This window comes from Engystomops pustulosus, chromosome 8 (assembly GCF_040894005.1).
Source record: "Engystomops pustulosus chromosome 8, aEngPut4.maternal, whole genome shotgun sequence".
NCBI lineage: Eukaryota > Metazoa > Chordata > Amphibia > Anura > Leptodactylidae > Engystomops > Engystomops pustulosus.
In genome coordinates, this window is record NC_092418.1 from 8,235,241 (window position 1) to 8,357,136 (window position 121,896).

At 49.9% G+C, this 121,896-nt stretch overlaps 6 protein-coding genes across 17 annotated transcripts; 3 read left to right on the forward strand and 3 right to left on the reverse strand.

Annotated features, from left to right (window-relative positions):
• Positions 1–11,260: 11,260 nt before the first annotated feature.
• On the reverse strand, positions 11,261–19,656 carry MAZ (MYC associated zinc finger protein). Of its 2 annotated transcripts, XM_072119490.1 has the most exons (6): positions 19,020–19,656; positions 16,730–17,475; positions 16,584–16,647; positions 16,327–16,498; positions 15,355–15,550; positions 11,261–14,994 (listed from the first exon to the last, which is right to left on the reverse strand). In XM_072119490.1, exons 1-5 carry the CDS (start codon positions 19,050–19,052, stop codon positions 15,360–15,362), a joined length of 1,206 nt encoding a protein of 401 aa, XP_071975591.1. In that variant the 5' UTR covers positions 19,053–19,656; the 3' UTR covers positions 11,261–14,994; positions 15,355–15,359. The 2 variants fall into 2 exon arrangements, with proteins under 2 accessions (XP_071975591.1, XP_071975592.1); XM_072119491.1 differs by lacking the exon at positions 15,355–15,550 and having other exon boundaries at positions 19,020–19,650.
• A 22,782-nt stretch (positions 19,657–42,438) lies between these two features.
• Positions 42,439–51,347, reverse strand: KIF22 (kinesin family member 22). The gene is made up of 14 exons (XM_072119492.1): positions 51,189–51,347; positions 49,488–49,686; positions 49,281–49,408; positions 47,430–47,590; positions 47,145–47,354; positions 46,418–46,648; positions 46,179–46,332; positions 45,996–46,095; positions 45,750–45,918; positions 44,042–44,252; positions 43,869–43,924; positions 43,233–43,430; positions 42,992–43,051; positions 42,439–42,907 (listed from the first exon to the last, which is right to left on the reverse strand). Exons 2-14 carry the CDS (start codon positions 49,676–49,678, stop codon positions 42,878–42,880), a joined length of 1,899 nt encoding a protein of 632 aa, XP_071975593.1. The 5' UTR covers positions 49,679–49,686; positions 51,189–51,347; the 3' UTR covers positions 42,439–42,877.
• Positions 51,348–51,592: 245 nt separating this feature from the next.
• PAGR1 (PAXIP1 associated glutamate rich protein 1) lies at positions 51,593–55,093 on the forward strand. The gene is made up of 4 exons (XM_072119493.1): positions 51,593–51,751; positions 52,146–52,567; positions 53,121–53,206; positions 54,706–55,093. The coding sequence occupies exons 2-4, from the start codon at positions 52,146–52,148 to the stop codon at positions 54,888–54,890; spliced, it is 693 nt and encodes a 230-aa protein (XP_071975594.1). The 5' UTR covers positions 51,593–51,751; the 3' UTR covers positions 54,891–55,093.
• Positions 55,094–58,433: 3,340 nt separating this feature from the next.
• MVP (major vault protein) lies at positions 58,434–74,816 on the forward strand. 5 transcript variants are annotated; one of them, XM_072119498.1, is made up of 17 exons: positions 58,434–58,546; positions 62,692–62,830; positions 63,107–63,302; positions 63,452–63,572; positions 63,660–63,791; positions 64,890–64,984; positions 65,557–65,793; positions 69,624–69,749; positions 69,830–69,988; positions 70,243–70,481; positions 70,642–70,839; positions 71,063–71,207; positions 71,335–71,546; positions 73,016–73,132; positions 73,653–73,779; positions 73,857–74,045; positions 74,132–74,816. In XM_072119498.1, exons 2-17 carry the CDS (start codon positions 62,709–62,711, stop codon positions 74,267–74,269), a joined length of 2,553 nt encoding a protein of 850 aa, XP_071975599.1. In that variant the 5' UTR covers positions 58,434–58,546; positions 62,692–62,708; the 3' UTR covers positions 74,270–74,816. The 5 variants fall into 5 exon arrangements, with proteins under 5 accessions (XP_071975599.1, XP_071975596.1, XP_071975598.1 ...); XM_072119495.1 differs by lacking the exon at positions 58,434–58,546 and adding an exon at positions 60,492–60,561; XM_072119497.1 differs by lacking the exon at positions 58,434–58,546 and adding an exon at positions 61,406–61,559.
• A 3,508-nt stretch (positions 74,817–78,324) lies between these two features.
• Positions 78,325–96,616, reverse strand: TLCD3B (TLC domain containing 3B). The gene is made up of 5 exons (XM_072119518.1): positions 96,103–96,616; positions 87,052–87,135; positions 83,326–83,530; positions 79,436–79,531; positions 78,325–79,360 (listed from the first exon to the last, which is right to left on the reverse strand). The coding sequence occupies exons 1-5, from the start codon at positions 96,225–96,227 to the stop codon at positions 79,034–79,036; spliced, it is 837 nt and encodes a 278-aa protein (XP_071975619.1). The 5' UTR covers positions 96,228–96,616; the 3' UTR covers positions 78,325–79,033.
• LOC140074544 (uncharacterized) lies at positions 88,923–111,529 on the forward strand. 7 transcript variants are annotated; one of them, XM_072119524.1, is made up of 6 exons: positions 89,026–89,061; positions 107,462–107,511; positions 107,562–107,584; positions 108,235–108,375; positions 108,461–108,607; positions 111,206–111,529. In XM_072119524.1, the coding sequence occupies exons 1-6, from the start codon at positions 89,054–89,056 to the stop codon at positions 111,317–111,319; spliced, it is 483 nt and encodes a 160-aa protein (XP_071975625.1). In that variant the 5' UTR covers positions 89,026–89,053; the 3' UTR covers positions 111,320–111,529. The 7 variants fall into 7 exon arrangements, with proteins under 7 accessions (XP_071975623.1, XP_071975622.1, XP_071975624.1 ...); XM_072119522.1 differs by lacking the exons at positions 107,462–107,511; positions 107,562–107,584 and adding an exon at positions 107,412–107,434 and having other exon boundaries at positions 88,923–89,061; XM_072119521.1 differs by lacking the exon at positions 107,462–107,511 and having other exon boundaries at positions 88,923–89,061.
• The last annotated feature ends 10,367 nt before the right edge of the window (positions 111,530–121,896 follow it).

Here is a 121,896-nt window from a genome sequence, read left to right on the forward strand (position 1 = left end):
CTATGTGCTCCTGCACAGTATTATCCTCCTCCTGTATTATATGACTATGTGCTCCTGCACAGTATTATCCTCCTCCTGTATTATATGACTATGTGCTCCTGCACAGTATTATCCTCCTCCTGTATTATATGACTATGTGCTCCTGCACAGTATTATCCTCCTCCTGTATTATATGACTATGTGCTCCTGCACAGTATTATCCTCCTCCTGTATTATATGACTATGTGCTCCTGCACAGTATTATCCTCCTCCTGTATTATATGACTATGTGCTCCTGCACAGTATTATCCTCCTCCTGTATTATATGACTATGTGCTCCTGCACAGTATTATCCCTCCTCCTGTATTATATGACTATGTGCTCCTGCACAGTATTATCCCTCCTCCTGTATTATATGACTATGTGCTCCTGCACAGTATTATCCTCCTCCTGTATTATATGACTATGTGCTCCTGCACAGTATTATCCTCCTCCTGTATTATATGACTATGTGCTCCTGCACAGTATTATCCCTCCTCCTGTATTATATGACTATGTGCTCCTGCACAGTATTATCCTCCTCCTGTATTATATGACTATGTGCTCCTGCACAGTATTATCCTCCTCCTGTATTATATGACTATGTGCTCCTGCACAGTATTATCCTCCTCCTGTATTATATGACTATGTGCTCCTGCACAGTATTATCCTCCTCCTGTATTATATGACTATGTGCTCCTGCACAGTATTATCCTCCTCCTGTATTATATGACTATGTGCTCCTGCACAGTATTATCCTCCTCCTGTATTATATGACTATGTGCTCCTGCACAGTATTATCCCTCCTCCTGTATTATATGACTATGTGCTCCTGCACAGTATTATCCTCCTCCTGTATTATATGACTATGTGCTCCTGCACAGTATTATCCTCCTCCTGTATTATATGACTATGTGCTCCTGCACAGTATTATCCTCCTCCTGTATTATATGACTATGTGCTCCTGCACAGTATTATCCTCCTCCTGTATTATATGACTATGTGCTCCTGCACAGTATTATCCCTATCCTCCTCCTGTATTATATGACTATGTGCTCCTGCACAGTATTATCCCTCCTCCTGTATTATATGACTATGTGCTCCTGCACAGTATTATCCTCCTCCTGTATTATATGACTATGTGCTCCTGCACAGTATTATCTCTCCTCCTGTATTATATGACTATGTGCTCCTGCACAGTATTATCCCTCCTCCTGTATTATATGACTATGTGCTCCTGCACAGTATTATCTCTCCTCCTGTATTATATGACTATGTGCTCCTGCACAGTATTATCTCTCCTCCTGTATTATATGACTATGTGCTCCTGCACAGTATTATCCCTCCTCCTGTATTATATGACTATGTGCTCCTGCACAGTATTATCCCTCCTCCTGTATTATATGACTATGTGCTCCTGCACAGTATTATCTCTCCTCCTGTATTATATGACTATGTGCTCCTGCACAGTATTATCCTCCTCCTGTATTATATGACTATGTGCTCCTGCACAGTATTATCCCTCCTCCTGTATTATATGACTATGTGCTCCTGCACAGTATTATCCCTCCTCCTGTATTATATGACTATGTGCTCCTGCACAGTATTATCCTCCTCCTGTATTATATGACTATGTGCTCCTGCACAGTATTATCCTCCTCCTGTATTATATGACTATGTGCTCCTGCACAGTATTATCCCTCCTCCTGTATTATATGACTATGTGCTCCTGCACAGTATTATCCCTCCTCCTGTATTATATGACTATGTGCTCCTGCACAGTATTATCCCTCCTCCTGTATTATATGACTATGTGCTCCTGCACAGTATTATCTCTCCTCCTGTATTATATGACTATGTGCTCCTGCACAGTATTATCCTCCTCCTGTATTATATGACTATGTGCTCCTGCACAGTATTATCTCTCCTCCTGTATTATATGACTATGTGCTCCTGCACAGTATTATCCCTCCTCCTGTATTATATGACTATGTGCTCCTGCACAGTATTATCCTCCTCCTGTATTATATGACTATGTGCTCCTGCACAGTATTATCCTCCTCCTGTATTATATGACTATGTGCTCCTGCACAGTATTATCCTCCTCCTGTATTATATGACTATGTGCTCCTGCACAGTATTATCCTCCTCCTGTATTATATGACTATGTGCTCCTGCACAGTATTATCTCTCCTCCTGTATTATATGACTATGTGCTCCTGCACAGTATTATCCCTCCTCCTGTATTATATGACTATGTGCTCCTGCACAGTATTATCCTCCTCCTGTATTATATGACTATGTGCTCCTGCACAGTATTATCTCTCCTCCTGTATTATATGACTATGTGCTCCTGCACAGTATTATCCTCCTCCTGTATTATATGACTATGTGCTCCTGCACAGTATTATCCTCCTCCTGTATTATATGACTATGTGCTCCTGCACAGTATTATCCCTCCTCCTGTATTATATGACTATGTGCTCCTGCACAGTATTATCCTCCTCCTGTATTATATGACTATGTGCTCCTGCACAGTATTATCCTCCTCCTGTATTATATGACTATGTGCTCCTGCACAGTATTATCCTCCTCCTGTATTATATGACTATGTGCTCCTGCACAGTATTATCCCTCCTCCTGTATTATATGACTATGTGCTCCTGCACAGTATTATCCCTCCTCCTGTATTATATGACTATGTGCTCCTGCACAGTATTATCCTCCTCCTGTATTATATGACTATGTGCTCCTGCACAGTATTATCCCTCCTCCTGTATTATATGACTATGTGCTCCTGCACAGTATTATCCCTCCTCCTGTATTATATGACTATGTGCTCCTGCACAGTATTATCCCTCCTCCTGTATTATATGACTGTGTGCTCCTGCACAGTATTATCCCTCCTCCTGTATTATATGACTATGTGCTCCTGCACAGTATTATCCTCCTCCTGTATTATATGACTATGTGCTCCTGCACAGTATTATCCTCCTCCTGTATTATATGACTGTGTGCTCCTGCACAGTATTATCTCTCCTCCTGTATTATATGACTATGTGCTCTCCTGCACAGTATTATCCCTCCTCCTGTATTATATGACTATGTGCTCCTGCACAGTATTATCCCTCCTCCTGTATTATATGACTATGTGCTCCTGCACAGTATTATCCTCCTCCTGTATTATATGACTATGTGCTCCTGCACAGTATTATCCTCCTCCTGTATTATATGACTATGTGCTCCTGCACAGTATTATCCTCCTCCTGTATTATATGACTATGTGCTCTCCTGCACAGTATTATCTCTCCTCCTGTATTATATGACTATGTGCTCCTGCACAGTATTATCTCTCCTCCTGTATTATATGACTATGTGCTCCTGCACAGTATTATCCTCCTCCTGTATTATATGACTATGTGCTCCTGCACAGTATTATCCCTCCTCCTGTATTATATGACTATGTGCTCCTGCACAGTATTATCCTCCTCCTGTATTATATGACTATGTGCTCCTGCACAGTATTATCTCTCCTCCTGTATTATATGACTATGTGCTCCTGCACAGTACTATCCTCCTCCTGTATTATATGACTATGTGCTCCTGCACAGTATTATCTCTCCTCCTGTATTATATGACTATGTGCTCCTGCACAGTATTATCCCTCCTCCTGTATTATATGACTATGTGCTCCTGCACAGTATTATCCCTCCTCCTGTATTATATGACTATGTGCTCCTGCACAGTATTACCCTCCTCCTGTATTATATGACTATGTGCTCCTGCACAGTATTATCCTCCTCCTGTATTATATGACTATGTGCTCCTGCACAGTATTATCCCTCCTCCTGTATTATATGACTATGTGCTCCTGCACAGTATTATCCTCCTCCTGTATTATATGACTATGTGCTCCTGCACAGTATTATCTCTCCTCCTGTATTATATGACTATGTGCTCCTGCACAGTATTATCCCTCCTCCTGTATTATATGACTATGTGCTCCTGCACAGTATTATCCTCCTCCTGTATTATATGACTATGTGCTCCTGCACAGTATTATCCCTCCTCCTGTATTATATGACTATGTGCTCCTGCACAGTATTATCTCTCCTCCTGTATTATATGACTATGTGCTCCTGCACAGTATTATCCCTCCTCCTGTATTATATGACTATGTGCTCCTGCACAGTATTATCCCTCCTCCTGTATTATATGACTATGTGCTCCTGCACAGTATTATCCTCCTCCTGTATTATATGACTATGTGCTCCTGCACAGTATTATCCCTCCTCCTGTATTATATGACTATGTGCTCCTGCACAGTATTATCCCTCCTCCTGTATTATATGACTATGTGCTCCTGCACAGTATTATCCTCCTCCTGTATTATATGACTATGTGCTCCTGCACAGTATTATCCATCCTCCTGTATTATATGACTATGTGCTCCTGCACAGTATTATCCTCCTCCTGTATTATATGACTATGTGCTCCTGCACAGTATTATCCCTCCTCCTGTATTATATGACTATGTGCTCCTGCACAGTATTATCCCTCCTCCTGTATTATATGACTATGTGCTCCTGCACAGTATTATCCCTCCTCCTGTATTATATGACTATGTGCTCCTGCACAGTATTATCTCTCCTCCTGTATTATATGACTATGTGCTCCTGCACAGTATTATCTCTCCTCCTGTATTATATGACTATGTGCTCCTGCACAGTATTATCTCTCCTCCTGTATTATATGACTATGTGCTCCTGCACAGTATTATCCTCCTCCTGTATTATATGACTGTGTGCTCCTGCACAGTATTATCTCTCCTCCTGTATTATATGACTATGTGCTCCTGCACAGTATTATCTCTCCTCCTGTATTATATGACTATGTGCTCCTGCACAGTATTATCCTCCTCCTGTATTATATGACTATGTGCTCCTGCACAGTATTATCCCTCCTCCTGTATTATATGACTATGTGCTCCTGCACAGTATTATCCCTCCTCCTGTATTATATGACTATGTGCTCCTGCACAGTATTATCCTCCTCCTGTATTATATGACTATGTGCTCCTGCACAGTATTATCCCTCCTCCTGTATTATATGACTATGTGCTCCTGCACAGTATTATCCTCCTCCTGTATTATATGACTATGTGCTCCTGCACAGTATTATCTCTCCTCCTGTATTATATGACTATGTGCTCCTGCACAGTATTATCCTCCTCCTGTATTATATGACTATGTGCTCCTGCACAGTATTATCCCTCCTCCTGTATTATATGACTATGTGCTCCTGCACAGTATTATCCTCCTCCTGTATTATATGACTATGTGCTCCTGCACAGTATTATCCCTCCTCCTGTATTATATGACTATGTGCTCCTGCACAGTATTATCCTCCTCCTGTATTATATGACTATGTGCTCCTGTACAGTATTATCCCTCCTCCTGTATTATATGACTATGTGCTCCTGCACAGTATTATCCCTCCTCCTGTATTATATGACTATGTGCTCCTGCACAGTATTATCCTCCTCCTGTATTATATGACTATGTGCTCCTGCACAGTATTATCCCTCCTCCTGTATTATATGACTATGTGCTCCTGCACAGTATTATCCCTCCTCCTGTATTATATGACTATGTGCTCCTGCACAGTATTATCCCTCCTCCTGTATTATATGACTATGTGCTCCTGCACAGTATTATCCTCCTCCTGTATTATATGACTATGTGCTCCTGCACAGTATTATCCCTCCTCCTGTATTATATGACTATGTGCTCCTGCACAGTATTATCCCTCCTCCTGTATTATATGACTATGTGCTCCTGCACAGTATTATCCCTCCTCCTGTATTATATGACTATGTGCTCCTGCACAGTATTATCCCTCCTCCTGTATTATATGACTATGTGCTCCTGCACAGTATTATCCTCCTCCTGTATTATATGACTATGTGCTCCTGCACAGTATTATCCCTCCTCCTGTATTATATGACTATGTGCTCCTGCACAGTATTATCTCTCCTCCTGTATTATATGACTATGTGCTCCTGCACAGTATTATCTCTCCTCCTGTATTATATGACTATGTGCTCCTGCACAGTATTATCCCTCCTCCTGTATTATATGACTATGTGCTCCTGCACAGTATTATCCTCCTCCTGTATTATATGACTATGTGCTCCTGCACAGTATTATCCTCCTCCTGTATTATATGACTATGTGCTCCTGCACAGTATTATCCCTCCTCCTGTATTATATGACTATGTGCTCCTGCACAGTATTATCTCTCCTCCTGTATTATATGACTATGTGCTCCTGCACAGTATTATCCTCCTCCTGTATTATATGACTATGTGCTCCTGCACAGTATTATCCTCCTCCTGTATTATATGACTATGTGCTCCTGCACAGTATTATCTCTCCTCCTGTATTATATGACTATGTGCCCCTGCACAGTATTATCTCTCCTCCTGTATTATATGACTATGTGCTCCTGCACAGTATTATCCCTCCTCCTGTATTATATGACTATGTGCGCTCCTCTAGTTTATGTCTCTGTACAGACGGCGCTGATATTTGCAGATGCTTTCTCCTCTCTGTGTTGGATCTAGACGCAGGGTCTGGGCTCCGCACTTGTTTGTCGTTACACCTCCATCTCTCACTCAGCATCCATAATGTAAGCGTCTGGGCTGATGAATTATTCATGACCGCAGGACGTCCCATAGGAGAGATTCTGTGTTAACCCCCGACATACAAAGCTGAGGAAACTCTGCTCAATGAAGCCGAGCCTCGGGCTTCCCTGAGCAGAGCAGACGCCCTCCATCCCGCCAGGGACTGCGCCATTCACATAGGAGAACAACAAGCACAGGGTCTACGAGGGGGAAGGAGGAGGAGACACTAGAGGGGACCGCGGTGATAATGGAGGCTACAAGACCCGGCTTATACAAGAGAGGATCCGGGGTGTAATAATGTCATACAATGGAGGGGTAGGGGCAAGGGGGCAGTGAGGAGAGGGTATAATGGAGGGGGCAGGGAAGCAGTGAGGAGGGGTATAATGGAGGGGCAGGGAGGCAGTGAGGAGGGGTATAATGGAGGGGCAGGGAGCCAGTGAGGAGGGGGTATAATGGAGGGGCAGGGAGCCAGTGAGGAGGGGGTATAATGGAGGGGGCAGGGAGGCAGTGAGGAGGGGGTATAATGGAGGGGCAGGGGTAATGGAGGCAGTGAGTAGGGGGTATAATGGAGGGGCAGGGGTAAGGGAGGCAGTGAGGAGGGGGTATAATGGAGGGGCAGGGGTAAGGGAGGCAGTGAGGAGGGGGTATAATGGAGGGGCAGGGGTAAGGGAGGCAGTGAGGAGGGGGTATAATGGAGGGGCAGGGGTAAGGGAGGCAGTGAGGAGGGGGTATAATGGAGGGGCGGGGGTAATGGAGGCAGTGAGGAGGGGGTATAATGGAGGGGCGGGGGTGAGGGAGGCAGTGAGGAGGGGGTATAATGGAGGGGCAGGGAGGCAGTGAGGAGGGGGTATAATGGAGGGGCAGGGGTAAGGGAGGCAGTGAGGAGGGGGTATAATGGAGGGGCAGGGGTAAGGGAGGCAGTGAGGAGGGGGTATAATGGAGGGGCAGGGGTAAGGGAGGCAGTGAGGAGGGGGTATAATGGAGGGGCGGGGGTAATGGAGGCAGTGAGGAGGGGGTATAATGGAGGGGCGGGGGTAATGGAGGCAGTGTGGAGGGGGTATAATGGAGGGGCAGGGGTAAGGGAGGCAGTGAGGAGGGGGTATAATGGAGGGGCAGGGGTAAGGGAGGCAGTGAGGAGGGGGTATAATGGAGGGGCAGGGGTAAGGGAGGCAGTGAGGAGGGGTATAATGGAGGGGCGGGGGTAAGGGAGGCAGTGAGGAGGGGGTATAATGGAGGGGCAGGGAGGCAGTGAGGAGGGGGTATAATGGAGGGGCAGGGAGGCAGTGAGGAGGGGGTATAATGGAGGGGGCAGGGAGGCAGTGAGGAGGGGGTATAATGGAGGGGCAGGGAGGCAGTGAGGAGGGGGTAAATTGGAGGGGCAGGGAGGCAGTGAGGAGGGGGTATAATGGAGGGGCAGGGGTAAGGGAGGCAGTGAGGAGGGGGTATAATGGAGGGGCAGGGAGGCAGTGAGGAGGGGGTATAATGGAGGGGCAGGGGTAAGGGAGGCAGTGAGGAGGGGGTATAATGGAGGGGCAGGGAGGCAGTGAGGAGGGGGTATAATGGAGGGGCAGGGGTAAGGGAGGCAGTGAGGAGGGGGTATAATGGAGGGGCGGGGTGAGGGAGGCAGTGAGGAGGGGGTATAATGGAGGGGCAGGGAGGCAGTGAGGAGGGGGTATAATGGAGGGGCAGGGAGGCAGTGAGGAGGGGGTATATTGTTGGGGGCAGGGAGGCAGTGAGGAGGGGGTATAATGGAGAGGCAGGGAGGCAGTGAGGAGGGGTATAATGGCGGGGGCAGGGGTAAGGGAGGCAGTGAGAAGGGGGGTATAATGGAGGGGCGGGGGTAAGGGAGGCAGTGAGGAGGGGGTATAATGGAGGGGGCAGGGAGGCAGTGAGGAGGGGGTATAATGGAGGGGCAGGGAGGCAGTGAGGAGGGGGTATAATGGAGGGGCAGGGGTAAGGGAGGCAGTGAGGAGGGGGTATAATGGAGGGGCAGGGAGGCAGTGAGGAGGGGGTATAATGGAGGGGCAGGGGTAAGGGAGGCAGTGAGGAGGGGGTATAATGGAGGGGCAGGGAGGCAGTGAGGAGGGGGTATAATGGAGGGGCAGGGAGGCAGTGAGGAGGGGGTATAATGGAGGGGCGGGGGTGAGGGAGGCAGTGAGGAGGGGGTATAATGGAGGGGGCAGGGAGGCAGTGAGGAGGGGTATAATGGAGGGGCAGGGGTAAGGGAGGCAGTGAGGAGGGGGTATAATGGAGGGGCAGGGAGGCAGTGAGGAGGGGGTATAATGGAGGGGCAGGGAGGCAGTGAGGAGGGGGTATAATGGAGGGGCGGGGGTGAGGGAGGCAGTGAGGAGGGGGTATAATGGAGGGGGCAGGGAGGCAGTGAGGAGGGGTATAATGGAGGGGCAGGGGTAAGGGAGGCAGTGAGGAGGGGGTATAATGGAGGGGCAGGGAGGCAGTGAGGAGGGGGTATAATGGAGGGGCAGGGAGGCAGTGAGGAGGGGGTATAATGGAGGGGCGGGGGTGAGGGAGGCAGTGAGGAGGGGGTATAATGGAGGGGGCAGGGAGGCAGTGAGGAGGGGTATAATGGAGGGGCAGGGGTAAGGGAGGCAGTGAGGAGGGGGTATAATGGAGGGGGCAGGGAAGCAGTGAGGAGGGGTATAATGGAGGGGAGGGAGGCAGTGAGGAGGGGGCAGGGAGGCAGGGGGATGTGCAGGATCTGGAGGTGGGGAGGGAGATAGTAGAACTGATTTATAGGGATGTGATCCGTGCGCTGGATGATGGAGGTGGGAGTGGGGGTGGGATATGTGTACATAGGGGGGCTGTGGGGGAAGTGATGGTATATTGGGGGCATTGTTAGATATAAGGAGTTATCGAGGTGCTGGGCTATGCAGACAGCAGAGTAAATTTAGGGGTGCAAAGGTGCTACAGGGATCCAAGCATTATAAATGCACCCCAAAAAGTGTGGTCAGATCAAACCCCCTTTATATAAAGACACATACGCAGTGCAGAGGCGCCCAGAAATGTGCAGGATTGTGACGCGATGATTGATATCTGCATTTCTCATCGTTAAAGGATTCCATGGAAACGCGAGCGGATACCTGCATCCGATACACAAGTCATGTCCTGAGCCGGGACTGCCCCCTACTGGGGAAACACCTTGTGACGTCACTGACATCAGAGGAACAAGAGGCAAATACTATTCACACAGGAGGCAAGAGTCAAACGACCATACATGTATTATCCTCTGTATTATCCTTATACAGGATAGCAAAATACATATACCATGTATACATGTGCAAGAAAATAATACAGTAATATAACTACTATAATACTGCCCCCTATGTACAAGAATATAACTACTATAATACTGCCCCCTATGTACAGGAATATAACTACTATAATACTGCCCTCTATGTACAAGAATATAACTACTATAATACTGCCCCCTATGTACAAGAATATAACTACTATAATACTGCCCCTATGTACAAGAATATAACTACCATAATACTGCCCCCTATGTGCAAGAATATAACTACTATAATACTGCCCTCTATGTACAGGAATATAACTACTATAATACTGCCCCCTATGTACAAGAATATAACTACTATAATACTGCCCCCTATGTACAAGAATATAACTACTATAATACTGCCCCCTATGTACAAGAATATAACTACTATAATACTGCCCCTTATGTACAAGAATATAACTACTATAATACTGTCCCCTATGTACAGGAATATAACTACTATAATACTGCCCCCTATGTACAGGAATATAACTACTATAATACTGCCCCTATGTACAGGGATATAACTACTATAATACTGCCTCCTATGTACAGGAATATAACTACTATAATACTGCCCCCTGTGTACAAGAATATAACTACTATAATACTGCCCCCTATGTACAAGAATATAACTACTATAATACTGCCCCTATGTACAGGAATATAACTACTATAATACTGCCCCCTATGTACAGGAATATAACTACTATAATACTGCCCCCTATGTACAGGAATATAACTACTATAATACTGCCCCCTATGTACAGGAATATAACTACTATAATACTGCCCCCTATGTACAGGAATATAGCTACTATAATACTGCTCCCTATGTACAGGAATATAACTACTATAATACTGCCCTCTATGTACAAGAATATAACTACGATAATACTGCCCCCTATGTACAGGAATATAACTACTATAATACTGCCCCCTATGTACAAGAATATAACTACTATAATACTGCCCCCTATGTACAAGAATATAACTACTATAATACTGCCCCCTATGTACAGGAATATAACTACTATAATACTGCCCCCTATGTACAGGAATATAACTACTATAATACTGCCCCCTATGTACAAGAATATAACTACTATAATACTGCCTCCTATGTACAAGAATATAACTACTATAATACTGCCCCCTATGTACAAGAATATAACTACTATAATACTGCCCCCTTTGTACAGGTATTCTGTAAATAATAAATTGTTGGTTAATGCTCCAAATAAATACACAAACATAACACGTGGGATTTATTATTTTTACTAAAATTCTGAATGGTTCATAAGTAACAATGAGGGGTGAGACAGGTGAATACTTTATATACGGAGACAGGTTATATGACACTGAGAACAGGTTGGGGACATGTTATTTACTAAGGGGGGGGGGGGTCAAGAACTGAAGAAGATCCCGCGGTGATGTAGAGACGGGTGCGGAGGTGGAAGGAGGTCGTCACCACACGGACAGTTAAGAAAAAACTTTTTTTTTTTACTTTTTTTTTCTTGAACAGTTATCAAAATGACAGATTTCCAGCAGTTTCAGTATTTACAGTGAGAGATGCATGTGACACGTACATTATATACAGCTGTAACCTCCCCTGTACACATTATATACACAAGGTCTCATGCACCCACACCACATCTGTGCTCACCCATCGTGTGTTACTAACCAAACATTAACCCCCTGGCAGAGCAGAGCCGGATCGCAGCCCTTGTATAGGCTCCAGGACAACATGCAGGGCAAATAAAAGACATGAAGGAGACAACGAAGGGATGAAATGACGGAGGACACAGGATAAAGGGATGTACACAGGCTTCTGGAAATTATATACATGGAGAAGTTTACGGAAAACCACTGCCTTCATCAGGAACCTTCCAAGTCCAATCAAGGAAGAGGAAAAAACTAAACGAGAGGGACCACATCTCAGGGGGAACCGCTGCAGACCTGTCTACTGCTCCGGGACACCATGAAACGTACCCGAAGATGACCATGAAGATGATGAAACCGGCCTCATCCTAGTGCAGAGCATCATCTCATCCTAGTGCAGAGCATCATCTCATCCTAGTGCAGAGCATCATCTCATCCTAGTGCAGAGCATCATCTCATCCTAGTGCAGAGCATCATCTCATCCTAGTGCAGAGCATCATCTCATCCTAGTGCAGAGCATCATCTCATCCTAGTGCAGAGCATCATCTCATCCTAGTGCAGAGCATCATCTCATCCTACACATCTAAAGTCTTCTGCTCGATGAGGGATCTCTAGAACACAATACAGTAGATCTCCATCATCACTGGTGGTTAATGACCTGATGAGATCTGTCCCGATATCAAAGCCTCAGCAGATCCACCCCAGGGTTTAGATACGCTGCTTATAGAGGAATTAACAGGTCTACAATCTTACTGAGGCCGATGGTAGGAGATGTATCACGTGTCTGGTGGGGGGGGGGGGGTCCATCACGTGTATGGTGGGGCAGCCTTTACGTTGTGTTCGCCCCACTTGGACTGAATGGAGGAGGTTGGAGCAAGTAATAAGACGTGAGTCGTGCGTCTGACTAGTCGCATCTCCTGAGCGGCTTTAAGACATTAGGTCACGAAGTAAATCAGGGCTACGCTCACCGTTACTCCTTATGGGAGGAGGCGGAATATGGCGCAAAGGGGTTACGTGTAGGAAATCAGATTCATTGGGGCTCATTTACTAAAGGGTCTGAACACCGCACTTTCGTCGGCTTTCCCGAATATTTCCGATTTGCGCTAAATTGCCGTTGGACAACCTGACGCATTCGGAAAAAACGCAGAATTAAAAAAAGAATTTGTGTCGCAAGATCAGCACTCACATGCACCGGCACGAAGAAGGTGAACTCCGGCGGACCTCGGCGCAGCAGCGACACATGCAGGATACTGGGCGCACGGATCTTAGTGAATCCCGGCAGAACCCGAATCAGCATCGGACAACGCACCGCAGGATCGCGACTGGACCGGGTAAGTAAATGTGCCCCAATCGATCCAGTGCGTCTTCATCCATCATCCTGACCCAGTAGATCACTCCAGTCCAGTCGCCCAACGACCCATTAACAATGACGTCTCCTAATGACAGAATCTAATGACAACTTATAGCAGGTGTGAACCTTCCCGAGATGAAACCCTAAATTCCCCTTGGATCTCAGCTGTTAATAATGTGAAGCCCCTCATCCCGGGGCTGCAGCTCAGGGTCTTCACCAATACAAATCTACCGACTTGTCTTAAGGGATAATCACCAGAAAAATGAAAATTTTATCAGAATTCATCTTTATAAAACAAAATTCACAATAACGAGAGCACCATGGAAGAAGAGCCGCAGCAGCAGCGGCTATAAAAATATATACGTCTACCTTCTCTAAGCTAAATCTGCCCGGTTTTTAATTATTCTAATTCATTTTATATTATATTATAACTTAAAAAAAAAAAAAAAAACTAAAAATACAAGAGAACTAAAAATAGTTAAAAATCTAAAAAACTTATATGCGAAATGTATCCATTCACTAGAGAAGGGACATGTAATTCATAGGCCGATATTTCGGCACAGGCTCCTGGCTGTGCCGGGACTTGTAGTGTAACACTGTTCCCATTTGATGAATGTGGCCCATTCACCACCCCGGAGAGGCCTCCGGCTACACAAGATCCATCGCGAATAGCCAGGACCGGTCCTCAGCTCAGTTTAGAGGAGGATTCTCATGGAGAAGAGGCAGGTAAGTCGCTGTCAGACTAACCTGACCAAACCCTGAAAACTACTGGATGACCAAATCCAGGCGACTCGTCTCTCGCCCATCACCCGATGTCCGGGGAGCCATATATGGCAGCTTCAGCCAACTTGACTCCAATTTTGTTTCGCGGCTTAGAGGGGGGGGGGGTCAAGATTTTTCTTTTTGATTCAATATCACAGCATAGGATTCCGACATCCGGCTCCCGCTGCTCCATAATGTAAATCAGATCAGCAGGAGCGGGGGCGGTCACAAGGAGAGGAGTTAAATCTCGATACCACCCTGTGTTCTACATGCCGGGCAAGGGGAGTAACCCATCATCTGTATTGGTCTACAGGATTTCCGATCCAGCACCTCCTAGGCACCCGCAAAGCCGGATTCTGCAAAATGAGGGAGACGTGGCAGAGACATGGCGAGATTTCGCGTGGCAGACTTATCATAAAGGGCGATCCGCCACCAAGTTACAGAGAAGTTGGCTACTACTTTCCTCTACCGTTCACCTCGCTCTGCAGCAGCACACACCACCGACCCAATGTCTGTATCCTGTGGACCACCGCAGCCATCTACCACCCTCCTCCGCTCTCACCCATTGGGCTGTTGCCCACGACGCTCCTATGTTTTAATGGAAATACTAATTATTAGCAAGAGTAGCCGGCTCACACATCGCAGCATTGTGTGCACATCCCTGCAGAGCACAGACCTGACAACTGCACTGGCCAGGGGCTAATTCGTAGCTTATTCACCCCCATCAGTGGCCGCTACATCTGTGGCCTCCACGCAAGGTGTTACACAAATTCCAGGGGCTCCGCTCAAGACTGAGATAGAAGTGACATGAAGTCCTACAATCGTTACACACAGGGGTGTGTAATGTACCAATCAGGCTTCTTGGACAATGGGTGGCTGTAAACCGGGGGCAATAGGGTCCATAGCGGCCAAGCTTGTCAGTATAGAGGTCATTTTCCTAGATCCTTTGTCACCTTCTTACAGCCTCATGGACAGAAGGTGGGAGGAGGGTTACATGCAACCACTCTTCAGAATATAAGTGTGTCAGAGCCTGGAGAAGAGCTGCAACCCCAAAACCCTGTACACAAGCACATCAGAAGAGAGAGGTATCGTTGTCTGCACCCCCCTCCAGGAGAGCCAGTCACCAGGGCTGTGTGGACATCATGCCGGGAACACCAGTGTTCGGAAGCACAGCGGTTACGGCAGCCGTCGGATCCGCAAGTGGACATACTTGGCAGGTCCCTGTAAGGGAGGAGAGAAGAAAGGGGCAGGTGAGTAATTGGGTTTTATGCATTTAGAAACATGAGGTGGGGAGGGGTGGATAGAGTCAACGGATCAGAACATATATTGACTTTACAAACACATACGCTACAGAAAATATAAATGAAGCATCTAGAAAAGCAGAGCGAGGGGTCGGGAGGGATAGAGGACACAAGGGGTCTCCAAGCACAATCATTTCATGACATAACAGGCATGCTACAAGAGGAGGTATGGAGGACTAGAGGGCATACCCCAAAACCCAGCAATGCTCAGCACAGCCTCCAGCTACCACAATGCATACATCCCCAGGAAAGGGAAGGGAAAAGGTTACTAGGCTCTTGCCTTGGTCACTGCAGTGGGGGTCCCTCAGCAAGGCCCGTGGCCCCCGACATGACGTGTGTGTGCATATGGCCGCTCAGCTGTGCCAGGGTTTTGCAGTGAACGCTGCACAACTTGCAGAGGAAGCTGTCTGCCCGTGGGCACACCAGACCGTGATGCTTCACCGAATGGACCCGCAGGTACGCGGCCGTGGCAAAACCTACACGGGGGAGGAGAAGCACACGCCACTTTAAGGCCGGGCCACAGGCATCGCTCCATCATTAGAAAGTGATCCCCTTATCAATCAGCTGTTACCCCCATAAAGAACCAGTAAAATCAAAGTAAGATTTTTTTTTTTTGGGGGGTCTCCCCTTCCCATAAAATAAAATTTTTATTTTATATGCCGTGAAAAATCTTGGCCCCTTTACTTTTAGAAATCTATGTGTCCATTTAACATATGCAGCAGAATCTAACCCGAAGAATAAACTCGTGTTACTAGGGGTGAGGAATTGAAACAAAAATGTTTACTTTGCTTTACTGGTTCCTTTATTCATTGTACACAGCCAAGCTCCACCCCCAAGGAGTCTTACATTCCCATGCCCCTCCCTCAAGAAGCTCTTTACTGCTTATTTTGACATTTGCAATAAACATTCCATTGTCTTATATCATAGGTGACATCATTCTAATATATACATGAATCTCCACGTCCTTGTGACATAAGATACAAAAATCAAGGACCTCACTGTTATTTTACTTATCATTACAGAGAATCTTCTACTCTACTATAACATGTTAAAGAAGACCCCTTTATCTATTTACATCTGTACAGAAGTCCACCATGAAGAGCAATGCAGAGGCTCTCAAAGACCACCCACCCCACCATAGAACCGTGTTCATACACGGCCGTGAAGAGCATCGCTGGATATTGGGATATGCCAGATGTGTGGTGTTGGATTGAGGAGCGGATACATGTGTAACACAGAACACACGTCTTACCTTTGTTGCACAGCTCACACACATGGTTGGGGCCCTGGTTGTGGACCTTCATGTGGTCGGTGATGTAGGCAGCGCTGAGTAGCTTTCCACACACGTGACAAGGAACCTTCTCCTCGTGCCGCACCATATGGGCCCTCAGTCTGTCCTTTGTAGCAAAAGCGGCTTCACAGGTCTGTAGCCGGAAAGAGAACACATGGATGTAAGGGCGAACACAATGGCAACCAATACAACATCAAAACGGATGGACATGGGGGTACCTGGCATTTAAAGGGACGCTCTGTAGAGTGCACTTGTCTTACATGACTGTTCAGATGATCTGGACTGAAATAGACAAAAAGATTTGATCGATATGGGACTGGGAGAGACACCCGGGAAATACAGTAACGTAACAGCGGCATCTTACCGGGAGAACCCTTTCCCACAGTGGCTACATATGTACGGCTTGTGCACCGTCCCATCGTGGGAGCGGACGTGGTACGTCATTCGGTCCTTGCGCTTGAAGCGTTGCTGACAGACGTGGCAGGAGTAGGGTTTCTCATCAGAGTGTGACAACTTGTGGCGATTCAGGTGGTACACATCCCTAAAGGCTTTTCCGCACATCTCACAGGCATGGTTTTTCCGGATTTTTTTCGCTGTAGGAGAGGGTCCCGGTAGAGGCAGCGTTGATGGGGATGTAGGAACCTCCAGGGATTCTGTACCGGTTCCAACAGTCCCAGTGACACTAAGCAAACTAAGAGGAACCATGGTGGGCATCTTCACCACAGGCTGCGCCCGTGCCGGCTTGGCGCCTGTGTGGATCGCTTCATGTCTCCGGAGATTGTAGCCATTCTTAAACTCTTTGGAGCACAAGGAACATATGTAGGGGCCTCGGCTCTTTGACTTTTTGGGAAGTTCCATGACCGGCTGCAGGGGGAGAGATGTGGAGACTGAAGAAGGCTGGGATGTAACTGGGGTCTGTACCATCTGCTGCGGGATGGACAGGCCGGGCACCACCTGCTTGAGGGCAGCCGTGTCGACCGTTGAAGGGTGTTGAGGTGCCATCGTGTGCACCATTGTCTGTGCCGTGAGAGATCCATCGGGTGCAGTAACAGTAGCAAGAACAGGTAATAGTTCAACTTGAAGGGACTCAGCAGGGGGTGGCGGAGGGGTCTGAAGGGAGAGAGAAAAGCTGAACTGAAGTACGTCCAAAACTACCAATACACCGAATATATATAATATATACATATATCTGTCCATGTGGATACAGGAATATAATGAGCCATATACATGATACGAGAGAGCAGGGACTTGGGCTGAAGTACGTCCATAACTACCAATACACCACGTTTATAAAAGGCCACATTCACACAACTGTATGGGGGGGGGGGCGCATGCACGGCGACAAGCTTGCGGCTGTACATATGTCCCCCATTGGCAGCAATGGCCGCACTGAGCGATACATTGACACACACATGTGGAACCTTACCGCTCTGTATACGGGGAAAAGATAGGACATATCCCATCTTTCCCTGTGTTACAGCCTGTACACCGTGCATCTTTATGGAGAGGGTAGGGCTCACTCCTCCTCTTTAGCGCGCAAGACATATGCCCACCCAGCTATGGCCCGGCGGGCATACATTCGTGTAAATTCGGCCTTAAGTCTGTACATGTGGCATATGTGGCATATGAGCCATATACAGGACGAGACAGGGGAAGGCAGGGCAGAAGTTCATCCATGACTCCCAATACACCAGGTATATAGAAGTCTGTATGTGAGGATACAGGAATACTATGAGCCGTATACACATGAGACAGGGGAAGGCAGGGCAGAAGTTCATCCATGACTCCCAATACACCAGGTATATAGAAGTCTGTATGTGAGGATACAGGAATATAATGAGCCGTATACAGGACGAGACAGGGGAAGGCAGGGAATTGGGCTGAACCGCAAGTTTCTTTTGTTTGAAAAAGTTAAAAATCTGCCAAATGTGACAGCGATGGTCGAGCCATGTCATGTATATAACAGGATGGCGGGCGCCCACCACGAGTCCCACCTGCCTACAGAGGTGTCAGACGCAGGAACACGTTATATTCTATGGACCAGAACCCAAACATCCACTAATTCAGAGCCGCTTACTGGCCCGAATGTAAGCTCTTCAGCCCAGCAGGGAAGGTTCATGGTGGATACTGGTAATGTTACACATGAGAACATTGCAGAGCCCGTGTAACCCTGCCCTCAGCTATGTGCCGGTTCTATATATAGGATATACGGATCCTATACATAGAGCGGTGCCCCTGACCCCGGATCCACAGACCCCCAACAACCCCAGACTAAGAATCAATCATAACCCAATTCTGCGTTTAGTGATGGCAGCTCGGCCGCGTCCACCCTCCATGCACCAAATCCTATTAATGCATCAGACAATGGCAGGTAGGTTACCAGGACCCCTCCACGCGGGGAGCACAGATCATCCCTCGCACTACGCCTCACTATTTCTATGAAAGGAAAGAGGGAGAGGAAGGCGATGGGAGGGAGGGGTGGTGATTTAAACACCCAACACCATCTCTCTCTCCTCTCCCTCCCTCCCTGCAAAAAATACACACACACAAGGCAGAGGGAGATGCAAATACCCAGGGCTCGGCTGCGGCCCCCTGTGCAGCCGTCTCCAGCCCCCCATGGCCGCTGCATGCCCCCTCCCCCGCCCGCACATTACCTGGAATATAAAGCTGGTCCAGTTTGCATCCATGGTGCAGAAATAAAATAATAAAAACCTTTTTTTAGTCTAAATATTTGGGGTCCTTGTGTCTCCCCCCTCTCCCGGCTGAGGACGCCCCCTCCCTCCTGAGCCTTGGCTGCTTCTGTCTCTACGCCTGATCACTGCCCCCTAAAGGCGGAAATTTTCTCTTCATTTAAAAGAGGGGAAAGAAAAAAAAAATCCCATAAAAAACACAGAGCCCAGAATAAAGCGGCTGCGGGCTGCAGTGACGTCACCTCCTGCTCCCTCCCCCTCCGCACTTTTCCCTCTTCTTTCCCTAAATGTACTCCCTCCTCCCCTGCAGATTATTTGTGCATCATTTACTGCCCAAAATATGGCCCCGGCTGTGACCTTTCACCCTGCCGCTCCCCAGCCCCCATCTGCAAAAAAAATAATTATATATATAAAAATGGCTCGAACCCCCCCGCACAGAGAGCGCTGCTCCCCCCCAGATCTGCGGCCGATACTAAGTGTCCAGCATTAGCAACATTGTATCCGGACTGAACTAACGATAAACAAGGGGGGGCCAACGGCCGCGCGCTGCAAGATGGAGCCGGTGCATTGTGTGAGCGCGGCCCGGGGGAGGGGGGGCTGCGGCAGCGCCCGGGCTCCGGCCTCATCCTGCACCCACACAGGAGGACAGACCCCCCGCCTGACACCCTACACCCACCCCCGGACCCGCTCCCGCCACCACTGGGGACCCCCGGGACCACAGCCCTCAGATTACACAAACACCACAGCCGCGACCCCCCCTCCCTCTCTGCCGCAATGGTCTCGCCCGCCTGCATTGATGAGCCGCTTAAAGGGGAAGGCGCCGCCCCCTCCCTCTGGGCTCAGAGATTTATGTGTCGGCAGAGACTCCGCGGCCGCTCGGCTTATTAAAGGGGCAGCGGCTTCTCTGTACAATGGCGGCTGCAGGGAGGGGGATGTTACACAGTAACGACACCTCAGCGCATCAGAGCAGTGATGACTTATCATCAGCAGGGAAATAGAGAGAAACTGCAGCAAAACCGCAGCACATCCCACACAATGTCCACAAACACAAAGCAGAATGTTTTATCGCCACAGCAATGTAATAACGCACGGCAGTGTGCACAGACACATGCAAAGCCATAATGTCAGGAGATGTGAGTGTGAACAGGTCATTATATACCAGATATGTACAAGGACAGGAGATGTGAGTGTGAGCAGGACCTTATAGACCACACATGTACAAGGACAGGAGATGTGAGTGTGAGCAGGACCTTATACACCAGACATGTACAAGGACAGGAGATGTGAGTGTGAGCAGGACCTTATACACCAGACATGTACAAGGACAGGAGATGTGAGTGTGAACAGGACCTTATACACCAGACATGTACAAGGACAGGAGATGTGAGTGTGAGCAGGACCTTATACACCAGACATGTACAAGGACAGGAGATGTGAGTGTGAACAGGACCTTATAGACCAGACATGTACAGGGACAGGAGATGTGAGTGTGAACAGGACCTTATAGACCACACATGTACAAGGACAGGGGATGTGAGTGTGAACAGGACCTTATAGACCACACATGTACAAGGAGAGGAGATGTGAGTGTGAGCAGGACCTTATACACCAGACATGTACAAGGACAGGAGATGTGAGTGTGAACAGGACCTTATAGACCAGATATGTACAAGGACAGGAGATGTGAGTGTGAGCAGGACCTTATACACCAGACATGTACAAGGACAGGAGATGTGATGTGAGCAGGACCTTATACACCAGACATGTACAAGGACAGGAGATGTGAGTGTGAACAGGACCTTATACACCAGACATGTACAAGGACAGGAGATGTGAGTGTGAGCAGGACCTTATAGACCAGACATGTACAAGGACAGGAGATGTGAGTGTGAGCAGGACCTTATACACCAGACATGTACAAGGACAGGAGATGTGAGTGTGAGCAGGACCTTATAGACCACACATGTACAAGGACAGGAGATGTGAGTGTGAGCAGGACCTTATACACCAGACATATACGAGGACAGGAGATGTGAGTGTGAGCAGGACCTTATACACCAGACATGTACAAGGACAGGAGATGTGAGTGTGAACAGGACCTTATACACCAGACATGTACAAGGACAGGAGATGTGAGTGTGAACAGGACCTTATAGACCGGACATGTACAAGGACAGGAGATGTGAGTGTGAACAGGACCTTATAGACCAGATATGTACAAGGACAGGAGATGTGAGGGTGAACAGGACCTTATACACCAGACATGTACAAGGACAGGAGATGTGAGTGTGAACAGGACATTATACACCAGACATGTACAAGGACAAAAGATGTGAGTGTGAGCAGGACCTTATAGACCAGACATGTACAAGGACAGGAGATGTGAGTGTGAACAGGACCTTATAGACCAGACATGTACAGAGACAGGAGATGTGAGTGTGAACAGGACCTTATACACCAGACATGTACAAGGACAGGAGATGTGAGTGTGAGCAGGACCTTATACACCAGACATGTACAAGGACAGGAGATGTGAGTGTGAACAGGACCTTATACACCAGACATGTACAAGGACAGGAGATGTGAGTGTGAGCAGGACCTTATACACCAGACATGTACAAGGACAGGAGATGTGAGTGTGAACAGGACCTTATACACCAGACATGTACAAGGACAGGAGATGTGAGTGTGAGCAGGACCTTATACACCAGACATGTACAAGGACAGGAGATGTGAGTGTGAACAGGACCTTATACACCAGACATGTACAAGGACAGGAGATGTGAGTGTGAGCAGGACCTTATAGACCAGACATGTACAAGGACAGGAGATGTGAGTGTGAGCAGGACCTTATACACCAGATATGTACAAGGACAGGAGATGTGAGTGTGAGCAGAACCTTATACACCACACATGTACAAGGACAGTAGATGTGAGTGTGAGCAGGACCTTATACACCAGACATGTACGAGGACAGGAGATGCGAGTTTGAGCAGGACCTTATACACCAAACATGTACAAGGAGAGGAGATGGGAGTGTGAACAGGACCTTATATACCACACATGTACAAGGACAGGAGATGTGAGTGTGAAAAGGACCTTATAGACCAGACATGTACAAGGACAGGAGATGTGAGTGTGAAAAGGACCTTATAGACCAGACATGTACAAGGACAGGAGATGTGAGTGTGAACAGGACCTTATAGACCAGACATGTACAAGGACAGGAGATGTGAGTGTGAGCAGGACCTTATACACCAGACATGTACAAGGACAGGAGATGTGATGTGAGCAGGACCTTATACACCAGACATGTACAAGGACAGGAGATGTGAGTGTGAACAGGACCTTATACACCAGACATGTACAAGGACAGGAGATGTGAGTGTGAGCAGGACCTTATAGACCAGACATGTACAAGGACAGGAGATGTGAGTGTGAGCAGGACCTTATACACCAGACATGTACAAGGACAGGAGATGTGAGTGTGAGCAGGACCTTATAGACCACACATGTACAAGGACAGGAGATGTGAGTGTGAGCAGGACCTTATACACCAGACATATACGAGGACAGGAGATGTGAGTGTGAGCAGGACCTTATACACCAGACATGTACAAGGACAGGAGATGTGAGTGTGAACAGGACCTTATACACCAGACATGTACAAGGACAGGAGATGTGAGTGTGAACAGGACCTTATAGACCGGACATGTACAAGGACAGGAGATGTGAGTGTGAACAGGACCTTATAGACCAGATATGTACAAGGACAGGAGATGTGAGGGTGAACAGGACCTTATACCCCAGACATGTACAAGGACAGGAGATGTGAGTGTGAACAGGACATTATACACCAGACATGTACAAGGACAAAAGATGTGAGTGTGAGCAGGACCTTATAGACCAGACATGTACAAGGACAGGAGATGTGAGTGTGAACAGGACCTTATAGACCAGACATGTACAGAGACAGGAGATGTGAGTGTGAACAGGACCTTATACACCAGACATGTACAAGGACAGGAGATGTGAGTGTGAGCAGGACCTTATACACCAGACATGTACAAGGACAGGAGATGTGAGTGTGAACAGGACCTTATACACCAGACATGTACAAGGACAGGAGATGTGAGTGTGAGCAGGACCTTATACACCAGACATGTACAAGGACAGGAGATGTGAGTGTGAACAGGACCTTATACACCAGACATGTACAAGGACAGGAGATGTGAGTGTGAGCAGGACCTTATACACCAGACATGTACAAGGACAGGAGATGTGAGTGTGAACAGGACCTTATACACCAGACATGTACAAGGACAGGAGATGTGAGTGTGAGCAGGACCTTATAGACCAGACATGTACAAGGACAGGAGATGTGAGTGTGAGCAGGACCTTATACACCAGATATGTACAAGGACAGGAGATGTGAGTGTGAGCAGAACCTTATACACCACACATGTACAAGGACAGTAGATGTGAGTGTGAGCAGGACCTTATACACCAGACATGTACGAGGACAGGAGATGCGAGTTTGAGCAGGACCTTATACACCAAACATGTACAAGGAGAGGAGATGGGAGTGTGAACAGGACCTTATATACCACACATGTACAAGGACAGGAGATGTGAGTGTGAAAAGGACCTTATAGACCAGACATGTACAAGGACAGGAGATGTGAGTGTGAAAAGGACCTTATAGACCAGACATGTACAAGGACAGGAGATGTGAGTGTGAGCTGGACCTTATACACCAGACATGTACAAGGACAGGAGATGTGATGTGAGCAGGACCTTATACACCAGACATGTACAAGGACAGGAGATGTGAGTGTGAGCAGGACCTTATACACCAGATATGTACAAGGACAGGAGATGTGAGTGTGAAAAGGACCTTATAGACCAGACATGTACAAGGACAGGAGATGTGAGTGTGAAAAGGACCTTATAGACCAGACATGTACAAGGACAGGAGATGTGAGTGTGAGCAGGACCTTATACACCAGACATGTACAAGGACAGGAGATGTGATGTGAGCAGGACCTTATACACCAGACATGTACAAGGACAGGAGATGTGATTGTGAACAGGACCTTATACACCAGACATGTACAAGGACAGGAGATGTGAGTGTGAGCAGGACCTTATAGACCAGACATGTACAAGGACAGGAGATGTGAGTGTGAGCAGGACCTTATACACCAGACATGTACAAGGACAGGAGATGTGAGTGTGAGCAGGACCTTATAGACCACACATGTACAAGGACAGGAGATGTGAGTGTGAGCAGGACCTTATACACCAGACATATACGAGGACAGGAGATGTGAGTGTGAGCAGGACCTTATACACCAGACATGTACAAGGACAGGAGATGTGAGTGTGAACAGGACCTTATACACCAGACATGTACAAGGACAGGAGATGTGAGTGTGAACAGGACCTTATAGACCGGACATGTACAAGGACAGGAGATGTGAGTGTGAACAGGACCTTATAGACCAGATATGTACAAGGACAGGAGATGTGAGGGTGAACAGGACCTTATACACCAGACATGTACAAGGACAGGAGATGTGAGTGTGAACAGGACATTATACACCAGACATGTACAAGGACAAAAGATGTGAGTGTGAGCAGGACCTTATAGACCAGACATGTACAAGGACAGGAGATGTGAGTGTGAACAGGACCTTATAGACCAGACATGTACAGAGACAGGAGATGTGAGTGTGAACAGGACCTTATACACCAGACATGTACAAGGACAGGAGATGTGAGTGTGAGCAGGACCTTATACACCAGACATGTACAAGGACAGGAGATGTGAGTGTGAACAGGACCTTATACACCAGACATGTACAAGGACAGGAGATGTGAGTGTGAACAGGACCTTATACACCAGACATGTACAAGGACAGGAGATGTGAGTGTGAACAGGACCTTATACACCAGACATGTACAAGGACAGGAGATGTGAGTGTGAGCAGGACCTTATACACCAGACATGTACAAGGACAGGAGATGTGAGTGTGAACAGGACCTTATACACCAGACATGTACAAGGACAGGAGATGTGAGTGTGAGCAGGACCTTATAGACCAGACATGTACAAGGACAGGAGATGTGAGTGTGAGCAGGACCTTATACACCAGATATGTACAAGGACAGGAGATGTGAGTGTGAGCAGAACCTTATACACCACACATGTACAAGGACAGTAGATGTGAGTGTGAGCAGGACCTTATACACCAGACATGTACGAGGACAGGAGATGCGAGTTTGAGCAGGACCTTATACACCAAACATGTACAAGGAGAGGAGATGGGAGTGTGAACAGGACCTTATATACCACACATGTACAAGGACAGGAGATGTGAGTGTGAAAAGGACCTTATAGACCAGACATGTACAAGGACAGGAGATGTGAGTGTGAAAAGGACCTTATAGACCAGACATGTACAAGGACAGGAGATGTGAGTGTGAGCAGGACCTTATACACCAAACATGTACGAGGACAGGAGATGTGAGTGTGAACAGGACCTTATAGACCAGACATGTACAAGGACAGGAGATGTGAGTGTGAACAGGACCTTATACACCACACATGTACAGGGACAGGAGATGTGAGTGTGAACAGGACCTTACACACCAGACATGTACAAGGACAGGAGATGTGTGTGTGAACAGGACCTTATAGACCAGACATGTACAAGGACAGGAGATGTGAGTGTGAACAGGACCTTATAGACCAGACATGTATAAGGACAGGAGATGTGAGTGTGAACAGGACCTTTTAGACCAGACATGCACAAGGACAGGAGATGTGACTGTGAACAGGACCTTATACACCACACATGTACAGGGACAGGAGATGTGAGTGTGAACAGGACCTTATACACCAGACATGTACAAGGACAGGAGATGTGAGTGTGAGCAGGACCTTATAGACCAGACATGTACAAGGACCGGAGATGTGAGTGTGAACCGGACCTTATAGACCAGACATGTACAAGGACAGGAGATGTGAGTGTGAACAGGACCTTATAGACCAGACATGTATAAGGACAGGAGATGTGAGTGTGAACAGGACCTTTTAGACCAGACATGCACAAGGACAGGAGATGTGAGTGTGAGCAGGACCTTATACACCAGACATGTACAAGGACAGGAGATGTGAGTGTGAACAGGACCTTATACACCAGACATGTACAAGGACAGGAGATGTGAGTGTGAACAGGACCTTATACACCAGACATGTACAAGGACAGGAGATTTGAGTGTGAACAGGACCTTATACACCAGACATGTATAAGGACAGGAGATGTGAGTGTGAACAGGACCTTATACACCAGACATGTACAAAGACAGGAGATGTGAGTGTGAACAGGACCTTATACACCAGACATGTACAAGGACAGGAGATGTGAGTGTGAACAGGACCTTATACACCAGACATGTACAAGGACAGGAGATGTGTGGACAGGACCTTATACACCAGACATGTACAAGGACAGGAGATGTGAGTGTGAGCAGGACCTTATAGACCTGACATGTACAAGGACAGAAGATGTGAGTGTGAACAGGACCTTATACACCAGACATGTACAAGGACAGGAGATGTGAGTGTGAGCAGGACCTTATACACCACACATGTACAAGGACAGGAGATGTGAGTGTGAGCAGGACCTTATGGACCAGACATGTACAAGGACAGGAGAAGTGAGTGTGAACAGGACCTTATACACCAGACATGTACAAGGACAGGAGATGTGAGTGTGAGCAGGACCTTATACACCAGACATGTACAAGGTCAGGAGATGTGAGTGTGAACAGGACCTTATACACCAGACATGTACGAGTGCAGGAGATGTGAGTGTGAACAGGACCTTATACACCAGACATGTACGAGTGCAGGAGATGTGAGTGTGAACAGGACCTTATAGATCAGACATGTATAAGGACAGGAGATGTGAGTGTGAACAGGACCTTATACACCAGACATGTACAATTACAGGAGATGTGAGTGTGAGCAGGACCTTATACACCAGACATGTACGAGGACAGGAGATGTGAGTGTGAACAGGACCTTACACACCAGACATGTACAAGGACAGGAGATGTGAGTGTGAGCAGGACCTTATACACCAGACATGTACAAGGACAGGAGAAGTGAGTGTGAACAGGACCTTATACACCAGACATGTACAAGGACAGGAGATGTGAGTGTGAGCAGGACCTTATACACCGGACATGTACAAGGACAGGAGATGTGAGTGTGAACAGGACCTTATACACCAGACATGTACAAGGACAGGAGATGTGAGTGTGAGCAGGACCTTATAGACCAGACATGTACAAGGACAGGAGATGTGAGTGTGAACAGGACCTTATACACCAGACATGTACAAGGACAGGAGATGTGAGTGTGAGCAGGACCTTATACACCACACATGTACAAGGACAGGAGATGTGAGTGTGAGCAGGACCTTATGGACCAGACATGTACAAGGACAGGAGAAGTGAGTGTGAACAGGACCTTATACACCAGACATGTACAAGGACAGGAGATGTGAGTGTGAGCAGGACCTTATACACCAGACATGTACAAGGACAGGAGATGTGAGTGTGAACAGGACCTTATAGACCACACATGTACAAGGACCGGAGATGTGAGTGTGAGCAGGACCTTATACACCAGACATGTACAAGGACAGGAAATGTGAGTGTGAACAGGACCTTATAGACCACACATGTACAAGGACCGGAGATGTGAGTGTGAACCGGACCTTATAGACCAGACATGTACAAGGACAGGAGATGTGAGTGTGAACCGGACCTTATAGACCAGACATGTACAAGGACAGGAGATGTGAGTGTGAGCAGGACCTTATAGACCAGACATGTATAAGGACAGGAGATGTGAGTGTGAACAGGACCTTATAGACCAGACATGCACAAGGACAGGAGATGTGAGTGTGAACAAGACCTTATACACCAGACATGTACGAGGACAGGAGATGTGAGTGTGAACAGGACCTTATACACCAGACATGTACAAGGACAGGACATGTGAGTGTGAACAGGACCTTACACACCAGACATGTACAAGGACAGGAGATGTGAGTGTGAACAGGACCTTATACACCAGACATGTACAAGGACAGGAGATGTGAGTGTGAACCGGACCTTATTGACCAGACATGTACAAGGACAGGAGATGTGAGTGTGAGCAGCACCTTATACACCAAACATGTACAAGGACAGGAGATGTGAGTGTGAACAGGACCTTATACACCAGACATGTACGAGGACAGGAGATACGAGTGTGAGCAGGACCTTATACACCAGACATGTACAAGGAGAGGAGATGGGAGTGTGAACAGGACCTTATATACCACACATGTACAAGGACAGGAGATGTGAGTGTGAAAAGGACCTTATAGACCAGACATGTACAAGGACAGGAGATGTGAGTGTGAGCAGGACCTTATACACCAAACATGTACGAGGACAGGAGATGTGAGTGTGAACAGGACCTTATAGACCAGACATGTACAAGGACAGGAGATGTGAGTGTGAACAGGACCTTATACACCACACATGTACAGGGACAGGAGATGTGAGTGTGAACAGGACCTTATAGACCAGACATGTACAAGGACAGGAGATATGAGTGTGAACAGGACCTTATACACCAGACATGTACAAGGACAGGAGATGTGAGTGTGAGCAGGACCTTATACACCAGACATGTACAAGGACAGGAGATGTGAGTGTGAGCAGGACCCTATACACCAAACATGTACGAGGACAGGAGATGTGAGTGTGAACAGGACCTTATAGATCAGACATGTATAAGGACAGGAGATGTGAGTGTGAACAGGACCTTATACACCAGACATGTACAAGGACAGGAGATGCGAGTGTGAGCAGGACCTTATAGACCAGACATGTACAATTACAGGAGATGTGAGTGTGAGCAGGACCTTATACACCAGACATGTACGAGGACAGGAGATGTGAGTGTGAACAGGACCTTACACACCAGACATGTACAAGGACAGGAGATGTGAGTGTGAGCAGGACCTTATACACCAGACATGTACAAGGACAGGAGAAGTGAGTGTGAACAGGACCTTATACACCAGACATGTACAAGGACAGGAGATGTGAGTGTGAGCAGGACCTTATACACCGGACATGTACAAGGACAGGAGATGTGAGTGTGAACAGGACCTTATACACCAGACATGTACAAGGACAGGAGATGTGAGTGTGAACAGGACCTTATAGACCAGACATGTACAAGGACAGGAGATGTGAGTGTGAACATGACCTTATAGACCAGACATGTACAGGGACAGGAGATGTGAGTGTGAACAGGACCTTATACACCAGACATGTACAAGGACAGGAGATGTGAGTGTGAGCAGGACCTTATACACCAGACATGTACAAGGACAGGAGATGTGAGTGTGAGCAGGACCTTATACACCAGACATGTACAGGGTCAGGAGATGTGAGTGTGAACAGGACCTTATACACCAGACATGTACGAGTGCAGGAGATGTGAGTGTGAACAGGACCTTATAGATCAGACATGTATAAGGACAGGAGATGTGAGTGTGAACAGGACCTTATACACCAGACATGTACAAGGACAGGAGATGCGAGTGTGAGCAGGACCTTATAGACCAGACATGTACAATTACAGGAGATGTGAGTGTGAGCAGGACCTTATACACCAGACATGTACGAGGACAGGAGATGTGAGTGTGAACAGGACCTTACACACCAGACATGTACAAGGACAGGAGATGTGAGTGTGAGCAGGACCTTATACACCAGACATGTACAAGGACAGGAGAAGTGAGTGTGAACAGGACCTTATACACCAGACATGTACAAGGACAGGAGATGTGAGTGTGAGCAGGACCTTATACACCGGACATGTACAAGGACAGGAGATGTGAGTGTGAACAGGACCTTATACACCAGACATGTACAAGGACAGGAGATGTGAGTGTGAGCAGGACCTTATAGACCAGACATGTACAAGGACAGGAGATGTGAGTGTGAGCAGGACCTTATAGACCAGACATGTACAAGGACAGGAGATGTGAGTGTGAACAGGACCTTATACACCAGACATGTACAAGGACAGGAGATGTGAGTGTGAGCAGGACCTTATACACCACACATGTACAAGGACAGGAGATGTGAGTGTGAGCAGGACCTTATGGACCAGACATGTACAAGGACAGGAGAAGTGAGTGTGAACAGGACCTTATACCACAGACATGTACAAGGACAGGAGATGTGAGTGTGAGCAGGACCTTATACACCAGACATGTACAAGGACAGGAGATGTGAGTGTGAACAGGACCTTATAGGCCACACATGTACAAGGACCGGAGATGTGAGTGTGAGCAGGACCTTATACACCAGACATGTACAAGGACAGGAAATGTGAGTGTGAACAGGACCTTATAGACCACACATGTACAAGGACCGGAGATGTGAGTGTGAACCGGACCTTATAGACCAGACATGTACAAGGACAGGAGACGTGAGTGTGAACCGGACCTTATAGACCAGACATGTACAAGGACAGGAGATGTGAGTGTGAGCAGGACCTTATAGACCAGACATGTATAAGGACAGGAGATGTGAGTGTGAACAGGACCTTATAGACCAGACATGCACAAGGACAGGAGATGTGAGTGTGAACAAGACCTTATACACCAGACATGTACGAGGACAGGAGATGTGAGTGTGAACAGGACCTTATACACCAGACATGTACAAGGACAGGACATGTGAGTGTGAACAGGACCTTACACACCAGACATGTACAAGGACAGGAGATGTGAGTGTGAGCAGGACCTTATACACCAGACATGTACGAGGACAGGAGATGCGAGTTTGAGCAGGACCTTATACACCAAACATGTACAAGGACAGGAGATGTGAGTGTGAACAGGACCTTATACACCAGACATGTACGAGGACAGGAGATACGAGTGTGAGCAGGACCTTATACACCAGACATGTACAAGGAGAGGAAATGGGAGTGTGAACAGGACCTTATATACCACACATGTACAAGGACAGGAGATGTGAGTGTGAAAAGGACCTTATAGACCAGACATGTACAAGGACAGGAGATGTGAGTGTGAGCAGGACCTTATACACCAAACATGTACGAGGACAGGAGATGTGAGTGTGAACAGGACCTTATAGACCAGACATGTACAAGGACAGGAGATGTGAGTGTGAACAGGACCTTATACACCACACGTGTACAGGGACAGGAGATGTGAGTGTGAACAGGACCTTATAGACCAGACATGTACAAGGACAGGAGATATGAGTGTGAACAGGACCTTATACACCAGACATGTAAAAGGACAGGAGATGTGAGTGTGAGCAGGACCTTATACACCAGACATGTACAAGGACAGGAGATGTGAGTGTGAGCAGGACCTTATACACCAAACATGTACGAGGACAGGAGATGTGAGTGTGAACAGGACCTTATAGACCAGACATGTACAAGGACAGGAGATGTGAGTGTGAACATGACCTTATAGACCAGACATGTACAGGGACAGGAGATGTGAGTGTGAACAGGACCTTATACACCAGACATGTACAAGGACAGGAGATGTGAGTGTGAGCAGGACCTTATACACCAGACATGTACAAGGACAGGAGATGTGAGTGTGAGCAGGACCTTATACACCAGACATGTACAGGGTCAGGAGATGTGAGTGTGAACAGGACCTTATACACCAGACATGTACGAGTGCAGGAGATGTGAGTGTGAACAGGACCTTATACACCAAACATGTACGAGGACAGGAGATGTGAGTGTGAACAGGACCTTATAGACCAGACATGTACAAGGACAGGAGATGTGAGTGTGAACAGGACCTTATACACCACACATGTACAGGGACAGGAGATGTGAGTGTGAACAGGACCTTATAGACCAGACATGTACAAGGACAGGAGATATGAGTGTGAACAGGACCTTATACACCAGACATGTACAAGGACAGGAGATGTGAGTGTGAACAGGACCTTATACACCAGACATGTACAAGGACAGGAGATGTGAGTGTGAGCAGGACCTTATACACCAAACATGTACGAGGACAGGAGATGTGAGTGTGAACAGGACCTTATAGACCAGACATGTACAAGGACAGGAGATGTGAGTGTGAACATGACCTTATAGACCAGACATGTACAGGGACAGGAGATGTGAGTGTGAACAGGACCTTATACACCAGACATGTACAAGGACAGGAGATGTGAGTGTGAGCAGGACCTTATACACCAGACATGTACAAGGACAGGAGATGTGAGTGTGAGCAGGACCTTATACACCAGACATGTACAGGGTCAGGAGATGTGAGTGTAAACAGGACCTTATACACCAGACATGTACGAGTGCAGGAGATGTGAGTGTGAACAGGACCTTATAGATCAGACATGTATAAGGACAGGAGATGTAAGTGTGAACAGGACCTTATACACCAGACATGTACAAGGACAGGAGATGCGAGTGTGAGCAGGACCTTATAGACCAGACATGTACAATTACAGGAGATGTGAGTGTGAGCAGGACCTTATACACCAGACATGTACGAGGACAGGAGATGTGAGTGTGAACAGGACCTTACACACCAGACATGTACAAGGACAGGAGATGTGAGTGTGAGCAGGACCTTATACACCAGACATGTACAAGGACAGGAGAAGTGAGTGTGAACAGGACCTTATACACCAGACATGTACAAGGACAGGAGATGTGAGTGTGAGCAGGACCTTATACACCGGACATGTACAAGGACAGGAGATGTGAGTGTGAACAGGACCTTATACACCAGACATGTACAAGGACAGGAGATGTGAGTGTGAGCAGGACCTTATAGACCAGACATGTACAAGGACAGGAGATGTGAGTGTGAACAGGACCTTATACACCAGACATGTACAAGGACAGGAGATGTGAGTGTGAGCAGGACCTTATACACCACACATGTACTAGGACAGGAGATGTGAGTGTGAGCAGGACCTTATGGACCAGACATGTACAAGGACAGGAGAAGTGAGTGTGAACAGGACCTTATACACCAGACATGTACAAGGACAGGAGATGTGAGTGTGAGCAGGACCTTATACACCAGACATGTACAAGGACAGGAGATGTGAGTGTGAACAGGACCTTATAGGCCACACATGTACAAGGACTGGAGATGTGAGTGTGAGCAGGACCTTATACACCAGACATGTACAAGGACAGGAAATGTGAGTGTGAACAGGACCTTATAGACCACACATGTACAAGGACCGGAGATGTGAGTGTGAACCGGACCTTATAGACCAGACATGTACAAGGACAGGAGATGTGAGTGTGAACCGGACCTTATAGACCAGACATGTACAAGGACAGGAGATGTGAGTGTGAGCAGGACCTTATAGACCAGACATGTATAAGGACAGGAGATGTGAGTGTGAACAGGACCTTATAGACCAGACATGCACAAGGACAGGAGATGTGAGTGTGAACAAGACCTTATACACCAGACATGTACGAGGACAGGACATGTGAGTGTGAACAGGACCTTATACACCAGACATGTACAAGGACAGGACATGTGAGTGTGAACAGGACCTTACACACCAGACATGTACAAGGACAGGAGATGTGAGTGTGAACAGGACCTTATACACCAGACATGTACAAGGACCGGAGATGTGAGTGTGAACCGGACCTTATTGACCAGACATGTACAAGGACAGGAGATGTGAGTGTGAGCAGGACCTTATAGACCAGACATGTATAAGGACAGGAGATGTGAGTGTGAACAGGACCTTATAGACCAGACATGCACAAGGACAGGAGATGTGAGTGTGAACAGGACCTTATATACCAGACATGTACAAGGACAGGAGATGTGAGTGTGAACAGGACCTTACACACCAGACATGTACAAGGACAGGAGATGTGAGTGTGAGCAGGACCTCATACACCAGACATGTACAAGGACCGGAGATGTGAGTGTGAACAGGACCTTATAGACCAGACATGCACAAGGACAGGAGATGTGAGTGTGAACAGGATCTTACACACCAGACATATACAAGGACAGGAGATGTGAATGTGAGCAGGACCTTATACACCAGACATGTACAAGGACAGGAGATGTGAGTGTGAACAGGATCTTACACACCAGACATATACAAGGACAGGAGATGTGAATGTGAGCAGGACCTTATACACCAGACATGTACAAGGACAGGAGATTTGAGTGTGAACAGGACCTTATACACCAGACATGTACAAGGACAGGAGATGTGAGTGTGAACAGGACCTTATACACCAGACATGTACAAGGACAGGAGATGTGAGTGTGAACAGGACCTTATACACCAGACATGTACAAGGACAGGAGATGTGAGTGTGAACAGGACCTTATACACCAGACATGTACAAGGACAGGAGATGCGAGTATGAGCAGGACCTTATACACCAGACATGTACAAGGACAGGAGATGTGAGTGTGTGAGCAGGACCTTATACACCAGACATGTACAAGGACAGGAGATTTGAGTGTGAACAGGACCTTTTAGACCAGACATGTACAAGGACAGGAGATGTGAGTGTGAACAGGACCTTATACACCAGACATGTACAAGGACAGGAGATGTGAGTGTGAACAGGACCTTATAGACCAGACATGTACAAAGACAGGAAATGCGAGTGTGAACAGGACCTTATAGACCAGACATGTACAAGGACAGGAGATGTGAGTGTGAACAGGACCTTCTACACCTGACATGTACAAGGACAGTAGATGTGAGTGTGAGCAGGACCTTATACACCAGACATGTACGAGGACAGGAGATGCGAGTTTGAGCAGGACCTTATACACCAAACATGTACAAGGACAGGAGATGTGAGTGTGAACAGGACCTTATACACCAGACATGTACGAGGACAGGAGATACGAGTGTGAGCAGGACCTTATACACCAGACATGTACAAGGAGAGGAGATGGGAGTGTGAACAGGACCTTATATACCACACATGTACAAGGACAGGAGATGTGAGTGTGAAAAGGACCTTATAGACCAGACATGTACAAGGACAGGAGATATGAGTGTGAACAGGACTTTATACACCAGACATGTACAAGGACAGGAGATATGAGTGTGAACAGGACCTTATACACCAGACATGTACAAGGACAGGAGATGTGAGTGTGAGCAGGACCTTATACACCAGACATGTACAAGGACAGGAGATGTGAGTGTGAGCAGGACCTTATACACCAAACATGTACGAGGACAGGAGATGTGAGTGTGAACAGGACCTTATAGACCAGACATGTACAAGGACAGGAGATGTGAGTGTGAACAGGACCTTATACACCACACATGTACAGGGACAGGAGATGTGAGTGTGAACAGGACCTTATAGACCAGACATGTACAAGGACAGGAGATATGAGTGTGAACAGGACTTTATACACCAGACATGTACAAGGACAGGAGATATGAGTGTGAACAGGACCTTATACACCAGACATGTACAAGGACAGGAGATGTGAGTGTGAGCAGGACCTTATACACCAGACATGTACAAGGACAGGAGATGTGAGTGTGAGCAGGACCTTATACACCAAACATGTACGAGGACAGGAGATGTGAGTGTGAACAGGACCTTATAGACCAGACATGTACAAGGACAGGAGATGTGAGTGTGAACATGACCTTATAGACCAGACATTTACAGGGACAGGAGATGTGAGTGTGAACAGGACCTTATACACCAGACATGTACAAGGACAGGAGATGTGAGTGTGAGCAGGACCTTATACACCAGACATGTACAAGGACAGGAGATGTGAGTGTGAACAGGACCTTATAGACCACACATGTACAAGGACAGGAGATGTGAGTGTGAACAGGACCTTATAGACCAGACATGTACAAGGACAGGAGATGTGAGTGTAAACAGGACCTTATAGATTAGACATGTACAATTACAGGAGATGCGAGTGTGAGCAGGACCTTATACACCAGACATGTACAAGGACAGGAGATGCGAGTGTGAACAGGACCTTATAGACAAGACATGTACAAGGACAGGAGATGCAAGTGTGAGCAGGACCTTACACACCAGACATGTACAAGGACAGGAGATGTGAGTTTGAGCAGGACCTTGTACACCAGACATGTACAAGGACAGGAGATGCAAGTGTGAACAGGACCTTATACACCAGACATGTACAAGGACAGGAGATGTGAATGTGAGCAGGACCTTATACACCAGAGATGTACAAGGACAGGAGATGTGAGTGTGAGCAGGACCTTATACACCAGACATGTACAAGGACAGGAGATGGGAGTGTGAACAGGACCTTATAGATCAGACATGTACAAGGACAGGAGATGTGAGTGTGAACAGGACCTTACACACCAGACATGTACAAGGACAGGAGATGTGAGTGTGAGCAGGACCTTATACACCAGAGATGTACAAGGACAGGAGATGTGAGTGTGAGCAGGACATTATACACCAGACATGTACAAGGACAGGAGATGTGAGTGTGAGCAGGACCTTATACACCAGAGATGTACAAGGACAGGAGATGTGAGTGTGAGCAGGACCTTATACACCAGACATGTACAAGGACGGGAGATGTGAGTGTGAACAGGACCTTACACACCAGATATGTACAAGGACAGGAGATGTGAGTGTGAGCAGGACATAACAGCCGGTCACTCAGTGGTGATTGTTCCAAAAAGAGGGGAGAAAAGTGCTTGGGGGATAGAATCCGAGGGGGGGCTGCTGGGGGACAAAATAAGAGGAGTAACTACTGGGGATGTAAAATAAAAGGGGGATGTACTAGGAGGGACAAGAAAAGGGGAAACTGCCAGGGGGGGAAGGGGCACAATATCAGTGTCAGGGGGAGATGGAGGGCACTAAGGGGGAATTATTCTGCGTGGGGGTGGGGTAGGGAAAAAAAATTCTGTGGCACGTCTAGCGCTGTGTCCTTTGTCCATTTTTTCAGCTAAGAAAGTTGGGAGGTATCAAAACTCAGGTGCAAGATGTGCCTCCTCTCCCGGGTCCTGACAGCAAGTGCATTCTTTCCCGTGCCTTGTAAAGTTGTACCAGGAGACAGGTCAGTACACCAGGAGACATGGAGGAGATAACAGGAAACATGGAGGAGGATATACCAGGAGACAGGTCAGTACACCAGGAGACATGGAGGAGGAGATACCAGGAGACATGGAGAAGGAGATACCAGGAGACAGGCCAGTACACCAGGAGACGTGGAGGAGGAACAGATACCAGGAGAGAGGCCAGTACACCAGGAGACGTGGAGGAGCAGATACCAGGAGACATGAAGCTCAGCTGTTATTTTATAAAATGTTGTGAGAATTTCACAGCCGTTGACTGAAAACCACTCCCAGGGATGATTTGATTGACAATCGCCCATCAGCCTCTTTTTCTGGCGGAAAGCTGGGTGTGGCATTTTCATCTTAGTTTGTGTTCAGATGTGGATTGAGTGATGGATGGCTGAACCGTCAGCTGCTGGGGTCGGCGTCCAGGAACTCCTTTATATACCTGCCCTGTTCTGGTGGTTTGTAGTAATTCAGTCCTTTGTCACTTGTTTTTATGCCTCGCTATTACTTTGCTCTTCTGTGTTTCTGACTCTTCGATTCTACGTCTCGCCGCCATCTTGGATTTTCCGGTTCTGCACGTTTTTCGTTTGTCCCTCTGTGTCACCCTTCCTGTGCACTCAGTGTAGGGATTGTCTACCTATAGTATTTGTGAGACTTGTTAGGTGGGTGACAAGGGCTGTGGGTGTATCTAGAGCCTGCACCCCTTTCTCTATCGTGACAGAAAATGAGAGACGAGATCTGATTGGTTGTTATGAGCAGCTAGAACAGCAGACACTTCTACAAATCAGTGATGAGATTACAACCCAGCACCATGTAGGGTGAATGGACATTGGTGCCCTGTGATCTTCATGATAGCGGGTTCACACGGAGCACACGTGACAGTCTGCAGCCGCAGTGGAGAGCGATGTGCTGCATCCCCCAGCAGGACGGGTTTGGCCGTGGGTCAGTAATGGAGCGGGGAGGCCGCAGAGGGTTCCCTCTGTGATCTAGAGGTACCTGGATGACATCATCAGACCCATTGTACCATATGCAGGTGGAGGGATCCTCATGGGACTATAGTCAGCCCTGTATGAAGGCATTGACTCCATGGACTGTCCAGCGGTCTGACGCTCTAATCCAGTCTATGAGCAGCATTGGGAGGTCATACAGGCACATGGAGGTCACACACACTACTGAGCCTCATCAGTAGCATGGCGAGGGGTTGTAAGGAGGTCATACAGGCACATGGAGGTCACACACACTACTGAGCCTCATCAGGAGCATGCCAAGGCATCATAGGGAGGTCATACAGGCACATGGAGACCGCACACAATACTGAGCCTCATCAGGAGCATGCTGAGGCATCATAGGGAGGTCATACAGGCACGTGGAGGCCACACACACTACTGAGCCTCATCAGGAGCATGCCGAGGGGTTGTAAGGAGGTCATACAGGCACATGGAGACCACACACAATATTGAGCCTCATCAGGAGCATGCCGAGGCATCATAGGGAGGTCATACAGGCACATGGAGGCCATACACACAATACTGAGCCTCATCAATAGCATGCCGAGGCATCATAGGGAGGTCATACAGGCACATGGAGATCACACACTACTGAGCCTCATCAGGAGCATACCGAGGCATCATAGGGAGGTCATACAGGCACATGGAGGTCACACAATACTGAGCCTCATCAGGAGCATGGCGAGGGGTTGTAAGGAGGTCATACAGGCACATGGAGGCCACACACACTACTGAGCCTAATCAGGAGCATGTCCTGGTGTTGTAGGGAGGTCATACAGGCACATGGAGGCCACACACACTACTGAGCCTCATCAGGAGCATGCCGAGGTGTTGTAGGGAGGTCATACAGGCACGTGGAGGCCACACACACTACTGAGCCTCATCAGGAGCATGTCCTGGTGTTGTAGGGAGGTCATACAGGCACATGGAGGTCACACACACTACTGAGCCCCATCAGGAGCATGCCGAGGCATCATAGGGAGGTCATACAGGCACATGGAGGCCACACACACTACTGAGCCCCATCAGGAGCATGCCGAGGCATCATAGGGAGGTCATACAGGCACATGGAGGTCACACACACTACTGAGCCTCATAAGGAGCATACCGAGGCATCATAGGGAGGTCATACAGGCACATGGAGGTCACACACACTACTGAGCCTCATAAGGAGCATACCGAGGCATCATAGGGAGGTCATACAGGCACATGGAGGTCACACACACTACTGAGCCTCATCAGGAGAATGCCGAGGAATCATAGGGAGGTCATACAGGCACATGGAGGCCACACACACTACTGAGCCTCATCAGGAGAATGCCGAGGAATCATAGGGAGGTCATACAGGCACATGGAGGCCACACACAATACTGAGCCTCATCAGGATCATGGCGAGATATCATAGGGAGGTCATACAGGCACGTGGAGGCCACACACAGTACTGAGCCTCATCAGGAGCATGCCCAGGCATCATAGGGAGGTCATACAGGCACATGGAGGCCACACACACTACTGAGCCCCATCAGGAGCATGCCGAGGCATCATAGGGAGGTCATACAGGCACATGGAGGTCACACACACTACTGAGCCTCATCAGGAGCATGCCGAGGCATCATAGGGAGGTCATACAGGCACGTGGAGGTCACACACTACTAAGCCTCATCAGGAGCATGGGGAGGCATCATAGGGAGGTCATACAGGGACATGGAGGTCACACACACTACTGAGCCTCATCAGGAGCATGCCAAGGCATCATAGGGAGGTCATACAGGCACATGGAGACCGCACACAATACTGAGCCTCATCAGGAGCATGCTGAGGCATCATAGGGAGGTCATACAGGCACGTGGAGGCCACACACACTACTGAGCCTCATCAGGAGCATGCCGAGGGGTTGTAAGGAGGTCATACAGGCACATGGAGACCACACACAATATTGAGCCTCATCAGGAGCATGCCGAGGCATCATAGGGAGGTCATACAGGCACATGGAGGCCATACACACAATACTGAGCCTCATCAATAGCATGCCGAGGCATCATAGGGAGGTCATACAGGCACATGGAGATCACCCACACTACTGAGCCTCATCAGGAGCATACCGAGGCATCATAGGGAGGTCATACAGGCACATGGAGGTCACACAATACTGAGCCTCATCAGGAGCATGGCGAGGGGTTGTAAGGAGGTCATACAGGCACATGGAGGCCACACACACTACTGAGCCTAATCAGGAGCATGTCCTGGTGTTGTAGGGAGGTCATACAGGCACATGGAGGCCACACACACTACTGAGCCTCATCAGGAGCATGCCGAGGTGTTGTAGGGAGGTCATACAGGCACGTGGAGGCCACACACACTACTGAGCCTCATCAGGAGCATGTCCTGGTGTTGTAGGGAGGTCATACAGGCACATGGAGGTCACACACACTACTGAGCCTCATAAGGAGCATACCGAGGCATCATAGGGAGGTCATACAGGCACATGGAGGTCACACACACTACTGAGCCTCATAAGGAGCATACCGAGGCATCATAGGGAGGTCATACAGGCACATGGAGGTCACACACACTACTGAGCCTCATCAGGAGAATGCCGAGGAATCATAGGGAGGTCATACAGGCACATGGAGGCCACACACACTACTGAGCCTCATCAGGAGAATGCCGAGGAATCATAGGGAGGTCATACAGGCACATGGAGGCCACACACAATACTGAGCCTCATCAGGATCATGGCGAGATATCATAGGGAGGTCATACAGGCACGTGGAGGCCACACACAGTACTGAGCCTCATCAGGAGCATGCCGAGGCATCATAGGGAGGTCATACAGGCACGTGGAGGTCACACACTACTAAGCCTCATCAGGAGCATGGGGAGGCATCATAGGGAGGTCATACAGGCACATGGAGGCCACACACAATACTGAGCCTCATCAGGAGCATGCCGAGGCACCATAGGAAGGTCATACAGGCACGTGGAGGCCGCACACACTACTGAGCCTCATCAGGAGCATGCCGAGGCATCATAGGGAGGTCATACAGGCACGTGGAGGCCACACACACTACTGAGCCTCATCAGGAGCATACCGAGGCATCATAGGGAGGTCATACAGGCACATGGAGGCCACACACACTACTGAGCCTCATCAGGAGCATGCCGAAGCATCATAGGGAGGTCATACAGGCACGTGGAGGCCACACACACTACTGAGCCTCATCAGGAGCATGGCGAGGCATCATAGGGAGGTCATACAGGCGCATGGAGGCCACACACACTACTGAGCCTCAGCAGGAGCATGGCGAGGCATCATAGGGAGGTCATACAGGCGCATGGAGGTCACACACACAATACTGAGCCTCAGCAGGAGCATGGCGAGGCATCATAGGGAGGTCATACAGGCACATGGAGGCCACACACACTACTGAGCCCCATCAGGTGCATGGGGAGGCGTTGAATATTCAATCTCTTGCTCCGTGCATCAAAGATTCATCTCCAGAATCCAACCAATCCTGACAATTGAAACCTCTTAATGCAGCAGTCAGGCTCCTCTTTCCGACCAAACGCTACACGGATGCCTCCAGTCTGTGCCAATCACTGCACTGGCTGCCCGTCTCCAATTTAAAATAATAACCCTTATCCACAAAGCTCTGCATAACGCTGCACCTCCCTATCGTCCCCCACATGATCTGCCAGTGATATTAGATTGATCTCTACCTTAATTCAAACCTCTCGCACATCTCCAGGACTTCTCACGAGCTGCCCCAATTCTCTGGAATGCCCTTCCCCGGACTTTAAGACTAATACCCACCCTCCAAAGCTTAAAACCTGCTCTTATATCCCATCTCTCTAGGCAGATCAATCAGCCCCTCGGAACTGCATGAAATGTCACCTCTCATTATTAAACCAGTGTCCTCATCCATCCTGATAACATAATATGACAGAAAATCCCTTGTGCAGAATATGTAATATTTTCCAAAATATTAGTTGGTTGCTATAAACCTTGACATTTCTGAAAATGTTACATATTTTACTAATTTTTGGCAGTTTAAAAAAAATAAATAAAAAATAAAAAGATAAAAATCGCCCAAAAAGGCAGAAATGAGGCCACGACCAATAAATGCGGCGCATAGATAAACGCGGCTTCTATAGAAACATCATAAATAAAAAAGCAGAGACATTTTATTAACAATAGGGGGGGGGGGCACTATAACAGACACGATTCATTTGAAGGATAATACAGAGTAAGACATGGAGATCCATCAGCCCCGGGGCACGGGGGCAATTCATAGGGGCAAGAGAATAACTTATGAGCCCATCTGCTCCGCGGTCCTGACAGATCAATCCCTCCAAGTCTCTGTCACATGACCCGTCCTATATACAAGAGTGGTTACCTATATGGCGCCTCGTGTAGGGGTGGGGGGCTGCACGGATAAAACCAAAAGCACTAGAAACAAAATGCAATTATAAAAACAGGGCAGCGCCCCCTGCAGTCACCCCCTCTCACAGCGACATAGCGGAGGGCGATGCTGGCGAATAGTTGGGTTCATAGAATCCATGAGGTGAAGCTTCTCTCTGAGAAGTTGGGGTCCGGGGGGCTCAGCTCGCTGCTATGCTCAGGATGTTAATCTGTGGAGAGGATAAATATTATCAGTACAAAATACTGAAAAGTACAACTTTCAGAGTCATAAATAAAAACAACCTGGACTTCACCTTTAAGAAGGAGCTGACAAGTTTGACGGACATCCCTTCCATAGAGGCCAGGTCCTCCACCTGCAAGAGAGGCGACATGTTATCCGGGAGCCGCCATGTACCCCACCATGGTATATAACGGGGTGTCCCTCCCCCCAGCATCATGTGACCAGCCGCTCCGTTCACACGTGGGGGGGGGGGGGGGGGGGTTTGCTAGAACAGGACCCCATCTCCGGTTATCAGATGCAACTTTAATCCTTACATTCTTAAAGGGGCCGTTGACCTCCCTCCAGCCCACGATCAGCTTGGCCTTCTTGTCCCCGATCTTCTGCAGAGACTTCAGCTCTTTCACGGATCCGTTGTTCAGCAGATGCAGGATCTTCTGGCGGCCGCTCTGCAGCAGATCCGTTCTCACGTTCACCTCCCAGTCGGGTTTGTTCTCTTGGCCGGTGTGCGCCCCCTGTGGAAGAGAAACGTATGATAAGGGAGACCCCCACATAAAACTCAAGACTGTCCCCGATCCAGCCTCCTAACGTGACATCAGCGGAGGCGTCCAGGGATGGGCTGGGTGCACTCTCCCACCCTCCGTATTCTCATCTGGACATTCACATTTAATTTAAATATATTCATCACCTGGATGTTATTAAAAAGAAAAATGTATATGTGTAAAGACAATGTCACATCAATATAGAAACAGAACAGCTGTCCTTGGATACGACCACTGCTATGGAAACGAGTAGTTTTTGTCTGGTTTGCATTTTTTGCTATCACTTTGTATGGGCCAGAGGAGAGATTTGAAGGACCTGCGCATCCGATGCATCACACAACAAGTTCTGCGTTTACTAAATATATTCGTTATGGCCAAAATACAAGGTTGTGTAAATGAGGTCTCACTCACCCGTTTCTTCTTCTCGATCACGATGATCCCGTCTTCGTTCACATTTTGATTGAGACCTGGAGAAAATAACAAAACCATGGACATAAGACTCCGGCAGAAGAAGTGCGTAGTCTGAGCGTGTGATAATCCCCAGGGGCCCCGGACCCTCCCCAGGACTGGGCCACGGAGCTCACCCTGAGCCGTCAGGTCTCCGAGTTTCTCTCGCTGCAGCGGCAGGACGCGGACCACCTTCTTGGCCTTGGCAGTAGAGGTGGCGCGGGTCCTCAGGGGCGCCCGGAAGGTGCTCTCATTCACACTGGAATCCGACAACTCAAACTCAGAGCTGGTAGATTTCTCCATACGAGACACCAGCGCCTTCTCCTCCTCCAGCTTCTTCTTCAGCCGCTGAGGAACGGGAAGACACCGAGAGATTAGGGTATGAAAATAGACAGGATAAAGGTTCAGCAGGTTCACAGTAGATGTGGATGGAAAAAGACATCACCTCAAAACCACCAAGACAGAAATCACCGGGGCGAGAGGGCGTGCACCCCCGGGCACTGGAGGAACTATGTACCATGATCAGTGTCCCTGCTTACAGTGAGCTTCCGGCTGACCACTCCCATTTGTCCCCATCTCTCCGCACCGATTCAGGCGCTGGGATATGGTGACGGATGGCAGTGGCCGATTGGACGCTCCCGAAGAACAGAATCAGACGGACCGCGGGAGCGTTTTTTTAACGCCTGCCCAGCCCCTAATTTTATCAAATTCTCGGACAACCCCTTCAATATTTTTATAAACTTGACTGTGTAAGCCCTCTAATATTTGCAGATGATACTAAGCTCTGTAAAGTAAATAACACTGAGGCTGATAATAAAACATGACCGAGCGATTTGTGAGAAGTTGGAGAAATGGCTGATGAGGTTTAAAGGAAATCAAACACACCTACATATACTTACCTACACTCCTCTTCATGCCGATCCCAGCTGTGGTCTTTAATCTTGAAACACTGGGATCACCTGAAAAAAAAGTTATGGAAAGCGGCCGGAACGTGGGGACAAGACGCCCAGCGCTGCTAATTATTCACGCCTCCTGCGTTCCAGACGACTTTTCATAACTAATTTTCTATTTCAGGTGATCCCATCATTTCAAGATTAAAGAAGACCCCCGCCGGGATCAGGATGGGGCGGAGTGTAGGGAAGTATGTTAAGGTGATTTTTTTTTTTTGAACTGGTAGATTCCTTTAATGTAGATAAATGTAAAGTTATGCACTTGGGCCGTGGAAACAAAAAGTATAATTATGTTCTAAATGGTCAATTACTTAGTAAAACTGAAGCTGAAAAGGACTTGGGCGTATTGGTGGATGGTAAACTTAATTTTAGTGACCAGAGCCAGGCGGCTGCTGCTAAAGCAAATAAAATAATGGGATGTATCAAGAGAGGAATAGATTCTCATGATAAAGACATAGTTTTGCCCTTATACAAATCCCTGGTCAGACCACACATGGAATATTGTGTACAGTTTTGGGCACCAGTGTATAAAAAGGACATAGTAGAGCTGGAACGGGTGCAGAGGAGAGCAACCCGGATTATTAGGGGAATGGGGGAACTAGAATACTCAGTTTAGAAAAAAGACGACATTACAATGTACAAATACCTGAACGGACAGTACAAGGATCTCTCCAAAGATCTTTTTATACCTCGGCCTGTGACCAGGACAAGGGGGCATCCTCTACATCCTCACTATAGCCGCAATATTAGAGCTCAAGCCGAGCATCTGCTCCATCATCTCCCATCTGGCCACTTACCTATATAGATTGGTCACACAATCCCTCTAAGAACGGGTGAAGGCTGTAATCCTCCGCTCTGACACTACAGTGACGCCAGGGCCGAGCTCCAGACTCACCTCAATCTCCACCTGACTCTCCTCCAGCTTCTTCATCAGGGCCACGCGCTCGCGTTTGGGGGTGCTGAGGATCTGGGTTTCCATCGTTGCCTTCTCGGTCAGGATCCGGTCCAGCTTCAGCAGCCTCTCCACCACTGCCGGGTCTAAGGAGGCCAACTTGATGTTCTTCCTGCAAGACAGCAGAATGGTGAGTGACAGGCAAGTATAACACAACCCGTGTGCCCCTACTGTCCCGCAGGCTCTTACTGAATGGGAGACTCTTCTATGGAATCCATCTTGGTTTTTTTACGATTAGACAGAGCTGAATTCTCCATATCTTCCCGGGGTCTCTTCATGGTGGGTTGTGCTGGGGAGGGGATAAGAGGCGACATGAGATCACATGCGTCTGGTGGAGGGTCTGTGGTGCGGTCTCTGCGGGTGATCACCTACCTGGTCCCTGAGTGGTCGCCTGGCTGAACGGCTTGTTGATTATCTGCTTAGACTTGGCAGCAAAGTTGAGGGCAGTGAGTGTGTCGAAGTAATACTTCTGCTCCGGAGCGATGTTGGTGATCATGACGCTGTGTGCCGAACCTCCCAGCGAATCCTGACAAGACGGAGGACATAACATCAGACCAGCGATATCCAACCATCAAAGCCTTGAGCCAGTCTCTGGGGTCAGGACCTCTCACCTGCAGGAGCCGGGTCAGCTTGCTGTCTCTGTAGGGGATTCTGGGGAGCCCCTGGTTTAGGGCATCCACCACTTTGCTGAGTGTGAACAGAGACGAGTTGATGGCGCCGCTCTCCTTCAGGCGGATGCCCTCATTCCCGGTGCGGCGGTTGTCCTCCGATCCCGCCAGGTCTATTAGGTACAACTTTCCGTTCAGCTGCCGATACGGAGAGATCTGCTGAGTTTTCTGCACCTGCGGGGATGAATCAAAGTTTCACTGCTGAGATTTGCTTCAATGTACAAGTAACCTCCTACCTGACAGCAGCTGGGGACACATGGAAGGCTCCGGTGCCAGTAGCTTTAGGGCCCATGTCAGGGCTGTTCCAGGTATAGACTATGGCAGCAATCCTTCCCTACCAGGACAGAAGCCCCATCCAAATCCCCGGCGCCACCTACTGCTGGGGGAGCACATTACCCTCCATTATAAATCAAACACTAAGCAGCGCTGAATAGTCTGCTTCCTCAAAAGCCGTGAAAACCCTGCGGGCTTAATTAGAGGGCAACTTTCAGTCTACAAAGCGAATGCGCCCTAATCCGACTGACCGAGGAGCGAGACCACCTGCTGCACAGAGAGAAGACCCTCAGAACAACAATGGCTGCGCCACAGTCCATGACGAGGGCAGCAGCCAGTACTGCCCTCAAACATCAGGGCTGCCCTCAGTGGCTCATAGACCGGCGCTGCCCCTCACCTTAATAATCAGCACGGCGTGGCTGCGGCTGGAGCGGTCGTTCAGTTTGGTGCTCGCGACTGTGCGGTTCTGGTTGGCACGAAATAAATACTCATCAAAGTCTGAGAAGGTGACAATGTCCTTCTGGGTCACCCCCGGGATGAGGATGTTGTGGTCTTTATCTTCTCGGATGGGAAGATCCTTGTTTTTGGGCTCCAACAAATCCATCACCTGTGGAGACAAGTGTTAGATACATCCCATAGATAGCGGCGAGGTCCAGCGGCGCCGTGCGAGGAGGCGACCCACCTTCTCCTGGTAGATCTCCACATAGGACATGGTGATGGTGTAGCTCCAGTTCTCCTCCACAGGTTTATCCTTCATCCCCCGTGTCATCTGCAGGAGGTCCATGACAGCTCGTGGTATGATCCCCGGCTCGTCTGGTGTCCCCAGCATCGTGTGGGTCTTACCTGCAGAGGAGGGGACACAGGGTGGGGGGTCAGGGACCATCTTAGGGGAGTCAGAGTCGTGGTAAAACATTCCAACTCCACAAACAAATTATAAAAATTCTGAAATTTCTTATCTAAGGATTTAGGCCAAGGGTGAACAACATTTATAGGTCCTGGGGCTGAACTATATGGGGCAGAACCAGTAACCAGAACACTAGATGCTCCAACAACCTCAGTACAGGACAAAATGCAACCCCAGAAATAATAAATATCACCCCAATAATAGTGGAGACGACAAAACTCCTCTGGTTCGCTGTCTTTTCTTCCCCTGCCGCACACCGCCGCAGCTCCTCCTCTCCTCCCTGCGCCGCAGCTCCTCCTCGCCGCACACCGCCGCAGCTCCTCCTCGCCGCACACCGCCGCAGCTCCTCCTCTCCTCCCTGCGCCGCAGCTCCTCCTCTCCTCCCTGCGCCGCAGCTCCTCCTCTCCTCCCTGCGCCGCAGCTCCTCCTCTCCTCCCTGCGCCGCAGCTCCTCCTCTCCTCCCTGCGCCGCAGCTCCTCCTCTCCTCCCTGCGCCGCAGCTCCTCCTCTCCTCCCTGCGCCGCAGCTCCTCCTCTCCTCCCTGCGCCGCAGCTCCTCCTCTCCTCCCTGCGCCGCAGCTCCTCCTCTCCTCCCTGCGCCGCAGCTCCTCCTCTCCTCCCTGCGCCGCAGCTCCTCCTCTCCTCCCTGCGCCGCAGCTCCTCCTCTCCTCCCTGCGCCGCAGCTCCTCCTCTCCTCCCTGCGCCGCAGCTCCTCCTCTCCTCCCTGCGCCGCAGCTCCTCCTCTCCTCCCTGCGCCGCAGCTCCTCCTCTCCTCCCTGCGCCGCAGCTCCTCCTCTCCTCCCTGCGCCGCACACCGCAGCTTCTCCTCCCTGCACCGCACACTGCAGCTTCTTCTCTCCTCCCTGCACCGCACACTGCAGCTTCTCCTCTCCTCCCTGCACCGCACACTGCAGCTTCTCCTCTCCTCCCTGCACCGCACACTGCAGCTTCTTCTCTCCTCCCTGCAACGCACACTGCAGCTTCTCCTCTCCTCCCTGCAACGCACACTGCAGCTTCTCCTCTCCTCCCTGCAACGCACACTGCAGCTTCTCCTCTCCTCCCTGCAACGCACACTGCAGCTTCTCCTCTCCTCCCTGCAACGCACACTGCAGCTTCTCCTCTCCTCCCTGCACCGCACACTGCAGCTTCTCCTCTCCTCCCTGCAAGTTGAACTTACCACTCCCGAGTCCCCTCCTGCTCCTGACATCAGCGCATATACAAAGTCAAGACACAGAGTGGCAGGAAAAGACCAAGGAGCAGCGAGGACTAGGCTGCAGTCACCACCATCAGCCCCCTGCACCAATGGTCATCAGTTATGGAAACATTCATTGGAACCGCACTGTATGCAGAGGCTTGTGCATCCTCTTCTAGGCTGAGATGAATGTGTGCTGCACTTTATGTACATGCTCAGTAGTGAAGCTCCTCAGCCACAGGTCAGAGGAACAAGGCTCTGGAGAGAAGTGTCTGTGTTTATCTCGGCATCTACTAGAGGGACCAGGATAACAGGACTGCGGAATCAGTTACCATTATGGTGGAGCAGGAGTCAGGGAAATTGAGTCATCAGAGGTTTGGCTCAGACTCCACAGTTCAGGGACCCCAAAACTTTCCAGGACCGGCATGATGCTACCTACCTGCTCCTGTGGGTCCATATGCAAACACACTGGCATTCTGCCCAACCAGCAGGTGAGCGAGGATGGGGTGCACGGACCCCGTGTAGATCTCGTGCTGAGAGGCCTTGTCCCCATAAAACGCATCAAACCTGCGGAGCACAAAGAGGTCACAGGGGTCAGACCTGTCCCGGGGGGGGTCGCTGTATGCAGAGGGGTCCGGGCACTTACTGGTACTGCATGGTCTCCAGCCGGTTCCTCCAGTTGATGATCTCCAGTGACTGTGAGTCCAGGCCCCGCACACAGGCCTTGTCCTCCTCCTTCTCCATGTACGGCCGGAGCCGCACGGCCACACGTACACGGGAGGGGGAGGGCTTCTTACTGCCCCCCGCGCCATCCAGCATGCTCACCCTCTTCGCCATGACTGATGCTGCAGAATAATGACAGATATCAGCACTAGACATACCCCCCTCCCCCAGCAGCAGCAGCTCTCCCTTCAGACTCAGCCGCCCCCCCAACAGCAGCAGCTCCCCCTTCATACTGAGCGCCCCCCCCCCCCCAGCAGCAGCAGCTCCCCCTTCATACTGAGCGCCCCCCCCCCCCCGGCAGCAGCAGCTCCCCCTTCATACTCAGCGCCCCCACAGCAGCAGCAGCAGCTCCCCCTTCATACTGAGCGCCCCCCCCCCCCGGCAGCAGCAGCTCCCCCTTCATACTCAGCGCCCCCACAGCAGCAGCAGCAGCTCCCCCTTCATACTGAGCGCCCCCCCCCCCCGGCAGCAGCAGCTCCCCCTTCATTCTGAGCGCCCCCACAGCAGCAGCAGCAGCTCCCCCTTCGTACTGAGCGCCCCCCCCAGCAGCAGCTCCCCCTTCATACTGAGCGCCCCCCCCAGCAGCAGCAGCTCCCCCTTCATACTGAGCACCCCCCCAGCAGCAGCAGCTCCCCCTTCATACTGAGCACCCCCCCAGCAGCAGCAGCTCCCCCTTCATACTGAGTGCCCCCCCGGCAGCAGCAGCAGCTCCCCCTTCATACTGAGCGCCCCCCCCCAGCAGCAGCAGCAGCTCCCCCTTCATACTGAGCGCCCCCCGGCAGCAGCAGCTCCCCCTTCATACAGAGCCCCCCCCCCCCCAGCAGCAGCAGCTCCCCCTTCATACTGAGCGCCCCCCCCAGCAGCAGCAGCAGCAGCTCCCCCTTCGTACTGAGCGCCCCCCCCCAGCAGCAGCAGCAGCTCCCCCTTCATACTGAGCACCCCCCAGCAGCAGCAGCTCCCCCTTCATACTGAGCGCCCCCCAGCAGCAGCAGCTCCCCCTTCATACTGAGCGCCCCCCAGCAGCAGCAGCTCCCCCTTCGTACTGAGCGCCCCCCCCCAGCAGCAGCAGCAGCTCCCCCTTCATACTGAGCACCCCCCCAGCAGCAGCAGCTCCCCCTTCATACTGAGCGCCCCCCAGCAGCAGCAGCTCCCCCTTCATACTGAGCACCCCCCCAGCAGCAGCAGCTCCCCCTTCATACTGAGCGCCCCCCAGCAGCAGCAGCTCCCCCTTCATACTGAGCACCCCCCCAGCAGCAGCAGCTCCCCCTTCATACTGAGCACCCCCCAGCAGCAGCAGCTCCCCCTTCATACTGAGCGCCCCCCGGCAGCAGCAGCTCCCCCTTCATACTGAGCGCCCCCCAGCAGCAGCAGCTCCCCCTTCATACTGAGCGCCCCCCCCGGCAGCAGCAGCAGCTCCCCCTTCATACTGAGCCGCCACTTCTCACCATCACCTCTCGGCCGCCCTGCACCCGGCCCCGTTCCGCACCCGGCCCCGTTCCGCACCCGGCCCCGTTCCGCACCCACCTCTCCTCTCCCCCTGCCCCCGCACCCTCCTCTCCCCCTGCCCCCGCACCCTCCTCTCCCCCTGCCCCCGCACCCTCCTCTCCCCCTGCCCCGCACTCACCTCTTGGGCCTCAATCGCCTTCACACAACATCAGTTATTCGCTCCTCTATTTCGTATTTGGCGACCGCCTTCACTAACAGCCAATGAGAAGCCTCAAGTGCGTCATGTGACGGAGATCCCAAGCTGCCGTCGTGAGGCTTGGAACGCAAACCAATCCCGATTGGTCAGTTTAAAAAACGAAGCCGGCGCCGCCATGGTCAGGTGACTTACGCGGCCATGTTGACTATGGGCAGTCTTCAGCTTGTTAGAATCCGCTCTCAGACTTGTTACCTAAATTCTCATTTTCTAGGGTTTCATATTCTCTTGTGGATGCCGCAAAATGCGCTAAAACTGGAACCTAAGCCCCTGCTGACTCCTGTCCGGACTCCCGCCCAAAATAAAGATGTCCGCCGCAGCTTCCAACACACGCAAACACATCGCCACCGTGCGGACAGGCCGGGACATGGCAGGAGGAGGGAGCAGAACGGATGTCTTGTAATCCTGGCGGGGGAAAACAGCGCAGGAAGATGGCGGCGCCCTCCGCACACTGAGCAGAGGTAGAGGCCGGTGACGGGAGCAGGAGGGTGAGTGACGTGTAATGTAACCGGCTAGACGGCAGATGACGTCACTGCTAGCCAATTACATGCAGACTGGGGGAGTTGTATAAGGTTTTGTACATATGGCTAGTCATATCATAAGTGCAGTGTGAGATCACGTGACTCTATAGGGGGGTCACATGACTCTAATGTATGGTGTGGGACCCCCGTCTGTAGGACCGGGGGGGGAGTCTGGGGACCCCCGTCTGTAGGACCGGGAGGGGAGGTCCGGGGTCCCCCCTCTGTAGGACCGGGGTGAGGGGTGTCCGGGGACCCCCGTCTGTCGGACCAGGGTGGGGGGGTAGGACCGGGAGGGGAGGTCTGGGGTCCCCGGCTGTAGGATTGTAATGTCGTGGCAGTAACTGTTCAGGATTGTGTGCAGATGCAGGAAGCTTCGGAGGATGGCGAGGAGAAGGTGACGTCCGGCATGGAGTCCCTGGCTGTGAAAGAAGGAGGTGAAGAGGAGGAGGAGGAAGAAGAGGAGGCGCGAGAGGTGGACGAGGGGGAGAAGGAAGAAGCTGATGGGGACAAGAGAGAAGAGGAGGAGGAGGGTGACCGGTGCCTGGAGGAGGAGGAGGATGATGAGGACTGGTGCATCCCCTGCAGTGACGATGACCTGGATGAGACGGATGGCTGGACGCCGGCCCCCGAGGAGATCAAGCGCCTGTACGAGCTGATCGCCAGCGACAAGACGCTGCCCCTACAGGTGGACATCCTGCTGCGCCGCCCGCCCACCCCCGAGCCGGACCCCCTGGACGAGGAGTCAGACCAGGAGCAGGAGGAAGAGGAGGAGGAGGAAAAGACGTGAGTGCAAGAGCTCTGCTAGGGAGGCTGAAACTCCTAGAGCAGTCATTCTTCTCACAGCTGAGGGTTTGGTCCAGTTGTTTCAGTCTAGACGTGTACTGGATGCAACTGTAACAAATACTCAGCTGTGTGATGGGAATAAGACTGCGCTAGAAAGGAGTCAAATCTGTTTCAGGTTGTTCTCAAAAGGCCCTGGGGATCGGAGAGAGGGGTAGGTGGACGCCTGGGCTAAGGGGGCCACAGCCAGCAGTACCAGGGCAGAATCCTGGGAAGTGGTGGGAAAATAAAACCCAGCTTTTCCCTCTGCGGTGAGCGGGTCTGTTCTGTGTGTGCCGGATGTACTGGACCGGGGACATCAGGACTCCGGTTTAGCAGTTGTCGGTCCAGTAAATTTTGTGGACCTCAGCTGGGTCACTGGAGATGTGGCGCCGGCCCTTTAAGGGGAGTTGCAGTTGAAGCCATCTATGGGCTCGTATGTGACGGCCTCTAACTCCAGGGGTTGCCCTTTAAGCCGTTGTCCTCAGGTGTCTGATCTTTATCGTCTCCCCCACAGGCCGCCTCCCCCCACGGAATTCGATTTTGGCGATGACGAGCCGATCACTCCGAAAAACTCTTTAATTGATCGGCGGCGAACGCCCGGTAAGTGATGTGGGTGGGGCTTGGTTTTGCAGGACTCCGCCCCCAGTGTACAGCAGGGTGGGCGCACACAAGTGTGCACCTTAGAGTCTTGTACTTGCTGCGCTACAGAACATGAGAAGGTGCATATACAGAGAACTGGCGCTAGGAAGTTATAAGTGTCTATTAATATATAGAATCCATATAAAAAATAACCATGTAAAATCCAACTTAATAAGGATAAACCATCTCGAAAGGGGGAGCTGTTTCACAGTGACTCACTTTTTCTTCAGTAGCGTAGGCCGGAGGGCCACACGGGCCGCTGGTTTTATGATCTTGCATCTATTAGACCTGTATAACGCTATTACCTTTTTTTTTTTTTTTGGACTGTAAGGCGCACCAAAAATCCTTTGATCTTATCAGAATTCAAAGGTGCGCCTCATATATGCATCGTACTCAGACAACAGCTGCCATGTACTGTGCACAGGTCTGCCACTTGATGGTCATTCATCCTTATAATCCGGTGCTCCTTTTATATGATCCGTACTTACAGACAACAGCTGCCTTGTACTGTGCACAGGTCTGCCACCTGCTGGTCATTCATCCTTATAATCCGGTGCGCCTTATATATGAACCTAAACGTTTTAGCAGGCATTTATTGATGGTGCGCCTTATAGTACGAAAAATACGGTACATAAGTTACTGCGTCCCGTTCTGAGATGGTTTAGGTAGATTTTATTTGGATTCTATATATTAAAGGACACCTGTCATCAGGTCTGTGTCACTTGTCCTGTCACTACTACCTGTTGGAGCAGCTCACAAGGATCCCATCCCAGCATTTATCTAGATATTTCATACATTAATCATTATAAAATCATCTATTATTTATCATGTAAATGAGGCTGGTCACATGGTCAGAGGCAGTGATGTCACCCCTGTTACCCCTCCCCTCTCCTCCCCCTGCTCATGTCTGTGTGTAATGTATAGTAAAGCATTGCTAGTGTGTGTGCTGTATCTGCTGACATGCTGCATCCTCCTAATACACAGAGACACAAACATCAGCTACACAAGTACCTGACATGTTCTGCTGTAACATGGCTGCCTGGAGCTGTTGTATCTCTCCCACATACACACACACACACATGCACACACAGGCTGCAGGGGGCGTGGCCACCAGCAAGCACATGGAGCAGCCATTACATGGAGCAGCTGTCAGTCAAGCACTGGGGGTGTGGCTGTGCCTCCCACTCATGAATAGAGTGGACAGCTTGAATATGCTAATGCTTCATTGGACATTTCACAAGTCATTTGCATACAGCTTTAGGACCTCATTGCTTAGGTTTACAGGCATGTAGAGGGACAATGAAGGGGTAGAGGCAATGCTCTCTAATGGCAGTTTATGACAATATCTTTAGTTTAGGGGGGTTATTTTGCATGACGGGTTCTCTTTAATAGACACTAATAATCTTCCTAGCGCCAGTTCTCTGTATATGCAATTATATTTAACCCTTTTTGTTCTGCAGGGAGCTCGTCCCGCAGTCAGAAGAGAGAGGCGCGGCTGGATAAGGTCCTGTCCGACATGAAGCGCCACAAGAAGATCGAGGAGCAGATCCTGAAGACCGGACGAGACCTGTTTGACATGGACCCGGACTCTGTGCCCACCCCCAAACGCTCGTCCGCCATCTTCCCCCGACAGCGAAAGTACTGAGCGGGACATGTGGACTCTCCTGAGCTGCACACAGATGGGATCTGCACCCCCTCCGACCATGACGTTATTAACCATTTCATGTCCACGTGCATCACAGTGGAAAATGTGACCCCAGTATGTCTGGACTGCAGATATTGCTGGGACTTGTAGTCCCTCATTCTGCCCCCCCCCCCTGTCCTGTGTAAATAAATGATCCGCCCACATTGGGTTTGATATTTAGTTTTTTTTTCTTCAGGATCCTTTAGCCCTCAACCCACACACTCATCATGGAGGATGGTGGGGACCCCCCTGTGTCACACTGATCATGGAGGATGGTGGGGACCCCCTCCTGTGTCACATTCATCATGGAGGATGGTGGGGACCCCCTCCTGTGTCACACTGATCATGGAGGATGGTGGGGGACCCCCCCCCCTGTGTCACACTCATCATGGAGGATGGTGGGGGACCCCCCCCCCTGTGTCACACTCATCATGGAGGATGGTGGGGGACCCCCCTGTGTCACACTCATCATGGAGGATGGTGGGGACCCCCCTGTGTCACACTCATCATGGAGGATGGTGGGGACCCCCTGTGTCACAGTCATCATGGAGGATGGTGGGGCCCCCTCCTGTGTCACACTCATCATGGAGGATGGTGGGGCCCCCTCCTGTGTCACACTCATCATGGAGGATGGTGGGGCCCCCTCCTGTGTCACACTCATCATGGAGGATAGTGGGGCCCCCTCCCGTGTCACACTCATCATGGAGGATGGTGGGGACCCCCTCCTGCGTCACACTGATCATGGAGGATTTTGGGGACCCCCCCCTGTGTCACACTGATCATGGAGGAAGGTGGGGGACCCCTTCCTGTGTCACACTCATCATGGAGGATGGTGGGGACCCCCTCCTGTGTCACAATGATCATGGAGGATGGTGGAGACCCCCCCCCCTGTGTCACACTGATCATGGAGGATGGTGGGGACCCCCCTGTGTCACACTCATCATGGAGGATGGTGGGGGCCCCCTCCTGTGTCACACTCATCATGGAGGATGGTGGAGACCCCCCCCCCCCCCCTGTGTCACACTGATCATGGAGGATGGTGGGGACCCCCCTGTGTCACACTCATCATGGAGGATGGTGGAGACCCCCCCCCCCCTGTGTCACACTGATCATGGAGGATGGTGGGGACCCCCCTGTGCCCCCTTTCATAGATACAACGGGGAAGTGGTTGATCCTGTAGAAACAAGCGCAGGGTAATGGTGTACACGCTGCAGGACAGGACGTGCCCTCTGGTAAGTGAGCGGTCAGGTAACATATAAATTCATGGATGAGGGGGAAGGGCTTGGTAGAGGGACCCCTGAACCCCAATGTTCTGCAGTCAGTGCTGTGTATGACACTTAACAAGACGAATGATAATACAAATTTCTATGAAGAATAATGGAGGAAAAGCACAAGGCAGAGAGCGAAGAAAATCCTGGAACAAATCCAGAAATCCAAATCCTCGCCCACTTGTCAGATTGCAGCCCTGGCCATAAGTTGTGAGAATGACACAAATCTCCTATTGTCACATGATGTGTCCCTCTGGTCTGTCAGATGTTTATCACATACAGAGATACAAGTGCAATCATATTATGGGGAGCAGAAGCTTTTATTGTCAGGTGGGAGGAGTTACTGCAGCGAGTCAGTATCTGCAGGACCTCTCCTTCTTCTCCAGGACCTCTGCAATTCTCCCTGGCAGCTCTCACTCACCTCCTGCACCAGATCCTGACTGATCGCCGTCCATTCCTGCACTATCACTGCTGCATTCTGTCACAATGTGTTGGGTTTGTTTGTCCCCCCGTCTCCTGATGATTGACCACAAGTTCTCAATGGGATAAGATCTGGGGAGTTTCCGGGCCATGGACCCAGAATCTCTGTGTTCTGTTCCCGGGCCATGGACCCAGAATCTCTGTGTTCTGTTCCCGGGCCATGGACCCAGAATCTCTGTGTTCTGTTCCCGGGCCATGGACCCAGAATCTGTGTTCTGTTCCCGGAGCCATTTAGTGCTCTCCTTTATGGCTGGTGCTCCATCATGCTGGAGAAGGCTCTGCCCCCCCCCCCCCACCCCACATGAATGGCTGCAGGAGGCTTTACAGGTGCAGGAGACAGGACTGGGGCATCGCTCACCTTGTCTTCTCCCAACAATCAGAAAGGGGATTCACCAGAGACAATGACTTTCCCCCAGTCCTCAGCGTCCACTCCCTGCACCTCCTGCAGAATATCCGTCTGTCCCTGATGGTTTCTGGAGAGAAGCGGCTTCTGTGCTGCCCTCCTGGACACCAGGCCTTGCTCCAGGAGTCTCCGCAGTGTCACAGTGCGTGCAGATGCCTCACACCTGCTGCTGCCATTCCTGAGCTCTGTGATGCTGGGAGCCCCATCCCCAAGCTGAGACACTTGTAAGAGACGCTCCTGGCGCTTGCTGGTCCTTCTTGGGCTCCTGGAGCCTTTTTGGTAACAATGGAGCCTCTCTCCCTGAATCCCTTGATGATGCGATAGATTGGTGACTGAGGGGCAATCTTTCTAGCTGCGATACTCTTCCCTGTGCGGCCAGTTTTGTGCAGTGCAATGATGACTGCACGTGTTTCTTTAGAGATAACCATGCGTAACAGAAGGGAAACAATGATGCCAAGCACCAGCCTCCTTGTAAAGTGTCCAGGGGTGGGATTGTTACTTAATCCTGACAGATTGATCTCCAGCCCTGTCCCCCAGCCCCCGCACCTGTGTTACTGGAGACATCACTGACACCATGTTACCTGCTCCTTGTAAGGCGCCTGCAATGAAGGTGAAATGTGTTTTGGGGGAAAAAGTTCATTTTCTAGGCAAATAGTGATCTTGCAATGAATTGTTGATAAGCTGATCACTCTCTATAACATTCTGGAGAATATGGAAATTACCATTATAACACCTGATGCAGGAGACTTTGTAACAGTTACCATTTGTATCATTCTCAAAACTCATGGCCGTGACTGTACAGGAAGATTAGACATCGCATCCGTGCTGCAGTACCATCTACTATCCACAAGGGGGAAGGAACACACGGATATCTGCTGTCACTGCCTGATCACCTGAAGACCACCAGGACTACAAGCAGTGCCCCCTATAGCGGCAGGGAGACCCCCATACTGATACCTGACACCATATACTGAGGTACAAAATTTACATGTGATAGGATTAGATACACAGCTCAGCAGACAGTATCACACAGGATGGGATTAGATACACAGCTCAGCAGACAGTATCACACAGGATGGGATTAGATACACAGCTCAGCAGGCAGTAACACACAGGATAGGATTAGATACACAGCTCAGCAGACTATCACACAGGATAGGATTAGATACACAGCTCAGCAGGCAGTATCACACAGGACAGGATTAGATACACAGTTCAGCAGGCAGTATCACACAGGATAGTATTAGATACACAGCTCAGCAGACAGTATCACAGAGGATGGGATTAGATACACAGCTCAGCAGGCAGTATCACACAGGATAGGATTAGATACAGCACAATGGGTGATATGTGTTGTGTAGGTGGAGTCTGGGGGGGAGGGGCCTCTCTGTGATCGCTGCACCTGTCCTCTCACCTGTCAGGTCGCCTCTCACCTGTGCTGGTGATTACAGGAGGACATTTTCCAGGTGAGAACACATAGGTTCTTGTCTCATTCCTCCCTGATTTCTGTGGCAGCAATTCTAATAATTGTATAGGGGGGTATGACGGGGGATCATTGGTTGTAATAGGGTGAGCACTGGCTATGCTGGAGGTGGCATGCTGGGTGAGCACTGGCTATGCTGGGGGTAGCACGGTGACTGAGCACTGGCTATGCTGGGGGTGGCACGGCGAGTGAGCACTGGCTATGCTGGGAGTGGCACGGCGAGTGAGCACTGGCTATGCTGGGGGTGGCACGGCGAGTGAGCACTGGCTATGCTGGGGGTGGCACGGCGAGTGAGCACTGGCTATGCTGGGGGTGGCACGGCGAGTGAGCACTGGCTATGCTGGGGGTGGCACGGCGAGTGAGCACTGGCTATGCTGGGGGTGGCACGGCGATTGAGCACTGGCTATGCTGGGGGTGGCACGGCGATTGAGCACTGGCTATGCTGGGGGTGGCACGGCGAGTGAGCACTGGCTATGCTGGGGGTGGCACGGCGAGTGAGCACTGGCTATGCTGGGGGTGGCACGGCGGGTAAGCACTGGCTATGCTGGGGGTGGCACGGCGGGTGAGTACTGGCTATGCTGGGAGTGGCACGGGGAGTGAGCACTGGCTATGAAGGGGGTGGCATGGCGAGTATTCACTGGCTATGCTGGGGGTGGCATGGTGAGTGGGCACTGGCTATGCTGCAGGTGGCACGGTGGGTGAGCACTGGCTATGTTTGGGGTGGCACGGTGGGTGAGCACTGGCAAAGCTGTGGGTGGCACGGCGAGTGATCACTGGCTATGCTGGGAGTGGCACGGCGAGTGAGCACTGGCTATGCTGGGGGTGGCACGGCGAGTGAGCACTGGCTATGCTGGGGGTGGCACGGCGAGTGAGCACTGGCTATGCTGGGGGTGGCACGGCGAGTGAGCACTGGCTATGCTGGGGGTGGCACGGCGGGTGAGCACTGGCTATGCTGGGGGTGGCACGGCGGGTGAGCACTGGCTATGCTGGGGGTGGCACGGCGGGTGAGCACTGGCTATGCTGGGGGTGGCACGGCGGGTGAGCACTGGCTATGCTGGGGGTGGCACGGCGGGTGAGCACTGGCTATGCTGGGGGTGGCACGGCGGGTGAGCACTGGCTATGCTGGGGGTGGCACGGCGGGTGAGCACTGGCTATGCTGGGGGTGGCACGGTGGGTGAGCACTGGCTATGCTGGGGGTGGCATGGTGGGTGAGCACTGGCTATCCTGGGAGTCGGGCTGCTGGCATATGTGGGGGGCACATGATATATTACTGTGATGTGATTGTGGGGCTCCCTGTGGCTGAGCTTTCCCTGTGTTGTTTATGATATTTGGTGACGTTCGTTGTTGTACCCGATGCACGTTCTGCGGAGCCTGAACTGTGATTAAAGGGTTAAATGTGACACCATGCAAATTGTGTGTATCCTGCAGGTATGGGGGGAGGGTGTATATATTTAGCGCATGACACTCCCAGGGCTTAGCAACCGCAGGTGACAGCCACATCAGCACCACAACACAGGCTCCACATACACAACAAGGCCTGGTTACTAAGCCTGTCCCCATAGCAACCAATCACAGAGCAGCTTCCATGTATTCACAACCGTTCTAGAAATATGAGCTGCCCTGTGATTGGTTGCACAAAAAGCTCAGTACTATACAACAAGGCCCTGTGTATATCAGTTTCATAAGATTTTTCCAAACCTCTGCTTGCTGTCAGTGAATGGGGAAACCCTCAGCTGTGTGAGCAGGACGTGGTTAATAATTAATAATAAATCTTTATAGAGCACCATCATATTCTGCTGCGCTTTACAGATTCCAGGGTAATAAGATGGAACAATACAATTAGTGATGGCCAATGCTCACAAGAGCTTACAATCTACCGTATTATTTCCATCTCTATGGGCAGAAAATGGGTGGAACAACGGAAATGTGGTCAGAACGTGTGAATGTCTTCGTTGACAGCCACTCCTATGTTTAAGCATCGCTCCTCTGACCGCAAAGGTATCTGGCAGCTACTGCAGCAATGTGTGTACATGTACAAGAGCTGAGGGCAGGATACACATCATAGTACACATAATATATATGACCTGAGGACACTATACACCCGATGAGGAGTACGGTATATTTGCCTATATATAGCTTCCCCAGGTCTGTTTCCACATTCTCTCTGGGGATGAGTGACCTTTATCTTTCTCATCTCCACCTAAACCTGAAATGTGGCAGAACCAGCTCCCCCCTTCCCTTGGTGTCTCCGGCTCAGCGCCACAATGAAACATAGAAAGTCAACATAGAGGATAATAACGCCGCACCCAAACTCTCCACACTGCGCTCCTCCCCACACTGCGCTCCTCTTCTCTCCCTACTTTTCCCACGTGTTGATAGATACAGTAGATTGATGATAGAGAAGCCCCTCTGGGTTACACTGGATTTATGTATTTGGCTCATCAGTCATGGGGTTCGGGATGTGGGCCCCCTATTTGTTTCTCATTCATCTTGTGGTGCAGTCATCTATATACTGGGGGCTCCTTTCCTGACTGCGGTGGAGCACAGATGATAATGGACACAAGGTTTTTCTTCAAATTCATTACAGCTGATCCCTAAGACAGGCATAGGGGGGTCTTTGTACCCCAATTTAGAGTGACTGTTGATTATATCCGCTCCTGCACCAGTGTCTTCATCGTTAGACGCTGTTCATATCAATCTTCTGCCAGAATTCTCACATAACTTCACCCCCAGCAACCACGTCTGCGCACAGGGGGGGCTCCAGGGGTCTCTCTCCCTCTATGATCCCACAGCTGTTCCATGTGTAGTGTCCCAGCTCAGAATAATCCCAGTGACTGCGCATGTGGAAATCTCCTGCATCACTTCTGGGAATACAACCCTTGAGGCAGCGCAGTATAGTCATGATGAGACTCATGTCAGGTGGTGTAACTACAAGGAGTGGCCGCTCACCGACCTCCTCCTACTTCCTCATCAGATCTGCTGGGTGTACTGGGAAGGTAACTGGTCTGTACTGGGGTCTGCCTGGGGGTTCTGTCCAGGACAGGGGGAGACGCAGAACTTCCTGGAGAGGGGGGAGGGGAGCAGAGAATAACAACCAGGAGGTGACGCCGCAGGACACTCAGGATGATGAGATGTCTACTACTCCAGTGTTAGCCAGGGGAGGGTCAGGGTAATGTATGATGTATTGGGTGTCCCCTGAGTCGTATATTCCACAGTGATCGGACTATAACAATAATCTATACTACTATAAGTCGTGCAATGTCCTTACCGGGGGCCGCAGGAGACTATGGAAAGGGACACGTGATATATTCCGAGTTACTGATTACAGGGAGGAGATGGCGAAGACACAATGACTCATTGCAAGGCTGTAATAGGATCATATAACGGATTATATACTGTACACTGATACTGGGGTATACGCTATATAGTGATACCGGGATATAACCGAACTGTGTATACTTTTACTGGGGTGTAAGCAATATACGAATACTGGGGTATACTCTTTACACTGATGTATATACTGATACTTGGGTATACATTATATACAGATACCAGGGTATATACTGATAGTGGAGTATACTCTTTATACTGGGGTATGTATTCTATATACTGATACTGGGGTATACGCTGAAGTATATTTTGATACTGGGGTATACACTATATGCTGAAATATATACTGATACTGGGGTATACACTATCTACTAAGGTATATACTGATACTGGGGTATACGCTGAAGTATATTTTGATACTGGGGTATACACTATATGCTGAAATATATACTGATACTGGGGTATACACTATCTACTGAGGTATATACTGATACTGGGGTATATGCTACATACTGAGCTATATACATTATATATTGATACTGGCGTATATATTCTTTTTACTGAAACTGGGGTATACACTATATGTTGAAAATATACTGATACCGGGGTATATACTCTTTATACTGATACTGGGGTATTCTCTTTATATGGGGTTATATACTCTACCTACTGACACTGGGGTATATGATATATACTGAGGTATATACTGATACTGGGGAATACTCTTTATACTGGGGTATATACTCTATATACTGATGTACAGTTGATATCACTATACTTTGTTTTTCTCTCCGTCAGGGCTGTCCAGCATAAGAATGAGTGAAGAATCCATCATCCGTATCCCCCCCTATCACTACATCCATGTCCTCGACCAGAACAGCAACATCTCCCGCGTGGAGACCGGACCCAAAACCTACATCCGGCAGGACAATGAGAGGTGAGACCCGTTGTAGTGTGAGGGTGAAGGTCAGAGTCCCTGTGACCCCTGCATGTGGTCATAAATTTATAGAATGGGCATCTCCATTACAGGGGTTAGTCCTATGTCACATGCGCAGTACATGATCCCATTATATTGTATTATGAATATTCTCCCATCATGCCTCTGCATGGGCCTGGGCTGTTTGCAGTGGGCGGAGCTTCCTCTTTAGCTCTTTGTCGCCCCCTGCTGCTTGATGTCGTGTTGTGTTGGTGACCATATGGCAATGCTCTGCAGGGTCCTCTTCCACCCGGTCCGCATGGTCATGGTGCCGCCACGCCACTACTGTGTGATCCAGAACCCGGTGGTGCGGGACCAGGGGCGCAATGTCCAGTTTGATGACATCGGACAGGCCAAACTGCGACATGGAGACCAAGAGATCCGACTGGCCCAGGATCCATTCCCTCTATACCCGGGGGAGGAGCTACAGCAGGTAAAACACACCCCATTCAGGAGGGAGCCACGCCTGCTGGACTCTGGGCACTTCCCCTTTCCATACAGGTGGTGCCCCCTCCTGGTGATATGTAGCTATACCCCTCTGCTAATCTCAGAATATATTTAACCCTTTCGTCCTGGGCACAGGGCATTACCCCGCTGACCGTGGTCCTCGCCAACACGGCGCTCCACCTCAAGGCTCTCCTGGACTTCGAGGACGACAATGAGAAGTTTGTGGCCGGTGACGAGTGGCTATTTGAAGGTCCAGGTATTACGATCCTGTGTGAATGTGAAGGTCCTTGAATTTAACACTGTAATAAGGAGGCATTGACCTATGACCTGTCCCCCCATATAGGCACCTACATCCCCCGGAAAGAGGTGGAAGTATTACAGACCATCCAGGCAACAGTGATCCGACACAACCAGGCCATCCGCCTGCGGGCCCGCAAAGAGTGCCAGGACCGAGAGGACCACGCAAGGGTCACTGGTCAGTATACAAAGGCCATGGCTGCTAAGGGGCTCACTGTACAAAGGTCATGGAGGGTCAATGATTGGTGGGTAAAAGGGAAGTGTGCTGAGGTCATGGTGGTACAAGAAGCAGTGTGCAGGGGTCATTATGAATTAGGGAGCAGTGTACAGAGGTCATAGCAGGTCAAGGGGCAGTGTACAGAGGTCATGGCAGGTCAAGGGGCAGTGTACAGAGGTCATGGTTGGTCTGGAGGAAGTGTACTGAGGGTCATGGTGGATTAGGGGGCAGTGCACAGAGGTCTTGGCGGGTCAGAGGGCAGTGTACTGAGGGTCATGGTGGATCAGGGGGCAGTGTACTGAGGGTCATGGTGGATCAGGGGTCAGTGTACTGAGGGTCATGGTGGATCAGGGGTCAGTGTACTGAGGGTCATGGTGGATCAGGGGTCAGTGTACTGAGGGTCATGGTGGATCAGGGGGCAGTGTACTGAGGGTCATGGTGGATTAGGGGGCAGTGTACAGAGGTCATGGTGGGTCTGGAGGCAGTGTACAGAGGTCATGGTGGGTCTGGGGGCAGTGTACAGAGGTCATGGTGAGTCTGGAGGCAGTGTACAGAGGTCATGGTGAGTCTGGAGGCAGTGTACAGAGGTCATGGTGAGTCTGGAGGCAGTGTACAGAGGTCATGGTGAGTCTGGAGGCAGTGTACAGAGGTCATGGTGAGTCTGGAGGCAGTGTACAGAGGTCATGGTGAGTCTGGAGGCAGTGTACAGAGGTCATGGTGAGTCTGGAGGCAGTGTACAGAGGTCATGGTGGGTCTGGAGGCAGTGTACAGAGGTCATGGTGGGTCTGGAGGCAGTGTACAGAGGTCATGACGGGTCTGGAGGCAGTGTACAGAGGTCATGACGGGTCTGGAGGCAGTGTACAGAGGTCATGACGGGTCTGGAGGCAGTGTACAGAGGTCATGACGGGTCTGGAGGCAGTGTACAGAGGTCATGACGGGTCTGGAGGCAGTGTACAGAGGTCATGACGGGTCTGGAGGCAGTGTACAGAGGTCATGACGGGTCAGTGGTCCTTCAGTGTATATATCATTGCCCCATATCTCACAGTCTCCATCTTGCAGGGGAGGAGTGGCTGGTGAAGAAGGTTGGCGCGTACCTACCCGGAGTATACGAGGAGGTTGTGGACGTTGTGGACGCTTTTGTACTGACAGACAAGGTAACACCTGATATCGCACTGCTGTGTGCAGCCACATCTGCTTCCAGTCAGTGAGTGGAGCTGCAGTGTACAGTATGGGGGAGGGGGAGGCGATACATAATGGAGGTAGAATGCAGGTTACTTCAGCCTCCAATAATTCTGCCCTCAGTCTCCGTCCTGGTCAGGGGTCACAGCTATGACCCCTCCATCCAGAGCCTTGGCCCCCACATCTTCTCTTCCTGGTAATCACACAAGGGTAAAGGTCGCCCTGTCATGTGACCGGTCTGTACCCGTGCTCTGGGGACCAGGCGTTCCCCTCTCCGCCCACACACTCGGAATATGGCCTTCAGGTAATCCGAGTCATAAAATGGGCAATAAAGGGAAACCCCGTGTCACGCTCAGCGCTGATAAGCTGTGGACTCATAGTAATGTGTACAGTTGTGAGTGTGTGTGGGGGGGGCATGACCCCCAAATCATGCACAGGATCACCTGTCCTGTAGTATCACCCACACACAGGGCTCAGGGCATTGGCTTTATACAATCCTCCTGACATTGTGCACTCGATGTGACAGCTCCAATAATCTGTCCTGTAGAAAGCTCTGCACATCCGAGCCACCAAGACCTTCCGAGATGAGAAGGGGAACCTGCGGAGAACCGGGGAGGAGTGGCTGGTCACCATGGAGGACACGGAGGCCTACATCCCCAACGTGTACGAGGAGGTGGTGGGAGTGGTGGACATCACGACGCTCAACAGCCGGCAGTACTGTGTCATCCTGGACCCAGTGGGAGCTGATGGGAAACCCCAACTGGGGCAGAAGAAGGTTGTGAAGGTAACAAACGGGGGGCACATATTCTGAATACCCAGAGACCCCCATAAAGGATGAGCATCTGTGTGCTACCTCAAACAAATGTATGTCAGACAGCCTAGCCTGCTCTCTGCTCCTACTAGACAGCCTAGACGCTCTCTGCTTCTACTAGACAGCCTAGCCCGCTCTCTGCCCCTACTAGACAGCCTAACCCGCTCTCTGCTCCTACTAGACAGCCTAGCCCGCTCTCTGCTCCTACTAGACAGCCTAGCCCGCTCTCTGCCCCTACTAGACAGCCTAACCTGCTCTCTGCTCCTACTAGACAGCTTAGACGCTCTCTGCTTTCCCCCTAGACAGCCTAGCCTGCTCTCTGCCCCTACTAGACAGCCTAGCCTGCTCTCTGCCCCTACTAGACAGCCTAGCCTGCTCTCTGCCCCTACTAGACAGCCTAGCCCGCTCTCTGCTCCTACTAGACAGCCTAGCCCGCTCTCTGCTCCTACTAGACAGCCTAGCCCGCTCTCTGCTCCTACTAGACAGCCTAGCCCGCTCTCTGCTCCTACTAGACAGCCTAGCCCGCTCTCTGCTCCTACTAGACAGCCTAGCCCGCTCTCTGCTCCTACTAGACAGCCTAGCCCGCTCTCTGCTCCTACTAGACAGCCTAGCCCGCTCTCTGCTCCTACTAGACAGCCTAGCCCGCTCTCTGCTCCTACTAGACAGCCTAGCCCGCTCTCTGCTCCTACTAGACAGCCTAGCCCGCTCTCTGCTCCTACTAGACAGCCTAGCCCGCTCTCTGCTCCTACTAGACAGCCTAGCCCGCTCTCTGCTCCTACTAGACAGCCTAGCCCGCTCTCTGCTCCTACTAGACAGCCTAGCCCGCTCTCTGCTCCTACTAGACAGCCTAGCCCGCTCTCTGCTCCTACTAGACAGCCTAGCCCGCTCTCTGCTCCTACTAGACAGCCTAGCCCGCTCTCTGCTCCTACTAGACAGCCTAGCCCGCTCTCTGCTCCTACTAGACAGCCTAGCCCGCTCTCTGCTCCTACTAGACAGCCTAGCCCGCTCTCTGCTCCTACTAGACAGCCTAGCCCGCTCTCTGCTCCTACTAGACAGCCTAGCCCGCTCTCTGCTCCTACTAGACAGCCTAGCCCGCTCTCTGCTCCTACTAGACAGCCTAGCCCGCTCTCTGCTCCTACTAGACAGCCTAGACGCTCTCTGCTTTTCCCCTAGACAGCCTAGCCTGCTCTCTGCTCCCCTACTATACAGCCTAGCCCGCTCTCTGCTCCTACTAGACAGCCTAGCCCGCTCTCTGCTCCTACTAGACAGCCTAGCCCGCTCTCTGCTCCTACTAGACAGCCTAGCCCGCTCTCTGCTTTCCCCCTAGACAGCCTAGCCTGCTCTCTGCTCCTACTAGACAGCCTAGCCTGCTCTCTGCCCCTACTAGACAGCCTAGCCCGCTCTCTGCTCCTACTAGACAGCCTAGCCCGCTCTCTGCTCCTACTAGACAGCCTAGCCCGCTCTCTGCTCCTACTAGACAGCCTAGCCCGCTCTCTGCTCCTACTAGACAGCCTAGCCCGCTCTCTGCTCCTACTAGACAGCCTAGCCCGCTCTCTGCTCCTACTAGACAGCCTAGCCCGCTCTCTGCTCCTACTAGACAGCCTAGCCCGCTCTCTGCTCCTACTAGACAGCCTAGCCTGCTCTCTGCTCCTACTAGACAGCCTAGACGCTCTCTGCTTTCCCCCTAGACAGCCTAGCCTGCTCTCTGCTCCCCTACTAGACAGCCTAGCCCGCTCTCTGCTCCTACTAGACAGCCTAGCCCGCTCTCTGCTCCTACTAGACAGCCTAGCCCGCTCTCTGCTCCTACTAGACAGCCTAGCCCGCTCTCTGCTCCTACTAGACAGCCTAGCCCGCTCTCTGCTCCCCTACTAGGCAGCCTAGCCCTCTCTCTGCCCCTACTAGGCAGCCTAGCCCTCTCTCTGCCCCTACTAGGCAGCCTAGCCCTCTCTCTGCCCCTACTAGACAGCCAACCCCGCTCTCTGCCCCTACTAGACAGCCTAGCCCGCTCTCTGCCCCTACTAGACAGCCTAGCCCGCTCTCTGCCCCTACTAGACAGCCTAGCCTGCTCTCTGCCCCTACTAGGCAGCCTAGCCCGCTCTCTGCTCCCCTACTAGGCAGCCTAGCCCGCTCTCTGCCCCTACTAGGCAGCCTAGCCCGCTCTCTGCCCCTACTAGGCAGCCTAGCCCGCTCTCTGCCCCTACTAGGCAGCCTAGCCCGCTCTCTGCCCCTACTAGGCAGCCTAGCCCGCTCTCTGCCCCTACTAGGCAGCCTAGCCCGCTCTCTGCCCCTACTAGGCAGCCTAGCCCGCTCTCTGCCCCTACTAGGCAGCCTAGCCCGCTCTCTGCCCCTACTAGGCAGCCTAGCCCGCTCTCTGCCCCTACTAGGCAGCCTAGCCCGCTCTCTGCCCCTACTAGGCAGCCTAGCCCGCTCTCTGCCCCTACTAGGCAGCCTAGCCCGCTCTCTGCCCCTACTAGGCAGCCTAGCCCGCTCTCTGCCCCTCCTACTAGACAGCCTAGCCCGCTCTCTGCTCCAACTAGACAGCCTAGCCCGCTCTCTGCTCCAACTAGACAGCCTAGCCCGCTCTCTGCTCCTACTAGACAGCCTAGCCCGCTCTCTGCTCCTACTAGACAGCCTAGCCCGCTCTCTGCTCCTACTAGACAGCCTAGCCCGCTCTCTGCTCCTACTAGACAGCCTAGCCCGCTCTCTGCTCCTACTAGACAGCCTAGCCCGCTCTCTGCTCCTACTAGACAGCCTAGCCCGCTCTCTGCTCCTCCTAATAGACAGCCTTGCCCGCTCTCTGCTCCTCCTAATAGACAGCCTAGCCCGCTCTCTGCTCCTCCTAATAGACAGCCTAGCCCGCTCTCTGCTCCTCCTAATAGACAGCCTAGCCCGCTCTCTGCTCCTCCTAATAGACAGCCTAGCCCGCTCTCTGCTCCTCCTAATAGACAGCCTAGCCCGCTCTCTGCTCCTCCTAATAGACAGCCTAGCCCGCTCTCTGCTCCTCCTAATAGACAGCCTAGCCCGCTCTCTGCTCCTCCTAATAGACAGCCTAGCCCGCTCTCTGCTCCTCCTAATAGACAGCCTAGCCCGCTCTCTGCTCCTCCTAATAGACAGCCTAGCCCGCTCTCTGCTCCTCCTAATAGACAGCCTAGCCCGCTCTCTGCTCCTCCTAATAGACAGCCTAGCCCGCTCTCTGCTCCTCCTAATAGACAGCCTAGCCCGCTCTCTGCTCCTCCTAATAGACAGCCTAGCCCGCTCTCTGCTCCTCCTAATAGACAGCCTAGCCCGCTCTCTGCTCCTCCTAATAGACAGCCTAGCCCGCTCTCTGCTCCTCCTAATAGACAGCCTAGCCCGCTCTCTGCTCCTCCTAATAGACAGCCTAGCCCGCTCTCTGCTCCTCCTAATAGACAGCCTAGCCCGCTCTCTGCTCCTCCTAATAGACAGCCTAGCCCGCTCTCTGCTCCTCCTAATAGACAGCCTAGCCCGCTCTCTGCTCCTCCTAATAGACAGCCTAGCCCGCTCTCTGCTCCTCCTAATAGACAGCCTAGCCCGCTCTCTGCTCCTCCTAATAGACAGCCTAGCCCGCTCTCTGCTCCTCCTAATAGACAGCCTAGCCCGCTCTCTGCTCCTCCTAATAGACAGCCTAGCCCGCTCTCTGCTCCTCCTAATAGACAGCCTAGCCTGCTCTCTTCTCTTTCTCGTTGCTCTCTGCTCTCCAGCTGGATATCCTGGCGGCTTTTTCTTCTGGCCTCCAGTCCGCTTAGGTCAGTATCTAGTATAACCTCCATCTTCTCCTGGGTTAGGGAGAGAAGTCCTTCTTTCTGCTTCCTGGTGAGGATCTGGAGTCAGGAATCCAAGATGTCTACATTCTGTCTGAGGAGGAGGGTCTGGTCCTGAGAGCCCTGCAGGTCCTGGAGGAGAAGGACGAGGTGGGTGTGAGGTGCTTGGACATTCGTGGCCTCTTCTTCCTCTTCTCTCCCATCATCGTCTTTCTTGTATCTTCTCCCAGGACGGGAACGAGGTGGAGAGAAAACCTGGAGACCGCTGGATGATCAGGGGGCCCCTGGAGTACGTCCCCCCAGTAGAGGTGGAGGTTGTGGTGAGGAGGGAGTCCATTCCTCTGGATGAAAACGAAGGCATTTACGTGCGGGACATCAAGACGGGGAAGGTGAGTGTGACCAGCAGCAGGGTCCAGGCGGCCATCTTGGGTCGGCCATGTTTGTTTTCACGCGCTCCAGCTGTATCCTCAATCACTCATCATCGTGGCCATGAATAGACCATGGACCGCAGTGTGTGAAATCCTAGACGAATGGTCGTTATCATCGTCGTAATCTATGGGGTTAACCCTTTCCTCTCTCACCTTGTCCCCCAGAGATGGGGTTCTGGGGGTTCCTAGAAGGTCACTATAGATGTCTCCACCAGGTGCGAGCGGTTGTGGGTCACACTTATATGTTAACGCAAGACGAGGAGCTGTGGGAGAAGGAGCTCCCTGCCAATGTGGAGGCTCTTCTGGCCTCTGGGAAGGATCCCGTGGCGGACAGATCCACCCGTGGGACCAGAACACAAGAGGCAGCACCACGGGACAAGACCAAGGTGGTCACCTACCGGGTGCCGCATAACGCCGCTGTCCAGGTGTACGACTACCGGGAGAAGAAGGCCAGGTAAGTGTCCATAATGCCTCATAATTTATAGGGTCCGATGTATGTGCTCTGGCCACGCCTCCCAGCAAGGCATCATGGGACATACACATGTGGCTACAATGTATGGATGATGGGAGTGATCCCTCGTGCTCGTGTGTAACCGTCTCTCTCCATCCCGCAGGGTGGTGTTTGGCCCCGAGCTGGTGATCCTGGGACCCGATGAACAGTTCACAGTCCTCAGTCTCTCGGGAGGGACCCCCAAACGCTCCAACGTCATCAAGGCCATCTGCCTCCTGCTGGGGCCCGACTTCTGCACCGACCTCATCAATATCGAGACAGCGGATCACGCCCGGCTGCAGATTCAGCTGTCCTACAACTGGTGAGGCGCCAATGTACAGAGGTCACTGAGGTCAGAGGTCAGCGGGTGCTATAGGGAGGTCATACTTTACACCAGAGGATACTCCTCCCCGTGTGACATCCCTGCACCAATCAGCTGAGATGAGATGGGTCACATGATGCCCCATGACTCTGGAGCCCTATGATTTGGGGGAGGGGCGCGGCGCGTGACCCCCGGTTACTAATGTTCCTTTTCTCTGTCTCAGGCATTTTGAGATGCAGGATAAGACGGATCCCGTGGAGGCGTCAAAGATTTTCAGTGTCCCGGATTTTGTGGGCGACGCCTGTAAAGCCATCGCCTCGCGGATCAGAGGGGCCGTGGCCTCCGTGCAGTTTGACGACTTCCATAAGGTGAGAGGAGGGGGAGGGGCTGCCATATAAACGTATATCTCCTGGGGAGAGGGCACCCAGGATGGGCCTAGGGGTCTTCCGGGCTTGTTTTACCCTGATTAACCCCTTATATTCCACTCATCCCCAGAACTCGAACCGCATCATCTGCTCGGCCGTCTTTGGTTTTGATGATTCGGTGAAGATCCGAAACTCCTTCAAGTTCCCTCAGAATAACTTGGTGATCACCAGCGTGGACATCCAATCAGTGGAGCCCGTGGACCAGCGCACCCGCGATGCTCTGCAGAAGAGTGTCCAGCTCGCCATCGAGATCACCACCAACTCCCAGGAGGCCACGGCCAGGTGACGTATGCTGCGGCCTAGACCTGACCGCAGTCTCGTGGCCTGCGGTGATTATTTGTTACAATGTGTCAGTGTCCGGCTGAGCTGTTCTCCTCTAGACTGGAAGCAGCAAAAAGGGTTAAAATAGAGGAAAGTGATTCTGCTTGTATCCTGGGCTCATGGTGCCCCCTCTGTCACATCCCCCCATGGGGCCGACAGCACGGAGAGGACGGCATCCCCTAGGGGCACTGCTGGTGTAGGTGCTAATCCCCAGGCAGATGTTATTGGGAGGTCAGGGATAGTGCCGGCGGTCCAGGGACACTCAGAAGGAGCCGAGTTATTGCCAGGCTTCACGCAGCAGCGGGCTGGGGATCCCTCTTTCCTCTGAGGCTAGCAGGCTGGAGATTTGGCTGGCCACGGTGATAATGAGCACCAGTGGCTTGCAGGAACGTCACCATGGACCAGTGGTCGGCTTCTCTGGGATTGTCTCATATGGAGCCAGGTGGGCTCTGCTGCATATACAGCAATAAACTTATGAAAGTGACTAATCCAGAAAGACCCAGACAGAGAGAGAATTTATAGACTCTGTTATGGGACTTTGCAGGATGCCAGCCAATCATTATCTGATAATCTGCAGTTATATACATTTAATAACAGCCATACATATATATGTAAATGATACATCACTGCACTAACCTGCTTCAGCCACTGGGGGTAGTGTGGTGCTAGGATGCAGATTGAGCAGGGGAAGACGAATGCAGTTTAATACACAATTAGGCTGCATTCACACTAACGTATGCGGCCCATGAGGTTGTGTTCGCCACGAATGGAGAGGAGGAGGGGTGACCATTGCCGTCTATGGGGGATGTAGGCTTGTGGCTTGTGGCTGTACATACGTGCCCCCGACGGTCGTGTGAATGCTGCCTTAAAGGAAATCTCCCATCACAATCCATCCTGATAAACCCAGGACATTACTTGTAGATCCAGGCATCGGGGCTGCGGCATCTTCTTATATGTGTGATCCGTGGCCTCCTTCTTTTTAAAACCTACTTTTATAATGATGCTAATGAGCCCCTTTCTGCTGCAGATTCACAGGCTGTTACACTGTCTCAACCTCTGCCTACTGTAATCTCAAACAGTGGGAGACAGAGTACAGTGTAACGGCCTGTGAAGCTACAGAGCTCATTAGTATAATTTTAAATATTGATACCATAGATAAGACATATAAGAAGATACCGCAGTCCCGGTGCCTGGATCTATGAGTGATGTCCCGGGTTTATCAGGACGGATTCTGATGGGAGATTTCTATTAAAGGATGAGGCCCCTAAATAATTGATTTTATCTTGAGTTTGGGCCTAGGGGTTAACAGTTCCACTAGACCCACGGGGTAATATTATCAAGTTTCTAATGGCGCCTCCAGTGGTGGGAGGGGGTGCTGCACCTGGGGGGAATTGCTTATTTTAACCCCTTGTTTCCCTATCACACCGCAGACACGAAGCTGAAAGACTGGAACAAGAAGCCAAGGGACGACTGGAGAGGCAGAGGATTACAGACCAGGCGGAGGCCGAGAGGGCGCGCAAGGAGCTGCTGGAGCTGGAGGCACTGAGGTAATGGGGGGCAATTACTAGGAGACCCCGAATCAGGGGGCCCAATACTGTATAGTGCAATGGTGAAGCAGGGAGCCAATCAGGAGCCTTATAAATCCCAAATTTAGCCTGTGATCGTGTACATGTCTATGGTCGGGGGACCCCCGTGATCGTGTACACGTCTATGGTCGGGGGTCCCCCGTGATCGTGTACACGTCTGTGGTCGGGGGTCCCCCGTGATCGTGTACACGTCTGTGGTCGGGGGTCCCCCGTGATCGTGTACACGTCTGTGGTCGGGGGTCCCCCGTGATCGTGTACACGTCTGTGGTCGGGGGTCCCCCGTGATCGTGTACACGTCTATGGTCGGGGGTCCCCCGTGATCGTGTACACGTCTATGGTCGGAGGACCCCCGTGATCGTGTACACGTCTATGGTCGGAGGACCCCTGTGATCGTGTACACGTCTATGGTCGGGGGACCCCTGTGATCGTGTACATGTCTATGGTCGGGGTCCCCCTGTAACCCCCTCTTCCCTCTTCTCAGCACTGTTGTAGAGAGCACTGGAGCAGCAAAGGCCGAGGCGCAGTCCAAGGCGGAGGCGGCAAAGATCGAGGGTGAGGGCGCGGTGCTGCAGGCCAAGCTACGGGCCGAGGCTCTGGCCATAGAGACGGTGAGTGGGGCGCTGCGGGCAGGCGGGTGCAGGGTGGCTGCGGCTATGGTGGTCACCTGACCTTCTTCCATATACAGGAGGCTGAGCTGCAGCGGCTGCGTCAGGCCCGGAGCGAGGAGCTGAAGTATCTGCAGGAGAAGAACAAACTGGAGATCCAGAAGGAGCAGGAGCTCTCCGAAATCTCCATCAAGAAGTTCCGGGGGATGACGGAGGCGATCGGTGCGAACACCCTGAGGGACATAGCGCTGGCCGGCCCTGAGCTGCAGGTAGGTGACCCCGCTCCTCGCCCCACACACTGCCCCCTAGAGGAAGTCAGTCTGTGGTCTCACTGTTTAACCCTTTCATCTCCCAGGTGAAGCTGTTACAGGGTCTTGGGATCCAGTCCACCCTGATCACAGATGGATCCACGCCCATTAACCTCTTCAGCACCGCAACCGGACTCCTCGGCCTTCCCAGCACTGTCCCCCAACAGAAGGAAGAGGAGAAGTGAAAGAGCCCCGACTCCTGGCGTCATGGGATTCACCCCCGCCTTATGCCCTCCTCTTATGTGGCACTGAGTATGGTTGCTCCAAGCAGCGCCATATACTATCCTGTGGCTCTCTTGGTGGTGCCCCCCAGCAGTGCCATGTACTATCCCGTGGCTCTCTTGGTGGTGCCCCCCAGCAGTGCCCTGTACTATCCTGTGGCTCTCTTGGTGGTGCCCCCCAGCAGTGCCCTGTACTATCCTGTGGCTCTCTTGGTGGTGCCCCCCAGCAGTGCCCTGTACTATCCTGTGGCTCTCTCGGTGGCACCTCCGTCCATGTACTATCCCGTGGCTCTCTTGGTGGCACCTCCATCCTGTGCCCTGTACTATGCCGTGGCTCTCTTGGTGGTTGCTCTTTGGTAGCGCCATGTTACTCCTGTGTGGGCCTAGTCTGTCCACCCTTTTCCATTGGTCACTATTGGGGGTCCAGGGTCTGGGGCTTTATCATCGGTTCCTGACTTGTGCCTTGAGCCTCCTGTGAGGTTATAATCACCAAATAAACCTTGAATGGTAACCTCCTCTGTGTGCAGTGTCTTGTGTATAGCGGCAGGGGTGAGCGCTGACAACACTGAGCGCTCCAGCAGGGGGCGCCGTCTACTCCGTACAATATTTGTAGTGACCCAGAATTACCCTACTCATCTCTATGTAGGAAAAACCCCTGTATGAGAGATATTTCATGTCACCTGGTAGTAAGCAGGTTGCTACAGTGGCTGTCTGCCCAGAACTTTCCAAACAGAATTCCATATTTCATAAAGGGGTTTCTGCCCTTGTTCTGGTAGTGGAGAAACCGAGGAGATAACACTGTGATCTAGCAGAGCTGAAAGTGCTACAGAGAGGGGAGACACTGGCGCTGCCGAGCTGGGGATAGTCTAAGCCTGGCCGCCATCAGCCGGAGCCAATACTGGTGCAGCCTGACCCGCTGCCAGGGACGCATCCAGCGCCACTGTTACTGCTGTTTGTATTTCGTTATGGATAATCAAGTTGGATCTGACTGTCCTCACGTCTGACCCGGGGCTATAGTGTCACAGACGTCCACTGTGGCCATTACTAGCCCCAACACGAGAGCCACCTGACCGGAGAGGCCGTCACCACCCAGCCTCCTGGGGTGTTTATTGCCCTTGGTGGGGCAGATGAGGGGCGTTACATAGATGAGTGTAGATTCTGAGGATGATGTCACTGGATGAAGTGTGATGTCACACAGGTGGGCGGAGCAGGAAGTAAGATGGAGGCCCATGCCGCCCTCTGCTGGCTGGTCCTTGCAGAATCTGTAGCAGTGATGGCAGGTAGGTCCCGGTCAGTGCAGGGAGGTGGTCAGGGGCAGATTTTGGAACACTGGTGGCAGATTTGTTGGTCTCTATGACAATGTTAGTTAAGGTTATACCCCATCTCCTGCATTTTACACTAAGCCACGCCCCTATACCCTTTGACCCCACCTGTTCTGGTTATGCCCTGACATGATGCATTGTGGGAGTTGGGGGTCATCTGATATTTGGCTGTTCTTGCAGGTCCTGTCTGGCCCTGGGGGGGCGCTGTCACCACAGGCTCCTATGATGGCGGCCCCTCTGGCACCCTGTTTTTTGACTACGCCGACAACGACAAAAACAAGACGGCGGCAATCTCAGCCATCATTGGAGAACCGGCCGAGGCGGATATAAGTGGTAAAACCCATAGTGTGCAGTCAGTATAGGCCAACGTGGCCACCCAGCTTTCTAAAGCCCCTGCCAGCCTCTGTTCAGGGCTCTGGGAAAGCTCCAAGATGATGGCGGCCATATTGATGGAGACAGATGCTGTTATAGTCCATGGCAACCAATCACAGCGCAGCTTTTATGTCATTTTCTGCGTCTGAAAAATGAAAGCTGTTCTCTGATTGGTCGCTTTCATGAACGACCCCAAATACTAATGATAGTCGTCTTCCCTGTCCTCCAGTGCAGATTTCGCTGGTCCTGAGGATGATCCTGCTCGGCTCCCTGCTCCTCCTCATCCTCTTCATCATCTATCACATCCTCTGCCGCCGGTGAGTGTCTCATGTGCCGCCATATTGTCCTGTATGCTCCAGTCACAACTAAAGCTGCAACCACATCCATGCAATTCATACAGTTAACCCCTCACGATGGGGAAGATAAATGGTTGATGCAGCTCTGGGTGTGATTGGAGGGTAATGGTTCACCTCATGTTCTTCCTGTCTGCAGGTTCTGTATGTTTGGAGTCTGATGACGGCCGCCCCCGTCCACCGCTCAGGGGTCACCGGTGTAGTCAGACATTATGGCTAATAAACCTCCTGAAAACATCCGAGCCTGTAGAGCCGTGTCTGCGCAGAGCGCCCCCTTCTGGGGGCAGAGATCCGGGAAACATGCTCATGCGCTGATACTCTTTCCCATGAGGCCTTGCATGTAGGACTCAGTGAACAACCTACCTTTCCACAGGTAATGACGCTAGCCCCCCCCTTCCAGGTGATGACACCCCCAGGGGGTAATACCGCTGCCACCCCTCAGGTAATTAAACTGTCCGCCCCAGGTAATAATAATCCCTTCTCCACCAGGTGATGATGCCCCCCTTCTTCCCAAGTAATTACACTGCCCCCCCAGGTAATAATACCCCCTCCCGCTCCAGGTAATGACACTGCCCCCAGGTAATAATACCCCCTCCCGCTCCAGGTAATGACACTGCCCCCCAGGTAATAATACCCCCTCCAGGTAATAATACCCCCTCCCCTCCAGGTGATGATGCCCCCCTTCTTCCCAAGTAATTACACTGCCCCCCAGGTAATAATACCCCCTCCAGGTAATAATACCCCCTCCCCTCCAGGTGATGATGCCCCCCTTCTTCCCAAGTAATTACACTGCCCCCCCAGGTAATAATACCCCCTCCCCCTCCAGGTAATGACACTGCCCCCAGGTAATAATACCCCCTCCCCCTCCAGGTGATGATGCAGCCCCCAGGTAATAATACCTCCCCCTCCAGGTAATAATACCCCCTCTCCTCCAGGTAATGACACTGCCCCCCAGGTAATAATGCCCCCTCCCCCATGCAGCCCCGCTTCTCCAGGTAATGACGCTGCCCCCCAGGTAATAATACCCCCTCCAGCTCCAGGTAATAATACCCCCTCCCGCTCCAGGTAATGACACTGCCCCCAGGTAATAATACCCCCTCCCGCTCCAGGTAATGACACTGCCCCCAGGTAATAATACCCCCTCCCGCTCCAGGTAATGACACTGCCCCCCAGGTAATAATACCCCCTCCCGCTCCAGGTAATGACACTGCCCCCAGGTAATAATACCCCCTCCCGCTCCAGGTAATGACACTGCCCCCCAGGTAATAATGCCCCCTCCCCCATGCAGCCCCGCTTCTCCAGGTAATGACGCTGCCCCCTGCAGGCGGTCTTTGGATTTGCGTTTATTCTCGTTAATACCTTTTTGTACACGTTTTATAAATTGCGTTACATTTACTAACATTTCGCTCGGCTGAAAGATATTTACATTCATTAAAAAATAAGAAGAAAAGGTGGAATAAATTATAATAAATAAAATAAATAATGAGGGCGGAGAACGGGGGGCGGCGGCGGCGGAGGAGAAGGGGATAACGGAGACGTCAGAGCCGCTCACAAACCCTGGAATAGCAGCAACTTATAAAAAATAGAATCATTTCTGGACGAGTAGTCGCCCCCTAGAGGAACACAGATGTACTACAACTTACCTGAAGCCCTAGCACCGCCTACTTTATCATCAAGTCCCTCCCCTGCGGATCTACACTGCCGCTGCTCAGCTCATTTAAAGGGGAACATCAGACTCCATCCCCCGGGCAGCCGGGTTTATGTTTACACTACGGCTCGGCCAATCGGTGGAGTCGGTGACATCATTATTATTATTATTTACCGTAAAACTATCTCTGGAGGATTGTTAGAGGTGACATCACAGAGGCGGCAATACTGGGCGACTAAACCATTGTCAGGAAAAGAGGGGGTGTGTGGACTGAACCATTGTCAGGAAGAGAGGGGGGGTGGGAATTTATCTGGAAATAAATCGGCCTATAAATCGGCCGCCATCTTGTAAAAATTAATTTTACGGAGAAACATAAAGGGGTTAATAAGCGCAGGGTCCGCGGCATCTGGGGGGGGGGGGGGAATCTATAGGTTCTCATCAAGGCAAACACAGCTGGCTGATTGGCTAATATCTGGCCATGCTTTAACCCTTACATGTGCAGCTTGGAGCAAAGTATTGTTTTTTATGATTTTTTTTTTTTTTTGCTTATATTATTGCAGCCATTCCCTAATTGTCCGGGCAGTGAGACTTAACCCCTTACATGCTGCTGCCCAATACTCTCCCGTATCTACAGGGATGCAGAAAGCACTGAGCCCTCGCCAAACATCTAGGGGGAGGTAGAGAGCAGGAGGGGGACGTTATTATATAGGTTAGCCGTAGCCCCCCCACCACCATTGCGGGGTATTCATGACGCAGAGCTGTAACCCCCCCCAGGTGGTCATTGTGAGTACTGCACAATAACGCTGACCCCTGGTGGACACGGAGTATATTGCACGGTGAGGTGAGAGGGACAGTGACACCCAGTGGTCACTTAGAGCATTGCAATAGTGGAATCCGTTAATACTGTCACCATCAGAGAGGGGTCCGGTGCTCCTTCCTAGCGCCCCCTAGAGCAGTACATGACCCCGTGCCGTGTATGCATCCAGCAAGGCACAGTCTATGAGGCTGGGGGGAGCAGCTGCCAGGATGGGGGTCACTGGGAGCAGTCCTGCTCTTTGGCTGAGGGGCTGTCGCTGAGGGGGTGTCCGTTCCGCGGCCGCTGGCTCATCCTAGACTGCTGGAACAAAGTGTAAGCTCTTCTGCAGATCAGGTAAAACCAGTAGACTTGGGGGGCCATGAGGACGGCGGCTCCGATGTTGTACTCCGGGGACAGGTTGAAGGGGACCCTGTAGAGGGGGAGCCCCACCCGCTGCCCGTACACCCAGTACATGTAGGGGAAGAGCAGCAGCCGGCAGCAGAAGAAAGTCACTAACATGATGACTCCATTCACCCGGTGCAGAAGAGTCTCCTGCTTCTTATACTGCAAGGCAGGCAAAGGGTTAATCGTATGCAGCGATGGCGACACCGATCCAACATCACCCAGCACCCAACTCACCTGGATCAGAACTTTACCCAGACACACAAACGGGGTGCTGACCTCCGCCATCAGCATGCACCCCAAGAAGAAGTCCCCCTTCCCCTCTCTCCACAGCTGCAACACAGAAACACAACATCACAAGCTACAGGGGCGGTATTATCCCTGCACACAGGGGGGGCGGTATTATCCCTGCACACAGGGGGGGCGGTATTATCCCTGCACACAGGGGGGGCGGTATTATCCCTGCACACAGGGGGGGCGGTATTATCCCTGCACACAGGGGGGGCGGTATTATCCCTGCACACAGGGGGGGCGGTATTATCCCTGCACACAGGGGGGGCGGTATTATCCCTGCACACAGGGGGGGCGGTATTATCCCTGCACACAGGGGGGGCGGTATTATCCCTGCACACAGGGGGGGCGGTATTATCCCTGCACACAGGGGGGGCGGTATTATCCCTGCACACAGGGGGGGCGGTATTATCCCTGCACACAGGGGGGGCGGTATTATCCCTGCACACAGGGGGGGCGGTATTATCCCTGCACACAGGGGGGGGGCGGTATTATCCCTGCACACAGGGGGGGGGCGGTATTATCCCTGCACACAGGGGGGGCGGTATTATCCCTGCACACAGGGGGGGGGCGGTATTATCCCTGCACACAGGGGGGGGGCGGTATTATCCCTGCACACAGGGGGGGGGCGGTATTATCCCTGCACACAGGGGGGGGGCGGTATTATCCCTGCACACAGGGGGGGGGCGGTATTATCCCTGCACACAGGGGGGGGCGGTATTATCCCTGCACACAGGGGGGGGCGGTATTATCCCTGCACACAGGGGGGGGCGGTATTATCCCTGCACACAGGGGGGGGCGGTATTATCCCTGCACACAGGGGGGGGCGGTATTATCCCTGCACACAGGGGGGGGCGGTATTATAGTAGTTATATTCCTGTACATAGGGGCAGTATTATAGTAGTTATATTCCTGTACATATGGGGCAGTATTATAGTAGTTATATTCCTGTACATAGAGGGCAGTATTATAGTAGTTATATTCTTGTACATAGGGGGGCAGTATTATAGTAGTTATATTCCTGTACATAGGGGGCAGTATTATAGTAGTTATATTCCTGTACATAGGGGGCAGTATTATAGTAGTTATATTCCTGTACATAGGGAGCAGTATTATAGTAGTTATATTCTTGTACATAGGGGGCAGTATTATAGTAGTTATATTCCTGTACATAGGGGGCAGTATTATAGTAGTTATATTCCTGTACATAGGGGGCAGTATTATAGTAGTTATATTCTTGTACATAGGGGGCAGTATTATAGTAGTTATATTCTTGTACATAGGGGGCAGTATTATAGTAGTTATATCCCTGTACATAGGGGGCAGTATTATAGTAGTTATATTCTTGTACATAGGAGGCAGTATTATAGTAGTTATATTCTTGTACATAGGAGGCAGTATTATAGTAGTTATATTCCTGTACATAGGGGGGCAGTATTATAGTAGGTATATTCTTGTACATAGGAGGCAGTATTATAGTAGTTATATTCCTGTACATAGGGGGGCAGTATTATAGTAGGTATATTCCTGTACATAGGGGGCAGTATTATAGTAGTTATATTCTTGTACATAGGAGGCAGGATTATAGTAGTTATATTCTTGTACATAGGGAGCAGTATTATAGTAGTTATATTCCTGTACATAGGGAGCAGTATTATAGTAGTTATATTCCTGTACATATGGGGCAGTATTATAGTAGTTATATTCCTGTACATAGAGGGCAGTATTATAGTAGTTATATTCTTGTACATAGAGGGCAGTATTATAGTAGTTATATTCCTGTACATAGAGGGCAGTATTATAGTAGTTATATTCCTGTACATAGGGGCAGTATTATAGTAGTTATATTCTTGTACATAGGGGGCAGTATTATAGTAGTTATATTCTTGTACATAGGGGGCAGTATTATTGTAGTTATATTCCTGTATATAGGGGGCAGTATTATAGTAGTTATATTCCTGTACATAGGGGGCAGTATTATAGTAGTTATATTCCTGTACATAGGGGGCAGTATTATAGTAGTTATATCCCTGTACACAGGGGTCAGTATTATAGTAGTTATATCCCTGTACATAGGGGGCAGTATTATAGTAGTTATATCCCTGTACATAGGGGGCAGTATTATAGTAGTTATATTCCTGTACATAGGGGGCAGTATTATAGTAGTTATATTCCTGTACATAGGGAGCAGTATTATAGTAGTTATATTCTTGTACATAGGGGGCAGTATTATAGTAGTTATATTCCTGTACATAGGGGGCAGTATTATAGTAGTTATATTCCTGTACATAGGGGGCAGTATTATAGTAGTTATATTCTTGTACATAGGGGGCAGTATTATAGTAGTTATATTCTTGTACATAGGGGGCAGTATTATAGTAGTTATATCCCTGTACATAGGGGGCAGTATTATAGTAGTTATATTCTTGTACATAGGAGGCAGTATTATAGTAGTTATATTCTTGTACATAGGAGGCAGTATTATAGTAGTTATATTCCTGTACATAGGGGGGCAGTATTATAGTAGGTATATTCTTGTACATAGGAGGCAGTATTATAGTAGTTATATTCCTGTACATAGGGGGGCAGTATTATAGTAGGTATATTCCTGTACATAGGGGGCAGTATTATAGTAGTTATATTCTTGTACATAGGAGGCAGGATTATAGTAGTTATATTCTTGTACATAGGGAGCAGTATTATAGTAGTTATATTCCTGTACATAGGGAGCAGTATTATAGTAGTTATATTCCTGTACATATGGGGCAGTATTATAGTAGTTATATTCCTGTACATAGAGGGCAGTATTATAGTAGTTATATTCTTGTACATAGGGGGCAGTATTATTGTAGTTATATTCCTGTATATAGGGGGCAGTATTATAGTAGTTATATTCCTGTACATAGGGGGCAGTATTATAGTAGTTATATTCCTGTACATAGGGGGCAGTATTATAGTAGTTATATCCCTGTACACAGGGGTCAGTATTATAGTAGTTATATCCCTGTACATAGGGGGCAGTATTATAGTAGTTATATCCCTGTACATAGGGGGCAGTATTATAGTAGATATGCAAAAATAGAGGAAATCCATCTGCATTTGGCAGCAAAAAAGTTAAAAATCCTAAACTCTATTTAAGAAAGCATTAAAAAAAAGTAATTCCATGAAAAAATGGCAAAAAGTGATGCGTTTCAGACCAATAAAATGAACTGAACAAGCCGGCAATAAGTAAGGATGGACGAGCAGGCAGAGCACCCCCCCTCCTCCCGCTCAGGTGGGACCAGAGTGATTGCAGTACAGCTACACCCAGCTGCAGGAATATGCAAAATGAATCAAAAAAATATAACAAAACGAAAAATATAAACAAAAAAGTTAGTGAATAATAACAGATGGTAACAATCAATAAAAAATGACTTATTATACATGTGATGCAAACCAAGAGGAAACCAAAAGAAGCATCCGCTGCGCCTCTTTCATGTGAAGGGTTTTAACCCTGTCCCTGCCACGTCTGCTGTAAGGGACATAATGTTACCGGAGTGTCCCTGTTACATTGCGAGCACTAGAGATAGTTTTAGGATTTGCACCTGTGATGTGTTCAGAGTTTGTTCTTCAGGTATTTTTGTTTGGGTGTGAATAGGAACCTAGTTGGTCTGAAACGCGTCACCTTTCGCCATTTTTCCATGGACTTGTTTTTAAGCTTTCTTAAATAAAAATTTTGGATTTTTTATGCTGCCTGATGCCGATGGATTTGCTCTATTTCTTCATGTCACATCACCCCACGGCATGAACCTCCTGTTTGGACCCCGGGGTGTTACAGTAGATCTGTTACTACTCACCACTGACACGGGGAAGCAGACGGCCACCATGAAGACGTGGTGCAGGACCATGAGGAACTCCTTGTACAGATAGGCCCTGGTGAGCCTCCAGCCTCCCGGGTGCCCCTTCAGCTTGTGCTTGTGCCAGTAGCAGAGGTACATGGCGTAGATGTCATATATGAAGTAAGGAACAGCAAAGCGCGTGTAGGTGGCAGCCAGCCAATGTCTGAGGATGGGAGAGACACGTCACACACTCACTGCTACACTGATGCTCCAATGTAACACTAACTGACCGCACCCTGCGCTGCCCCTCACCCCCCCCCCCCATCTCCCCCTGCGCTGCCCCTCCCCTCGCCCCCATCTCCCCCTGCGCTGCCCCTCCCCTCCCCTCGCCCCCATCTCCCCCTCCGCTGCCCCTCGGCCCCCCCCCCCCATCTCCCCCTGCGCTGCCCCTCGCCCCCATCTCCCCCTCCGCTGCCCCTCGCCCCCCCCCCCCATCTCCCCCTGCGCTGCCCCTCGCCCCCATCTCCCCCTCCGCTGCCCCTCGCCCCCATCTCCCCCTCCTCTAGGTGCAGGATGAGACGTGAGGTGACACCCTAATAACTGTGCCAATTAGACAGATGTGAGGGTGGTTAATCTCCCTCCTGATCTCCATCTGCCAGGACCGGCCCGAGGTATTGGGGGGGGGGTAATCTCTCTTAAACTTATTAATTCTTACAGATAACACAGGATTACAGGGCGGGAGGGGTTAACCTTGAGCCGTGTCACCTCTGGTTAACCCTTTGGAGGCTGCATGTATTATAGCATTGGGGGGTAACATGGGGGGTTATAAAGACCCCCTGCAGATAACTTTTGTATTTTTCTACTGAAATTGATGGTAAATTCTAGGACGTGATGTCTAAGATTTCCTAAATTTCACTGCAATTTATAGACTCTGCCACCAGGTGGCGCCACATCCCCTGTGACAGAGCAATTACTGCAGGTGATGGAGCATTACCAGGGGGGAGGGGTTACAAGTCTCCAAGAGGGACCGGGGTACAGAGTATTACCCCTGCGTGTATTATCCCTGTACTGTGACATCACTGTGTGTATTATCCCTGTACTGTGACATTACTGGGTGTATTATCCCTGTACTGTGACATCACTGTGTGTATTCTCCCTGTACTGTGACATCACTGTGTGTATTCTCCCTGTACTGTGACATCACTGTGTGTATTCTCCCTGTACTGTGACATCACTGTGTGTATTCTCCCTGTACTGTGACATCACTGTGTGTATTATCCCTGTACTGTGACATCACTGTGTGTATTATCCCTGTACTGTGAAATCACTGTGTGTATTATCCCTGTACTGTGAAATCACTGTGTGTATTATCCCTGTACTGTGACATCACTGTGTGTATTATCCCTGTACTGTGACATCACTGTGTGTATTATCCTTGTACTGTGACATCACTGTGTGTATTATCCCTGTACTGTGACATCACTGTGTGTATTATCCCTGTACTGTGACATCACTGTGTGTATTATCCCTGTACTGTGACATCACTGTGTGTATTATCCCTGTACTGTGACATCACTGTGTGTGTATTATCTCTGTACTGTGACATCACTGTGTGTATTATCCCTGTACTGTGACATCACTGTGTGTATTATCCTGTACTGTGACATCACTGTGTATTCTCTGTACTGTGACATCACTGTGTGTATTATCCCTGTACTGTGACATCACTGTGTGTACTATCCCTGTACTGTGACATCACTGTGTGTATTATCCCTGTACTGTGACATCACTGTGTGTATTATCCCTGTACTGTGACATCACTGTGTGTATTATCCCTGTACTGTGACATCACTGTGTGTATTATCCCTGTACTGTGACATCACTGTGTGTATTATCCCTGTACTGTGACATCACTGTGTGTATTGTCTCTGTACTGTGACATCAATGTGTGTATTATCCCCTGTACTGTGACATCGCTGTGTGTATTATCCCCTGTACTGTGACATCAATGTGTGTATTATGCCTGTACTGTGACATCACTGTGTGTGTATTATCTCTGTACTGTGACATCACTGTGTGTATTATCCCTGTACTGTGACATCACTGTGTGTATTATCCTGTACTGTGACATCACTGTGTATTCTCTGTACTGTGACATCACTGTGTGTATTATCCCTGTACTGTGACATCACTGTGTGTACTATCCCTGTACTGTGACATCACTGTGTGTATTATCCCTGTACTGTGACATCACTGTGTGTATTATCCCTGTACTGTGACATCACTGTGTGTATTATCCCTGTACTGTGACATCACTGTGTGTATTATCCCTGTACTGTGACATCACTGTGTGTATTATCCCTGTACTGTGACATCACTGTGTGTATTGTCTCTGTACTGTGACATCAATGTGTGTATTATCCCCTGTACTGTGACATCACTGTGTGTATTATCCCCTGTACTGTGACATCAATGTGTGTATTATGCCTGTACTGTGACATCACTGTGTGTATTATCCCTGTACTGTGACATCACTGTGTGTATTATCCCTGTACTGTGACATCACTATGTGTATCATCCCTGTACTGTGACATCACTGTGTGTATTATCTTGTACTGTGACATCACTGTGTGTACCATCCCTGTACTGTGACATCAATGTGTGTATTCTCCTGTCCTGTGACATCACTGTGTGTATTATCCCTGTACTGTGACATCACTGTGCGTATTATCCCTGTACTGTGACATCAGTGTGTATTATCCCTGTACTGTGACATCACTGCGTGTATTATCCTGTACTGTGACATCACTGTGTGTATTATCCCCTGTACTGTGACATCACTGTGTGTATTATCCCTGTACTGTGACATCTCTGTGTGTATTATCCCTGTACTGTGACATCACTGTGTGTATTATCCCTGTACTGTGACATCACTGTGTGTATTATCCCTGTACTGTGACATCACTGTGTGTATTATCCCTGTACTGTGACATTACTGTGTGTATTCTCCTGTCCTGTGACATCACTGTGTGTATTATCCCCTGTACTGTGACATCACTGTGTATTATCCCTGTACTGTGACATCACTGCGTGTATTATCCCTGTACTGTGACATCACTGTGTGTATTATCCCTGTACTGTGACATCACTATGTGTATTATCCCTGTACTGTGACATTACTGTGTGTATTATCCCTGTACTGTGACATTACTGTGTGTATTCTCCTGTCCTGTGACATCACTGTGTGTATTATCCCTGTACTGTGACATCACTGTGTGTATTATCCCTGTACTGTGACATCACTGTGTGTATTATCCCTGTACTGTGACATCACTGTGTGTATTACCTCTGTACTGTGACATCACTGTGTGTATTACCTCTGTACTGTGACATCACTGTGTGTATTATCCCTGTACTGTGACATCACTGTGTGTATTCTCCCTGTACTGTGACATCACTGTGTGTATTCTCCCTGTACTGTGACATCACTGTGTGTATTATCCCCTGTACTGTGACATCACTGTGTGTATTCTCCCTGTACTGTGACATCACTGTGTGTATTATCCCCTGTACTGTGACATCACTGTGTGTATTCTCCTGTCCTGTGACATCACTGTGTGTACGGGTGGTGCTGTGTGACACTGAGCTGCTCCTCTCCTCCGCAGGGCACATCAGATTATATACATATTTAATGACTCCTTATGTTCCCTGCAGCCTATGAGCGCGGCCGCCAGGGACACTTACCGATCCTCGATGACATCCTTACAGGACGAGGCTACAATGTATCCAGCTGTGGAGGCCAGAACCGCTTGTATGGAGGAGACCAACCTGGAAGAGAGGAGGGGGGGGGGGGGGGGGGTCAGTATAGCATCCATAGGGCGTCCCCTCCCCCACACACAGCTGTCACAACACCTGTGCAGTGACATCACTTCCCTCTGTATACAGCTGCAGGATATAGAGGGGGAGCTCTGCACACACCACAAGCTGCAGGATATAGAGGGGGAGCTCTGCACACACCACAAGCTGCAGGATATAGAGGGGGAGCTCTGCACACACCACAAGCTGCAGGATATAGAGGAGGAGCTCTGCACACACCACAAGCAGCAGGATATACAGGATGATCTCTGCACACACCACAAGCTGCAGGATATAGAGGAGGAGCTCTGCACACACCACAAGCTGCAGGATATACAGGATGAGCTCTGCACACACCACAAGCTGCAGGATATAGAGGAGGAGCTCTGCACACACCACAAGCTGCAGGATATAGATGGGGAGCTCTGCACACACCACAAGCTGCAGGATATAGAGGAGGAGCTCTGCACACACCACAAGCTGCAGGATATAGAGGATGATCTCTGCACACACCACGAGCTGCAGGATATACAGGATGAGCTCTGCACACACCACAAGCTGCAGGATATAGAGGGGGGGGGGCTCTGCACACACCACAAGCTGCAGGATATACAGGATGAGCTCTGCGCACACCACAAGCTGCAGGATATACAGGAGGAGCTCTGCACACACCACAAGCTGCAGGATATACAGGAGGAGCTCTGCACACACCACAAGCTGCAGGATATAGAGGAGGAGCTCTGCACACACCACAAGCTGCAGGATATAGAGGAGGAGCTCTGCACACACCACAAGATGCAGGATATATAGGATGAGCTCTGCACACACCACAAGCTGCAGGATATAGAGGAGGAGCTCTGCACACACCACAAGCTGCAGGATATAGATGGGGAGCTCTGCACACACCACAAGCTGCAGGATATAGAGGAGGAGCTCTGCACACACCACAAGCTGCAGGATAAACAGGATGAGCTCTGCACACACCACAAGCTGCAGGATATAGAGGAGGAGCTCTGCACACACCACAAGCTGCAGGATATAGAGGAGGAGCTCTGCACACACCACAAGCTGCAGGATATAGAGGAGGAGCTCTGCACACACCACAAGCTGCAGGATATAGAGGGGGGGGGGCTCTGCACACTCCACAAACTGCAGGATATACAGGAGGAGCTCTGCACACACCACAAGCTGCAGGATATAGAGGAGGAGCTCTGCACACACCACAAGCTGCAGGATATAGAGGAGGAGCTCTGCACACACCACAAACTGCAGGATATAGAGGAGGAGCTTTGCACACACCACAAGCTGCAGGATATAGAGGAGGAGCTCTGCATACACCACAAGCTGCAGGATATAGAGGGGGGGGGGGCTCTGCACACACCACAAACTGCAGGATATACAGGAGGAGCTCTGCACACACCACAAGCTGCAGGATATAAAGAAGGAGCTCTGCACACACCACAAGCTGCAGGATATACAGGATGAGCTCTGCACACACCACAAGCTGCAGGATATAGAGGAGGAGCTCTGCACACACCATAAACTGCAGGATATAGAGGAGGAGCTCTGCACACACCACAAGCTGCAGGATATAGAGGAGGAGCTCTGCACACACCACAAGCTGCAGGATATAGAGGAGGAGCTCTGCACAGTCCACAAGCTGCAGGATATAGAGGAGGAGCTCTGCACACACCACAAGCTGCAGGATATAAAGAAGGAGCTCTGCACACACCACAAGCTGCAGGATATAGAGGAGGAGCTCTGCACACACCACAAGCTGCAGGATATAGAGGATGAGCTCTGCACACACCACAAGCTGCAGTCACCGCACACCCCGCAGGCTGCAGGATATAGAGAAGGAGCTCTGCACACCCCACAAGCTGCACAACCCATGTACAGGTATATAATGATATATGTGCAGCTGGTATAACCTGGGGTTCTCCTGTATATAATGATATATGTACAGCCGCTATAACCCGGGGATCCCCTGTATATAGTGATACATGTACAGCCGCTATAACCTGGGGATCTCCTGTATATAATGATATATGTACAGCCGGTATAACCTGGGGATCTCCTGTATATAATGATATATGTACGGCCGGTATAACCTGGGGATCTCCTGTATATAATGATGTATGTACGGCCGGTATAACCTGGGGATCTCCTGTATATAATGATATAGGTACAGCCGGTATAACCTGGGGATCTCCTGTATATAATGATATATGTACAGCCGGTATAACCTGGGGTTCTCCTGTATATAATGATATATGTACAGCCGCTATAACCTGGGGATCTCCTGTATATAATGTTATATGTACAGCCGATATAACCTGGGGATCTCCTGTATATAATGATATATGTACAGCCGGTATAACCTGGGGATCTCCTGTATATAATGATATATGTACAGCCGGTATAACCTGGGGATCTCCTGTATATAATGATATATGTACAGCCGGTATAACCTGGGGATCTCCTGTATATAATGATATATGTACAGCCGGTATAACCTGGGGATCTCCTGTATATAATGATATATGTACAGCCGGTATAACCTGGGGATCTCCTGTATATAATGATATATGTACAGCCGGTATAACCTGGGGATCCCCTGTATATAGTGATACATGTACAGCCGCTATAACCTGGGGATCCCCTGTATATAATGATATATGTACAGCCGCTATAACCTGGAGATCCCCTGCATTAGCAGCAGTGTATCCTGGGTAATGTAGCAGTTCCTGAATTTGCTACAAAGTGTCATCAGCTCCAGAGATCCCAAGAGCGGAGATCCCTGCAGCCAAACCTCCAGCACCTGCTGCCCTGTACCTCCACCAAATCCTATCCTGTGTGATACTGCCTTCTGTGCCATGTATCTAATCCTATCCTGTTTGATACGGTCTGCTGAGCTGTGTATCTAACCCTATCCTGTGTGATACTGTCTGCTGAGCTGTGTATCTAATCCTCTCCTGTGTGATACTGTCTGCTGAGCTGTGTATCTAATCCTATCCTGTGTGATACTGTCTTCTGAGCTGTGTATCTAATCCTCTCCTGTGTGATACTGTCTGCTGAGCTGTGTATCTAATCCTCTCCTGTGTGATACTGTCTGCTGAGCTGTGTATCTAATCCTCTCCTGTGTGATACTGTCTGCTGAGCTGTGTATCTAATCCTCTCCTGTGTGATACTGTCTGCTGAGCTGTGTATCTAATCCTCTTCCTTGTGGTACTGTCTGCTGAGCGGTGTATCTAATCCCATTCTGTGTGATACTGTCTGCTGAGCTGTGTATCTAATCCCATCCTGTGTGATACTGCCTGCTGAGCTGTGTATCTAATCCTCTCCTGTGTGATACTGTCTGCTGAGCTGTGTATCTAATCCTATCCTGTGTGATACTGTCTGCTGAGCCGTGTATCTAATCCTATCCTGTGTGATACTGTCTGCTGAGCTGTGTATCTAATCCTATCCTGTGTGATACTGTCTGCTGAGCTGTGTATCTAATCCTCCCCTGTGTGATACTGTCTGCTGAGCTGTGTATCTAATCCTATCCTGTGTGATACTGCTGAGCTGTGTATCTAATCCTATCCTGTGTGATACTACCTGCTGAGCTGTGTATCTAATCCTATCCTGTGTGATACTGCCTGCTGAGCTGTGTATCTAATCCTCTCCTGTGTGATACTGTCTGCTGAGCTGTGTATCTAATCCTCTTCCTTGTGGTACTGTCTGCTGAACTGTGTATCTAATACTCTCCTGTGTGATACTGTCTGCTGAGTTGTGTATCTAATCCTATCCTGTGTGATACTGTCTGCTGAGCTGTGTATCTAATCCTCTCCTGTGTGATACTGTCTGCTGAGCTGTGTATCTAATCCTCTCCTGTGTGATACTGTCTGCTGAGCTGTGTATCTAATCCTCTCCTGTGTGATACTGTCTGCTGAGCTGTGTATCTAATCCTATCCTGTGTGATACTGTCTGCTGAGCTGTGTATCTAATCCTATCCTGTGTGGTACTGTCTGCTGAACTGTGTATCTAATCCTCTCCTGTGTGATACTGTCTGCTGAGCTGTGTATCTAATCCTCTCCTGTGTGATACTGTCTGCTGAGCTGTGTATCTAATCCTATCCTGTGTGATACAGTCTGCTGAGCTGTGTATCTAATCCTATCCTGTGTGATACAGTCTGCTGAGCTGTGTATCTAATCCTATCCTGTGTGATACTGCCTGCTGAGCTGTGTATCTAATCTTTTGATTTGTGATGCTGCAACAGAGCAGAAGGTATCTAAATCTTCTATGAGTCATACAGCAGTGTGACAGAAAGTATCTAAGCCTCAGTGTGTGATACACCCCTATATACCAGCGATTGGATACCTGATGAGGCAGGTCCCTGTTATGTTGGTGATCTATGAGCTTCGCACATTCCTGATGAATTCCTCATCATAACGTGTTACACGAGTCATTTCTCCCGGGAGCAGCGGGGGGCGCTCACTAATATCACTAATGGTGGGAAAACTGCCCCCCCCCCCCCCCCCCCGGAAGACCTGGGGTCACATGATCAGATCTGTGCAGGGGATGTTACTATAGGAGGACCCGGGGTCACATGATCAGATCTGTACAGGGGATGTTACTATAGGAGGACCCGGGGTCACATGATCAGATCTGTACAGGGGATGTTACTATAGGAGGACCCGGGGTCACATGATCAGATCTGTGCAGGAGATGTTACTATAGGAGGACCCGGGGTCACATGATCAGATCTGTACAGGGGATGTTACTATAGGAGGACCCGGGGTCACATGATCAGATCTGTGCAGGAGATGTTACTATAGGAGGACCCGGGGTCACATGATCAGATCTGTACAGGGAATGTTACTATAGGAGGACCTGGGGTCACATGATCAGATCTGTACAGGAGATGTTACTATAGGAGGACCCGGGGTCACATGATCAGATCTGTGCAGGAGATGTTACTATAGGAGGACCCGGGGTCACATGATCAGATCTGTACAGGGGATGTTACTATAGGAGGACCAGGGTCACATGATCAAATCTGTGCAAGGGATGTTACTATAGGAGGACCCGGGGTCACATGATCAGATCTGTACAGGGGATGTTACTATAGGAGGACCCGGGTCACATGATCAGATCTGTACAGCAGATGTTACTATAGGAGGACCCGGGGTCACATGATCAGATCTGTACAGGGTATGTTACTATAGGAGGACCCGGGTCACATGATCAGATCTGTACAGGGGATGTTACTATAGGAGGACCCGGGGTCACATGATCAGATCTGTACAGGGGATGTTACTATAGGAGGACCCGGGGTCACATGATCAGATCTGTACAGGGGATGTTACTATAGGAGGACCCGGGGTCACATGATCAGATCTGTACAGGGGATGTTACTATAGGAGGACCCGGGGTCACATGATCAGATCTGTACAGGGGATGTTACTATAGGAGGACCCGGGGTCACATGATCAGATCTGTACAGGAGATGTTACTATAGGAGGACACGGGGTCACATGATCAGATCTGTACAGGGGATGTTACTATAGGAGGACCCGGGTCACATGATCAGATATGTGCAGGAGATGTTACTATAGGAAGACCCGGGTCACATGATCAGATCTGTACAGGGGATGTTACTATAGGAGGACCCGGGGTCACATGATCAGATCTGTACAGGAGATGTTACTATAGGAGGACCCGGGGTCACATGACCAGATCTGTACAGGGGATGTTACTATAGGAGGACCCGGGTCACATGATCAGATCTGTACAGGGGATGTTACTATAGGAGGACCCGGGGTCACATGATCAGATCTGTACAGGGGATGTTACTATAGGAGGACCCGGGGTCACATGATCAGATCTGTACAGGGGATGTTACTATAGGAGGACCCGGGGTCACATGATCAGATCTGTACAGGGGATGTTACTATAGGAGGACCCGGGGTCACATGATCAGATCTGTACAGGGGATGTTACTATAGGAGGACCCGGGGTCACATGATCAGATCTGTACAGGAGATGTTACTATAGGAGGACACGGGGTCACATGATCAGATCTGTACAGGGGATGTTACTATAGGAGGACCCGGGTCACATGATCAGATATGTGCAGGAGATGTTACTATAGGAGGACCCGGGGTCACATGATCAGATCTGTACAGGAGATGTTACTATAGGAGGACCCGGGGTCACATGACCATGTCTGGGCAGGTTCTCATAAACCATTAAAAAGTTGTCCCTTCCTTAGTACTAGCAATAACCGCTCAGGTGTCTTGGAGCCTTTGGGACTTCACAGCTTTGGTGTCCGTGTTGTGATGATTCTGTGAGTTATTTAGGGATCTCTTCCTTCTGGTGTTTGGTGTTGGGTTCCTGCACTCTCAGACCAATCTGTAAGCAGTGAAGGGGTCATCCGAGGTCAGTGACCACCAGACACCAGGCTGGACTGATGATGTCATCACACACTGATATATACATGACACACACTCCTTATACAGAGGATGATGTCACAACAAGGACTGAAGATGCAGATTCCATCACTGCCACAATCATCCAAATATACCACCTGCAGTCCCATGTAACAGAGTGATATCTCTGAGTACAGATCATGTAGTAGATGTGTCCTGCAGTCCCATGTAACAGAGTGATATCTCTGAGTACAGATCATGTAGTAGATGTATCCTGCAGTCCTATGTAACACCACAGATATCACAGTGATATATCTGAGTACAGATCATGTAATAGATGTGTCCTGCAGTCCTATGTAACACCACAGATAACACAGTGATATCTCTGAGCACAGATCATGTAGTAGATGTGTCCTGCAGTCCTATGTAACACCACAGATAACACAGTGATATCTCTGAGCACAGATCATGTAGTAGATGTGTCCTGCAGTCCTATGTAACACCACAGATAACACAGGGATATCTCTGAGTACAGATCATGTAGTAGATGTGTCCTGCAGTCCTATGTAACACCACAGATAACACAGTGATATCTCTGAGTACAGATCATGTAGTAGATGTGTCCTGCAGTCCTATGTAACACCACAGATAACACAGTGATATCTCTGAGTACAGATCATGTAGTAGATGTGTCCTGCAGTCCTATGTAACACCACAGATAACACAGTGATATCTCTGAGTACAGATCATGTAGTAGATGTGTCCTGCAGTCCCATGTAACACCACAGATAACACAGTGATATCTCTCTGAGTACAGATCATGTAGTAGATGTGTCCTGCAGTCCTATGTAACACTACAGATAACACAGTGATATCTCTGAGTACAGATCATGTAGTAGATGTGTCCTGCAGTCCTATGTAACACCACAGATAACACAGTGATATCTCTGAGTACAGATCATGTAGTAGATGTGTCCTGCAGTCCTATGTAACACCACAGATAACACAGTGATATCTCTGAGTACAGATCATGTAGTAGATGTGTCCTGCAGTCCTATGTAACACCACAGATAACACAGTGATATCTCTGAGTACAGATCATGTAGTAGATGTGTCCTGCAGTCCTATGTAACACCACAGATAACACAGTGATATCTCTGAGTACAGATCATGTAGTAGATGTCTCCTGCAGTCCTATGTAACACCACAGATAACACAGTGATATCTGAGTACAGATCATGTAGTAGATGTGCCCTGCAGTCCTATGTAACACCACAGATAACACAGTGATATCTCTGAGTACAGATCATGTAGTAGATGTGTCCTGCAGTCCTATGTAACACCACAGATAACACAGTGATATCTCTGAGTACAGATCATGTAGTAGATGTGTCCTGCAGTCCTATGTAACACTACAGATAACACAGTGATATCTCTCTGAGTACAGATCATGTAGTAGATGTGTCCTGCAGTCCTATGTAACACTACAGATAACACAGTGATATCTCTGAGTACAGATCATGTAGTAGATGTGTCCTGCAGTCCTATGTAACACCACAGATAACACAGTGATATCTCTGAGTACAGATCATGTAGTAGATGTGTCCTGCAGTCCTATGTAACACCACAGATAACACAGTGATATCTCTGAGTACAGATCATGTAGTAGATGTGTCCTGCAGTCCTATGTAACACCACAGATAACACAGTGATATCTCTGAGTACAGATCATGTAGTAGATGTCTCCTGCAGTCCTATGTAACACCACAGATAACACAGTGATATCTGAGTACAGATCATGTAGTAGATGTGTCCTGCAGTCCCATGTAACACCACAGATAACACAGTGATATCTCTGAGCACAGATCATGTAGTAGATGTGTCCTGCAGTCCTATGTAACACCACAGATAACACAGTGATATCTCTGAGTACAGATCATGTAGTAGATGTGTCCTGCAGTCCTATGTAACACCACAGATAACACAGTGATATCTCTGAGTACAGATCATGTAGTAGATGTGTCCTGCAGTCCTATGTAACACCACAGATAACACAGTGATATCTCTCTGAGTACAGATCATGTAGTAGATGTGTCCTGCAGTCCTATGTAACACCACAGATAACACAGTGATATCTCTGAGTACAGATCATGTAGTAGATGTGTCCTGCAGTCCTATGTAACACCACAGATAACACAGTGATATCTCTGAGTACAGATCATGTAGTAGATGTGTCCTGCAGTCCTATGTAACAGCACAGATAACACAGTGATATCTCTGAGTACAGATCATGTAGTAGATGTGACCTGCAGTCCCATGTAACAGTGTGTATAGAGTGTACACAATGTAACAGAACACCTGTCAGTGATGCGGCAGCAGTGACACATGTATGTGGGGGTATGGTGTGTGCCCCCCGCTGCCATGTTTGTTTACTCTCTATACATGCAGCTCCTGCAGCAGAGGCTTAGCCCTTGTGCCCAGCTGGTGCAGCATCAGTGCCCCGGCCCCCTCCCCTCTCCCCGGGTACCTGGCTGATACTATGACGGTGTTGGATTCCTCCCCACGGAAAAGCCTCAGCCTCCGCAGTCCGGCCTTGGAGAGGAGGAAGAGACCCGGGAAGAAGAGGCTGCCAGCGGCCAGGACATGTACCATTGCGGCAGTGGAGAGGATGGAGACGAGAGGCAGGGAGAGGGGGGTGGGGGAGGGGGAGACAGAGAGACACAGCACAGGAGGGGGACACACCGGAGAGGGGGGCACACAGACAGACAGACAAAAGGGGGCAGAGTCCTAGGAAAAGACAAAGAGACAATGGGGAGAGGGGGAGAGGCAGGGAGGGGGCATGGAGTGGCCGGGGAGGGGGAGATGGATGAGTGTGGTACCCTGCAGATCAGGGATGAGGGATGGATGCTGCTCGCCCTCCAGCCAGCACATAGACAGAGGCTGTCACTGACACAGGGGAGGCAAAGCCACCGCCAGGAGGAGGGATTTAAAGGCGCAGCATGGATTTGGTGTGTGGAGCTCGCTGCCCGGGGCTGTCATAATCCGCTGTCTTCAGTGTAATCCTCATTATAAGCAGAGGGGGGCGCACACGTCACAGCACCCCCCCCCCCCAATCCCATACCTAAAATATCACCTGGAGTCCACTAACCCCACCGCAATGTCAGGGCATTAATACTAATCCAGGATGAAGGACAAGGTACCCGCCTGAAGAGCTAACACTCATTACAAGTCAGATCATCATTAATCGCTGAGTATTATGTGAATGGAGAAAATATGAGGAAAATCACTGCAGAACCATGACGACCCACAAACCTGCACTCACTATTCTGCTGCTGGTGCAGTCACTGTGTACATACATGACATTACTTATCCTGTACTGATCCTGAGTTACATCCTGTATTATACTCCAGAGCTGCACTCACTATTCTGCTGCTGGTGCAGTCACTGTGTATATACATGACATTACTTATCCTGTACTGATCCTGAGTTACATCCTGTATTATACTCCAGAGCTGCACTCACTATTCTGCTGCTGGTACAGTCACTGTGTACATACATGACATTACTTATCCTGTACTGATCCTGAGTTACATCCTGTATTATACCCCAGAGCTGCACTCACTATTCTGCTGCTGGTGCAGTCACTGTGTACATACATGACATTACTTATCCTGTACTGATCCTGAGTTACATCCTGTATTATACCCCAGAGCTGCACTCACTATTCTGCTGCTGGTGCAGTCACTGTGTACATACATGACATTACTTATCCTGTACTGATCCTGAGTTACATCCTGTATTATACCCCAGAGCTGCACTCACTATTCTGCTGCTGGTGCAGTCACTGTGTACATACATGACATTACTTATCCTGTACTGATCCTGAGTTACATCCTGTATTATACCTCAGAGCTGCACTCACTATTCTGCTGCTGGTGCAGTCACTGGGTACATACATGACATTACTTATCCTGTACTGATCCTGAGTTACATCCTGTATTATACCCCAGAGCTGCACTCACTATTCTGCTGCTGGTGCAGTCACTGTACATACATGACATTACTTATCCTGTACTGATCCTGAGTTACATCCTGTATTATACTCCAGAGCTGCACTCACTATTCTGCTGCTGGTGCAGTCACTGTGTACATACATGACATTACTTATCCTGTACTGATCCTGAGTTACAGCCTGTATTATACTCCAGAGCTGCACTCACTATTCTGCTGCTGGTGCAGTCACTGTGTACATACATGACATTACTTATCCTGTACTGATCCTGAGTTACAGCCTGTATTATACTCCAGAGCTGCACTCACTATTCTGCTGCTGGTGCAGTCACTGTGTACATACATGACATTACTTATCCTGTACTGATCCTGAGTTACATCCTGTATTATACCTCAGAGCTGCACTCACTATTCTGCTGCTGGTGCAGTCACTGGGTACATACATGACATTACTTATCCTGTACTGATCCTGAGTTACATCCTGTATTATACTCCAGAGCTGCACTCACTATCCTGCTGCTGGTGCAGTCACTGTGTACATACATGACATTACTTATCCTGTACTGATCCTGAGTTACATCCTGTATTATACCCCAGAGCTGCACTCACTATTCTGCTGCTGGTGCAGTCACTGTGTACATACATGACATTACTTATCCTGTACTGATCCTGAGTTACATCCTGTATTATACCCCAGAGCTGCACTCACTATTCTGCTGCTGGTGCAGTCACTGTGTACATACATGACATTACTTATCCTGTACTGATCCTGAGTTACATCCTGTATTATACCCCAGAGCTGCACTCACTATTCTGCTGCTGGTGCAGTCACTGTGTACATACATGACATTACTTATCCTGTACTGATCCTGAGTTACATCCTGTATTATACCTCAGAGCTGCACTCACTATTCTGCTGCTGGTGCAGTCACTGGGTACATACATGACATTACTTATCCTGTACTGATCCTGAGTTACATCCTGTATTATACCCCAGAGCTGCACTCACTATTCTGCTGCTGGTGCAGTCACTGTACATACATGACATTACTTATCCTGTACTGATCCTGAGTTACATCCTGTATTATACTCCAGAGCTGCACTCACTATTCTGCTGCTGGTGCAGTCACTGTGTACATACATGACATTACTTATCCTGTACTGATCCTGAGTTACATCCTGTATTATACTCCAGAGCTGCACTCACTATTCTGCTGCTGGTGCAGTCACTGTGTACATACATGACATTACTTATCCTGTACTGATCCTGAGTTACAGCCTGTATTATACTCCAGAGCTGCACTCACTATTCTGCTGCTGGTGCAGTCACTGTGTACATACATGACATTACTTATCCTGTACTGATCCTGAGTTACATCCTGTATTATACCTCAGAGCTGCACTCACTATTCTGCTGCTGGTGCAGTCACTGGGTACATACATGACATTACTTATCCTGTACTGATCCTGAGTTACATCCTGTATTATACTCCAGAGCTGCACTCACTATCCTGCTGCTGGTGCAGTCACTGTGTACATACATGACATTACTTATCCTGTACTGATCCTGAGTTACATCCTGTATTATACCCCAGAGCTGCACTCACTATTCTGCTGCTGGTGCAGTCACTGTGTACATACATGACATTACTTATCCTGTACTGATCCTGAGTTACATCCTGTATTATACCCCAGAGCTGCACTCACTATTCTGCTGCTGGTGCAGTCACTGTGTACATACATGACATTACTTATCCTGTACTGATCCCGAGTTACATCCTGTATTATACTCCAGAGCTGCACTCACTATTCTGCTGCTGGTGCAGTCACTGTGTACATACATGACATTACTTATCCTGTACTGATCCTGAGTTACATCCTGTATTATACTCCAGAGCTGCACTCACTATTCTGCTGCTGGTGCAGTCACTGTGTACATACATGACATTACTTATCCTGTACTGATCCTGAGTTACATCCTGTATTATACCCCAGAGCTGCACTCACTATCCTGCTGCTGGTGCAGTCACTGTGTACATACATGACATTACTTATCCTGTACTGATCCTGAGTTACATCCTGTATTATACCCCAGAGCTGCACTCACTATTCTGCTGCTGGTGCAGTCACTGTGTACATACATGACATTACTTATCCTGTACTGATCCTGAGTTACATCCTGTATTATACTCCAGAGCTGCACTCACTATTCTGCTGCTGGTGCAGTCACTGTGTACATACATGACATTACTTATCCTGTACTGATCCTGAGTTACATCCTGTATTATACCCCAGAGCTGCACTCACTATTCTGTTGCTGGTGCAGTCACTGTGTACATACATGACATTACTTATCCTGTACTGATCCTGAGTTACATCCTGTATTATACTCCAGAGCTGCACTCACTATTCTGGTGCAGTCACTGTGTACATACATGACATTACTTATCCTGTACTGATCCTGAGTTACATCCTGTATTATACCCCAGAGCTGCACTCACTATTCTGCTGCTGGTGCAGTCACTGTGTACATACATGACATTACTTATCCTGTACTGATCCTGAGTTACATCCTGTATTATACACCAGAGTTGCACTCACTATTCTGCTGCTGGTGCAGTCACTGTGTACATACATGACATTACTTATCCTGTACTGATCCTGAGTTACATCCTGTATTATACCCCAGAGCTGCACTCACTATTCTGCTGCTGGTGCAGTCACTGTGTACATACATGACATTACTTATCCTGTACTGATCCTGAGTTATATCCTGTATTATACCCCAGAGCTGCACTCACTATTCTGCTGGTTCCCCTGTATAGTAGCATATAGTGGGGTGTACAGCCAGGGTCGGGAATTTCCACCTCTGTAAGTTCAGAGCAGTTTTCCCTGTGAATTGATTTTCCTGTGTGTACACGTTTCTGATGAAGAGGCGCAGACATTGATCCCATAACTTCTGCTGATACAGGCTGAGGACCCGGCGGCCGCTTACACTTCCCCGGATTCTGCTTACTCTGCCGTTACCATAAAATCCAGCGCACACAGCGCCGCTGCAGGATAATGGCCTCACTTACTGCTTTACAATAAGCCCCTTTACCAAGTGCACCCCACCCCCTCAACGACACCTTGCATGTGCAGAGTCATCACAATGGCAGATGGCGCACACATCTGCTGTGGCGCAGGAGATTACTGACCTTGTTAGGGAATTCTCAGTTAAAGGGAATCTACCACCAGGATCAAGGACTGTAAACCAGGCACTGACATGTGTGCCCCCCTCCAGTATGTCAGTACCAGAGGGGGGAGCGCACCCCAGTATGTCAGTACCAGAGGGGGGAGCGCACCCCAGTATGTCAGTACCAGAGGGGGGAGCGCACCCCAGTATGTCAGTACCAGAGGGGGGAGCGCACCCCAGTATGTCAGTACCAGAGGGGGGAGCGCACCCCAGTATGTCAGTACCAGAGGGGGGAGCGCACCCCAGTATGTCAGTACCAGAGGGGGGAGCGCACCCCAGTATGTCAGTACCAGAGGGGGGAGCGCACCCCAGTATGTCAGTACCAGAGGGGGGAGCGCACCCCAGTATGTCAGTACCAGAGGGGGGAGCGCACCCCAGTATGTCAGTACCAGAGGGGGGAGCGCACCCCAGTATGTCAGTACCAGAGGGGGGAGCGCACCCCAGTATGTCAGTACCAGAGGGGGGAGCGCACCCCAGTATGTCAGTACCAGAGGGGGGAGCGCACCCCAGTATGTCAGTACCAGAGGAGGGAGCGCACACCCGTATGTCAGTACCAGAGGGGGGAGCGCACACCAGTATGTCAGTACCAGAGGGAGGAGCGCACACCAGTATGTCAGTACCAGAGGGGGGAGCACACACCAGTATGTCAGTACCAGAGGGAGGAGCACACCCCAGTATGTCAGTACCAGAGGGGGGAGCACACACCCCAGTATGTCAGTACCAGAGGGGGGAGCGCACCCCAGTATGTTAGCGCTTGGTTTACAATGCTTCATCTTGGTGGTAAATGTCCTTTAAAGAGGTTTTTGAATCTTAAGTGATTATACTATAACCCTATATCTGGAGCCCCTATTAGAGAGGTGGCCCCGCATGTATGCTGCTCCCCATTAGGTGGGCACCTTTCTATTTAGCGAGACCATGGGCAGGGGACCCTTATTCTGCAGAGGTGTGGACCCTCCATCTCTGATGTTTTTGGGCATAGTGAAGATGAGGACACCTCTTTGAATAAGGAGTGAGGTGCCGCTAGTTTAAGCCCCTGTATAAGAGGCCCCCTGTACAGAGGGTCTCCCTATATAAAAAATAGGTTACAATGTACAGTGTGTAATACGTCATCTCACCGGTGGTGGCGCTGCAGGAGACCTGGGATCACAGCCGATCACTGGGCAGTAACAGGGGCTGCCAGAAGTAGAGAAGCCCTTCAAATCTGTCAAAACAAAACGTGAAGACCTTAATATTGTACTGTAAGACGCGTATTGTATTACTGTATATTATATTCCATTATATTGTTTATTTTCCCTCTCGGTTTTGGTAGAGGTAAAATCGGCAGGTGAGGACGGGGTTAATGCGTAAGTGCGCAGGGGTCATGCAAAGCGCCGTTTTGCATAGCTTAGCTTTGATTTGCAAAATGGAAACATGTATGCAGGGGGCGGGGCCAGGCGGTGGATGGAGGTAAGGGGGCAGGGCTCTTAAACAAATAAAATATACTGTATATTCCGATTTTGTACAAAAGAAAGTGCCCCCCTCCCTACCAGTAATGGCTGAAGTATAAAAACCCATTGGGGTCTCTGTCCCTGCTAGGACAGGGTTAGGATGTAGGGAGGATTCCCTGACCCCAGAGCCGGGGGGGGGGGGGGGGGGGGGGGGTGCACAGGGTGCAGGTCAGAGGAAGTTATTTATGGATAAGGCATAGAACCTCAGGACACTGCGGATATCAGGAAATCTTCCCTGGGCCGCCGCTGCCCTCTAGTGTCCTCTGCTGTTACTGCAGGAGGCATCTGCACCAGTGTAACAGCAGGGGAGAGGCTGCGGATCAGGAATAACAGAGGGACAGGGGGTCCCAGACCCCAAAGTGACAACAGGCCATTACATAGCGGTCACCAAGGACATTACCGCTCCCTGCTCCCCCTGACAGGACATTACTGCTCCCTGCTCCCCCTGACAGCACATTACTGCTCCCCCTGACAGCACATTACTGCTCCCCCTGACAGGACATCACTGCTCCCCCTGACGGCACATTACTGCTCCCTGCTCCCCCTGACAGGACATTACTGCTCCCTGCTCCCCCTGACAGGACATTACTGCTCCCTGCTCCCCCTGACAGGACATTACTGCGCTCCCTGCTCCCCCTGACAGCACATTACTGCTCCCTGCTCCCCCTGACAGGACATTACTGCTCCCTGCTCCCCCTGACAGGACATTACTGCTCCCTGCTCCCCCTGACAGGACATTACTGCGCTCCCTGCTCCCCCTGACAGGACATTACTGCTCCCTCCTCCCCCTGACAGGACATTACTGCTCCCCCTGACAGGACATTACTGCTCCCCCTGACAGGACATTACTGCTCCCCCTGACGGCACATTACTGCTCCCCCTGACAGGACATTACTGCTCCCTGCTCCCCCTGACAGGACATTACTGCTCCCCCTGACAGGACATTACTGCTCCCCCTGACAGGACATTACTGCTCCCTGCTCCCCCTGACAGGACATTACTGCTCCCTGCTCCCCCTGACAGGACTTTACTGCTCCCTGCTCCCCCTGACAGGACTTTACTGCTCCCTGCTCCCCCTGACAGGACATTACTGCTCCCTGCTCCTCATGACAGGATTTTACTGCTCCCTGCTCCCCCTGACAGGACATTACTGCTCCCTGCTCCCCCTGACAGGACATTACTGCTCCCTGCTCCCCTGACAGGACATTACTGCTCCCTGCTCCCCCTGACAGGATTTTACTGCTCCCTGCTCCCCCTGACAGGACATTACTGCTCCCTCTGACAGGACATTACTGCGCTCCCTGCTCCCCCTGACAGGACATTACCGCGCTCCCTGCTCCCCCTGACAGGACATTACTGCTCCCTGCTCCCCCTGACAGGATTTTACTGCTCCCTGCTCCCCCTGACAGGATTTTACTGCTCCCTGCTCCCCCTGACAGGACATTACTGCTCCCCCTGACAGGACATTACTGCTCCCCCTGACAGGACATTACTGCTCCCCCTGACAGGACATTACTGCTCCCCCTGACAGGACATTACTGCTCCCCCTGACAGGACATTACTGCTCCCCCTGACAGGACATTACCGCGCTCCCTGCTCCCCCTGACAGGACATTACCGCGCTCCCTGCTCCCCCTGACAGGACATTACTGCTCCCTGCTCCCCCTGACAGGATTTTACTGCTCCCTGCTCCCCCTGACAGGATTTTACTGCTCCCTGCTCCCCCTGACAGGATTTTACTGCTCCCTGCTCCCCCTGACAGGACATTACTGCTCCCCCTGACAGGACATTACTGCTCCCCCTGACAGGACATTACTGCTCCCCCTGACAGGACATTACTGCTCCCCCTGACAGGACATTACTGCTCCCCCTGACAGGACATTACTGCTCCCCCTGACAGGACATTACTGCTCCCCCTGACAGGACATTACTGCTCCCCCTGACAGGACATTACTGCTCCCCCTGACAGGACATTACTGCTCCCCCTGACAGGACATTACCGCTCCCCCTGACAGGACATTACCGCTCCCCCTGACAGGACATTACTGCTCCCCCTGACAGGACATTACTGCTCCCCCTGACAGGACATTACTGCTCCCCCTGACAGGACATTACCGCTCCCCCTGACAGGACATTACCGCTCCCCCTGACAGGACATTACCGCTCCCCCTGACAGGACATTACTGCTCCCCCTGACAGGACATTACTGCTCCCCCTGACAGGACATTACTGCTCCCCCTGACAGGACATTACTGCTCCCCCTGACAGGACATTACTGCTCCCCCTGACAGGACATTACTGCTCCCCCTGACAGGACATTACCGCTCCCCCTGACAGGACATTACCGCTCCCCCTGACAGGACATTACCGCTCCCCCTGACAGGACATTACTGCTCCCCCTGACAGGACATTACTGCTCCCCCTGACAGGACATTACCGCTCCCCCTGACAGGACATTACCGCTCCCCCTGACAGGACATTACCGCGCTCCCTGCTCCCCCTGACAGGACATTACCGCGCTCCCTGCTCCCCCTGACAGGACATTACCGCGCTCCCTGCTCCCCCTGACAGGACATTACCGCGCTCCCTGCTCCCCCTGACAGGACATTACCGCGCTCCCTGCTCCCCCTGACAGGACATTACCGCGCTCCCTGCTCCCCCTGACAGAACATCACTGCTCCCTCTGACGGCACATTACTGCTCCCCCTGACAGGACATTACTGCTCCCTGCTCCCCCTGACAGAACATCACTGCTCCCCCTGATGGCACATTACTGCTTCCTGCTCCCCCTGACAGGACATTACTGCTCCCCCTGACAGGACATTACTGCTCCCCCTGACAGGACATTACCGCGCTCCCTGCTCCCCCTGACAGGACATTACCGCGCTCCCTGCTCCCCCTGACAGAACATCACTGCTCCCCCTGACGGCACATTACTGCTCCCCCTGACAGGACATTACTGCTCCCTGCTCCCCCTGACAGAACATCACTGCTCCCCCTGACAGGACATTACTGCTCCCCCTGACGGCACATTACTGCTTCCTGCTCCCCCTGACAGGACATTACTGCTCCCCCTGACAGGACATCACTGCTCCCCCTGACGGCACATTACTGCTCCCTGCTCCCCCTGACAGGACATTACTGCTCCCTGCTCCCCCTGACAGGACATTACTGCTCCCTGCTCCCCCTGACGGGACATTACTGCTCCCTGCTCCCCCTGACGGGACATTACTGCGCTCCCTGCTCCCCCTGACGGGACATTACTGCGCTCCCTGCTCCCCCTCACAGGATATTACTGCGCTCCCCGCTGCGGCACCAGTGATTTTCCCGCCTCGCATGGGGCCTTATTTAACCCTCTCCACTCCAGGTCCCTGCACTACCCAAACAACGCGGTTACTGATTGTCCTCACGCGGCCGCCGTAGCGCCCTGCATGAAGAGTTATCGTCACTATGGTAACTCGCGACGCGGTGGATACTCTCGCGAGATGTGAATTGTGTGCGGCTGTGGGGTGAGAGGAGAGGACTGGGGGGCTGCGGGGTGAGAAGAGAGGACTGGGGGGCTGCGGGGTGAGAGGAGAGGACGGGGGGGCTGCGGGGTGAGAGGAGAGGACGGGGGGGCTGCGGGGTGAGAGGAGAGGACGGGGGGGCTGCGGGGTGAGAGGAGAGGATGGGGGGCTGCGGGGTGAGAAGAGAGGACTGGGGGGCTGCGGGGTGAGAGGAGAGGACGGGGGGGCTGCGGGGTGAGAAGAGAGGACGGGGGGGGTCTGCGGGGTGAGAGGAGAGGACGGGGGCTGCGGGGTGAGAGGAGAGGACTGGGGGGCTGCGGGGTGAGAGGAGAGGACGGGGGGGCTGCGGGGTGAGAGGAGAGGACGGGGGCTGCGGGGTGAGAGGAGAGGACGGGGGGGCTGCGGGGTGAGAGGAGAGGACGGGGGGGCTGCGGGGTGAGAGGAGAGGACGGGGGCTGCGGGGTGAGAGGAGAGGACGGGGGGGGGGTGCGGGGTGAGAGGAGAGGACGGGGGGGCTGCGGGGTGAGAGGAGAGGACGGGGGGGCTGCGGGGTGAGAGGAGAGGACGGGGGGCTGCGGGGTGAGAGGAGAGGACGGGGGGGCTGCGGGGTGAGAGGAGAGGACGGGGGGGCTGCGGGGTGAGAGGAGAGGATGGGGGGCTGCGGGGTGAGAAGAGAGGACGGGGGGGCTGCGGGGTGAGAGGAGAGGACAGGACGGGGGGGTGAGAGGAGAGGATGGGGGGGCTGCGGGGTGAGAGGAGAGGACGGGGGGGCTGCGGGGTGAGAGGAGAGGATGGGGGGCTGCGGGGTGAGAGGAGAGGATGGGGGGCTGCGGGGTGAGAGGAGAGGATGGGGGGGGCTGCGGGGTGAGAGGAGAGGATGGGGGGGCTGCGGGGTGAGAGGAGAGGATGGGGGCTGCGGGGTGAGAGGAGAGGACGGGGGGGCTGCGGGGTGAGAGGAGAGGACGGGGGGGCTGCGGGGTGAGAGGAGAGGACGGGGGGGCTGCGGGGTGAGAGGAGAGGACGGGGGGGCTGCGGGGTGAGAGGAGAGGAGAGGATGGGGGCTGCGGGGTGAGAGGAGAGGACGGGCGGGGTGAGAGGAGAGGACGGGGGGGCTGCGGGGTGAGAGGAGAGGACGGGGGGGCTGCGGGGTGAGAGGAGAGGACGGGGGGGCTGCGGGGTGAGAGGAGAGGACGGGGGGTCTGCGGGGTGAGAGGAGAGGACGGGGGGGCTGCGGGGTGAGAGGAGAGGACGGGGGGTCTGCGGGGTGAGAGGAGAGGACGGGGGGTCTGCGGGGTGAGAAGAGAGGACGGGGGGGTCTGCGGGTTGAGAAGAGAGGACGGGGGGGGGCTGCGGGGTGAGAGGAGAGGACGGGGGGGGGCTGCGGGGTGAGAGGAGAGGACGGGGGGGGGGGGCTGCGGGGTGAGAGGAGAGGACGGGGGGGGGGCTGCGGGGTGAGAAGAGAGGACGGGGGGGGCTGCGGGGTGAGAAGAGAGGACGGGGGGGGGCTGCGGGGTGAGAGGAGAGGACGGGGGGGGGCTGCGGGGTGAGAGGAGGAAAGTTCTGTCTCGTTGCTGACCCGTGTCTGTCTCTTTCCCCAGGTTCTGGTCCCGGGTGGATGGCGGTGAGTGTCTCGGGTCTGGGCACACAGGTTCTGGTCCCGGGTGGATGGCGGTGAGTGTCTCGGGTCTGGTCACACAGGTTCTGGTCTCGGGTGGATGGCGGTGAGTGTCTCGGGTCTGGTCACACAGGTTCTGGTCCCGGGTGGATGGCGGTGAGTGTCTCGGGTCTGGTCACACAGGTTCTGGTCCCGGGTGGATGGCGGTGAGTGTCTCGGGTCTGGTCACACAGGTTCTGGTCCCGGGTGGATGGCGGTGAGTGTCTCGGGTCTGGTCACACAGGTTCTGGTCCCGGGTGGATGGCGGTGAGTGTCTCGGGTCTGGTCACACAGGTTCTGGTCCCGGGTGGATGGCGGTGAGTGTCTCGGGTCTGGTCACACAGGTTCTGGTCCCGGGTGGATGGCGGTGAGTGTCTCGGGTCTGGTCACACAGGTTCTGGTCCCGGGTGGATGGCGGTGAGTGTCTCGGGTCTGGTCACACAGGTTCTGGTCCCGGGTGGATGGCGGTGAGTGTCTCGGGTCTGGTCACACAGGTTCTGGTCCCGGGTGGATGGCGGTGAGTGTCTCGGGTCTGGTCACACAGGTTCTGGTCCCGGGTGGATGGCGGTGAGTGTCTCGGGTCTGGTCACACAGGTTCTGGTCCCGGGTGGATGGCGGTGAGTGTCTCGGGTCTGGTCACACAGGTTCTGGTCCCGGGTGGATGGCGGTGAGTGTCTCGGGTCTGGTCACACAGGTTCTGGTCCCGGGTGGATGGCGGTTCTGGGGGAGGTCCGGTTGGTTCTGTCATTACCCGCTGTCTCTTCCAGGCTCTGACGTTCCCTGCGGTCTCTGGCAGCACAGCGGCCGCCCCTGCGCTCAGCATCCCGCTCCCGGGGGTCATATTCCTGGCCGTCTCCCTGTATCTCCTGGTCCTGCTGCTTCTCCTCCTCATTCACCAGTGTCTGCAGGTGGGCCATGCTCCCCTCTCCCCCTTTGGTTGGTGACTCCTTAGCCCCATCTCTGATATTCTCTCTCTTCCTCCTCGTGTGCCAGGCTCGGGGGTGCTGCCCGTCCTGTATGGGGTGGCAGAAGGTTGGTGACTTTGGCTTCTGTGACCTGTGTGCGAGTTGTGCCCAGTCATGTGACTGCAAGGTTCCCACAGTCACCTCCTGCATGGATCCCTGCTGTCCCTCCAAGCCGGTAAGTGTCAGGAGCAGCGCACTCCCCGGCCTTCAGGTGGCGCTCTTGTTAGGGAATATGCATATAATAAAGATCTATTGTGGACGTTTATAAGCTTTTTCTTTTGCAGATTCTAAATTGCTCTAGTCACAACCAGAGCTGCAGTCATAATTCTGCTACAATCAGTTGCAATTATGTTGCATTATGTCTTACAGTGGGTACAGAAAGTATTCAGACCCTCACTCTTTGTTTTATTGCAAAGACCAAAAAAAGTTTCTTTTTTTTCTCATTAACCCATTATTTTTTCCAACTTTTTCATTTTTCTGTGTCCAGAGCCGTGTGAGGCTTATTTCCCGTGTAACAAATTGCACTTCCCAATGATGTCACGTATTTATTATTCCATGCCGTGTACTGGGAAGCTGGAAAAAATTTCAAATGTGGTGGAATTGGCGAAATGTGTGACGTTGTGTGACGTTCTTGTGGTCTCAGTTTCCACGAATTTCACCGTGTGCCACAAAAGATACTACATTTATACAGGTTTTATTGTGTTTTAATACATTTTTTAAAAAGAAAAACCTTGTGTACGGAAAAAAAAATATAGACAGTCTGATCGTTCCTACCATATACTGCAATACAACTGTGTAACGACTCTACACAAACGAATCTTACAGAGACCCGAGGCCGTCATGGCTAACGATCGTTGTAACAGGGAGCAATGATGGAAAGTGCGGGTGTCACCTGCAACATGCAGCAAACTCATACATCATTTCCCGCTTACTATTACGGCGCAGAGAGTGAAAAGGTTAATGTGAACTCTGCCACCATCTATGGAAAAATAAAACAGAAATGTAGATATTTTTGCAAATTTATAAAAAAAAAACTGAAATATCACATGGAGATAAGTATTCAGCCCCTTTGCTGTGACTCTTATGTAACTCACATGCTCTCCATTTCCTTCTGATCCTCCTTGAGATGGTTCTACTCCATCATTGGTTTCCAGTTGTGTTTAATTAAACTGAGTGGACTTGATTAGGAAAAGCTCACACCTGTCTATATAAGATCTCATGAGGTCTAAGGAACTGCCCAAGGAGCTCACAGACAGAATTGTGGCAATACACAGAGCTGTTGTTTTCAAAATGTTTTGATATAAGACACAGATCTGGCCATGGTTACAAAAGAATTTCTACATCACTCAAGGTTTCTAAGAGCACAGTGGCCTCCATAATACTTAAATGGAAGAAGTTTGTGACAACCACAAATCCAGTGGTGGGAGAAGGGCTTTGATGAGAGGTAAAGAAGAACCCCAAGATCCCTGTGTCTGAGCTCCAAAGATGCAGGAGGGAGATGGTGACTCACCTATCACTGCAGCCTCCTGCAGTCGGGGCTTTATGGCAGAGTCTGGAAGCTTCTCCTCAGGGCGCGTTCACACGTTGCGTTTTGACCTGCGTTTTCATTGTGTTTGAAACACATATTCAACAGCTGAGGAGAGGTGATTTGCCTAATTACATCACTGTTAACATTTCCATTTACAAAACGCATCGTAAACACGATGTTAACACACGCGTTAACAAAGCATTAACGCATGTTTTTGTTAACACATGCGTTAACATTGCATTTACAAATGTAAACAGTAATGTAATTAGGCAAATTACCTCTCATCAGCTGTTGTAATGCGTTTCAAACGCAACCAAAACGCAACGTGTGAACGCGCCCTCAGGGTGAGACGTATGAAAGCCGCATACAGTGTGCAACACACATGAAGGACCCGGACTATGAGGAATAAGATTCTCTGCTCTGATGAGATGGAGATTGGACTTTTTGGTGTTAATTCTAAGCAGTGGAGAAAACCAGGCGCCGCTCATCACCTACCAAATACAATCCCAGCAGAGACACATAGGGGGCAGCATCAGGCTATGGGGGTGAACATCAGGCTATGGGGGGGGGGGGGGGGGGGCAGGACCACTGGGGGTAATGGATGGAAAGATGAATGCGGCCAAGTACAGGGATATCCTGGATGAGAACCTCTTCCAGATGCTCTGGACCTCAGACTGGGCCGAACCTTCCAACAAGACAATTACCCTAATCACAAGCTAAAATACCACAGCAGAGGCTTCAGAACATCTCTGTGACCATTCCTGACCAGCTCAGCCAGAGCCCAGACCTAAACCCCATGGAGCATCTCTGGAGAGACCTGATAATGGCCCCCACCAATGTTCACCATCCAACCTGCCAGGAAGAGGCCGAGGACCCCCAAATCCAGGGGGGAGGAACTTGTAGCATCTTCCCACGAAGCCTCTGGGCTGCACCAGCTCCAAAGCTTCTACTCATCACTGAGCAAAGGGGCTGAATACTTACCACCGGGGGCTGAACACTTACCAATTGGCTGCAGTGAAACATTTGGAGGGGTCTGAATACTTTGTGTGCCCCCTGTATACTCCAGTCACATCCAGAGCTGCAGTCACAGGTTTCTTTTCTATATTTGGAGCCACATTGAAGCTGCAGTCTGTTGTCTTGTTGTGAATTGTTCTCTGGTCACATCCAGAGCTGCAGTCCTGGGTCTGGGGTATTAGGGGTGTCAGCAGCGCCCCCTGGTGATATTCCCGCTCTTTCTCCCCCCAGAGATGCGGATGGTGCCGCGATGTCTCCTCCTGTCCCTGCGGCTTCGCCTGCGTCTATCAGCCCCCGGACTGCAGCTCCATCAACTGCATCTGCTGCGAGATCAAGATGCGCTGAGGAGGATGGGGCAGGGTGCACCCCAAAAAGTGTCAGGGAAGCAGCGGTGCCCCCTCTACTCCCATGCCTTGTTGCTATGTGCCTGTAGGGGGCAGTACACACATCTGCTCCCTCTCTGTGCTCCGTGTTTGTACAGACGGTTTTTGTTTTTATTTTTTTATATTTTGTCTATTTTTATACATGTTTTGTAAATTAAAGTATTTCTGTTAAGTGTTTGTCCCTTTTCTGTGACATCATGTAACTCACATACATCAATGTATCAGGGCAGCAGCAGTTACATGTAACCTCTATATGATGTAGCGTTACAATGTATCAGGGCGGCAGTTACATGTAACCTCTATATGATGTAGTGTTACAATGTATCAGGGCAGCAGTTACATGTAACCTCTATATGATGTAGCGTTACAATGTATCAGGGCAGCAGCAGTTACATGTAACCTCTATATGATGTAGCGTTACAATGTATCAGGGCGGCAGTTACATGTAACCTCTATATGATGTAGCGTTACAATGTATCAGGGCGGCAGTTACATGTAACCTCTATATGATGTAGTGTTACAATGTATCAGGGCAGCAGTTACATGTAACCTCTATATGATGTAGCGTTACAATGTATCAGGGCCGCAGTTACATGTAACCTCTATATGATGTAGCGTTACAATGTATCAGGGCAGCAGTTACATGTAACCTCTATATGATGTAGCGTTACAATGTATCAGGGCAGCAGTTACGTGTAACCTCTATATGATGTAGCGTTACAATGTATCAGGGCAGCAGTTACATGTAACCTCTATATGATGTAGTGTTACAATGTATCAGGGCAGCAGTTACATGTAACCTCTATATCAGTGATGGCGAACCTTTTAGAGACCGAGTGCCCAAACTACAACCAAAACCCACTTATTACCCTGATGTGCCAACGTGCCATTTTAAACAGCGACTTATTGCTACCTGTTCTTCCACTTCTTTAATTGTATCGGCCCCTTGAAGTCACCAATACAGTTGAAAGAAAGAGTACAAATTCAGACTATCATTGTACCTTCTCACCAGGGTCTCTCTGTTTAGAAAGAATGGTGGGTCCAGCAGGAGGACCTCCAAAGATAATGCAGTTTCAACACCTTCTCAATTTTCCCGCAGTTCCAAACAGTCAATGAAGTGTCGTTGTAAAATAGTGCTGAGCGCAGCATCTCATAAATTGCCTAGGACTGCAGGAAGATTTAATGGATTTGTTCCTGTTTCGTGAACTCTGTCCTGGGCTGATAGCCTGAGTGCCCACAGAAAGGGCTCTGAGTGCCACCTCTGGCACCAGTGCCATAGGTTCGCCATCACTGCTCTATATGATGTAGTGTTACAATGTATCAGGGCGGCAGTTACATGTAACCTCTATATGATGTAGCGTTACAATGTATCAGGGCGGCAGTTACATGTAACCTCTATATGATGTAGTGTTACAATGTATCAGGGCAGCAGTTACATGTAACCTCTATATGATGTAGCGTTACAATGTATCAGGGCAGCAGTTACATGTAACCTCTATATGATGTAGCGTTACAATGTATCAGGGCAGCAGTTACATGTGACCTCTATATGATGTAGCGTTACAATGTATCAGGGCAGCAGTTACATGTAACCTCTATATGATGTAGCGTTACAATGTATCAGGGCGGCAGTTACATGTAACCTCTATATGATGTAGTGTTACAATGTATCAGGGCGGCAGTTACATGTGACCTCTATATGATGTAGCGTTACAATGTATCAGGGCGGCAGTTACATGTAACCTCTATATGATGTAGTGTTACAATGTATCAGGGCAGCAGTTACATGTGACCTCTATATGATGTAGCGTTACAATGTATCAGGGCAGCAGCAGTTACATGTAACCTCTATATGATGTAGTGTTACAATGTATCAGGGCAGCAGTTACATATAACCTCTATATGATGTAGCGTTACAATGTATCAGGGCAGCAGTTACATGTAACCTCTATATGATGTAGCGTTACAATGTATCAGGGCGGCAGTTACATGTAACCTCTATATGATGTAGCGTTACAATGTATCAGGGCCGCAGTTACATGTAACCTCTATATGATGTAGTGTTACAATGTATCAGGGCAGCAGTTACATGTAACCTCTATATGATGTAGCGTTACAATGTATCAGGGCAGCAGTTACATGTAACCTCTATATGATGTAGCGTTACAATGTATCAGGGCAGCAGTTACATGTGACCTCTATATGATGTAGCGTTACAATGTATCAGGGCAGCAGCAGTTACATGTAACCTCTATATGATGTAGTGTTACAATGTATCAGGGCAGCAGTTACATATAACCTCTATATGATGTAGCGTTACAATGTATCAGGGCAGCAGTTACATGTAACCTCTATATGATGTAGCGTTACAATGTATCAGGGCAGCAGTTACATGTAACCTCTATATGATGTAGTGTTACAATGTATCAGGGCAGCAGTTACATATAACCTCTATATGATGTAGCGTTACAATGTATCAGGGCAGCAGTTACATGTGACCTCTATATGATGTAGCGTTACAATGTATCAGGGCAGCAGTTACATGTAACCTCTATATGATGTAGCGTTACAATGTATCAGGGCGGCAGTTACATGTAACCTCTATATGATGTAGCGTTACAATGTATCAGGGCGGCAGTTACATGTAACCTCTATATGATGTAGCGTTACAATGTATCAGGGCAGCAGTTACTTGTAACCTCTATATGATGTAGCGTTACAATGTATCAGGGCAGCAGTTACATGTAACCTCTATATGATGTAGTGTTACAATGTATCAGGGCGGCAGTTACATGTAACCTCTATATGATGTAGCGTTACAATGTATCAGGGCAGCAGTTACATGTAACCTCTATATGATGTAGCGTTACAATGTATCAGGGCAGCAGTTACATGTGACCTCTATATGATGTAGCGTTACAATGTATCAGGGCAGCAGCAGTTACATGTAACCTCTATATGATGTAGTGTTACAATGTATCAGGGCAGCAGTTACATGTAACCTCTATATGATGTAGCGTTACAATGTATCAGGGCAGCAGTTACATATAACCTCTATATGATGTAGCGTTACAATGTATCAGGGCAGCAGTTACATGTAACCTCTATATGATGTAGCGTTACAATGTATCAGGGCGGCAGTTACATGTAACCTCTATATGATGTAGCGTTACAATGTATCAGGGCCGCAGTTACATGTAACCTCTATATGATGTAGTGTTACAATGTATCAGGGCAGCAGTTACATGTAACCTCTATATGATGTAGCGTTACAATGTATCAGGGCAGCAGCAGTTACATGTAACCTCTATATGATGTAGCGTTACAATGTATCAGGGCGGCAGTTACATGTAACCTCTATATGATGTAGCGTTACAATGTATCAGGGCGGCAGTTACATGTAACCTCTATATGATGTAGTGTTACAATGTATCAGGGCAGCAGTTACATGTAACCTCTATATGATGTAGCGTTACAATGTATCAGGGCCGCAGTTACATGTAACCTCTATATGATGTAGCGTTACAATGTATCAGGGCAGCAGTTACATGTAACCTCTATATGATGTAGCGTTACAATGTATCAGGGCAGCAGTTACGTGTAACCTCTATATGATGTAGCGTTACAATGTATCAGGGCAGCAGTTACATGTAACCTCTATATGATGTAGTGTTACAATGTATCAGGGCAGCAGTTACATGTAACCTCTATATCAGTGATGGCGAACCTTTTAGAGACCGAGTGCCCAAACTACAACCAAAACCCACTTATTACCCTGATGTGCCAACGTGCCATTTTAAACAGCGACTTATTGCTACCTGTTCTTCCACTTCTTTAATTGTATCGGCCCCTTGAAGTCACCAATACAGTTGAAAGAAAGAGTACAAATTCAGACTATCATTGTACCTTCTCACCAGGGTCTCTCTGTTTAGAAAGAATGGTGGGTCCAGCAGGAGGACCTCCAAAGATAATGCAGTTTCAACACCTTCTCAATTTTCCCGCAGTTCCAAACAGTCAATGAAGTGTCGTTGTAAAATAGTGCTGAGCGCAGCATCTCATAAATTGCCTAGGACTGCAGGAAGATTTAATGGATTTGTTCCTGTTTCGTGAACTCTGTCCTGGGCTGATAGCCTGAGTGCCCACAGAAAGGGCTCTGAGTGCCACCTCTGGCACCAGTGCCATAGGTTCGCCATCACTGCTCTATATGATGTAGTGTTACAATGTATCAGGGCGGCAGTTACATGTAACCTCTATATGATGTAGCGTTACAATGTATCAGGGCGGCAGTTACATGTAACCTCTATATGATGTAGTGTTACAATGTATCAGGGCAGCAGTTACATGTAACCTCTATATGATGTAGCGTTACAATGTATCAGGGCAGCAGTTACATGTAACCTCTATATGATGTAGCGTTACAATGTATCAGGGCAGCAGTTACATGTGACCTCTATATGATGTAGCGTTACAATGTATCAGGGCAGCAGTTACATGTAACCTCTATATGATGTAGCGTTACAATGTATCAGGGCGGCAGTTACATGTAACCTCTATATGATGTAGTGTTACAATGTATCAGGGCGGCAGTTACATGTGACCTCTATATGATGTAGCGTTACAATGTATCAGGGCGGCAGTTACATGTAACCTCTATATGATGTAGTGTTACAATGTATCAGGGCAGCAGTTACATGTGACCTCTATATGATGTAGCGTTACAATGTATCAGGGCAGCAGCAGTTACATGTAACCTCTATATGATGTAGTGTTACAATGTATCAGGGCAGCAGTTACATATAACCTCTATATGATGTAGCGTTACAATGTATCAGGGCAGCAGTTACATGTAACCTCTATATGATGTAGCGTTACAATGTATCAGGGCGGCAGTTACATGTAACCTCTATATGATGTAGCGTTACAATGTATCAGGGCCGCAGTTACATGTAACCTCTATATGATGTAGTGTTACAATGTATCAGGGCAGCAGTTACATGTAACCTCTATATGATGTAGCGTTACAATGTATCAGGGCAGCAGTTACATGTAACCTCTATATGATGTAGCGTTACAATGTATCAGGGCAGCAGTTACATGTGACCTCTATATGATGTAGCGTTACAATGTATCAGGGCAGCAGCAGTTACATGTAACCTCTATATGATGTAGTGTTACAATGTATCAGGGCAGCAGTTACATATAACCTCTATATGATGTAGCGTTACAATGTATCAGGGCAGCAGTTACATGTAACCTCTATATGATGTAGCGTTACAATGTATCAGGGCAGCAGTTACATGTAACCTCTATATGATGTAGTGTTACAATGTATCAGGGCAGCAGTTACATATAACCTCTATATGATGTAGCGTTACAATGTATCAGGGCAGCAGTTACATGTGACCTCTATATGATGTAGCGTTACAATGTATCAGGGCAGCAGTTACATGTAACCTCTATATGATGTAGCGTTACAATGTATCAGGGCGGCAGTTACATGTAACCTCTATATGATGTAGCGTTACAATGTATCAGGGCGGCAGTTACATGTAACCTCTATATGATGTAGCGTTACAATGTATCAGGGCAGCAGTTACTTGTAACCTCTATATGATGTAGCGTTACAATGTATCAGGGCAGCAGTTACATGTAACCTCTATATGATGTAGTGTTACAATGTATCAGGGCGGCAGTTACATGTAACCTCTATATGATGTAGCGTTACAATGTATCAGGGCAGCAGTTACATGTAACCTCTATATGATGTAGCGTTACAATGTATCAGGGCAGCAGTTACATGTGACCTCTATATGATGTAGCGTTACAATGTATCAGGGCAGCAGCAGTTACATGTAACCTCTATATGATGTAGTGTTACAATGTATCAGGGCAGCAGTTACATGTAACCTCTATATGATGTAGCGTTACAATGTATCAGGGCAGCAGTTACATATAACCTCTATATGATGTAGCGTTACAATGTATCAGGGCAGCAGTTACATGTAACCTCTATATGATGTAGCGTTACAATGTATCAGGGCGGCAGTTACATGTAACCTCTATATGATGTAGCGTTACAATGTATCAGGGCCGCAGTTACATGTAACCTCTATATGATGTAGTGTTACAATGTATCAGGGCAGCAGTTACATGTAACCTCTATATGATGTAGCGTTACAATGTATCAGGGCAGCAGTTACATGTAACCTCTATATGATGTAGCGTTACAATGTATCAGGGCGGCAGTTACATGTAACCTCTATATGATGTAGCGTTACAATGTATCAGGGCAGCAGTTACATGTAACCTCTATATGATGTAGCGTTACAATGTATCAGGGCGGCAGTTACATGTAACCTCTATATGATGTAGCGTTACAATGTATCAGGGCGGCAGTTACATGTAACCTCTATATGATGTAGCGTTACAATGTATCAGGGCAGCAGTTACTTGTAACCTCTATATGATGTAGCGTTACAATGTATCAGGGCAGCAGTTACATGTAACCTCTATATGATGTAGTGTTACAATGTATCAGGGCCGCAGTTACATGTAACCTCTATATGATGTAGCGTTACAATGTATCAGGGCGGCAGTTACATGTAACCTCTATATGATGTAGCGTTACAATGTATCAGGGCAGCAGTTACATGTAACCTCTATATGATGTAGCGTTACAATGTATCAGGGCGGCAGTTACATGTAACCTCTATATGATGTAGCGTTACAATGTATCAGGGCAGCAGTTACATGTAACCTCTATATGATGTAGCGTTACAATGTATCAGGGCAGCAGTTACATGTAACCTCTATATGATGTAGTGTTACAATGTATCAGGGCGGCAGTTACATGTAACCTCTATATGATGTAGCGTTACAATGTATCAGGGCAGCAGTTACATGTGACCTCTATATGATGTAGCGTTACAATGTATCAGGGCAGCAGTTACATGTAACCTCTATATGATGTAGTGTTACAATGTATCAGGGCAGCAGTTACATGTAACCTCTATATGATGTAGTGTTACAATGTATCAGGGCGGCAGTTACATGTAACCTCTATATGATGTAGTGTTACAATGTATCAGGGCAGCAGTTACATGTGACCTCTATATGATGTAGCGTTACAATGTATCAGGGCCGCAGTTACATGTAACCTCTATATGATGTAGTGTTACAATGTATCAGGGCAGCGGTTACATGTAACCTCTATATGATGTAGTGTTACAATGTATCAGGGCAGCAGTTACATGTGACCTCTATATGATGTAGCGTTACAATGTATCAGGGCAGCAGTTACATGTAACCTCTATATGATGTAGTGTTACAATGTATCAGGGCAGCAGTTACATGTAACCTCTATATGATGTAGTGTTACAATGTATCAGGGCGGCAGTTACATGTAACCTCTATATGATGTAGTGTTACAATGTATCAGGGCAGCAGTTACATGTGACCTCTATATGATGTAGCGTTACAATGTATCAGGGCCGCAGTTACATGTAACCTCTATATGATGTAGTGTTACAATGTATCAGGGCAGCGGTTACATGTAACCTCTATATGATGTAGTGTTACAATGTATCAGGGCAGCAGTTACATGTAACCTCTATATGATGTAGCGTTACAATGTATCAGGGCAGCGGTTACATGTAACCTCTATATGATGTAGCGTTACAATGTATCAGGGCAGCAGTTACATGTGACCTCTATATGATGTAGTGTTACAATGTATCAGGGCAGCAGTTACATGTGACCTCTATATGATGTAGTGTTACAATGTATCAGGGCGGCAGTTACATGTAACCTCTATATGATGTAGCGTTACAATGTATCAGGGCAGCAGTTACATGTAACCTCTATATGATGTAGCGTTACAATGTATCAGGGCAGCGGTTACATGTAACCTCTATATGATGTAGCGTTACAATGTATCAGGGCAGCGGTTACATGTAACCTCTATATGATGTAGTGTTACAATGTATCAGGGCAGCAGTTACATGTGACCTCTATATGATGTAGTGTTACAATGTATCAGGGCGGCAGTTACATGTAACCTCTATATGATGTAGTGTTACAATGTATCAGGGCAGCAGCAGTTACATGTAACCTCTATATGATGTAGTGTTACAATGTATCAGGGCAGCAGCAGTTACATGTAACCTCTATATGATGTAGCGTTACAATGTATCAGGGCAGCAGTTACATGTGACCTCTATATGATGTAGTGTTACAATGTATCAGGGCAGCAGTTACATGTGACCTCTATATGATGTAGTGTTACAATGTATCAGGGCGGCAGTTACATGTAACCTCTATATGATGTAGTGTTACAATGTATCAGGGCAGCAGCAGTTACATGTAACCTCTATATGATGTAGCGTTACAATGTATCAGGGCAGCAGTTACATGTAACCTCTATATGATGTAGTGTTACAATGTATCAGGGCAGCAGCAGTTACATGTAACCTCTATATGATGTAGTGTTACAATGTATCAGGGCGGCAGTTACATGTAACCTCTATATGATGTAGTGTTACAATGTATCAGGGCAGCGGTTACATGTGACCTCTATATGATGTAGTGTTACAATGTATCAGGGCAGCAGCAGTTACATGTAACCTCTATATGATGTAGTGTTACAATGTATCAGGGCAGCAGTTACTTGTGATCTTTAACCCTTTCCCACCGAGGCCCTTTTTGGTTTTTGCATTTTCATTTATCACTCCCCACCTTCAAAAATCCATAACTCTTTTTTTTATTCTTCCATGTACACAGCGGTGCGAGGGCTTGTTTACTGTGTAACAGATTGCACTTTCTAGTGATGGTGCACTGGAAAATTTGAAATTGATGTAAAAACGCATTTTCCCCATTTTCTTGTGGGCTTGGATTTTACAGCTTTCACTGTGCGCCACAAATGACGCGTCTACTTTATACTTTGGGTCGCTGCGATCACCGGGATAACAAATATATGGATAATATATATTATACTATTATACAGATTTTATAATGTTATCATACATATATTATAACCTCCTGTACATAAAAAAACACTTGTGGGCTATGGAGGGGGCTTAGCCCGGGGGTCCTCTCCAATCACCCGCAGCCAACGCGTCACATGCTATAATAATCATCTTATATAGCGCTATCATATTCCACAGCTTTACAAATCATAGAGGAGAAAAATAGTATTACACTACAAAGAACAAAAGGAGGCAGGGCCCTGATCACAAGAGCTTACAGTCTATGAGGATGAGGGAGTGACACAAGAGCTTACAGTCTATGAGGATGAGGGGTGACACAAGAGCTTACAGTCTATGAGGATGAGGGGGGACACAAGAGCTTACAGTCTATGAGGATGAGGGGTGACACAAGAGCTTACAGTCTATGAGGATGAGGGGTGACACAAGAGCTTACAGTCTATGAGGATGAGGGGTGACACAGGAGCTTACAGTCTATGAGGATGAGGAGGTGACACAAGAGCTTACAGTCTATGAGGATGAGGGGATGACACAAGAGCTTACAGTCTATGAGGATGAGGGGGTGACACAAGAGCTTACAGTCTATGAGGATGAGGGGTGACACAAGAGCTTACAGTCTATGAGGATGAGGGGGTGACACAAGAGCTTACAGTCTATGAGGATGAGAGAGTGACACAAGAGCTTACAGTCTATGAGGATGAGGGGTGACACAAGAGCTTACAGTCTATGAGGATGAGGGGGTGACACAAGAGCTTACAGTCTATGAGGATGAGGGGAGGACACAAGAGCTTACAGTCTATGAGGATGAGGGGTGACACAAGAGCTTACAGTATATGAGGATGAGGGGTGACACAAGAGCTTACAGTCTATGAGGATGAGGGGGTGACACAAGAGCTTACAGTCTATGAGGATGAGGGGAGGACACAAGAGCTTACAGTCTATGAGGATGAGGGGGTGACACAAGAGCTTACAGTCTATGAGGATGAGGGGGACACAAGAGCTTACAGTCTATGAGGATGAGTGGGGGACACAAGAGCTTACAGTCTATGAGGATGAGGGGGGACACAAGAGCTTACAGTCTATGAGGATGAGGGGGTGACACAAGATCTTACAGTCTATGAGGATGAGGGGGTGACACAAGATCTTACAGTCTATGAGGATGAGGGGGTGACACAAGAGCTTACAGTCTATGAGGATGAGAGAGGGACACAAGAGCTTACAGTCTATGAGGATGAGGGGGTGACACAAGAGCTTACAGTCTATGAGGAAGAGGGGTGACACAAGAGCTTACAGTCTATGAGGATGAGGGGGTGACACAAGAGCTTACAGTCTATGAGGATGAGGGGGGTGACACAAGAGCTTACAGTCTATGAGGATGAGGGGACACAAGAGCTTACAGTCTATGAGGATGAGGGGGTGACACAAGAGCTTACAGTCTATGGGGATGAGGGGTGACACAAGAGCTTACAGTCTATGAGGATGAGGAGGACACAAGAGCTTACAGTCTATGAGGATGAGGGAGGACACAAGAGCTTACAGTCTATGAGGATGAGGGGGT

Excerpts from the sequence above, each read along its gene's own strand:
- MAZ (XM_072119490.1), bottom strand. The coding sequence starts at position 19,052 with ATGGATGCAAACTGGACCAGCTTTATATTCCAG. Across the intron at positions 17,476-19,019 it reads GGACCAGCTTTATATTCCAG|ACCCCTCCGCCACCCCCTGC; the intron begins GTAATGTGCGGG and ends CTCTCCCTTCAG. Across the intron at positions 16,499-16,583 it reads AGCGTCCCTTTAAATGCCAG|ACCTGTGAAGCCGCTTTTGC; the intron begins GTACCCCCATGT and ends TTCCGGCTACAG.
- KIF22 (XM_072119492.1), bottom strand. The coding sequence starts at position 49,678 with ATGGCGAAGAGGGTGAGCATGCTGGATGGCGCGGGGGGCAGTAAGAAG. Across the intron at positions 46,333-46,417 it reads AGCTGACCCGGCTCCTGCAG|GATTCGCTGGGAGGTTCGGC; the intron begins GTGAGAGGTCCT and ends CCGTCTTGTCAG. Across the intron at positions 46,096-46,178 it reads GGCGACCACTCAGGGACCAG|CACAACCCACCATGAAGAGA; the intron begins GTAGGTGATCAC and ends TCCCCTCCCCAG.
- PAGR1 (XM_072119493.1), top strand. The coding sequence starts at position 52,146 with ATGCAGGAAGCTTCGGAGGATGGCGAGGAGAAGGTGACGTCCGGCATG. Across the intron at positions 52,568-53,120 it reads GAGGAGGAGGAGGAAAAGAC|GCCGCCTCCCCCCACGGAAT; the intron begins GTGAGTGCAAGA and ends TCTCCCCCACAG. Across the intron at positions 53,207-54,705 it reads TGATCGGCGGCGAACGCCCG|GGAGCTCGTCCCGCAGTCAG; the intron begins GTAAGTGATGTG and ends TTTGTTCTGCAG.
- MVP (XM_072119495.1), top strand. The coding sequence starts at position 60,507 with ATGTCTTCGTTGACAGCCACTCCTATGTTTAAGCATCGCTCCTCTGAC. Across the intron at positions 70,482-70,641 it reads TACCGGGAGAAGAAGGCCAG|GGTGGTGTTTGGCCCCGAGC; the intron begins GTAAGTGTCCAT and ends TCCATCCCGCAG. Across the intron at positions 71,208-71,334 it reads AGTTTGACGACTTCCATAAG|AACTCGAACCGCATCATCTG; the intron begins GTGAGAGGAGGG and ends ACTCATCCCCAG.
- TLCD3B (XM_072119518.1), bottom strand. The coding sequence starts at position 96,227 with ATGGTACATGTCCTGGCCGCTGGCAGCCTCTTCTTCCCGGGTCTCTTC. Across the intron at positions 83,531-87,051 it reads AAGGATGTCATCGAGGATCG|ACATTGGCTGGCTGCCACCT; the intron begins GTAAGTGTCCCT and ends TCCCATCCTCAG. Across the intron at positions 79,361-79,435 it reads TGGGTAAAGTTCTGATCCAG|TATAAGAAGCAGGAGACTCT; the intron begins GTGAGTTGGGTG and ends CCTGCCTTGCAG.
- LOC140074544 (XM_072119519.1), top strand. The coding sequence starts at position 105,758 with ATGGTAACTCGCGACGCGGTGGATACTCTCGCGAGATGTGAATTGTGT. Across the intron at positions 105,817-107,411 it reads GAATTGTGTGCGGCTGTGGG|GTTCTGGTCCCGGGTGGATG; the intron begins GTGAGAGGAGAG and ends CTCTTTCCCCAG. Across the intron at positions 108,376-108,460 it reads TCATTCACCAGTGTCTGCAG|GCTCGGGGGTGCTGCCCGTC; the intron begins GTGGGCCATGCT and ends CTCGTGTGCCAG.